Source organism: Cibotium barometz, chromosome 32 (assembly GCF_041138505.1).
Source record: "Cibotium barometz isolate CiBa-2024 chromosome 32, ASM4113850v1, whole genome shotgun sequence".
Classification (NCBI taxonomy): Eukaryota; Viridiplantae; Streptophyta; class Polypodiopsida; order Cyatheales; family Cibotiaceae; genus Cibotium; species Cibotium barometz.
Window position 1 is genome coordinate 22,991,595 of NC_141077.1, and position 123,413 is coordinate 23,115,007.

At 42.6% G+C, this 123,413-nt stretch overlaps 3 protein-coding genes across 10 annotated transcripts; all 3 read right to left on the minus strand.

Annotated features, from left to right (window-relative positions):
• Positions 1 to 23,757: 23,757 nt before the first annotated feature.
• LOC147619968 (pentatricopeptide repeat-containing protein At2g27610-like) lies at positions 23,758 to 94,632 on the minus strand. 7 transcript variants are annotated; one of them, XR_015261698.1, is made up of 4 exons: positions 94,373 to 94,632; positions 94,164 to 94,302; positions 50,090 to 53,822; positions 23,758 to 24,079 (listed from the first exon to the last, which is right to left on the minus strand). XR_015261698.1 is itself a non-coding variant. In XM_086772067.1 (3 exons), exons 2-3 carry the CDS (start codon positions 94,264 to 94,266, stop codon positions 51,217 to 51,219), a joined length of 2,709 nt encoding a protein of 902 aa, XP_086628193.1. In that variant the 5' UTR covers positions 94,267 to 94,302; positions 94,373 to 94,632; the 3' UTR covers positions 49,558 to 51,216. The 7 variants fall into 7 exon arrangements, 3 of the variants coding, with proteins under 3 accessions (XP_086628193.1, XP_086628195.1, XP_086628194.1); XR_015261699.1 differs by lacking the exon at positions 23,758 to 24,079 and adding an exon at positions 29,312 to 30,059; XR_015261697.1 differs by lacking the exon at positions 23,758 to 24,079 and adding an exon at positions 29,312 to 30,093.
• LOC147619969 (uncharacterized) lies at positions 30,100 to 32,580 on the minus strand. The gene has a single exon (XM_086772070.1). The coding sequence runs from the start codon at positions 31,756 to 31,758 to the stop codon at positions 30,715 to 30,717; it is 1,044 nt and encodes a 347-aa protein (XP_086628196.1). The 5' UTR covers positions 31,759 to 32,580; the 3' UTR covers positions 30,100 to 30,714.
• A 5,316-nt stretch (positions 94,633 to 99,948) lies between the features above and the next one.
• On the minus strand, positions 99,949 to 102,880 carry LOC147619970 (uncharacterized). Of its 2 annotated transcripts, none has more exons than XM_086772072.1 (2): positions 101,296 to 102,880; positions 99,949 to 101,193 (listed from the first exon to the last, which is right to left on the minus strand). In XM_086772072.1, exons 1-2 carry the CDS (start codon positions 102,440 to 102,442, stop codon positions 100,637 to 100,639), a joined length of 1,704 nt encoding a protein of 567 aa, XP_086628198.1. In that variant the 5' UTR covers positions 102,443 to 102,880; the 3' UTR covers positions 99,949 to 100,636. The 2 variants fall into 2 exon arrangements, with proteins under 2 accessions (XP_086628198.1, XP_086628197.1); XM_086772071.1 differs by having other exon boundaries at positions 99,949 to 101,202.
• Between the last annotated feature and the right edge of the window lie 20,533 nt (positions 102,881 to 123,413).

Consider the following 123,413-nt stretch of genomic DNA (forward strand, 5'->3'; position numbering starts at 1 on the left):
AGTGTCATTTTCATTCATACATAGAAAGATACATATTGATTAATTTTTATAAAAGAATGATTTTCAATAGAATTAAATTCTATGAAAGATACTTATTGATAATTTTTTAATTATGAAAGTGTTACTTTCTTCATTATGGATTTTTATGCATAAAATAATGCATAAAAGTATAATTTTTATTACAAAAAGAGTTACTTTTATCATATTGATTTTTATGCATAAGAGTATGCGTAAAAGAATATTTTTTTATTATAAAAGTGTTACTTTTATCATTATTGATTTCTATGCATAAAAGAATAATTTTTTTAATTATAAAAGTGTTACTTTTATCATAAATGATTTTTATGCATAAACATATGTATAAAAGATATAATTTTTATATTAAAAGTGTGATTTTCATCATAAATGATTTGTATGCATAAATATATGCATAAAAGAAATTCTTTTATATTAAAAGAATGATTTTCATCATAAATGATTTGTATGCATAAACATATGCATAAAAGATATTTTTTTATATTAAAAGTGTGATTTTCATCATAAATTATTTGTATGCATAAAAGAAATTCTTTTATATTAAATGAGTGATTTTCATCGTAAATGATTTGTATGCATAAACATATGCATAAAAGATATTTTTTAAATATTAAAAGTGTGATTTTCATCATAAATAATTTGTATGCATAAAAGATATATTTTTTATATTAAAAGTGTGATTTTCATCATAAATGATTTGTATGCATAAATATATGTATAAAAGAAATTCTTTTATATTAAAAGAGTGATTTTCATCATAAATGATTTGTATGCATAAACATATGCATAAAAGATATTTTTTTAATATTAAAAGTGTTATTTTCATTATAAATGATTTGTATGCACATAAACATATGCATAAAAGATATTTTTTATATATTAAAAGTGTGATTTTCATCATAAATGGATTTTATGCATAAATTAGATGCATAAGACAAATTCTTTTATTCTAAAAGTGTAATTCCTACTAAATTAGATTTATGCATGGAAAGATGCATAAAGAATTTATTTTAATCCAAAAGTGTTATTTTCGTCAATTTTGATTTTATGCATAAATAGATGCATAAAGAATTTTATTTTTAAATTAAAAGAGTTATTCTTATTAATATTGATTTCATGCATTGAAAGATGCATAAAAGATTTATTTTTATTTCGAAAGTATTATTTTCATTGAAATTAAATTTATGCATATTTAGATGCATAAAAGATTTATTTTTATTTTAAAAGTGTTATTCTCATTAAATTAGAATTTATGCATAGTAAAATGCATAAAAGGTTTATTTTTAATTCGAAAGTGTTATTTTCCTTAAAATTGAACTTATGCCTAAATAGATGCATAAAAGGATTTTTATAAAAGTGTTATTCCTACTAAAGTTGTCTTTATGCTTAATTAGATGCGTAAAGAATCTTTATATCAAAAAATTAGAATTCTCCTACTACATTCTATAAATAGATGTAACAAGATGTGATAAGAATTAGATAGATGTAGATATGGATGTATGGATGTGGATGTGGATGTATGGATGTGAATGTATGAATGAGGATGTGAAAATGGATGTAGATGTGGATGTGGATGTATGGATGTATGTATGTGGATGTGGATGTATGAATGAGGATGTGAAAATGGATGTATGAATGTGGATGTGAAAATGGATGTATGGATGTAGATGTGGATGTGGATGTATGGATGTAGATATAGATGTGGATGTATGAATGTGGATGTGAAAATGGATGTATAGATGTAGATATGTGGATGTATGAATGAGGATGTGAAAATGGATGTATGGATGTAGATGTGGATGTGGATGTATGTATGTGGATGTGGATGTGAAAATGGATGTATTAATGTAGATGTGGATGTGGATGTATGTATGTGGATGTGAAAATGGATGTATTAATGTAGATGTGGATGTGGATGTGTGTATGTGGATGTGAAAATGGATGTATGGATGTGGATGTGGATATGGATGTATCAATGTGGATATGGATGTATGGATGTGGATGTATGAATGAGAATATGAAAATGGATGTAGATGTGGATGTGGATGTATGGGTGTAGATGTGGATGTGGATGTATGTATGTGGATGTGGATGTGAAAATGGATGTATGGATGTGGATGTGGATGTATGAATGTGGATGTATGGATGTGTATGTATGAATGCAAATGTCTATGTGAAATGATGTGTCATATGTATACAATTTATTTTTGATGAAAATCACTCTTTTAATATAAAAGAATTTTTCAATGCATCTATTTATGTATAAAAATTATTTTTGATAAAAATCACACTTTTAATATTAAAAAAATATCTTTTATGCATATGTTTATGCATACAATTCATTTATGATGAAAATCACTCTTTTAATATAAAAGAATTTCTTTTATGCATCTATTTATGCATAAAAATCATTTTTGATGAAAATCACACTTTTAATATAAAAGAATATCCTTTATACATATGTTTATGCATACAAATCATTTATGATGAAAATCACTCTTTTAATATAAAAGAATTTCTTTTATGCATCTATTTATGCATAAAAATCATTTATGATGAAAATCACACTTTTAATATAAAAGAATTTCTTTTTTGCATATTTTTATGTATAGAAATCAATAATGATAAAAGTAACACTTTTATAATAAAAAAATTATTCTTTTATGCATAATTTTATGCATAGAAATCAATAATGATAAAAATAACACTTTTAAAATAAAAATAAATTTTTTTATGCAAATAATCAAAATGCATCTCTATGCATGAAAATGACACTTTTAGAATATAGAAACCATAAGGATCACTCTTTTAGAATAATAAAAGATAATACTTATTTCTAAATTTTTAAAAAATTTTGCCATAACCTCCTTTGTATGGCTGACCATTTTTTAATTTTTAACTCCCTAGAATTAATTAGAAATTCTCCAAGAGTATTTAAATCATTCTAAAGTAAACATTTTTTACTTATTTAAGAGAAACATTATGAAAAACTTGATTTTATCCATTAATCATTCATCTAGGATAAAGAATGGTTGGATTTACTAAAGAAGAGAGGGGAATGCCTTTTTTCAATGAGACATAACATCATTTCATTATAGAGAAGATAAAAATCATTTCATTATAGAGAAGATAAAAATCATAAAAAAAACCATAAAAGAATTAGAAAAGAGAAGAATCTCCAACTTACATAGATAATGTGAGAGCTTTCCTTTGGCTTGATGGTTTGAGGGTTCTACTCTTGTTTGAAACAAGAGTGGCCACCAATCTTTTGGAAGAGGGAAGGTCAAAAACTAATGAATTATGAGAAAAATTCACTATTTTTGGCACTTGGGAGAGGCAGGGTAACAGTGCAAAACACTATTGAGTTTCAACAAAGGGGAAGGCTTCTATTTATAGGAAAAAGTGAGCTTCTAACCAAGCAAACTGATTCTAGAATTTTTCGGATCAGTTTGGTCAATTTTTGACTATTTTTAGGTCAATTTTGCTCACTTTTTGGATCTAGTTGAAACAGGAGAGAGGAGAGATAAAAATATCTCATTATTTGGGAGTTTAAAACTCATTCAAGCATGTGAAATAGGCGCCTCCTTTATGAGGGGAATTCCCCCATACTGAGGTGTCAAAAATGCACCATTTCACCTAAATATCTCTCTTTTTTAACTATTAACCTTGTCCTTAGTCAACTCTTCATCTTATGTGAGTATTTACTCATTTTTGGAATATTTTTCTTTTATTCTTCTATTTATCTCCTCCCTACATTTGGATAAATCTTATTGTTCCATAGGAACCTTAATTTAAAATTTCAAAAAAATCTTCAGAAAAAATCTTCACCCCCAGGAGGATAATGCCTCTTGAACAGATTATACTTAATTTCTAATGCATCTTCTGGAAATCTTTTTGAACTTCTGTTTCAAGGGAACTTATTTTAGTAAGAAGAGATATTTTTCCATCCAAAAGTATTTAAAAACTAAATTACCACTCTCTAGAAGATTTTCTCTCTCTAGGCCAAAACTGATAGAAACAAGATCTTTTATATTTCTGAAGAGGGATTTGACTACAGGGGAAGATACTGGACATCCTGAGAGGCTGGGAAGGAATCTTACATTCTACCCCACTTAAAAAACGCGAGATGTCCTATCTCGCAGGTGGAGTATGATCTCTTTCATCTTCTTCTTCTTCTTCAATCACTTCCAGCATTACATCCTGAGAGGCTGGGAAGGAATCTTACATTCTACCCCACTTAAAAAATGCGAGATGTCCTCATCTCGCAGGTGGAGTATGATCTCTTTCATCTTCTTCTTCTTCTTCAATCACTTCCAGCATTACTGTCCTCATCTCGCAGGTGGAGTATGATCTCTTTCATCTTCTTCTTCTTCTTCAATCACTTCCAGCATTACTGCCTTGGAAGTGGACGGCCGATTTGGGAACAACTCTCTTTGACTTCCCCTATTTTGAGGTGGAAGTCTTGCATTACTTTGGATTGAAATTGCAGGTTGGATAGAGGGTCTACCTCTGGGATTTCCCTGGTTTTGGCGGATAGAACCCTGATTACTCTTGAAGGAAGGGGCTGGAGTCTGGAATCTTGATCCCTGATTTTCCTGCCCTGAAAACCTTGATCCAAAAGGAGTTGGGCAATCCATGCTGCGATGTCCAAATCCTTGACAGTTATAGCATTTCACTCTCTTGTTCAAGGGTGGAACTTCTGAAGTTGAAATCCAAGGAATTGAGTTTCGAGAAAAGGACATTTCTTCCATTCTGGAACTTCCCATATCTTGGGTTTGACCCTGATCTCTTAGGCAGAGGAAGGTTGGAATCACCTTCTGGGAATAAAAACCTTTTAAAAGGTGATGGTGCTGGCTTTGGCGGGACTTTGACATCAAAGGCTTTGGCGAAATCCTTCGCCATTCTTACTGCTTCGGCCATTCTTACTGCTTCGGCCATAGAGATATGTTTTGCATTCTTGACTAAAGTATCCAGTGGCTCGTTCATTCCCTGAATGAACCTGGCCATTAGCTGCTCTTCATCCAATTGAGGGGAATATTTAAGGAGAAGGACAAAAGCCTGATGGTACTCTTCAATTGTCCGGTTTTCCTGCTTTAATTCGAAGAACTCATTCATCTTAGTTTCAAGAAAGCCTGGGGGACAAAACCTCTTTCTGAGGTAAGCCTTGAGATCGGTCCAAGTTTGGGTATTTCGGTCAGGACGGTTTGTCTCGCAGTGGTTTCTCCATGCCACTCTAGCTGTCTCCACTATCTTCAGCCTTGCAAGAGCCATTTTGCTCTTCTCATTGTACCCGGTGACATCGAAGTATTCTTCCATTGATTCGATCCACTTCTCCACAACCTCGCCCAAGTTTTCCCCTTCACCCTTGAAAGGTCCAGGCTGCGAACTATGAAGAGTTTTACGAACATCCAAGTCGAGCTCTTCTTCATCGAGTTGGGGGTTAACATTTCTACCACGACGACCTCGATCCATGTTCCTATCAATACGAAAATTCTTGTTAAGTCTCTTTATTTATGATTCAATTCAATTTTTGATTCAACTGATTCTTCTGGGGTTCTCTAAATAGGTCGGCTCCCCACAGAATCAAGGGATAAAGATACTCATATAGAATGCATTATCAGTTAACAATTCGTTCAGAATATCTCATTCATATATTTGACACAATAATGGTCCATTGGACTGAATTTTTTTCCCATCTGAACAGTCCTCTCCATGGGGGTTTCAATTTTTTTGATTTTTAATTTATCAACCCTTAACTTGATCCACTGGACAAAAGTTAACAGGAGCAATCTGTCACCAGCACAATCCACTAATCTCATAGTGATTGGCTGAAGTCATTAACATCATTCCAGTTAAGAACATCATCACAGGGACTCGTCCCATTCATCCTCATTGCAGTTTCGCTCAGCTTATTACATTTCAACCAATTTTCAGGGATCATCATTTTTCAATCAGAATCCAAATCAACTCATCAGTTCTCGACCAGAATTTAAAAATCATATCAACCACATTCGAATTCATCATGTGGATAGCATTAATGCTTATAATTTCAAGTCTTAGATTTACTCGTATATATTGCCAGTAAAGAGCTGCAGTTATACCCTCGGTATATACATGTAGCCATGGTTCTTGGAACTATAAGGTAAATACCATCATGTCTAGGCCTCAAGCAAGTCAGGGATTCCATACAATTGCGGTACTTCCATCTGAAGACCCAATTACCAATTTATGAATTTCAGTTTGAATATTAAATTGTATGAATTTTATCACACAATTACAACCTTTTAGTGCTTCTTGATAAATTTTTGACATATTTGGCTTCTCGGTTGATCCTCATCAGCCAATTGGCTCTGATACCAACTGTAAGATCCCTAACCCCATTGCGCAACGAATTCTAGGGTGCTAGCAGCGGAAGTAGCACTTCTTGCATAGGGCAGGGTCCTACACTCGGGGCCTCGCCCATGGATATGCGGACAAAAGACTAATCCATCGGTTTTTCCAAAACCGAACCCATAAAAACTTCCTTTGCCCGGAAAGCACGGGCGATTCCACCAGGATAACTTTTCCCTGACGTAGTCAAAAGCCTTAACTAACTGAACTGATCTGACCGAACTCGGTATGTCTGTAATACCATGCATACATCCTTATGAGAAGGGTCACAATTGCATTGCACAATGAAAGCCTAATCATCATGTGCATAGTTTATAGGTTCTTTGTTTTCTATATTGGATTGATGCATCAACTACAACCATACGTGACTCTTTCTTTTTCTCCTTCTCTAGCCATTTTCTACAATCATTAATGTAGTGACCAAGTTTCCTGTAATAGTTGCATTTTTTCTTTTTCTTTGGCTTGTTGCCTTCCATAGGCTTGCTCGGTGACTCTGATTTTGGCTTGTAAGTTACCTTGAGGAAAGGATTTACCTTTGCCTCTTTGTTGCCTTCCGTAGGCTTGCTCGGTGACTCTGATTTTGGCTTGTAAGTTACCTTGAGGAAAGGATTTACCTTTGACTAGCAACAAAAGCCCGATCTCCTGTGTACGCATGACAGATCTGTTTTTCCTAGATTGCTCTTCTTACAAGGGCACAAAATTTGGATTTCCTTTCATCTCATGAGTATGAAGGTAGAAGCAAAACCTTGATATGAGTCTGGCAACACATTCAAGGCAGTAAGCACCAATGCATTGTCAGGATATATTTTATCAACACTAGTCAATTACTCCTTAAAATCCTTGATATTTATATAAGGAAACTATCCATGGAGTCTCCCTTATCCATACGCTCTGATTCTAATTTCTTGCGTATATAAGCAACACGTGCTTCATTACGTAGATGGTACAATGATGCAAGTGCATCCCAAGCATGTTTACCAGTCCTACATGATCGAATGTGAGGAATGATACTCCTCTTAACTGACAAAGCAAGCAATGCATGTGCTTGTGCTTGTGCATCTCTTCCATCCCACTTTGTTGTGGGTAATGCATCATGTGAAACTGAGTCCGTGTCTGCAGATGTGCCTTTTACATCATGTTCATCAGAAGGACCAGGATGTTTCTCAATATCGACCACAACATTTCACAGCCCTACAAAGTATTGCATGCTACATGGTTCTCTTTCTTCTCCTAAAAGGGCTCCTTGATCCAATTCAAGAAGACAAGTGACTTGAGGTGACGGGTAGGCAGCAGCACAGGGTTGAGGAGTGTATGCTCTGATACTAAATGTTGGAAATAGGGTTGCAAGAATGCACACACACACACACACACACACACACACACACACACACACAGTGGAGAATCTCAAGAGAGCACACAATGAGATGATAGATAGATTATGAATGTGTGTTGTACAAAGATAATAAGTATACCCCAAGATGGGTGTATACTAGCGCGGGAGAAAAAGCCTCCTAAAGAGGAAAAAAGTACCTCGGCTAGTCATAGTGTGTTCGCACACATCACTACAAAATATAGTTATAGTGGAGTGGGGCACTTCTCATGGCTATGGATAATGTGGGCCTTCTCTCTTCAACATGGAGTGGGGCGCTCCTGTAGCACGGGCTGGGCGTCACGCATGACAACTCCAAAGCCTATTTTTTGTGAGACCCCCGCCCCCCCTCCGAGAGCGCTGACGGGCAGAAGCAGCGTTGGCCTCCCGCGCAGGGCAGGGATCCACACTCAAGGCCTCGCCCACCCGCCCCGCCGGACGAGAGACTAGCCCAGCGGTTCCTCCGAAACCAAGCCCCGAAAAACTTCCCTCACCCAGAAGGCATGGACGATTCCTCCAGGGAAAATCTTCGAACGGGGGAATTAATCTAATGAGTCAAAGTCATCACTATTTAAATTGATCCGACCGAACCTGAAGTCACATGGTCAGATCAAAGAAGAGACTTGCACTTGGTCCATAGAATCACTGCTTTTTTCCTCCTTTAACGAGGCACAGCCCACTGATTCCCTCCCACAGAACAAGGGTCTTCTCAGGACTTAATCTAACTAATGTAACTAATCGTATCTTAATTGTTTCGCATGAATTCCCCGATCCAGCCTAACCGACCCATGGGTTAGCCAACCACCCGACCACTGTATTGGTGGGATTCCTTTATAAAGATTTGGTTATGTTTTGCCCGGGTACTGAGGAAAAGAGTTCCCAGGCCCCCTAGCCGGCTTTCAAGCAAAATTTAAAGCAGGCATACCAAGTACACACCTGATATATGAAATTGCCATTTATAAACAGATTCAGCTGTCTTTAAAACAATCCTTCAATGAAAATCATAATATTACTGATCATCATCCTCCAAAATTTTGAGTCCATTATATTACAAAATGTGTCCTCTGGACTCTCCGTTGAAGACCAGCTGGCCAACCAACGAGATCCAATATCAAAATTTGATTCACAAAAGTCATTCTTCTTAGTCCATCCGAATCTTCCTTGATGCACGCATGGGTGTCCTAGCAAATGCGAGCCCGTGCATCACCTGGTCAAAACCCTCTACGATCCTACTTAGGTGTCCTAGCACTTCACTTAGGGACCGCTTCGTCGGTCCTCACCCATCGTACCAGAAGCATACCATTTTAACCATACCGAGGCTGGCAAGACCTCGGCAGGCTTTGTCGCGAGTGATGTCCCTCAATGACTCCCTGCTAGCTATTGCAACGAACCTCCTCTTAGTAAAACACATGCCAAATGCTTTCTCAGCATTCTGGCATAAAACAGTCCTTTAAATGAAAACAAAGGTTCTATGCAAGTAAAATTTCCAGTTTGAGATTGATTCCACAAAACCCTTTTTCCTTAATCCCAATTTCATAATGAGAATCCTTGATCTCTCATCAGGGTAATCTACCCATCATTAATCTCCAATTTCATAATGAGAATCCTTGATCTCTCATCACGGTAATCTACCCATCATTTGTCTAACTGTCCAACTAGATTCTTGGTGATTTCGATCAAGGAAAAACTATGTTAATTCAACGGCAATCTATTCCTTGTATTAAGAACTGGAATTGGTCACACGAAGTTTTTGCTTGATTCAGATGCTTGATTCAGATCGAGAGATGGACAAGTAGGTTTAATGCCAGTCCCTCTCGTAGTCTAACCAAAATCATTCGGTTTAGTTCTAACAAGGATTTTCTTCAAATAAACATCTATTTTTGGGTAAATACCAATTTAGTGATTTAACCACATAAAATATCTAAAGATAATCTTTCTACCACTTAATTTCTCAACCTTAATTCCCTAGGTAGAATTATGGTGAAAACTCATCTTTTGACACCAAAAATTAATTCAAATCTTTCTTTACTGAAATATCATAAAAATTTTCTTTTAACTAAATACCAATATCTATTTTTGTTGAATAAGCATAAAATTCCTCTTTTTCTCATTTAATGAGTGCAATCCAAATGTCATCATGGGAATTCCTCTTTTATCATCATAAAATAAATCTATCTAAAATTTCTCTTTAAATTAAATAAAAATATTCAATATTCCAAATATATCAAGAATTCCACTTTTACCATTTAAATGATTGAATTCTAAATATGATGGGAATTCCTCTTTTATCATTTAATTTTTTCTTATGCATAAAAATAAATTTAACTAAAATTTCTCTTAAAATTGAATAAAAATATCCATTAATCTAATTATGACAAGAATTCCACTTTTACCATTTAAATGATTGAATTCCAAATATGATGGAAATTTCTCTTTTATCATTTAAATTTTTCTTATGCATAAAAATCAATTTAACTAAAATTTCTCTTTAATTTTAAATAAAAATATTCATTATTTTAATATACCTATTTTTCTCTTTCTCCATTGAAATACATGGATCTCCATTATCATGGGAATTCCTCTTTTTGCATAAGAAAGAATTTACTAAAAATTTCTCTTTTTCTCTAATTAATTATTTATGCATAAATATTAAAAATTAATTTTCCATGGATGTGATGAGAAATATTCTTTTAGCATAGGATGACTAATCCTAGAATATGGTAGGAAGTCCTCTTTTCACATTATGCATAAAAATGATTTATGTACTAATTTCTAAAATTTTTGCCATAGCTCCGCTACTATTACTGATAATTTTTAATTATTATAAAAAGAATAAGACTTAATAATAAGATTATGATAGAATAACTATCATTAGATCTAAATCCAATTCATGGATCTAAATCATAAATTCATCATATTTTATGTATCATAAAAAGGTTGAAGAGAGAGAGAGAAGCTCCAATCTCTCCAAAATGTAGAGGATTTTTAAAGGATAATAGAAAATATACTTATTTTAATATAATACTGGCATGGTCTAGTTCACAGATGAGAATACAAAAGAATGAGGGTCTATTTATAAGTGAGGGAGGCCACTAACTGAGTCCAACTAAGTTCTAGAATTTTTCAGCTTTAGTTTGGCTGAATTTGGACAAGATTTGGACCAGCTTAGCTCCCATTTTGATCTAGTTTGATTCATGAGAGAGGAGAGATAAAAATATCTTAATATTTTTGAATTAAAAATCATTCACATGTGTGAAATTGGCACCTCCTTAAAGTCTCCCCCTCTCCTTACCAAGGTGTCAAAAATGTATCATTATACCAAAATATCTCATTTTTTTAGTAATATCTCATAGTTTTTAACTAATAAACCTTGTACTCAGTCAACTCTTCATCTTATGTGACCATTTACTCATTTTTCAGTATTTTCTTTTATTAATTGGATTTATCTCATCCCAACACTTGGATTAATCTTATTGGCCCATAAGAACCTTAATTAGACCATAATCTAAAATTTTCAAAAAATCTTGATCCTTAAGCTAAGGTCTTTTAAATCATTTTTAATTGATTCCTAATGCATCTTGGAAAATTTATTTTGAATTTATGTTTTAAGAAAATATATTTTTGATATTAGGAGAATTTATTTATCTAAAAATATCTCAATATTGAATTACCACTCTCTAGAATTTTTCTTCTCTCTAGACAAAAAACAAGAAAAAATAATATTTTCTTGTATTCAAAAATAGGAAATGATTACAGGGGATTGAAGTAAAGCTTATTCATTATTCAGGCTGAGGAGGAATCTTACATTTTTGATGCATATTGCAATGGTAAGCATGTTGGTTAGTAATAGCCTACTTCAAATGCACTGCATTGGTAAGCTTGCTTTCTCGTGCCCACTGAGCATCATCAACATGCTCGATGTACTCCTTATATTCATGCTTCTATGAATTTTTTAGGTTGGTATATGCGAATGTAGGCTCATGAATAATGCAAGCTTTGTGCACCTTAGTAAAACTCAACATTCATTAATTAATAAATATAAAGAAAACATTTTGGGTGCTTATTATCCAAATTATCCAAACCCCTCTTGCAAACTAGAGAGAGGACAAGGCGCAGGCTTACTTAAATTTTTGGGTTGGTATATGCGAACCAAAGCTCGCGAGACGAATAATCCAAGCTTTGTGCACCTTAGTAAAACTCAACATTCATTAATTAATAAATATAAAGAAAGCATTCTGGGTGCTTATTATCCATTTTATCAAAACACCTCTTGCAACCAGAGAGGACAAAGCATAGACTTACTTGGTGAGAGAGGATATAACTCTACTTGTAAGTGTACAGAGAGCGCCTTTTCGCAACTAGCCTACACAAACACAAAGGAGGGAGTTAGAACAGCAAGAGAGAGAGAGAGAGAGAGAGAGAGAGAGAGAGAGAGAGAGAGAGAGAGAGAGAGAGAGAGAGAGAGAGAGAAGAAGAAGCTCTTTTAACATCATAGGAACAATCCCAAGAGACCAAATATGATCTATCCGACGGGAGTGAGATTCGAACACAAGACGTGTTGAATAACAACTCCATGAGCTAACCAATCTACCACACATTGGGTGATAGAAAGGTTAGCCCATTTTGTTTATTTACCCACACACCCGTTTGAAGAGAGAGAGAGAGAGAGAGAGAGAGAGAGAGAGAGAGAGAGAGAGAGAGAGAGAGAGAGAGAGAGAGAGAGAGAGAGAGAGAGAGAGGGAGGGAGGGAGGGAGTGCAGGGAGAACAACAACGAGCTTGCAGGACATGAGAGAGAGGGAGGGCTCAACCACCAGGAGCATGGTGCATGCAATTGCAGAAGGAGGGCGCTGGCGCGACTGCATGTAACTAGAGAAATTCAAATTCTCCCTACATTTAGGGAGGTTGGCTGCATGCAAGAAGGCAGCTCTACATGACTTCCAGTCTGCATGGACAAGGCGATGGTCATGAGTTCGTTAGAGCTGGCATTTTTAAGGTTGTTTAAACTTTCCACGGGACTAAAAAATGATCACCATGTGGCAGGAGGAAAAGTCAACCAATCGTTCTCCTTTTATATATAGTAAGATGCCTTCGCTTCACACTTGAAGGCCTAGGTTTTTTTTGAAGGGGGGTAGATATATTATATTGGAAATAAGAGAAAAAAAGTACGAAGAAAAAATGCTTTTTAAACGAAGAATCATAATTTCTGCATGATACAATCAAAACCACTATTCGAGATACTCTAATGTATTTGGCCAATTCAAATTCCCACCTCATAAGCTTGATTTCTTTACTGGTTATTACCAAGCTATGCTTTTTCAAGCAGTCTTGCTGAATAGATCTGATCTATTGCTTTAAACTCATCCTTTGTCCTCGACGTTTTAATCATTTCATCTGCATCATGCATTGAGGATTGTGCTTTGCACATCTTGAAGCTAGCTTTAATTGTCAATTTCATATGCACAAGCAAGCCTCTTCTTAGGCAGTGAACCATATTAGTTCTTTCTTTGTGAAAAATCAATCATTCATGTCCAACCACACAATCCATAGGTATTTAGCTCTAATGATATTCCACATGGTAGTGGAGTAGCCCATTGGAACCCCTAACAATAGCTCCTTCCAAGTGAGCTCCCTGTCTAGAATAAGGGTTAAGCACTCTTGCATGAGCTTCAACACCTCCAAGTCATTCGAGCATGCTATAAACATGTGCGCTATGGATTCCAATTCCTTATTCCATCTAGGGCACATGTCGTTTCCAATGCCTAGTTTTTGAGCTCTTGATTTGGTCCATCAACTTTTATGCGCATAATTAGGCATAGAAAACATGATTAGCCCCATCGACCTTTACGCATAATTTGCCATAGACCTTTATGCATTTAGTCATAAATTTTATAGAATTTATATCCCCATTGTTTGCGATCCCACAATAAATTCCATTTTTGGTAGGGATCCAAAATCTACTGACTCTTGCCAAACTTGTAGAAGGGGACCAATAAGGTGGGACTTGAAGGTTTGGAAGAATTCAAAGGGAAGACTATCGATCTATGGGCTTTTTCCTAGTTCTAGAGAATATATAATCCCATTGGTTCTTCTAAAGTAATTTCATGCTCTAAGGTTGTTGTGCTAGACCTATAACCATAATTCTTTTCCTACATTCTATAATAATTTTTCATGCTGCATCTCTCTCTTTGGAGTGAGATGAAAGGCCACAAAAATGCTTGAGAAATGATTATGACTATTTCTAGATTTTTTACTATGGATACTGCCTTCTTGCTCATGTTGTAGAGTAGGAAGGGAAAGTGGTATTTCTCTATCATCCCTCCTCTTCTCTCTCTCTCTCTCTCTCTCTCTCTCTCTCTCTCTCTCTCTCACACACACACACACACACACACGCGCGCGCGCGCGTGCACGCACGCACATCAAGTGCCTCTTTCACTCTCTCTCTCTCTCTCTCTCTCTCTCTCTCTCTCTCTCTCTCTTACACATATTGATGTTAAAAGAACTACTCTTTGATACACACATTGACAATATTACACGAATATTCATCTCCTCCATTGCGATACACTAAAATCAAGGGAGTAAGGTGTCTTGTTTATTTCAATTTCCATAGTACACTAGTACATCTAAACATGTTCCTCCAACTCTTCTTTTTTCTTTTCGTCTTTTTTTATAAGCTCTTGGCGAAGGATAATTTCTTCATATTGTCATCAGTGATGTAGCCATATGCACGACGCCAAGTCCCTAATGTTGTACTCTACTTTAAATTCCATTGATAAATGTCTCCTTCTTCGAACGGCCCATCTCCATTCATTTTCTCCCACAACGCCTTTGCTTCTAGAGTCAACTTCATTCAATTCAAGATTTTGTTGTCAGCTTCTTTGTTATCTTTCATTTGTGCCTTCATTTTTTCTAAGATTGTAGAGATGGCATGTGTGATTGTTATAACACTGCTGCTTGTTGCAACTAGACATGATGTTTAGGGGTTTGAGATTAGAGATAGAGTGAGAGTCATAGTGCAATGGGGGATAGTAAATGAATCAAGGAACACAAGTGCTAATGGAAGCGAGAGAGAGAGAGAGAGAGAGAGAGAGAGAGAGAGAGAGAGAGAGAGAGAGAGAGAGAGAGAATTCTCTTTATTCCAAAAAGGATATTTTGTTGTATAGACCATGCAATAAATAGTTGCAAGGGAGAGTTAGAAAACTCATTAGCTGTCTGTAGAGGCCTATTTTAAGAAGTAATATAAGACCTATTTATTCCATAGGTTGTATCAAGATTAGACTATTATTTCATTTATACGAACAAATTACATAATGCCCTTGTATTTTGTATCATCCTTGTTGTTGATATTCATATTGCCACTGTTTGCGTGCTAGGTTGGTTCACGAACAAGACATCCAAGGATTTCTTATCAACCCCTATAGCTAATACTCTACTAGGAGACATCCAAGGATTTCTCATCAAACTCCTATAAGTTAAATCCAAATACTTTTGCTTTAATGCATTGATCACTAAATGACTGTAACTTGCCTCTCTCTCTCTCTCTCTCTCTCTCTCTCTCTCTCTCTCACATTAAATTTTTTTTTTAAAAACCTCATCCCAAGTGGCGAACTCGCCACTTGGGATAGCGCTTGGTTTTTTTTAAAATAAAATCTCTCTCTCTCTCTCTCTCTCTCCTCTCTCTCTCTCTCTCTCTCTCTCTTCCTTCTATTCCACCATTAAAAACAATTTTGGAAAAAAAACTGAAAGCCCCATCCCAAGTGGTGAGCTTGCCACTTGGATGGGGCTTGGATTTGTGTTTTTAAATTCAGTCTCTCTCTCCCTAGAATTTTAAAAAAATGAAAAATAAAACTTGAAAGTCCCATCCCATGTGGTGGGACTTGGGTTTTTTTTTCACACTCTCTCTAAAACATTAAAAATTATAAAAACTAGGAAATAACTAACCAAATCCTCATTCCAAGTGGCACTTGCCACTTGGGATGGGGCTTAAATTTTCTTTTGTCACACTCTCTCTCTCTCTCTCTCTCTCTCTCTCTCTCTCTTATTTTAAAAATTATAAAAAATTAAAAAATGAAAGCCCCATCCAAGTGGTGCCACTTGGGATGACGCTTGATTTTTTTTCAAAGAAGAATTTTCACTCTCTCACTCTCTCTCTCTCTCTCTCTCTCTCTCTCTCTCTCTCTCATTTTAAAAATTATAAAAAATTAGGGGTAACAGAACTAAAAGCCCCATCCCAACTTGCCCCATTCTCTCTCTCTCTCTCTCTCTCTCTCTCTCTCTCTCTCTCTCACACACACACACACACACACACACATTTTAAAAAATTATAAAAAAATTGGGGTAACAGAACTAAAAGCCCCATCCCAACTTGCCACTTGGGATGGGGATTGGTTTTTTTTATTTAAAAAAACTTTGCACTCTCTCTCTCTCTCCCTCTCTCTCTCTCTCTCTCTCTCTCTCTCTCTCTCTCTCTCTCTCTCTCTGGTCCTTCTCTCTTTTCTCTTCATCATTGAAAAAAAAAATTGGAAACCCCATCCCAAGTGACTAGCTTGCCACTTGGGATGGGCCTTGGGTTTTTATTTAAAAAAAAAATAAATTTCTCTCTCTCTCTCTCTCTCTCTTCTCTCTCTCTCTCTCTCTCTCTCTCTCTCTCTCTCATTTTAAAATTTATTTAAAAATGAAAGAAAAAGGGAAAAATTAAAAGCCCCATCCCCAAAGTGGCAAGCTTACCACTTAAGTTGGGGCTTGTTTTCTTTAAATTAAACAAATCACATTCTCTTCCCCCTCCCCTCTCTCTCTCTCTCTCTCTAATTTTTAAAATTTAAATACTAGGAAAAAAATTAAAAGCCCCATCCCAAGTGGCTGAGCTCGCACTTGGGATGGGGCTTACTTTTTTTAACAATTCACATTCTTCTCTCTCTCTCTCTCTCTCTCTCTCTCTCTCTCTCTCCTCTCTCTCTCTCTCTCTCTCTCTCTTCTATTCCACCATTTAAAAAACATTACAAAAAAAAACCCAAGCCCCAGCCCAAATGGCGAGCTCGCCACTTAGGATGGGGCTTGGGTTTTAAATACATAAAACCAAATTCTCTCTCTCTCTCTCTCTCTCTCTCTCTCTCTCTCTCTCTCTCTCTCTCTCTCTCTCTCTCTCTCTCTCTCTGTGAATGCAAAAATAGGTCTCTCATAGAGATGGCACGTTGTATGGTCAAAATTCAGGAGTTACAGCATGGTTTTTGGCTAGAAGCAATCATGTGTGAAACATGTATTTTGAATAGGTGTCCTACAAAGGCTTTACATAAAATTATGCCTTTGAAGCTTGGAATAGCATAAAGCACTATGTCGCTCAGTTGCACATTTTTTGTTGTCTTGCTTATGCACTTTTGTCTAAGAAAATTTACAAAATCTTGACAATTAGGCTATTAAATGTATTTTTGTGGGATACAACTCAGAAAGTAAGGTCTTGTCTCTATCTATCATCCTACTACCAAGCTTTGATGAAGCAAAGAAATCTGAAAATTAGATGAGTGCTATGAAATCTGAGTATGATTCGATACTCAAAAATGATACATGGGATTTGGTAGACTTGCCTCATAGCAGCAAGGCCATTGGCACGAAATGGGTTTACAAGCTTAAACATAAAGCTGACAGTAGTGTCAGCTAGCGATACAAAGCAAGACTTGTTGTTGCAAAGGTTATGCACAGGAAAAAAGGCCTAGAGTATTTGCACCCACATGTTGTATCGCTATGTAGAGTACCATTGCATTAGCAGCACATAAAGGTTGGAATGTATGTCAGTTGGATATCAGAACTTCCTTCTTGATGGAGATTTTCATGATGAGGTCTATGTATCTTAGCCTGATGGCTTTGTTCAAAAAAGTCAAGAATCAAAAGTATGAAGATTAAAGAAAGCTTTATATGGTCTTAAGCAAGATCCCAGAGCATGATACAAAAAGATACATGCATACTTGGTTGCACAGGGTTTTTGTAATCGCACAACTGACAATACCCTCTATATTAAGAGGACTAAGGATGTTTTATTGGTCATCGTGCTATACATTGATGACATAATGCTCACATGCCCTAATGATGATCATATTTCAGCTTTTATGCTGATTTAGATAAGTCTTTTGAGATGTCAGATCTTGGACCATTACACTACTGTTTGGGCATTGCGTTTTTGGTAGCGTAATGATGGCATTGTTATGCTGCAGCAGAGGAAATACATAGAGGCATTGTTGAAGAGGTTCAATCTTGAAGACTGTAAACCTATGGGGGCTACACATATGGAGCCGAGTTTACGACGAATAAGTCTTGAAGTTGCAGGTGACCCTTTTGATGTTGGCTTGTATCAAGACGTTGTTGGGTGCCTTATCTTTTGGTGTAACACTAGGGTTGATATTCAGTATTATGTGGTCTCAATATTGAGTAGATTTATGCATAACCCAAGCACCAAAGCATTGGCAGTCTATCAAACGGGAGTTTTGTTACCTAAAGGGCACCAAAGCACCTTTGGGTTATTTTATCCCAAGGGGGGTAAATCACAGGTGCATGCATTTACAGACTTAGACTGGGCTGGATGTTACGACACACGAGTGTCCACAAGTGGTTTTTGCTTTCTCCTTGGTGATTCATGTATATCATGGCTCAGAAAAAAGCAACCCATTATGGCCACTTCTAGCTATGAAGCTGAGCACATGGAAGCATTTACACCTACAATTGAGTGTGTTTGGCTTAGACACCTTATTTGCTGATTTGTGTATTGGTGAGTCCTCAGCCACTACCATCTTTACTAACAGTCAAAGTTCTTTACAGTTGCAAGGAATCCAGTTTTTCATGCTCGCACAAAGCACATTGAGGTGCACTATCATTATGTGAGGGAGGAGAGATACTCTATAGGGGAAATCAGCTTGGCTTATGTGGCCAACACATGATAACTTGGAAAATTTGTTCATGAAGGCTCTCCCACGAGAGAAGTTTGAAGCTTTTTGCAAAGCTTTAAACTTACTTCCCACAAAAGCTTACCATTAATATGCATGTAGTATCGTTCCAAATCTACCACTTAGACTAGGCTGGATGTTACGAGACACACGAGTACCCCCACGAGTGTTTTTGCTGTCGCCTTAGTGATTCATGTATATCATGGCTCAGCAAAAAGCAACCCACTATGGCCACTTCTAGCTATGAAGCTGAGCACATGGAAGCATTTATAGCTACAATTGAGTGTGTTTGACTTTGGGTATTGGTGAGTCCTTAGCCACTACCATCTTCAGTGACAGTCAAAGTGCTATGACGGTTGCGAGGAATCCAGTTTCTCATGCTAGCACAAAGCACATTAATGTTCACTATCATTATGTCAGGGAGAGATACTCTGCAGGGGAAATCAGCCAACACATGATAACTTGGAAAATTTGTTCCATGAAGGCTCTCACACGAGAGAAGTTTGAAGCTTTTTTCAAAGCTTTAAACTTACTTTCCACAAAAGCTTACCATCAATATGCATGTATCATTCCAAATCTACCACTTAACCTCACATGCTAACTTCATGGTGTATCCAAGACCCATCTAATGTGGATGGATCCCAAATCTACTATTTAAACTCGCATGCCGATGGTGTATCCAAGACCATCCACACCTCTCCAACATGGCATCAGCTTCACCACCAACCTGGGTGTGACATGGGGAGGGTATGTTAACCACTTTGCATGTTAACATGGTTTCACCTGCCCATAAGGTATTTTGCCATCGTACCTGCTCTCAGACATGCACCTATCTTTTGTAAGACCGTACTGGAACATGTAAAGCGGCCTTACTATGAGCTTAGGAAAAGTCTAAGGACTTCATGTACATACTTGCTTAAGACTAATAATATTGGCCATACCATTTTTAAGTTTTGACTAACCTAGTGTGAACACTAGTCACTTGCATATAAGTTAATTTTGACAATAAGCAATATGCATTCAAACGACTAGTGTGAACACTAGTCACTTGAATAAGCAATACACAATTCAAGTGAGTGTGAACACTAGTCACTTGTATATGGGTGTTTATAACAATAAGCAATAAACATTCATTCCCTTGCAATAAAATACTTGCGAGATCTCCTTCTTCTCCCTAACCTCTTGCTTTTGTTCTATTCAAACTTGCTTGCTTGATGGATGCATGCTAAATAGGTTTGATTGTAGGTTTCTATCCTCCATTAGCTTTCCCCCATCCACCTTTTGTGAAAGAAGGCTATCTCCTTCTTGCCTCCATCTAGGAAAAGGAAGCTAGACGTTCACCCCCTTAGGAAAGGATCATTCTAGTGTGGTGACAATGAGGTGAGCACACGACGACGGACGCGCTAGCACACCCACATCGGGGAGTTGCATTGTGGCTCAAAGGCAGGATCTAGTGACACATTATTCGACAAGGCTAAGGTAAGCTCTTGACTTGAATAGGCATTAACTATGGTCATGCTTACTTTATTTAGTTGTAATTCTTTCATGCACATATGATACCTATGACTTTTGGACAACAAAAGACAAGATATTAAAAATTCCTTGGAGGCAAAGTTTTTTTTAAAGACCTTAGCAACTAAGGTTAAACCAAAGTCCCATTCATACAAACACTTGTTTGAGCAAGCGTTCCATAGCAAAGAAGGTTGTTAGACTTATTTGCACCTTTTTGGGTGCACATGGAGAAAACTTTTTGATGGGATGTTTACACATGATTTCAATGGTTTACATGCAATCTATGTGTCACATTCTCTGTGGAGAAATCATGATATATGGCATAGTCTACACAAGCAAAAGTGCAACGTTGCTTGTGAAGAAGTTGTACTTAATTAAACTACCTTTGTTTTATGTGAAGATGATAGTGATCATGTCAGTAAAGACAAAGATTATGCATTTTGAGTTTGTTGATTGTTGAGGATTGTTTTATGTATCCCTTGCTAGATTCCATATGTTACACTACACATTCATCATGAGGGATGAGTTACCTTACTTTAGTAGAAATTGTAACAAACTGACAACTTTATTTTGCAAGTGTTATAAAGTTTTCCTATCTAATTAAACATGATTAGAGATTAGTTTAAGACAAGATAGAATACAAGATAAGATGCTTAAGAGAAAATTGAGTGTTGTGGAATTGAAGATCAAGGCCTTCTTAAACAGTTTGGATTATTGAGTGTGACAGTCTACCATGTGTTGTGTGAAAATTGCATGTGATAATTATATATAAATATATATGTATATATAAACATTGCTTGCATGTCTTGTATATATTTATGTGTGTATAAGTATATATGTTGCATGTGTGTTATATGTTTATAAATGTATATATTGCAATAAATTGCAAGTGTGTTAGTGTGTGTGTGTGTGTGTGTGTGTGTGTGTATTATATATGTATATATGTGTATATGTATATATATGTATATGTGTATATATATATATATATATATATATATATATATATATATATATATTACGTGTTTCTTATGTGTATTTATATATTGCATGTGTGTTATGTGTGTACATGTAATTTTCTATGTGTTATGCATATATATGTAATTTTGCATGTGTCATGTACATATATTTATTTTTAGTTTTGTGTTTCGATTTTACAATTTTTATTATCTTTTTCTATTGTTTTCAAAATTTTTTCTCCCTTTGTATACTATTTGGATTGAGTGTGACAGGGATGTGTGATGCTGCATGAATATTGCATGTGGTATATTCATGTTTATGTTTATACATACAGACATACATATACACACACACACACACACACACACACACACACACACACACACATATATATGCATGTATGTATACATACATGTATATATATACATATAATATATATACATGTATATGTATATATATATATACATGCATACACACACACACACACATAGATGTATGTATGTATGTATGTATGTATGTATACATAAACATGAGTATACAATATATATATATATTGTATATTCATGTTTATGTATGTATGTATATATATATATTTAATTTATTATATATTTATACAAGATTTTTGCATATTTGATATGTATATATACATTGTATGTGTGTGTGTGTGTGTGTGTGTGTGTGTGTGTGTGTGTGTGTGTGTTATGTATATGTATATTTATATATATATTATGCGTTTTATGTATATATATATATATATATAATATTTTTGCATGTGATGTATATATATAATTTATTCCATTTCTAGTTGCAATTTTTATTATTTTTCTATTTTTTCTTTCATTTTTGTGTGATTGGGCAACACTTTTATGTCAATATGTAGTGCATGTGTTATGTATGTTTATTGCATGTGATATTATATATGTATATTTTCCCTACCTATAACTTGGGGAAGAATAATATAAGTATATATTGGTTTATATATTTGTTAGTTGGCCAAGGTTATTTTATATAATTGGCTTTTGATTCCTTCTTAACGGATGGGTTAGGGTGATGAACGGTGACCATTTCTCTTTGCTTCCCCCGCCTCCCCCCCACCCCCCAAGGGTTATGAGAGGCCACTTCTTTTCTTGGGGCTCGTCGTGTTGTGGTAACGGGGCAGCTGCCCCCGCTCCTACTGCTTCTCCTTTCAGGCGCTTGCCATGTTATCCTAATGTGGTAATGGAGCAACTGTGCGTGCTCTTGGTGCTTCTCCTTTTGGGTGCTTGCCATGCGGCTCATGGCTAGCACAGCAGCTTCGCCATGCTGGCATTCCTTGCCGACTATTGATTAAGGGCCATGTGATGAGTGCATTCTTTACAATGTTGATTATGGCCTACTGATTTATGATGTGAAGCGATTGTTTGTCACAACAAAGTAGGGGGGGAAGGGACATTCAATGGCTATGGGGGGGTTACCAAGGTAACATCTTTGTTATGTTGTACTATATCCTTTTGCATATCTTTTAGTGGTGAGGGGTGTGAGCTTTCTTTCTAAAGTGAAAATATGTTTTGCTTCACACTTTGCTTGTAGAAGAAAGTCTAGAGCTTAGTTTCTTCTTGTTGTTGCACCATGCACACACAAGTCGGATAGTTTGAACATGTTTCTTCCTCATATCATGCCATTAAGGCTTTAGTAATCCGTGATAGTTGGATATTTAGTCTATATCAAGATATTGTTGGCTTCTTAGCATCCTCTTCTTGGCACACTTACAGTACTACGAGCTACACACAACAATTAGGCAAATTGATGACAAGTTCATTGCCATCCTTAACAAGATTAGGCTCACCATCCACACAGACAATGATTTGCAATACATCAATTCAACATTCCAAAACAAGCCCTCATCTCTTCTTCACAAACAATCTAAAAAATAATCATAACCGTCTTGTTTTTTGTCTTCCACAAGATAGAAATCACAAGACATGTTCAAAAAACCTGGTCACCTCAGATGATCTACAAGCCAATGCAGGTCTTGCCTCAACCATTGAGCTCAAGAAAGGGGGGATAGTTGAGCTATGTGTCGACAACATGGACATTGATAATGGTTTAATTAATGAAGCAGATGGAATATTCCAAGAAGCCGTCACAAACAAAACGCCAAAGATAGCCTAGATTGAGTTCTTTGATGCAACAATAGGAGAAAAGCAACCAGCGCAAAATCAGCACCCCTACACACGGCATGTTGACTGAAAGTGGACATTGATATTCGAGATTAGAAAGGAATTCCAAGTTGGAAAGAACACGCTAAACACAAGAACACAATTCCCAATCCAACCAACGCACGCACGCACAATACACAGGTCACAAGGGTTGACAATGACAATGCTTGCATTCAACCCATCCAAGATAAAACCCCATGGCCTTGTGTACACTACTCTTTCTCAAATAAAGGACCCAAAGCACCTACACCTATTGAGTCCCATAAAGAACAACCACATTAGACTTGACAAAACACTGCTTGCTGAGATCAACACGCTTTCAACCAAGGCAAGATGGGAATGCATAAACAAATTGCTTTCAAATTACAAAACCAGTCACTGCATCATTCAATCTTTAAACATAGTCTCAATGCAAGCCCACGTCAATGACATAACCAATGACAACCACCTAATGGCATCTAACATTCTATGCTTGCAAGAAACAAGGCAAAGAGACGCAAGAAACTATCTTGGGCCATAGTTCAATCACCTATGATGCCGCAACCGCATGGCTTGTCCATCTACCATAACAAGACATTATCATTGGTATCATCCAAACAAGTGTTCGATACAGGTATTGAAATCCTCCAAGCTTCCTTCTCTACCTCACCACAATACCCTCTACACGTCATTTCCATATACAAATCACCTAAAGCAAGAGCACAAACACTCATTACACTCTTAGACAACATAACAGCCACAATAGATCTAAGCACCCACGCTATCATCTTCAATATACACATCAATAAACAAAATCCCCAATATACAAGCCTGTAAAGCGTTCCTCAAAGCAAGGGCTATGAGCTTGGGATTCCATCAACCCATAGCTCTCAAGGACATGTAGAACTTCACACATGTGCATTCAAATATAGGGCTCATGTGCTTCCCCTCAAATACACACCATCCATCACTATAATTTCCAACAGTCTGAGGACTCTACAAACTATGAGGAGAGAAAAACACCACTATCATCATTGCACATAGTTACTTAAACTCTCATCATCCACTTTAGAATGGTTTATAGGCACAAGATCCACATCTTTAGTTGGGGGAAGCAAGTGAGGCGTTTTTCACTTTTTGAGATTGCAAATCTCTATAAACTTCAAACAACCTCACCACAACAAAACATTAATGCATAAGCTGAATAAGTATATTGCTCTTTTTTTAAAGAAGAAAACAATAACAATTACTCAAAGAACCAACCACAATATACAACTCAGCCTTGGACCACATATGGGCAAACCACATATCCACAAACATGATACATGGAATAAACTTTTGCTATTGGTCAAATCACTCCTTAATTCACATTCTCATTCCGAAACCAACAACATAGCATTGCTACAACCTTTTCTTCCAATTCCACACCTCCCACCCCTATACTCTAACCCACCAACCAATAGGCAAGCCCCATGAATTTTTCACCTTGTTACAAAGGAGATAAATCAATGAAGGGAAAAAGGGGACAATCGGGTTCTCCATTATCTCTCTTACATATTAATTAGGATGTGGCTGAGTTATGGTTTCTTCCTCTCTCTAGGCGAATAATTTAGAGGTGGGCATCTCACAGAGGTAGAACTTCGTTTCCTCTAATACCATTATAAGGGTTTCTTACCTAATTAAACATGATTAGAGATTAATTTTGTTGCATTGATAGTCAAGCCCTTCTTAAATAGAGCCTCAAAAGGTATAAGCGAAGAGGCAAATCCCTAGTGTAGGGTTGTGACTCTTAGATGAATGGCAATCTTTCAAATGACCAGTTGTGTCTCTTGGATAAGACATGTCCTTTCATAGTAACCCTCACGATGGGGATTGTCCTTTCAAGGCACCCTTTCACTAATAATAAGTGATTAAATTGTAGTTTAGACAAATTAGTCACAAAATGTGACACGTGCACACTTAGTATGAGGGACGAGTTGTCTGACTCAATAATGGAAGTAACCATCATGATTGGTTCGGCTTCAGTGGAAGTAACCATCATCCCTCCTCACGGGTGCCCCATTATCCCCACTGGTGGTAGATGCGCGCGAGAGGGTCTGACAGCACATGAGAGAGGTGGTTCCCCCCGCTCTCTGGACCTTCTTATTGACTCCCTTCACAACAGAGGAGCTAATGGAGGCATTGACGGCTCTCCCTAGGGGCAAATGCCCGGGGGCGGATAGGCTTCCAATCTCCTTTCTTCGCCAATGGGATCTGATGGAAAGCGGCCTTCGAGCAGCCTTCAATGAGATTATGATTATAGGTGCCATGCCAAAGAGGCTTTCACAAGGTTTGATTCACTTGATTCCTAAGGAGGGTGGTGACGGATTGGAGATCCAACAATGGAGACCCATCACCCTCCTTGGGACCGCCTACAAGATTTTGAGTCGAGGACTTCAGCCTTTCCTCCCCCTGACTTGATCCATGACACTCATGCAGGCTTTGTTTAGGATCTGAGCATTCTAGACAACATCTTTACTTTTTGGGAGGCGACAGCTTCGGCCAGGATGCGGTAGTAGGACCTCATTGTGTCCTCCTTCTGACAGAGTTGACTAGAGCTTTTTGGAGGGCACGATGTACCAGATGGGGTTTCGGTGGGGTGGACCCATGGTGTTTCAAGACTTGACTCAGCCTCTTACCATCAGGTTCTCATTTAGAGAGCCCGAGGTGACAGATTCCCCCTTTCACGCTCGGTTCGGCAGGGCTGTCCACTAGCACCTTACCTCTTCCTATTTGTCATTGAGGCCATGAGCAGTTTTCTCTGAGCTCAGGAGACGGGGCTCTAGGGATTGCGTCTCCCCATCCACACTTAGGAGTTGCTGGACTCAGAGTTTGCAGATGACACAGCAGCATACCTATCTGGAGATGTGGGGAATCTCTAGAGATTCACAGAGGCGATTGAGATCTTTTGTCGCGCATCAGGAGCGCAGATCAATTGGCACAAGTCGTGTGGTTTTTGGGTTGGCTCTACACCCGCCCCGACTTGGAGCCCAGTTGAGGTTTCAGTGGATCCCAAGGAGCACTCCAATCCGGTATTTGGGATGCCAGATGGGCATCAATATCTCCCTGGAGCAGTAGCTCGCCCCTCTTCTTCTGAACATTTAGAAGAAGCTTTTGTACTAGAGTTCTGCGAGGCTCTCCTTAGTTGGCCGAGTGGTGGCGGCGAACCAAGTCCTTCTTGCCACCATGTGGTACATTACTTCTTGTTGGGCCTTCTCCCAAGCATGCATTGGTCAGGTACAGCGGTTGATCCGAAACTTCTTGTGGGCTGGTAGTGATGGGAGGCCTACGTGGCCAAGGTGGCCTGGAGAGTGCTCATTCAGCCGCGACCATAGTCATAGGGGATGTAGGGAACTCAAGGATGGGACGTGGGGACGCTGTGTTGGGACGTGGTAGGAACGGGAACGGTCGGACGTCCCCCCTAGAGGTGTCCCTCACAAGGGGCGAGGGGACGGGGACGGATCTGGGCAGGGAGGTGTGGGGGACGGATCCTGGGGGGGGTGGTCAAGTGACCGTTGGGCAGCCCAAAAGTGACAGTTGGGGAACGTCCTCTTGGGGGCCTTTTGGGCCATAGTTCAAGGCCTTTGGCCCATAGTCACAAGGGCCATAGTGGCCCTCTTGGCCCTCCTTTTGGGCATTTTGCCCCTCTTGCCACTCTAGTCTCTTGCCCCTTTTGCCCCTCTTGCCCCTCTTGTCACTTGGGCCTCAACCTATCCTCACCCCCCTCTTGAGTCTTGGGGGCCCTTATCCTAGGACCTATCCTCACCTCCCTCTTGCCTAAAACTCCAATGCCCATGCCACATGTGTCTCTAATGCCACCTCCCTCTTGCCTCTAGCCTCTCCCTCTTGCCTTGCCTCTTCAAGACTCTTGCCTTTCCCTCTTGCCTATCTATATAAGAACAAGCACACACACCTTCAAGCCTTCAAGCCTCTAGAGTCAAGGAAGTTCATGTCTCATTGCTCATTGCTCAAGGTTCACTCTTTGATCGGCATACTTTGTTAATATGACTCAAAAGCTTACCATTTTAGTGTAAATTTGTGCTCATTTTGATGTACTTCCAAAGTTGAATAAGTGTAGAGAAGAAAACTTTAAAAAAAAGTATTTTTTAAGTGTCGTTCCCTCCCATGTCCCCATTCCCTACTTATGGCCATCCCCCGTCCCGCTCCTATCCCCATCACCGTCCCCCGTCCCTTGTGACTATGGCCGCAACGCAGAGGGGACCTAGGCATCATTAACCCTGCCATTCAGAGCCGCGCCCTGTTGGACAAGTTGATTGTTAGAGGACTTCGTCCAGGTGGTGAGCCTTGGAAGGACTTCCTCTTGGCCCGGATTTCAGCCTGTACTCCGAGCCTAGGGGGGCCTTGGCCACAGAGCACCAGATGGATCTTCACAGAGATGCGGGCCCACGGATTTAGCCCAGCTTTTGAGGACAGATCTGCAACTAGCCTACTTCGAGCTTGGGATCACCTCACGCCGGCCCTTCAACAGTTGGCCCCGTGAGCATCGGAGGGGCGTCTTCGATAACCCTTGATCTAGAACCCCCCGATCTGTTTACCCAATGGCCATATGTTGGGGGACCGACCTCTTGTATCATGGGGAGCGCTGAGCATAGGACCTGCCAGGTCCCTTGGAGATTGGCTTGCATTCAAACAGCTTCCCTCCGAGGCTCAGGAGAGAGGCCTAGCTGGGATCCGAGTTAGCGACAAACTTAGCCTCGACATCGACTCTGCTATTCCCCAGGAGTGGCTAACCCCTATCCCAGACCCGATCCCCCCACAATGGCTAGGCGTGTTTACTAGGCATGATATTCCCTTGGCAGTCCATGGCGCGGATGAGAGTTGTGCTTTGGTAACTTTTTCTATTGGTCGTCATGGCAGATTAGAGAGATTAGAGCCCCCTATGGGTGATTTCAGTGGCTGCACCTTACAGAGGGTGAGGGTGATCGGATTTCAGGCACATGAGTGGCACATTGACCCCCCACCGGCCAAGGTGGCCAGGGAGAGACTCTGGCAGTTATGGATCTGGGAGAGTCGGCCCCTCACGCGCCTCCAGTGGGACCCAGGGAAGTGGACTTGGCATGATTCTGTTGATCGGGAGGAGACCTTGGATACCGTGTTCTTCACATACTCTGCGCGGCTAGGCCGCAGGATTCAAATGCCCGAGGTTGAGGGCACCCCAGCAATAGCAGTAGACTGGCAGTCCGTAGGGCCTCTCACAGCGGTTTCTCTCAGATTTTTGGAAGAGGCTCTGGGATAGTTTTCCGCGAAAGATCACCCTCTTTCTTTGGTTGTTGGCACACAGGAGCTTGATAGTTGGCACGTTGTTGGTCATCGGCAATCAACCACCAGCTTGTCCGAGGTTCAGCCACCTTCAGGCGTCTCAACGACATTGCCTTTGGCATTGCTTGAAGGCTTAGTAGGTTTGGCAGCAGATTCTCTGCATTCATACCCTCCGTGGTCAGTGGGGGAAGTTGGAGGTGACTCCGACCACATGCGGAAGCAACCGGAAGCTTTTTTGAGGCTCTGGTGGCCTGGCCCTTTTCTCACACATAGAGGTGGTGATCTCACTTGGCATTATAGACCACTTGTGTGGTTATTATACGCCGCCCCCCCCCCCCCCCCCCCCCCCCCCCCCCCCCCCCGCGCGCGTGTGAGATAGCCTTCTCCTCATAAAACGGCCAGCCGGAGGAGAAGTGCATCTTTCTCCACCTTTTGATTCTTTGATCCCCACCCCGTACATGGAGGCGAGTTTGTATCTAGCTCTTTTGCTCCCTACTCAGCTCATGGGAGGGATTGTTGGAGATCTTTGTCATGTAATGCATTCACAATGTGTGGACAAGTCTAGAAGTGCGTAGGTTATGTGGATAAGTGCTAGGATAAGCATAGAATCTACCAATCATGGAGGTTAAGCTATTTTGAGTCCAAAAATTTTTGTCTGATTTTGTACATTTGTCTTCTTGCAATAGAGAAATTGAGTCATGCTTTTACATCTCTTTCATGTTTTCTTGTTTCTCATGTGATGAGTATCAACTCCCAGCTTTTTTGGTTCTAACAATGTGACCACCAAATAGATTCATCAAGCGAACCATCTCCACGGTAATGGCCCGTTGACCAATCCATTTGCATTCCTTGAAGGCCTCTTTTCAGTAGAATACCATATCCTGCACAAAGCATACTTTGCATAATTTTACAGGGGGGCAGGGAGGATAGCCTATCCTTCCAGGTGAATAATACATTTGCAGACCAAGCTTTTTGCTTTAGACTTAAGGCAAGGAAGACCTACACCCCCCCTATGCTTGGGGCTGCTTAACTGACACAATGAAATTGAATGCCATCTGCTGAGTTCCATGCAAAGTCCCTGAACAATTTGTCCACTTCAGCCCACTGGCTCTTCCCAAAGACACAGATGGATGCAAAGCTGTAAGGATGTGTTTCATCACTGTGATTCTCCCAGCCAGAGTGAGCTGAACTGTATTCCAGTAAGTCCACTTCTTTTTTATCTTCTCATAAAACCAATTCAATCTCTGCTTACATGAGATGTCGACTCTGATCGGACATCCCAGGAGTCTAATAGTCTGTCTTGCAGCAATCCAAGAAAATCTGTACTTTTTGCTCCTCTGTATAGACTCATGAATTCAGCTTTGTGGGGGCTGTTAACAAGTCACAGAATCGCTACTGTTTCATCTGCAAAGAACCACGTGCATACATACCCTTCAAAAATCTTCAAGCCCTTCAGCACAGCTCTTTCATGAAAATATCTAATATTATCTAATAGAGGCTCAGTGACTGCAGAAAACAACAGTGGGGCAAGCGGACAGACTCACCTTACTGACCTATGCAGCTGAAAGCGGCCGACTTGATAACAATTCAACGAAACCAGTGCGCAGGCATTGACCATAAGAGTTTGGATCATATTACAGAAAGCAGCACCAAACCCCAATTTCATTAAGAGAACCAGTATGAAATCCCACCTTACACGATCATAGACCTTGTCAAGATCCAAATTAAGTAGACATGGATAATTTTGGGCAAGTGCATTGTCAATTCCACATAGGACATTAAGAATTGAACAATGGATGTTGCGGTACTAGAATGGCCCTATGGCCATTCTAGGGGAGAAATTTTGAATTTTGTAGCTTGGCCCTAGGGCCAATCTACCAACAAAGATGGTGTTGCTTTGTTAATGGTAGCTTGGCCCCATAGTTGTCACGGTACGAAAATACGATACCGTACGGGAATATTCGGTACGATATGAAATTTTGGGATACGGTACGATAATATAACTTATAACTTATAAGTTGTAACTTATACCTGTCTCGCCGATTCCATCTTTTGCATTGCGCGCAGCATGCGCAAGTTAGCGCGGCAATACACTAGCCGCTCTAACTGTTGCGTGCTCAAGCGATTACGTAACTTCGTGTGTACAAGTGAGTAGGAACTCCAGTTCCTCTCACATGCACCTGAAGAGCAATCCTGAGCTAGGATTCTCAAAGCCACCTTTTGGAGGCTTGAGAGCGCATACCCAAATGTCTCCCACCAAAAGAGGGGCTTCACAAGGGATTCCCTCTTCCAACAGGTAGTAGACGCAAACGCGGCTCCTCCCCTTTGGTCATTGTAGCTTATGAGCTCCTCAAGGAACTTCCCATGGCGATCCTCCGGCAATGCTTTGGGCAAGTAAGCATCTCGGGCTTCAAGTAGCTCCACGTTGGTGAAGAGGGCGGGTGATTTGTAAGCCGGATGCAATAAAGCGGCAAGACCATGGATAGGTCTTCGCATCCACTTCCATCTCTTCTCCACAATGGCCAACATACCATCGCGCTTCTCCTCGTCGATGGAAGGAGAAACGCGTAACTCTACTATGGCCTCTCTCATGAAGTGAACAAGAAGGCCCATGGTGGCTCCCTCCATGTCGGTCATCCGCAATACCCTATAGAAGGGCGTGACCGCAATGACAATAGTGCGGACCGACTGCTGCCAAAACTCCTCCTTTAGGCAAAGCCGTTGCATGGCTTTGGCCTCCGCCGATTCTCGCTCATCCCACTCATTCCACATTGTGGAGACCACTGTTTGGCGAAGGGAGGATTTCACATCGTGGAGGCGCTCCAAGAGGAGCCACATGTAGGCGAAGCGTGTAGATGAAGGCTTCTTCAATTCCAACTTGCTATGTTCGGGGAACATGGCAAGCACCTTCACCTTTGTGGTGAAGAAGGTAACAATAGAGATAGCTTCGGTCATTACTTCCTTCATCCACACTAACTTGCCCATATCCTCCATGAGCAAGTCAATGCAATGGGAGGCACAAGGCGTCCATACTATGGAGGGATAGTCCTTCTCGAGCAACTTCCCCATCCGACGGCAATTTGAAGCGTTGTCGGTGATGACTTGCACCACGTTCTTCGATCCAACCTACATGTCACAATGCACATGAATGGATGCAATGAGCGTATGCGGTATGAGACTTGAGTCATGACTCATGATATAGCCACATATGATCATATCACATATACTAAAGCCTAAACTTTAAAGACTTTAGTGCAATTTGAAAGTTGAAACTTACCTCCATGATGGCTTGCTTGATATGGCGATATATGAATGCACCCGATGTTTTCCTCCCCGCCTTTCCGGAATCCACGCCCCGCACAAAGTATGTGCCAAGAGGGCAAGAGACAAGTATATTGATGATGCCTCTCTTCTTCCGGTCACTCCATCCGTCGGAGAGGATGCTACACCCATACTTGGACCATGCCGCCCGCACCGGATTGAGAGATCTATCGATTCTTTCCCTCTCGTCCACAAGCCTCTTCGTGCGCATGTCATGATAGGAGACGCCGGTCCATCCTTCACATGGGCCCACATTTGCAATGGCTTTCACCATTGACTTCCATTGATCTACCTTGAGCACATGGAATGAGAGATTGCACTCAATAATGGTGCGTGCAATCTCTATATCCGCTAGCCGTTGCCGTTCTCGGAGATGTGATAGAGAAGAAGAGAACCCCCCGGTGGCTTGGGCTAGAGTGGCTTGCCTCATGGGAGACTCAAGCCTTTGTCTCTTTGAGGAGGCGGAGGCGGAGGCGGCACCGATGGAGGTGGCACCGATGGAGGTGGCGGGGGAGGATGTATCACAAGGCGGGGAAATGACCTCATCATCCGTCCTTGAGCTTCTACCACTATCATAGTGAGCACCCAATCCACCCTTGATCTTGTTGAAGATCTCATCGGATATAGCAAGGGGGACTTCCTTGCACATGGCGCAACTTGCCCCCCCACCTTTCCAACATGTTGGAGAAGCCTAGTAACTCCACTTGTGTATTGTTTGCCACAATACTTACAAGTCCACCTATATGACTTGGACTTTCCATCGGCTTTCTCTACATGGATAGCATGCACATTGAAGGCTTCATTCTTCTCCCTTGTCATTGTAATAGAGAGAGAGAAGTTAGAAGATTCAAGAGATGGATAGGCTTGAGAGAGAGAGAGAGAGAGAGAGAGAGAGAGAGAGGCTTGAGAAAATGAGAGAGTGAGGCTTGAGTCTTGACTCTTGAGAGAGAGAGAGAGCCTAAAGGCTTGAGAGAGAGAGAGGCTTGACAGAGAGAGAGAGGCTTGAGAGAGGGCCTATAGGGGAGAGAGTGGCTTGAAAGTTGAGAGTTGAGAGAGAGAGAGAGAGAGAGAGAGAGAGGGGGGCTTGATGGTCACTTGAGCAAGACTCAAGAGAGGGGGGGGCTTGATGGTCACAACTCACTAGAGTAATGAGAGGCTAGAGCTTTGAGAGAAGCTTAGGGGGTGGGCATTTTATAAGGGCATGTAGCATGTCCAATGGGCCAAGCAAACACATGGGCCACAAAGCATGCCCAAAACGGCCAGCAAACGGCTACAAAACGGCTACAACAACGGGCAGAAATGGCTACAAAATTGCGCAGTCGGCGGCGGCGCAACGGCTAAAAACGGGCAGAATCTGCATATCGTATCGTACGATATCGTACGGTATCGTACCGTATGAATCGTACGTACGAACTAGTTCGTACGCGTACGAGAAACAACCATGCTTGGCCCTATGACCAATCTACCAGCAAAGATGATGTAGATTTGTTCATGGTATCTTGGCCCTAGGACCAAGCTAGATTCTCTTCCAAGGGTAAATCTTGCCAAGCTACCATGAACAAATCTACATTATCTTTGCTAGTAGCTTGGCCCTATGGCCAAGACTTGGGTAGGTTTTTGCCGTGTGAGCCGTCCTTTGAACACTCCCCGCCACTAGCTGTTGCAACCGAACTTCCCTTAGAAAAACACATATACCAAATGCTCCCTCCAGCATTCTGGCGTAAGACAGTCCTTTAAGAAAAACAGGGTTTCTATGCAAGTTTTCAGTTTTGAGTTTCTTTTGAATACAATGAGTATATTTGAAATCCATATCCCAAGACTTTCTGATCGTCTCGTAGGTCTGAATTCCAAACAGAATTCCTTGAATTCTGTAACCTTGATCCTCAGATCCGAATCAAAGGGTCTTAACTTGATTTCAGATTCGGTGGGTGATTTGAGTGAATTTTCTTGAACTGGTCACATCGTCTTTTCTTGAAACTGACAAAGGAGTTATGTCTTGGTCATAGTCGGATTCAAGGTTTGAGTCTGGAAAGGTTCTCCTTGAACTATCTTTCTCAAAGGGTAATATTTCAATTACTACTTTATTGAATTTCATTCATTGAGTATTTGCACGTAAGTGAGCAAACCCAGCTAGTCTGAGTTTAGTCACTATCAAGATAGAGATCTAGTCAGCAGCATCCTCTCTAGCTCTCAACTGCTCTAGAAGAATGCTCTCATGGTCATCCACTCCAAGCCGAAAACGAGGGTGAGAACTGTGTTTTCGGCTCTCTACTCGATCAAGAGGGAGCCTGGTAACAACCACTAGAACTGAAATGCCTCTAACTCCCACTTCCACTATTGGAACTCAAGACTCCCTCAATGAAGTCGAATCTGCTGGTATAACCAGCCTACCATAATCATGCTATGGGCGTCAAAAGAAAACCCGTGATCATCCACTGTATCCTGGTCCAGGATGCACTTTGGCCTAGTGCAACTCATCAGATAGTAGTCTACTCCCCGCTATTGCCCTCACCGGCAATAACAACAATCCGTATTGATTTGCACTAACCACCTGAGGCAACACATACTTCTGCAGAAAGCCAATGTCTTGGCTATCACCTTGTAGGAAGTGTTCAGCATAGCCAATTGGTAGTCAGCAAAATAATCCTCATCTACCCACTTTGCATCAATTGGTAAATAATTTTTAAATTTCACAAGGTATCTCCTGGAAAGCTTCCCATGTGGTAACTTTCTCTCCTTGTGAAATACAATCTGCTCTGGCTGAAGGATCTCCTCAAGCTCATCAACTTCTAGCGGATCTTCTATGACAGGCTATTCTGGATCTGGCCCCACTTACTTCCGCAAAAGACTCACATGAAAAGCATTGTGAATCTTCCAGTGGCTGGGTAGATGAGGATTATTTTGCTGACTACCCTCAGCTTCTACAGGCATATCTTGAGGTTTTTCAGTTGAAGTCAACTATTTAGAAGCCCGGGGGGATGTCACCATTTGGTCCATCTCCATTTCTGGAGCCACTTCTATGGGACTGTCACTCCATAGAGCGGCTAGATTTGTGCCATGTTCACATGGGGCCAGGCCAGTGTCCCATGTGAAAGGGCCAGTTTTATGGTGTCACATGGACGAGAGCCAGATCAGTGCCACCCGTGTGCGACCAGTGCTGCGTCACATGGACGGGAACCAGTTTCGTGTCACCCGTGTGTGATTTGCTTCGTGCTGTATGGACGGGAGCCTGTTGTTGGTGCCACCCGTGTATGGCCAGGATGGTGTCTTACCTATGGGACTGTCACTCCATAGGAAGACCAGGATATATTTATTTATATTTGTCGTGCCAGTTTTGTGCCCGACAGGAACCTCATGTACAAGTTTCATGAAAGGGAGATTTCGTCCATTATTTGTGCACATGCATTTATGCCTACATGCATAAATTTGTTTTTGCATGACTTCTTTGCGTGTGTCTGCCTGTTATGTCGTGCCAGTACACTGGACGAGGACGCCCCCAATGTACCGTGGAATGTTGTTTGCTGACTTGGTGGTGTGGCGTGTGAACAGGTGGTAAGTATTTTCATTTTGCCTTTTTTAAAAGGTAAAATCCATAAACTAGAGTAAACCTTAATTTTTATAAGGCAATGTGTTCACACACATTTAAAAGAAGGGCTGGACATTTTCTAGTGAGGGTGCCCATAGTATTAAATGGGTATTAAGGTTTTATAACCTTTGATAAAGGCTTTTGCATGGAACATTTTTGGAAATTTTTCCCACGTGTGGTGTGTCATGTTTGTGCACAGTGTGTATCTACCGTGTGCTACACGCACGCAAGACTAGTTTCGAGGCTTGGGGAAGCTTGGAACTAGGTAGGCTGATTGACGAGCTGAGTTAGGGATAAACTAACGGGCGGGCACTCAAGTATGGACGGGCGGGCGCCCAAGTGTGGACGCCCGATGACCGGCCAAGAGCCTATAAAAGGGTGGCCAAGGTTAGTTATTGGGATATAGAGAGTCTCGCGAGTTTGTGAGAGCTCTATGGTCTTGGAGCCTGGATCTAGTGCAGACGTGCACCTGCTTTGCATAGTCGAGGCCGGCAGCAATCTCGAGACCCGCGAGGGCAGCTTCGTGGCGGTATGGGACGTCGCGAGGAGGAGATTGGTCAGTACGTCAACCTAGTTAGCTCAACTCGTGGCTCGGTGGGGACAGCCAAACTTAGCTTTTGGGGGCTTTTAGTTTTTGTAGAAACCTTTATAAACCCCCTTAAGTGGGCTTCTTGCCACACATCTCTCAAGTTTTCAAGTTTTCAAGCTCTCAAGCTCTCAAGTTCACTCGCACTTTTGTTGTGTAAAGATCGAATTTTCTCTCCACGTACCCTCTTCACGATGTCGACCCAAGAATCGGAGTTGGAGCCCCTTGGGGAACGTGAAGGCTTGCCGGCTACGGAAGGTACCGATGCCGATCTTTTTGACGATTTTGTGTCAAAATCAGATTTCCAAGAGTTCAAAGTAGCTCTCGAAGCTTCTTCGACGGAACGTCAGGCACAAATCGCAGCCCAGATGCAAGCTTTGCAGAACTCCATCGCTCTATTGACCACTACCCTCTCTACTTTCTCGGGTATGGATACCTTGGCTTCAGCTTTAGGCCCCAATAATACTCCGGAACCGTTCGGGGGTGAGCAAAAGCAGCGCACCAAGGAGATCCTGGACACGTGGCCACATAAGTGGCAAGTTCACTTTCAGTTTCATGCATATGATGATGGAAAGAAGATCCAGTTAGCAGCAGGTTTCCTCTCCGGCAAAGCTTTGCTTTGGTGGAAGGAACTCAACCCTAAGCCAACGACTTGGGCACAATTCGAAGACGTCTTCAAGAAAGAATTCCTCAGAAAAGAGGATGATTATGATGTTGTTGTCCGGTTTTCAGCTTTGACCATGACCTCACAGCACCTCACTTATGAGGTCTACCTCCAGAAGTTTCGTGACTTTCAGATGAAAGCTACAAAGATGGATCCCACTGGGTTTTTTGTAGCTGGTTTACCAGACTCATACCGATTACAGATTAAAAATAAACAAATGTAAAACTTCAGACGAGGCCATTCATTCAGCTCGTATCTATGATGATACAATGGTCTCTTCCAAGTCAAAACCCGTTACCTAGCAGGGAAACAAGCATAAAAGAAAGTTCTCCGCACCTATGGCTAACACGACAGAAGGAAAGTCTTCGGACCAACCTTCGAAGAATTCAAGTTCGACACCAGCGAAGAAGAAACGACTCCTTAGGGCTTTAAAGCTCAAGAAGGAAGGACGTTGTTTTATCTGCGAAGAAAAAGGACACATGCGTAACGAGTGCCCAAAGCAAAAGGGTACGAGGACAAACGGAGGACCCAAGCCAAAGGCAGCTAACCAGTTGTCTTTGACAGGTACGTCAATTACTGTACTTTCTCGCCCTAGTACTTGTTCTGATTGTCTGTTCAATTCTAAAGTATTTGGCTTGCATAATCTTCTCCGAGTTTACGGAGAAGTGAATGGCCATAAGATTCACATTCTTCTAGACCCTGGCAGCTCACACAACTTTGTTAACTACAAACTTGTGCAGAAATTGAGTCTTGATACGACACTCAGCGACCATACCTATGAGGTACGCCTACCTGCGGGAAGGCAAGTTTGGGATCGCAAGGTGGAGATGCTTCCAATCCAGATTCATGACTACAAAGATACTCTGGAATGCTATGTTATGCATCTGGAAAATGTAGACTTGTTATTAGGGATTGAGTGGTTTAAGACTCTTGACGTCCAGATAGATTGGTCTAGTCATATTTTTTCTTTTCAGCATAGGGACACCCAGTATAGTATTTTAGGTGATTGTATTCATCCCTCTCAGGGACCTCTTGTAAATACAATTGATTTTGGAAATATAATGGATTCTTCTTTGTATACCGCTTTCCATTGTGTATTGATTCCACTTTCTTCCTTTCTCATCCCTTCCATGGATGTAAATGAATTAAGTGTGTTTGAAAGCAAAGAATTACAGAAGATACTTGATTCGTTTCAAGACGTATTTCCTAAGGAACTGCCATCGGGTTTACCACCTGAACGGGCAGTAGATCATCGTATTGACTTGATCCCTGGTGCTCATCCTGTCAGTATTCCACCTTACAGGATGAGCCAAGCTGAGGAAGATGAGTTGGCTAAACAGCACCTGTGTTGCTTAGGAGAAAGAAGGACAATACCTGGAGAATGTGTATAGATTACAAGAGATTGAACAAGCTGACCATTAAGAACCGTTATCCTCTCCCTAGATCAGATGACCTGATTGACCGGTTAGCAGGAGCAAAATATTTCACGAAGATAGATTTACGTACTGGCTATCACCAGATACGTATTCATGAAAGGCATGTCGAAAGAACCGCCTTTCGGACTAGGTATGGCCATTAAGAGTTTCTCGTATTACCTTTTGGGTTAACCAATGCTCCAGCCACTTTCCAGCAAATGATGAACGATCTTTTTCGTGAACATTTGGAAAAATTTGTGGTGGTGTTCCTAGATGATATTTTGATATATAGTCGTACTCTTGAGGATCATGTCAGACACCTCACGATTGTCTTATCTATTTTAAGACAGAATCGACTATATGCTAAGTTAAGTAAATGTGAGTTCTTTATGACCGACATCATTTACTTGGGACACAAGATCACTCGCGATGGATTGAGCATTGACTATGACCGAGTTTAGAAGGTTCTGGACTGGCCTATACCGCGAACAGTGAAACAACTTCGTTCTTTTCTCGGTTTTGTTGTTTTTCTTCGGAAATCTGTGCGGGAGTACTCTCAGCTCACACTACCGATGACCGACTTATTAAAAGGTCATGGACGTAAGTCAAATCAACCTATCACTTGGAATAATGATTTGGATATGGCCTTCAGACTTTTGAAAGATAAAGTCAAGGAAGCACCTATCTTAGCATTACCTGATCCTAGTCGACCTTATGTTCTTGAAACTGATGCCAGTGACTATGCTATCGGGGCTGCTTTATTTCAAGATGGTAGACCGGTTGCTTTTGAAAGTAAAAAGCTAGACGACACTCAATCTCGTTGGCCAACCCTTAAGAAGCAGCTTTATGCTGTGATTCATGCTCTCAAGGTTTGGAGAGATTATTTATATGGCTCCAAGTTTGTGGTATTGATTGATCATCAGTCAATCAAGTATGTGTGTGATGCGGATGATTTGAGAGGCAGGAAAGCTCGTTGGGCGGAGTTAATGCAAGATTTTGATTTTGAGATCCGTTATCGGAAAGGGTCCATGAATAGTATTGCAGATGCGCTTAGTCGGATTAGAGAGGTGAATACTTTGTCGTTCACCGAGATTTCTACTCACTTATTTCAGTCATTGAGAGGGCTTTGCAAGACTGATAGTTATTTTGGTCCATTTTGGCAGAAGATCCAGGACGGGAGCTCATTGATTGACCAAGACTCAATGACTGAGCAGTCTACTATTCAGGATGCAGGAGGCCAGTGGATGATTCGGAATGGTTTACTATTCCGTAATGACAAAATTTGTGTACCACAGATCCCGGACATTAGGTCCAAGATTCTTAAGGAGTGTCACGACGCCCCTTCTGCTGGACACCCTGGGGTAAACAGGACACTATCGTTAGTGAAACACACTTTTTATTGGCCTAAGAAGAAAGGGTATGTAGAAGATTATGTTCTCAAGTGTCAAATTTGTCAGGCAAATAAAGCTGAACGCTTTAGCCAGGCTGGGTTGTTGTATCCTTTGCAAATCCCAGGTAATAAATGGGAAAGTATTTCCATGGATTTTATTACCGGATTGCCAAGAACACATCAAGGCCACGATTCTATTTGGGTTGTGGTAGATCGCTTGACAAAATGGCTAGATTTTTACCAACCCGGAAGACTATTATAGCTACGCAATTAGCACGGCAATTTATCGAGCAATTGTTTAGACTGTACGGGTTACCAACCACAGGACATAGTCAGTGATAGGGACTCTAAGTTTACGAGTGATTTTTGGAAACTTGTTTTTGAGAAGTTGGAAACAACTTTGAATTTGAGTTCCTCTGATCATCCTCAATCTGATGGCCAGACTGAAAGAGTGAATCAGATTTTGGAGGATATTCTTCGAGCATATGTATCCAAAAGACAGAGTTCATGGGAGGATTACCTTCCTATGTTAGAATTTGCATATAACAGTACTAAGCATACGAGTACAGGGTTTAGTCCTTTCATGCTTATGTATGGTTTTCAACCTAGATCACCTGTTATAGTAGGATTCTCAGGACTTCAGCATGATGCAACACGTAATTTTTTGCAAGATATGCAGGAAATGTTACAAGTTGCGAAGGAATCTATTAGAAGTGCTCAAGACCGAGACAGGTTTTATTCTAATAGACATCGTTCACCCAGAGAGTTCTCTGAAGGAAGGATGGTGTATTTGCGAGTTCCGAAAGATCCCGAGACTTTACGGACAGATCGATCTCTGAAATTATCCCCTAGATACTGTGGACCATTTCGTGTTACACGACGGATTGGTTCAGTTGCATATGAATTGGATTTGCCTTCTTATGTGTAAAAGTTCATCCTGTATTTCATGTCAGTAGACTTAAGGAAGTACTAGGTGGAGCAGATCAGTTAGTTACTCCTCAAGAAATTATAGATGTCGAGGACATGACATTTGTTCCGCACGAACCTGAAAGGATTCTTGGATTTCGTGAAAGAAGATTGCGTAATACGCTTATCACGGAATACAAGATCAAGTGGAAGGATCGTGTTGAGGAGGACGCTACATGGGAGACATTGACTACTCTTCAGAGAGATTACCCTGGCTTTTTAGTGAGCTCAGGAGTGAGCTCTTAGAGGAAGGGGAGTATGTCATGTGCACAGTGTGTATCTACCGTGTGCTACACGCACGCAAGACTAGTTTCGAGGCTTGGGGAAGCTTGGAACTAGGCAGGCTGATTGACGAGCTGAGTTAGGGATAAACTAACGGGCGAGCACTCAAGTATGGACGGGCGGGCGCCCAAGTGTGGACGCCCGATGACCGGCCAAGAGCCTATAAAAGGGTGGCCAAGGTTAGTTATTGGGATATAGAGAGTCTCGTGAGTTTGTGAGAGCTCTATGGTCTTGAAGCCTGGATCTAGTGCAGACGTGCACCTACTTTGCGCAGTCGAGGCCAGCAGCAATCTCGAGGCCCGCGAGGGCAGCTTCGTGGCGGTATGGGACGTCGCGAGGAGGAGATTGGTCGGTACGTCAACCTAGTTAGCTCAGCTCGTGGCTCGGTGGGGACAGCCAAGACTGTGGGCTCGCCCACGGCTGTCATGGTTGGGAGGTGAGTCAGGCCTGCACCCCCTTGCTTGTTTGTTTGTTTGTTTGCAGGTTTCGAGTCTCGAACCAAGAACGATCATGAGGAGATCCGTGGGGTTTTGACATGGTGGGTTGGTGGGTTTTTCTCTTTGCATCGCCTCTTTCTCCATTGCCTCCTTACGGCTGCTGTACCCGCCTGCTGCCCACACCTGAACCAGCTGTTATACCCGCCTGCTGCCCACGCCTCCTGTACCTGCTGTTGTACAGTACCCGCTTGTTGTACCAGGCCTGTACTTGCTACCCGCCTGCTGTACCAGGCCTGTACCTATTGTTGTACAGCACCCTCATGCTCATTTATTGCCTTGTGTACCTACGTGTACCTGACCAGTACCTGCAACTGTTGGGTGCCCACGTGTACTTGCTGGCTGCCCATATGTACCCGTTGTACCTGACTGTACCTGCCTGCTGAATTCATTGTACCAAATGTACAAACAGTACCTATTGTACCTGCACACATGTGAAGTTCTTGATGTGCTGGATTGTACCTGCTACAAATTGTACCGGTTGTATCTGGATTGTACTCACTGTACCAGGTGCTCTCATATTTTTCTCATTTGTGTAATTCTGAAATTTGTTAATTAAAATTTAGAGAATTCTTTAAGTTGTGTAGTGCAGGAGCAAAGCATGTATATGCTGACCATGCTCAGGAATGTTCTTCTTGGTGTGGTCAGTATATTTCCCTGTGTGGTGTTGTTAACCGCGCTCTCAGAGCTTCTAAGAGCCAGTGAAGGTTTGACTCACCAGGGAACTTGGAAGCAAAGCTCATCCGGGAGAACCAGGCCACATTCCCTCCGCGGTGTATCCCTTGGCCTGCGTTAGTATGAGCGTGCCTGTTGGTGCACGGTCCCGAAAAACCAGTGAAAGACAGGTATCCACCCAGTGAAGGTGGGAATGAGCCTATGATTTGAGGCTATTCCGACCAACACCTCTTCATCGACTTGAACCAGTTTTATTTGGTTGTTTTCACTCCCTTGTGGAGAAATATGGCTTGTCAGGCCCGTGACACGTGTACAAATATAAATACTCCAAGAAATACAAAAAGTAATTAGGGAGGAGGCGGCCCTTTCCGGCCCCAGTGCTGGTGTCATTTGTATTTTCAGTATTTCCAGTATTTGTGTTGCTAATGTTGTTTCCATTGTTTAATAATAGTTAAATTAAGTGTTCTAAATATGTGTATATTGTCTTCCGATCTGGAGGCCTCCTGAGCCTTCCACACAAGGGATCTCCCATCTTAAGTTCCTGCAAACACATGAAATCAAGCCTATATCTATTACATACTTTGCCCTCCATCTCTATCTGTTGCCACTTCTCCTTTTCGAAAGACTGTTCCCATGACAAAGTTTCCTGCTTTACTCGATCATGCATCTCTCTTTTGAGGGGCATAAAGTGAATGCAAGGGAGAGAGAGCTTGAGTTCCTTGCAAGCAAACATACACACACAAGAGAGAGCAGAGATGGATGGTAGAATTTTCTTCTATCTTCTTCTCTTCTCTACAACCATATAAGAGTACATACATAAAGGGAAAGTACTCTCCTACATAGTCACAGGGGACGGAAGGGACGGACTGTTGGAACGGAGGGACGCCGAGTCGGGACGGTTTAAGAACGGGGACGGCAGGGGACGGTCGGACGTCCCCCTGGAGGCGTCCCTCACAAGGGACGGTGAAGGGGACGGCAGTAGGAACGGGGACGGCTGTGGGGGACGGCACTGTGGGGGGACGGCAGGGAGCCATTCTGTGCAGTCAGATTGGTTTCCTTTGCCCGTTTCTAGCCGTTTGCGGGGCCGTTTCTAGCCGTTTGCCTTGGCTGTTTCTGGCCGTTTGGGGAGGCCTTGAGCCTTTGAGGCTTCGGCCTTGGGCCTTGGGCCTTGTCTCTCTCTTGCCTTGAGGTTTGGCCTTTAGGCTTGAGCCTTGGGGCCTTGGGCCTTGGCCCTTGAGGCTTGGCCCTTGCCTCTCTCTTGCCTATCTAATATCTATATAAGAACAAGGCTACAAGGCTACAAGCACACACACACCCCTTCAAGTTTTCAAAGTTCAAGCAACTCTCTCTCTCTAGTCTCTCTCCCTCAAGCTTCTTCTAACTTAGTAACTTCCAACTTCCAAGCCTCTCACACAAGGCCCTACTCTCTACTATCTAGACTCTCTCTCTCTCTATCTCACCTCTCCCTCAAGCCTCTTGAGTCTTCCAACTTCCAAGCCTCTAGGCCTCTAGGCTCTCTCTCTCTCTCTCTCTCTAGTAGACGTTAATACAGCTTTCTTTCTTTCTTTCTTTCTCTCTCTCATTTTGTATCTACTTAATTATTAATACAATCAACCGTCAACGCCTTCACTCTTTGATTGGCGTATTTTGTTAATATGACTCAAAAGCTTACCATTTTATGTAAATTTGTGCTCATTTTGATGTACTTCCCAAGTAGAATAAGTGTACAGTAGAAAAACTTTAAAAAAAAGTATTTTTTGAGTGCCGTTCCCTCCCCCGTCCCGTCCCCGTCCCCGTCCCCCGTTACCGTCCGCCGTTCCTTGTGACTATGCTCTCCTACAATGACATACAATGGTCGGTCCATAGTGTAAACCCGACTATATGAGTTGGTGCTATAACTATGCCATAACTCTAGTACTCCAAAGTGGCTATCACACAGCATATCATCCATTGGCGGCATATCAACCCTAATCTCACCAACTATGCCAGTGGTATAAGTACGGTAGCTATCACCCAGGTGGGTCATCAATGTCCGCCACAACACTAGTTGAGCTTGATATCTCAATACTCCCCCTCGAGCTCAACTCCACACACTGCACTCCAAGTAAGCTCCTAAACCTGTGGAAGTTCTCTGTGCCCAATGCCTTCGTGAAGATGTCAGCCACTTGATCCTCTATGCTGACATATACCAGATCCACATCAAAGTGATAGTGCACCTCAATGTACTTCGTTCTAGCATGGTATACTCTGTTATTGGCCAACTGTATGCTACTCATGTCACAATAAATGACAACTGCCCTATCCACGGGCTCATCCATATCACCAAGTAGCTTCTGAAACCAAGCTACCTCACACGCTACCATAGCAACACCCTTGTACTCTGCCTCTGTACTCAACAAGGCAACTGTTGACTGCTCTTACTGCTCCAACTCATGTTAGCACTCCCAAATGAGAACATAAAACCATTGGTAGATCTCCTGTCTGTGGACTTTATTGTAATATGCAGCGGAAGTCTTTGTATTGGAAGATCCTGTCACACAAATGATGAGAAAGACTGCGGTGGACTGTTCTAAGCTATGTAACTATGCAGTAAATGCTTATGAATGATATGTTACCTTCACCAGATGATTGTAGCTTGTATGGATGATGCACAGAAGGCGGAGGCACTGCTGTAGGGCTGAATACGCAAGGTAAACTGCTGTAGAACTGCAAACGCAGGACTGAACTGTCCAGATACTTGCTGGCTATGATCTATGCTCAAACACAGAGGGAACCTACTGTACTAGGGCCTGGCAGGGTGTTGTATGCAAGCGCCTATGGACTGAAGGTCTGAACTGCTGCGTTGAGGGTACAGGTGGCTGCACCTGAGGGCTGTAGGGACTGTGGTGCTGAGTTAAACTGTTGGGACTGCTAAATAAGACTGCTGATGTGCTGCGTTAAACTGCAGGGACTGCTGAGAGCAAAAACGCAAGCTTCAGGGGTGTTGAGAGGCTAACGTAGAAGGGCTGGATTAGTCTAGGCTGAAGACGGGGAATGCTCCTAGTGCTGAGGATGAAGGCGCCTAGCTCTCTGCAGACTGAATGGTAGAACTAAGCCCTATGCAAGCCTATTTATACTAACTAGGGACTGGTCAAGTTGGCTGGTCATTTATTTAATAAAGTTTATATTTATAAATGACATTAAATGCTAAATAAATGCCATAAAATATTGAAAAAATACCAGACAAATCCTAGTAAATTTCCTGAGGCTTCTGTGATGTTCTAAATGATGCACAAGCATATGAATGCATATTATGCAAGATGCAGAGTGCTTTCTGATGCAAACCCTAAGGCTTCTACTGACTCTACATGCATGAATGATTCTCTCCAAGTGGGTTAAGGGACTTGACTGACTGACTGACCCGCTAAGGCTGAGGAATGACCTATGTAGCTCGTGCCTGACTCATCCTGGATTGAGGATGTACAATGGGGTCACGGCGTACGACAAATATCATCCTACTGGGTTCTAATAATGTACAAATGTTACACTGCTGATGATGAGCCATCTTGTCACCATGCACTGAGTGCAGAGTGCATGTGACATTTATGTACCTGAGAATCCGTCTAGCCATATTCAAGTGTGGCTTCCTAGGAGCCTGCATAAACTGACTCACAAGTCCACAGCATAGCTCAAGTCTGGCCTAGTAATGGTCATATAGATCAAGCTACCCAGTATGCACCTGTACGAGGTGGGTCCTCCAAAAGCGTTGTGTTTTGCTCCTACGGCACTGAAATAGACTTATAGCCTGTATACCATACTTGGACAACATGTCAAAACCATACTACCTCTGCAATAACAAAATGCCATGAGGTGATCTCACCACCTCTATGCCCAAGAAATACTGTATCTCACCCAAATCCTTCATCTCAAACTTCTACTTCAAAAGCCTCCTGACATCATGTATGTCAGTATCACTATCATCAGTGATAATCAAATCATCCACATAGATGACTAATAGTATGATCCCTCTATCTGTCTTTTTCACATAAAGTGAAAAATCTGTATTAGATATCTAAAATCCAATGGTAACAAGATACTCCCCGATCTTGTTTGACCATGCTTTGGGTACCTACTTCAAGCCATACAAGGCTTTGCGTAACCTGCATACAAAATCTGGATGTGCATCACTCTCATAACCTAGTGGCTGCATCATGTATACTTCTTCTTGCAAATCACCATGCAAGAAGGCTTCTTTACATCCATCTGATGTAAAGACCAATCCTTTGCTGCTGCAGCCATAGCAATGACAACTCTCACAATTGCCATTCTTGCAACCAGAATGAATGTCTCCTCATAGTCAATGTCATAAGTCTCTGCATAGCCCCTGGCAACCATTCTTACCTTCTATCTGCTCACTAAACCATCGGTGTTATGCTTGACTTTATACTCCCACTTACATCCAATTGCCTTCTTTTCCTTAGGCAAAGGCAATAACTTCCATGTTGCAATGTTGCATTTGCATCTAATGCTGCCATCTCCTCGTTCATGGCATCTTCCCATTTCTTATTCCAAGTGTCTGTTCAAAACAAGTGGGCTCTAACTCCTGTATTGCTTTAACTATATAAGCATAACGATAAACTGTATATCCATCATATCTCAACCTGTCAACAGGGTACTTAATCCTCGTAGACTTGCAGACACCTGGATCACTGCGCCGAGTGTCCTCAAAACAGCCCTGGTTCTCCTTACACCAGGAGTAACCACAAACGGGATGCCAAGCTCATCATCAAGGCTCTGCTCAGAGCCACTAGAGTCACCATCCACATATGAGTGAAATGCTGACAGATCAGGCACAAAAGGTTGATCTACCTTTTCCTTCCCTTTGTGTGATACATGTGTACCCACATCTGTCCTCAACCTATCTGACCATGGACTAACATTGGATCCACTGCTAGAGGACTCTCCAGGTCCACTAAGCACCTGTGATTGCTGCTCTACATGTGGTGCAGCATTAACACTTCTTACATCTGCATCTTCTGTTGTCTTAATTGCTAGTGCATACTAGCCACTCATCTCGTTAAAGATAACATCTCTGCTTACTTGCATCTCACGAGTGATAGGGTTATAACATCTATAACCTTTTCTGCTCTATAGCATAACCAATAAAGATGCATTTCTCTGCCTTTGGATCCAACTTTATTCTTACTTCATCAAGAACATGCACATATACAATACACCCAAACACTTTCAAGCAAACACTTTCAAGTGAGACACATCCAGTCTTATGCCTATAAACTTCTGTTCAGACATCATACCATGAACAGCTACAATGGGTATCCCGTTCATAATATACACAACAGCTGTTACTGCTTCTGTCCAAAAATAATGTGATATATTCTTTTCAACCATCAAAGCAGGTACCACTTCTGCAATGTATCTATTTTTTCTTTCTGTAACACCATTCTGTTGCGGAGTATACCTGCATGTAAACTGTCTCTTGATTCCCTACTTTCTCAGGAAATCACAGAGCTTATTGGAGAAATATTCTCCTCCACTATCTGATCTCAGGCATTTTATTTGCATGTCTTTTTCCTTCTCGACCACGGCTTTAAATCTCTGAAAGTGAGCAAACACCTCACTTTTCTCCTTCATGAAGTAAACCCACACTTTCCTAGTGTGGTCATCAATGAATGTAATATAATACCTACAACTTGCAATTGTTACAGTCTTGGTCGGTCCCCATACATCTAAATGTATAACATCTAATGGCCTTGCACTGATATGCTTTTCATGTGGGAAAGCATGTTTGGCCTGCTTACCAAGCTGGCATGCTTCACATACTTTATGCATACTATCAACCTTAAACTTTAGCAAACCTGCAACAACAATATTTTGAACCTCTATAGACTTCACTCGTTGTATATTCACATGACCAATGCGCTTATGCCATATGTCAATATCTGCAATGACACATGTTTCATACGCAAACATGGTTGCCTTTACCTCAGGCATGTTCACATCCAAAGTAAACATCCTGCCATTTCTGTTACCCTTTGCAACCAAGCGACACTGATTTTTGAAGTCTTCCATAAAACATCCTTGAGGATTAAACCTCACTTGCAGACCCTGCTTAACCATCTGTCCAACAGAAACTAGGTTCTTTGTAATATTTGGAACATGAAGTACATTTGCCACGCACTTCATTTTGCCATCCTCCATAGACAATGGCACTTTACCAAAACGCGCAATGGGATGCGCAGTATCATCACCTGTTTCTACGTAACCTGGTTTTTCCATTTTCTGCATGTCTCTAAACCACTCACCATGACTGGTCATGTGGTTAGAGGCGCAAGAATCCACATACCATATATATTGAGATCCTGTTGTGGAACTGAGCATGTGTTGCATCACAAATAGCTGCTCACTTCTGTCATCACCACCCTGTTTACTAGATGATACATAGTTACCTTGCTACAAGTTTTCACTTTTAATGTCATTCTGCTTTTTATAGCAGTCTTTTGCCATGTGCCCTGGTTTGCCACAATAATAGTACTCTATGATATTTGCACTCATTTCTTTGCCAACCACCTCGGCCTCTTTGGCTTCCCCTGTCTCTAGACTGGACTCTTCCACCTGTGTATAATTGCTGCTGTTGCAAATCATTGGACTGTTATTGTCTAAAATTCTGATTTCCTTGTCGGCCACCATCTTCGCCTCGACCACGACTTCTATCTCTGCCTCTACATGAATTAGAGTAGAAGACTTGTTCTCATGTGTTCTTGCTTTATAAAGAAGAGTCCTCACCTATAGACTTTTTTTCTATGATCAGCATAGACACCAAACCCGAAAGTTAAGAATATTCTCTCTGACTACAATGGAGGTTTTGAATGGCTTGTACTCTTTGCTAAGCCCATTCAAACAGACACTCACCAAATCATCGTCTTTCACCGATACATTAATAGACCCAAGGGATTCAATAATGCCCTTGATCTTTAAAGCATACTCATTGATAGATATGCTTTTCTTTTCCACTGTATGCAACTTTTGTTTTAGCTACAGTTTCCTTGCCTTTGTATTAGTTTGGAGCATCTGCATCAGGTTCTGCCATGCAATTGCTAGAGTGTTGGCATCCTATATGTGTCCTATCATTGTGTTTGTGACACTCATCGAAAGCCAATACATGACTTTCCTTACACCCTGATTTCAATCCTTGAATTCCTTTATATCTGTTGAAGTGGCATTCTCTTCAGACAACTCTGGAGGCTCCTCGTGTCTCCTTCGACATAGTCCCAAAATCTTTTACCCATCAAGAAATTGACCATTCTAAACTTCCAGGCATGGAAGTTGTTCTTGTCCAGCGTCTCTCTGACAATCTGATTGAGTCCAACAGACATTCTTTCTTGCAACAATCAAAAACCTGCAAACAGACAATTTCTGTATGCAACCTGTAACACAGCAGTATCTTCTGACTGCTGCAGCAGTACTTTAGCACAACCTGTATGTCACCAGATCTGACCAAAGTACATGTACATACACCCAATATCAACAATACATGTGCAAACACTATCAGCACTCTCAAAATGCACTGCTGCACTGCAATAACCAGATTTCAACCAGAGACAGTTCTCTATCCGAACTTCCCAAAACTGCCGCAAATACCTTGCAGTGAAGAAACGGAGACCAAAACGCGTATGAAACATAATTTTGGCCGCAATATAGTAGTACAAAGTACTGCGCACCACACAAACACCTCCCAAGCCTACAAAACAATATCAGAGATGTGTAGCTCCCGGAGCTACCGAGGGGGTGTTGTACCTAAACAAGAAAGGGAAGAGATGATGATGCTTTACCCGTAAGGTGCTTCCTCGGTGGCATCACCTACGGACGGATTTAAAAAAGGGCCTATGGGCGGTGAAAAAGGATAAATACTTGAGGATCTTGGGCCTAAGGCCAGTTGGAAAAACAAAAGTGCCCAGATTTGCTACATTTATAGCGAGAATCTGGACAAGGACTAAATTTGATGGCAAGACAAAGTTCCATACCTTCCGCCGTCGTGGGTTCAAGCTCTTCCAGCATGTCATTTCACCGGTCCCATAAGATGCAGGCTCTTCAAGCCCCTCTTCCCTCATTTTTCTCTCCCGGTGGAGTGTAGAGGACCTTTGCCAAGACTCCTGCAACTGCTTCTGACCATAAAAAGTGGGGTAAATCTGGAACATATACCCAGATTAGACACTGATGCTGTAAGATCTCCTCTTGGACGAAGGAGGCTGACCATGGGATGGCATATACCAACCTCCCCCCTGTAGCTACTAGGGACAAAGTTGCATAGTTACTCTCTCTGCCAGAAATTAGACACCAAGACCTGATAAAATCCTTTCCCACGAAGTGAAACTTCTGAATCATGATTTTACCTTGCAATGCTGCTTCGAACCATTTTCTAAACTCCTCATCTGTGGGAATCCTTGAAATACAGGAAATCCCCAAAGTCACGTATTGTTTTAACTCAGCTCATACCTTGTCCATTGGAAGAGACAAATGGAGCGAAACACCTTCTTAGGCGCAGAAGACAGCTTCTGCATGCATTTTCTCCCTCTGCTCTGGAGCTCGTGGCCAATAGCTTGTTGCAACTGGTATATGGTCTTTTCATCAATGGTGGAGCCGAGAACCACCCAGCCCGTGTAGTAGCCTGTGCCAACGTCACTTAAAGAGACACCACTACCTGACTTCTGGAGGGACAGGGCCACAGGCCCAGTACCTTGCATTTCATACTCAATCAGGTCTTCACTTGAAGAGACACCACTACCTGACTTCTGTAGAGACAGGTACCAGTACTTTCCATATCATACTCAATCAAGTCTTCAGTTTGCATGCCCAAGGGAGTTTACCACAGCTCCCCATTCCCGGACTGTCAGTTGCATCCCTGTTCACATTCACACCCACATCAGTCGAGCTAGGTCTGTCATACAGCTTGGCTCTGAGCCCCGTGGACAGCATACAGAGAGGGGGCTGCCAGCACCACCCCTTGTCTCCTCCTACTTTCGTGAGATTGAGCTGTGTGTTGTCCCACTGGGTGAACCTCTTCGATTCCCCTATGGTGCTGCCAGATTTGCCTCTCAAGCCCAAGTTCATGGTCCCACTACTACTTTGAAAGGGATTTTTTTGTCCTCATTTAGTAGTAATCATCACAAGAACACCCGCCATCCTTAAAGTGGTGAATACGGTAAGTATCAGCTACAACAATCTCTCTTTTTTCAATTTTAGATATTATCTTAGTGGCGGTGTGGCAGTCAAAGCACATCCTCAAATTCTTCGCAACTCGAATGGTTGAGCCTTCAAGTGTACTGAGAAGCCCAAAAGCTATGGCTAATTTCTCACAATGTCCACACAAAGCACCTTCTTTGTCCTCATCGGAGGTTAAGTTCACAACCAAGTTTAAATGTGGAACATAACCTTCATCCTTCATTTGGACACTTAGTGTGTTTAGCTTTGAATAAATGTCATCACTTCTTGAATGGGTTTTGTCAGCCACATTAAAACCGTGGATTTGATTCTCGATCTCAATAAACGCCTTACCTGGTTTCTTCCAAGCATTTGCATATATGCGCGACTGTTCTACTCTATAAGCATCCTCTTGCATTCCTACATGAGTATATATGCTTGACATAAGCGCATAGCCAGCAGCATTTCGTCTCTCCATTCTTACTACCTGGTTGAAACATCGTCTTCCTAGATTGACATTCCTATGTGCTTTGCAAGAGCTTAGCAAAGAAGTCCATCCCGCTACATTGGCTCCAAAAGGAATACTTTCAAGCAAGTCTTCTGCCTCATTCGTATATCTACCATGACCAAGAAGGTCAACCATAGAGTTGAAGTTTGCAAGGGTTGGTAACAAGCCATAGACCTCCCTTATTGATTTGAAGTAGTGGCAACCTTCATCTATTGCACCCACATGACTGCACGCTGAAAGTAGACATAAAAACGTCACACAATCCGGCTGTAAGCCTGCTTGTTGCATGCCTTGAAATTGATGAAACACGTCTACAGATTCACAATTGTAAGCATATCCTGCGATCAATGTGCTCCATGTAACCACATCACGCGTCGGCAGCTTCTCAAACATCACATTTGCATCCTTGAGGCTTCCACATTTTGCGTACATGTCAATCACAGCACTACCAACAAATTCACAAGAATCAAGACCATTTTCTACAAGGTATGCATGCATCTGCTTGCCCTGCCCTAAGGCTCCCATGCTTGAACATGCTTCGAGGATGCAAGAAAACAAAACATGATCTGGATTTATGCCACCCTCTTGCATCTGTGCAAAAAGGCGGAGAGCCTCCGGTCCCAGCCCCTGCTCAACATAACCTGCGATTAGCGCACTCCATGTGATTACATCTCGCTGGGGTAGCCTATCAAACACCATACATGCATCCATAAGGCTTCCACACTTCACATACATATTGATCAGAGCATTGCCAATAAGCATATCCCAATTCAATCCACTTGCAATAATATGTGCATGAACAGACTGGCCCTGCTCTAGAGCTGATATGCTGGAACATGCTTTTACAACACAGACGAATGTAACCTGGTTTGGCTCTATACCCTCATTTTGCATCTCTAAGTAAAGCTGGAGAGCTTCCCAACCATGTCCATGCTGAGCATACCCCGCAATCAAAGCACTCCAAGTGATTACATTTCGATTTGGCATTCTGTAGAATAAAACATGTGCATCTTGAATGCTCCCACATTTCCCATACATGTCAACAGCATTATTGAGAATAAACAACTCAAACTCCAAGCCAATTCCAATAATGCTAGCATGTATATGCCTACCCTGCTCCAAGGCCTCTGTGTTACGGCATGCTTTCAAGATGCAGGAAAATGTTACCTGATTAGGCTGTAAACCAACACGTTGCATCTCTTTGAAGAGTAAGAAAGCCTTCTGACCATGCCCATATTGAGCATAACCTGCAATCAAGGCGCTCCACGTGACAACATTTTTCATTGGCAACCTTTCAAACAAGGATTGAGCTTCGTCCAGGCACCCATAATCCGCATACATGTGGACAAGCACACTGCCCACACAGAGATCCAGCTCAAACCCACACCCAATCATGTGGGTATGTATCTGCTTACCGTCTTCCAAAGCTCCTAAGCCTGCACATGCTTTCAAGGCACATACAAATGTGATCTTGTTTGGCTTTATACTTTCTTGCTGCAAGTGCTTAAATAGCTTTAGAGCCTCTTCACCATGTCCATGCTGAGCATAACCTGTAAGCAGTGTGTTCCATGTGACTAAAGATCTCTTTTGCAAGCGCATGAACACCATGTGTGCACCCTCAAGGTTCACACATTTTGCATACATGTCAATGAGGGCGCTGCCAACAAATACATTTGACTCAAAACCACAATCAATAATGCAGCCATGTATTTCATTTCCAAGTGTCCAGTCTCCTATGGCTGCACAGGCTTTCAAAACACAAATGCATAGTACCAGGTCTGGCTCAATGCCCTCGCTGCATATCTGCTGGAAAAGTTTGATGGCCTCCAAATAATGTCCACGTTGAGCATAGTTTTCAATTAAGGCATTATGTCTGGCCGTAGTTTTCTTGGATGTCATGTCAAAAATTGTCTGTGCATCTTGGAGACTCTCACATACCAAGTTAGAACCATTCAGGCAATCCCCGAGGTGGACATTGGTTTCATTCTCTTTTTTGAGATCATGCTCTTTTTGCTTCAGTATTACTGAGTTGGCTGGTACTTTAATGACTGCAACAAAACGAATAATTATTTAAAGCCTAGTCACAAGGCTATAGAATATTCATAATTACAGAGAGTTTAAACTTGTGAGCTGTAATGGCCACATAAATGCTCCCTATAGGAGATCAAACATCAATGACACATGACGTAACAGGGGCGTGTTACCAAGGGAATTAACAACATCATGCTAATGTCAAAAAAGCAAAATTGTTCCAGTGTGAATATTGTGGAACAAGTGCTCAAGGGGCCCAAGATGCACCCCCCCCCAACCCAACCCCAGCAGTAACATATTTTCAAGCTATGTGAGCCCTTGTCCAAGGACAATTGCCAATGTACCGCCAAGGGGTAGTCAGCGGCGAGCACGTCCTACACATGTCAGTGTAAACATGTCACGTCGGGTGCCTATCATCAAGTCTGGGTCAAATGTGTCACCCCAGTGTGTGAACCCTAGGAAAGGGTACTAGCAACACAAGGTTTTGGGGGGACATGGAGTAAATGGGTTAAGGACAGCCCATTAGCCACCCATACTTGGGGAAAGGTGCCCACAGCCAAGGACAAGGACCAATAAGGGAGGCACTTGGTGGAAAAGCATATTTTTTCCTTTCTCTTGCCTGCAGGACTGATCGACCTGTTTTGCTCCAATCGGCCAGCAGCCTAGAAAGATCACCCTCTTTCTTTGGCTGATGGCACACAAGAGCCTAGCGGTCGGCACTTGGCTGGCAGATGAAGGTCGGCCAGCAGCTTGCCCGCGGTGCGGCCACCCTTAGGTGTCTCAGCGACATTGTCTTTGGGATTGCCTGAAGGCTCAACAGATTTGGCAACGGATTCTCCGCATCTTCACTGTGGATAGGGCCTCGACCCAGATCATTACATGGGGCACTGTCACTTGGGCCACAGAGGCTAAGGTGGTCAGGGCTTGTGAGGAGGATGGGGGAGCGCTAGTCCTTCAGGTCTCTCACCATCGTATTTTGGCAGTACCAGTCATAGCCCCACCTACAAAGACCACTGGCGACCAGGCTCATGCCAGAGATGGGAGATTTGCAGTAGCATTGCAACCTGGCACATTTGGCGAGCTAGATGCAGCGAGGCCATAGAGGGTACCCACACTCTGCTTGCTAAGTCCATCAGGAGCATTTGGCTCGACATCATTCATACCCTCCGCAGTCAGTGGAGGAAGTTACAGGGAGGGGGCATGCGGAAGCGGCAGGAAGCTTTCTTGAGCCTCTAGAGGCTTGGCCCTTTCCTCACAGATAGAGGTGGTGACCTCACTTGGCATTACAGACAACCTGTGTGGTTGTCCCCCCGCCCTCGCCCCGTATGAGATAGCCTTCTCGCCCCGTATGAGATAGCCTTCTCCTCACAGAGTGGCCAGCCCGAGGAGAAGTGTCTCTTCCCCTTATGATCATTTGATTCCCGCCCCATACATGAGGCGAGTTTATATCTAGCTCTTCGTGATTGTATCTGGCCCTTTGTAGCTGTCTTTCATTATATTATATTGATAGAAGGATCTTTTTCCAGGGAAAAAAAAAGAGTTGTGGCCGAAAACTGTCCCAAAGCCTCTTCCAAAAATCTGAAAGGAAATGCTATGAGAGGCCCTGTGACTGCCAATGTGCTGCTGCTATCAGGGTGCCATCAATCTATGGCATCTGGATCTTGCGGCCTTGCCGCACTGTATATGCAAAGAAGGGGGCATCCAGAGTCTTCTCCCGATTAGCAGGGTCATGCCAAGTCCACTCTCCCAAGTCCCACTATAGGTGCGTGAGGGGTCGGCACTCCCATATCCATGGCCGCCAGAATCTCTCCCAAGCCACCTTGGCCGGCGGTAGGTCTATGTGCCACTCATGTGCCTGAAAACCAATCACCCTCACCCGCTGCAAGGTGCAACCACTGAAATCCTCTAGGGTCTTGGATAGGAGTCAGCCACTCTTGAGGGATAGCTGAGTCAATGTCGATGTTGAGCCTGTCTCTACCCTGGACCCCTGTCAGGCCTCTCTCCTCCACCTAAGGGGGTAACTGCATGTGTGCGATCCAATCGCCAAGGGACCTGGTTGGTCCTATGCTCAAGGCGCCCCATGATACATGAGGCTGGGCCCCCAACATGTGGCCACTGGGTAAACGGATCACGGGGTTCCAGACAAAAGGCTACCAAAGCTGCTCCTCTGAGGTTGCCAGAGCTATCTGCCTAAGGGTCGGCCTGAGGTGATCCCAAGCTCAAAGTAGAACTGGAGTGCCCCTCGAGATCCACTGGTAAGCCTCAACTGGGCCGCCAAGTCGGGGCGAGTGCAAAGCCTACCCAAAAACCACATGACTTGTGCCAGTTGATCTGTGCTCCTGATGCGTGGCAAAAAACCTCAATCGCTTCCGCGAATCTCTAGAGATTCCCCACATCTCCTAAAAGTATAGCTATTGTGTCATCTGCAAACTCTCAGTCAAGCAGCTCCTCTTGCGTGTGGAGAGGGAGACGCAATCCCTGAAGCCCGGTCTACAAGGCTTAGAGAAAACTACTCATGGCCTCGGTGACGAAAAGGAAGAGGTAAGGTGCCACAGGACAGCCCTGTCGTTCCAAGCGGGAAAGGGGGAATCTGTCTCACCACGGGCTCTCTGAATGAGAACCTGGCTGTGCGAGGCTGAGTAAAGTCTTGAGACCCTACGAATCCACTCCACGGGGAATCCCATCCGGCTCATCGTACCCTCCAGAAAGCTACAATCCACCCTATCATAAGCTTTCTCAAAGTCTAGGAGTAGCACTATGAGGTCCTGTTGCTGCATCCTGGCCGAAGCTATCACCTCCTAGAAGGTGAAGATGTTGTCCAGAATGCTCCAATCCTGAACAAAGCCGGTCTTGAGTGTCATGAATCAAGTCCGCGAGAAAGGGCTGAAGTCTCCTGTGCTGATGGCCTTGGCCAAGATCTTATAGGCGGTCCCTAGAACATTGATGGGCCTCCACTGCCGGATCTCCAATCTGTCGCCACTCTCCTTAGGAATCAAGTGTATCAAACCCTTTGAGAGCCTCTCTGACATGGCACCTGTGAGCATAATGATTAATCTCATCGAAGGCAGCTCGCGCCTTCCATGAGGTCCTTAGTGACGAAGAAATAAAGAGACTGGAAGCCCGTCTACCCCCAGGCATTTGCCCCTATGTAGTGCCGTCAACTCCTCCGCACTGAATGGAGTCAAAAAGGACCGAAGAGAGGGGGGAACCACCTCTCTCGTGTGCCACCAAACCCTCTTGTGTGCATCCATCACCTGTGGGCCAGTGAGAAGATATTGGAAGAAATCAGTGGCAATGGCTCTCACATGGGGGGGATCAGAAACAATAGCTCCATCTTGGCCACCCAACCTGGGAATACCATCTCTCCTCCTATGGGGGCAGGCTATCTCAACGAAATCCCGTGTGACTCTATCAGCGGCCTGAGTCCAAAATGAAGCTCTAGAACGGTACCTCTACTCCACCCTCCTCTCCTCAATGGATCTAATGTCTGTGCGGGTGGCACAACAAGCTGACTCTCAATCCATGGGCTATTTGGGGAACTCTCCTGAAGCCGTTGTAAAGAGCCCAGACCCCTCCTTAGACTCCTCTCCTGCTCCCGGAATCTCTCCAATCTGCTCTAGGCCACCTCCTCAAAGAAATCGTTGATCTCCCTAGGCCAACATCCAATGTGCACACAACAAAGCCTAAGGTAAAGTCCAATCCCGCCCATATCTTCTCTATCTTGCTATAGATCTCGCAGTCCTGAATGAGACTGTCCGGAATCCTAGAGCTCGCATGCCTGTCATGCCTCCAGGGGTCCTCTAGAGACAGAATAACTGGGGCATGATCTGAAAAAGTAGTGCTTGCCAAGATGCCAAGCATGCCCCCACGGCTGCAAGCCCACTCATCAACATAAAACCTGTCAAGTCTAGAGTGGTTGGGGCTGGTGCTCCTCCTATCCGATCGCGAGAAGCTGAGGTTCCTAGGGCTGCACCCAAACTCTAGAAGATGCCAAGGGTCATGTCCCCTAAGTACCAGTATCATCTCCTCCCAGGCAGAGTACTCTACTCCTGAGACTATGGTTGTGCCTCCTCCAAGTATGTCCTCTGCTGCCTCTATCATGTGGAAGTCACCACCCATCCACCAAAAGTCAGTCTAGGGAAGGGCCTACCAGATTGTGCTCCAAAAGAGGGCTCTACCTGCAACGGCGTTCAGGGCATAAACATTGAGGAAGGCAACGCTATCCTCTCCAATCAAAATGGTAACCCACTGTGCTCACCCCGGAACTATGACTCCTGAGCCTATCACTGTCCGCAAAAGCTGCTCATTGACAAAAATACAAACTCCTCCCTGCGTCCTGAAGGGCCAAGGGATGGAGACCAAAAAGTATGACTCCTGCCTGGTAAAATCTTCCCGCATCGGCGGATGCGCCCCTCAGAGAGGTGATGCTCCTAGAGGAAAAGAATGTCAATAGGTCCCCCCACTATGGTTCTTTGATGCTCTCCTCTTAAGGACACCTCGTCTCTGAAAGCACTGAGGCCCCCCTCAACCCTGTATGTTCCATGAGACTATCCGCATGTCAATCTCTGTGTGAGGTGAAACTAGCGGAATTGCTCTCCACTCGAAGAGTCTTGGGTGAGGGTTTAGACGGGGAATAATCACAATCCGTCCTAGTCCTCCATGTGACGCCACTCTGTCCGAGCGCGAGAGTATGCGTACTCCGGACTCCATCGATTACAATGGAGGTACCTATAAGAAGGGGGAAGAGGTACTGCGCGACAAAATGCATGAACACAAAAAGCAGCACCTCCAAGCTGGAGGCCACCATCTCCCCGTCTTGGGCTCTGTGGCCTGAGCCTCCAAACTCCATCCTAGACAATGGCCATAGATGGATGAGTACGCCCGTGATGCGAAGATCGTGAAGATGATGGGAGAGCTCAGATGCCTAACCCTGGATGGCGGCAGCCACCGACTCTAAGCCCCACTCCGTCCCCAAGGTTGCACTCAAAGGGAAAGAGAGGATCATCGCGCCATTCTTTGGCGTAGAGGGTCTGGGGTGGTGAAAAACCACACATATCCAAATAGCTGTTACTGTCTCCCTCAAACATATATGTCCCTCCGCCAGAGGATCCAGAGGCTACCCCAAGATCTTGGGGGGGCCACCTGGGGACTCTGGCGGGAGAGCCCTCACCGGGGAGGCGGCAATCGTCATCTCAACCAGCTTAAAGAAACGGTGAATCAAGCAACGAACAGAAGTCTCCAACTGCCTCCACTCCGGGTCGGGGGCTGATGGGGGCTGACGAGAGTGCTCTGGAGAGGTAGAGGGGGGGAGGGAGGGGGGGCAGGGAGCGGAGAGGCTGGAGAGGGTCGTTGTTGGGAGATATCCATTGGAGAGGAAGGCTGTTGGGAGAGGCTTGCCGGGGAATCAGTGGGCACTAAGAGCCGAGAGAGGAGTCTCGACGAGGAATCGGCCGCCAAACCCGGGGGACCGAAGGGGCCCGCTCCGTGACTGGAGGGGGGCCATCGCCAATGGGTAGGTGCTATGATAATGCTCAAAACAGTTCTCTAACAAAACCGAATCCTCTTGTACTCTGCCAGCTTGGCGCCCGTGGCGACGATGCTCAGCTCTGGTGATCGGCTGGCAGCCCAGGCGTGGGCCAACCGTCCGCCACTCTCCAGTTGTTGGATCGTCCCTGATGCTCCGCTACCTGGGAACCTGCCTCTCTCTTGGCCCCCTGGTGAGGCTCTGAACGGGGAACAGGGGGGGAGACCACTGGACGCAGACTCCTGAACTAACGTCGAGGGCAAGCTCTGGCTAGATGTCCCATCTGCCTGGAAATGAAGCATTGACTTGGAAGGCATCAATACTCCACGCGTTGCATGATGGGGTTGCCCCGGACACAAGGAATAGATATAACGTGAGGCACTGGATCCGGCAAGGCAACACAGATGCGGAGGGATGGAATCCTGACTGCCCATGCGAGGGCCAAGGCAGCAGTGGGGGGGGTTCCATCTCTCTCCCGATGGCACCACCAATCACCGGGAGAAGATGAAGGTATTCCTTCCTAAGGCCTGGGAAGCAAACTATCACTGGGGAGCCCGACACACTAGCCAGAGGGTCAGACGCAGGGTCAAAACCGTGCTGCCACCACGCAAAGGCATGCGCCGTACGCAATGCAAGGGGGCTCAACTGCATGACTCAATCTAACGCTGCTGGCGAGTTGAACTCCACCTGGTAGTAGCCGTGCCCTGAGGGTGAATATATATATATATATATATATATGATCTTTGCAGGCTCACCAATGAGGCTCGCTTGTAAGAGATCTTTGAGTTGTCCGTGCGCAAGGAATATTCCCTTGCATTCCCATGCCCCCCTGAAGATAACCCCCAGTCATAGATTGAAACACGGAACCACCGCCAAAATAGCCTGGTGAGAATATTCCCATGCCTCCCTGAGGGTAACCCCCAGTCATAGATTGGAACACAGAACCATCGCCAAAATAACCTAGATGCATAGACTGCTACGGAATAGGTGGCTGTCCGAAAAAGGAACTCTCTGGGTTTGCACCATAAGTGTTCTACATGTTAGGAAACGGTCCAAAATTAGGATCTTGTGGGAAAGCACCACTATTGCCCTGACGTGGGTTCCTAGAACGCACTTTCTTCTTCTTCTTCTTAGGCTCACAAGGGGCTCTCATAATTTCAGCAATTCTCACTTTGTGTGAGCTGCATAAATACATCCACTGCCCCTGCCAAACGAGCTTTAAACTGGGCATCATCTTCCTCTTGACTTGGCATATCTTCTGGCTGCGTTACATCCTCATAACATGCATCTTCTGCAGCCTGTTCTCTTGCAAGTACATCCTCAGATTCAGTCCTCTCAGGAGTGGTCTCTTGCTCTTCCTCATCATCATAAAAATAGTCATCTTCTGTGACTGATATCTTGCTGAAATTTTCAGCAATGGCTTTCCTCAAAAGAACCACGAGCTCACCCCCTTAAGAAAGTTGATGATGGTCCCGACAACGGAACCTTGAAACCGGCCTCTGGTAGAAACCAAAGTGCGGTAGACTAGCAGTCACCTAATCCAATCGTAGTCCAGACAATAAACAAATAAGCAGAAGCTAGAGTGCTCCAAAACAAGAAAAAAAACGACAACTGTTGGCCCCAAAGCTTGGCGCCCCTTCTGGTTTTTCTTTATTCAAATTCAATGGAAAAGCTTAACTGAGTACAACAAAGCCAGTCAAGGAAAAGAAACCTGCATGTCCAATCTGGCAACCCTCAAGACCTCTTAGCATAGAGGATACACACACAGATCTTTGTCCCACAAAAGCAACACACTGCTGTCTCCTCTAATCAACCAAGACAATGCAACAGGGAAGCCTTGAGCATGCATCTAGTTGTTCCATGATCGTAGCCTCAAACTCAGCCAAAGAACAAATCCACAATCTTACTCTGTTTCCACCCTTCAAACTATCAAACCCCTCCTCTCACAAAGGGACAGATGAAACAACTCTGAAACACTTGTGAGCCAGTGGAAAGAGAGAGAGAGAGATTCAGCCAGTACACTGCTGTCCCTCAATCCAGTCCTCGTCAGATACACCAGCCTCGAGAGAAAAGTGTCTGCTGTCCTGAATTACAGCCACCTGCCTTTACCCTCCAGAGCTCACACAAGGGGGGGAGAAATGAAATGAAATGAAAATGAAATGAAATGAAATGATATATTAACGTCTTCAAAAGGCCAAAATGACCTATGAGACCAAAAAGGTTACAACAATTGGTGGATCTGATACAATGTCTGTGTAAGGAAAGCTAAAAACAACTAAACAACTAACTGAAACTGAAACAACCCGCCAGCAGTCTTCCCTCGCCCAATTCCCTGTGTATCAACTGTCATGCAGCCACCTGCAAAAGCCCACACCCAACTCTGTATGGCTACTGTCCCACAGCCACCTGCTTGTAGACTTTGCAGCCTGACTGTATGCCTATGGAGAGAACCGGCCGAGCAGCCTGTGCATATCCCTTCAGGCGACGACTCCTCCAAAGAACAAGCGCCCTGTTTTCATAGAATCCTCACGCCTTCTTGTCCACGCTGCCCTTCAGCCGTCCCTTTTCCAAAAAGCAAGCAAGAGAGCTAGAGAGGGAGGCGTGTACTCTAAAAGTAGAGTAGCCCCCTCTCTCCATAAATATCCTAGGGCCCATTTAAGTTTATTTAAACTTTCCTAGGGGCACTTATGCCTAGGGGCCACCCAAGGTTATAAACCTTAAAATATTTATCCCTTGGTCCCCCTTCACACTTGGGGATGTCCACAAGTTAACTTTTTGTCCGGGCACCCAAGTATGAACAATTAAATTTTTATCTTGCTCACCGACCACCATGCTCACACTTACGCTGCACCCAATTTCACAGGGTCATGACATACCCCCCTCTTGAAAAATGGCAAGCGTCCTTGATTGCAATCTGGTGATACACAGCAAGACATCCAAAGTGAAATGTACAATATGGCAAGATCAGTGTCCCAATCTCTCTAAGCCATGCATATGTAACAACATTCACTGCAAACCAATGGTGTAGTAATAGTCCAAGTTGTATACCACTGTGAACCATACACAACCACAACATCCAATGTGACTAGTACACATATATCATAGAAGTCCCATAAGCAAATGTACTATCAGCTCTCAGTACCTTCGGGTGAGACAAAAACCGCACCAAGCGACCTCTAGATGTCATCTGAGCCTGTCTGTATCAAGGGAGCGGAGGTGCTACCCCCCTCTTGAGCATCAGGCAATGCTCCAGACCCATGCTCTGCTGAACCTGAATGAGCCGTAGCAAGAGTCGGCTCCAACTCAAAGGCATCGAGATAAAGCTGCAATACCTGAGGTGAATCTGCTAAGTCACCCTCCTCCATCCACTTCGCATCCATCGGTGAATAGTTCTTTAACTTCACAAGATAGCGACGGGAAACTTTACCTCGTACCTTTCTTTCCTTGTGTGCCAGTATTTGCTCTGGAATAAGAACCTCATCAAGTTCTTCAACTTCCGGCTGAGCCTCATCTGATACATCCTCAAGCACATCCCCACGGAAAGGTGTAAGTAGACTCGCATGAAATGCACTGTGAATCCTCCAGTGATCCGGTAGCTTCAAACGATAGGCCACCTCACCAATCTTTTCCAATACCTGAAAAGGTCCATAATAGCGCATGCTCAACTTAGGAAATAAGCGCTCTTTACCCTTCATCTTTTTGAGCCTAGCTTTCTCAAATCGCAAAAGAACCCAATCACCCAATGCAAACTCTAATCCACGTTTGTGACGGTCTGCTGCTTTCTTTTGCTTTTGCTAAGTTTTTTGGAGTGCCAACTTAACTCTCCTATAAGCTTCATCCATGTTCTCCACATACTGGTCAACCTCAAAGATCTTATCCTTTGTGTGCAAAATGGGTGGTACCTTCTTCCCTCCTTTCACAATCTCAAAAGGCACCTTGCCCGTCGAGGTATGGATGGTGTTGTTATAAGCGAACTCCACCAAAGGAAGATACTTTTCCCGTTGTTGCTTCTGCACTGACACATAACACTTGAGAAGATCTAACACTGTGGAATTAGCCTCTTCCGACTGCCCATCTGTCTGTGGATGAAATGATGATGAAAACTTCAGAGTTGTATCCATGTTATCAACAAACAACCCTCTCCAAAATAAACTCGTCATCCATGGATCATGGTCACTAATGATAGACGAAGGCATGCCATGATACTTGAAGATGTTCACCATGAACAACTTCATCATGTGATCAACTTTGATCTTCTTACGCACGGGAATGAAATGAGCCATAAAATCCATGGCAATGCTCTCCCATGGTCTATCTGGAATAGGTAAAGGCTGAAGTAACCCTAGTGTCTTCTGACAGTCATACTTCACCTTCTGACATACGATGCATTGCCTAACAAAAGCATCAACATCTCTTCTCAAGGTCGGCCAATAAAAGAAAGCTTCAACTACCTTTACCGTGGCGTCAATACCTATATGACGTGCATACGGCGGAGCATGACTTTCAATCATAACCTTGAGTCGTAACTGCCTGGTAACACACAGTCTACCATGCATCAACAAAAAGCCATCCTTGAGAGTATAATGATCATGCCGCCGACCCTCAAACATCTGATCATAGACCCTTCCAAAATCCTCATCCTGGGCATACTGCTCTTTCATCTCATCAAGCTCATAATGATAAGCAAGTGAAACTGCTGAGACCTGTGGCTTGCGTGACAAAGCATCTGCCACAACATTCTTTTTGCCTTCCACATGTATAATCTGAAAGTGGAACATAGACAAAAAGTTGGCCCATCTCATATGCTTCTCAGAAAGTTTAGTTTGCGTGAGAAAATAACGCAAGGTTTGATGATCTGTCTGCACAGTGAAATCAACCCTAAGCAAATAGTGTTTCCATGTAGAAAGAGCATGAATTACAGCCAACATCTCTTTCTCATAAACCTGTAAATGCTTCTCGGCATTCTTTAAGATACGACTCTCATAGGCTATCACATGCCCTTCCTACATGAGAACTGCCCCAATGATGTTTCCACATGCATCACACTGGACAACAAAAGCCTTTCGAAGATCCAGTAATACCAATACGGGATCCGAAGTAAGCTTTTCTTTAAGCTTTTTAAAGGCTGCAATTTCCCGATTAGCCCATCGAAACGGAGTTCCCTTCTTTGTTAAAGCATGAAGGGGCGAAGCAATCTCAGCAAAATACCGTATGTACCGCTTGTAATAGGAACACAATCCCAAAAAGTTGCGTACATCATGCACGGTCCTCAAATCTAGCCAATTGAGAATTGTTTCCACTTTCGAAGGATCCATACGAACTCCATCTTTAGACACAATATGCCCCAAGAAGTATATCTCCTCAAGAAGAACTCACTCTTCTTGCCATTAATGACCAATCTATGCTTCCGGAGTTCTTCAAACACAATGGCCAAATGCTTCCTATGCTCCTCCTCTGTGCGTAATTGCACAATCATATCATCAAAGAATGTGCCCACAAACGCTCTATGAGGCCGGAAATACTGTCCATCATCCTGTTAAATGTGGCAGGAGAATTTGTCAAACCAAAGGGCATGACCAAGAACTCATATAGCCCAAAAGTGGTCCGAAATGCTGTCTTATGCATATCCTCGGGTCTAATGCGTATCTGATGATACCCGCTTTTCAAGTCTATCTGACTAAAGACTGTGGAGCCCTGTAAGCAGTCCAATATGTCATCGATCCTCGGAATAGGGAATCGATTCTTGATGGTGTTCTTGTTTAGCGCCCTGTGATCCATACACATGCGCTAAGAACCATCTTTCTTTTGCAATAAGAGCACAGGTGAGCAAAAGGGTGATGAGCTAGGCTGAATCAATCCCTTTTTCAACAACTCCTGTACCTGGCTCATAATTTCCTCTTGTTGGGCTCTGCACTAACACGGTACGGCGGTCTATTTGGTGGGGTACTCCCCAGAATAAGATCAATAGCATGATCTTCTGGCCGTTCCGGAGGAAGTTCTCCTGGCAATGACTCGGAAAAACAATCCTGGTACTCACGTAGAAAATCAGTCCTGTCTTTATCTAACATAGACAAATTAGATTTAGACTCATCATCTTTGGCATCCTTTACAAAAACCAAGTACGCGGAAAGATGCTTTTTCATTACTGATGAAATGGGCAAAGCCGATACAATAGGAACAGATTCCCCTTTAAGCTTTACATCCAAAATATGCTCTTTCTCTCTATGAGTCAAAGTAATCTTCCTGTTGTACATATCCACCACCACATGTACTCTATGACACCATGGCATACCCAGCAAAACATCACACCCATCAAGAGGCATGATATAAAACTCTTCACTGTCCACATAGCCCTGCACATGAAGCCTCAACTTCCCAAAAATAGAGGTAACGGGTTCTGCATACCCAGGACAAGCCATATTAGCCTCATACAAAGGCCCCATCTCCTCTACGCGGATCCCAAATCTGACAGCTAAATCTGGTGTGAGATAAAGTTGGCTCTAGCACCTGTGTCAAAGAAAATCAAGGCATTCTGATCTCTCACTTTTCCCCATGCCCTGCACAACTCCCTAACAAGATCAGGAACTAACCCTGCAGAAGGCTTTGCTTTCTTAGACTTGGGCTCCCCTTTAGTGTCAGAGTCCTTTTGGGACTTTCGCTTGAAACAATTGAAAGACATATGTCCCTCCTCAGTACAGAAAAAGCACTTCTTAGCATCCATCAAAGCCTGTCTCTCCTCCAGAGTTCTCTTGGGCATTGGTAACTTCTTATACCGCTTCTCTGTTGGCCCTTTTGCATCACGTGAAGCATGCCCTGACTTTTCATTTTTCTTGCTTGTGCTTTTGTTGCCCTTAAATCCAGATGAGACTCCAGTGAGTAACGCATTTGCCGTCATGGCATTCTCTATCATCTGCGACATATTTGTTACTCGAGTCTTTATGCAATAGTCACGCACTTCCTTGGGCAACCCACAACAATACTTCTCAACCTGCTCAGACAATGGCACTGCACGATAAGAAGTAACTGGGAGTAAAGCTTCCCAAAACTTCTTATTATAATCCTCAAGATTTTCACATTTTGATGCATCCAACTTGTGCCATGCTGTCATTACATCCACCTCAAATGTAGATGAGAGCCACACGGAAGAGAACACCTGTTTAAACTGTACCCAAGTAGATGGTGCTATGCCCTGCAAAAGAAGAGTGAACCACCACTGCAATGCATTGCCCTTGAGAAAAGTCGCAGCTTTTCTCACCTTCGAGGATTCCGTGCAATTTCCACCAGAAAAAGCAGCATCAAACTGTTGTAAAAAGGTAAGTGCCTTGAGCTTGTCTTTGACCCCACTTGTAATATGCGGAAGCTTCGAAGAAGGATCGGTACTTCAAAACTCAGAAATCAGCACTCTTTTCACGACGGAATTAACGCACAAACTGAAAGGAGATGTGCAGAAAATAGAGAGAGAAGGGGGAGATGGAGAGGACACAGTATTGGGTCCCAATTACCCTCTGTAGGGCCCCCACCACGGATGGTGTATTTGCTTTATTAGAATGATGTAAATCTGAAAACAAATACAAAAAACTTGACCTTTTCTTGGCTGGAAAATCCTGCCCTTGACCTTCAGAAGTCCACCCCTTTTCTTGGCAATCTCCTTGGCTTGACTGGCCCTTGATTGGCTTGAGCACTTGGTGAAAACTGAGATGAATGATGGGATTATGGCCTCCACTATTTATACTCCTCCTCAGGAGCAGTCGGCCAGCTGAAAATCAGGCTATGTCCCACGACTGGTGGAAATTCAGCAATAAATGCTGAATTAAATCTCAAAAAATACTGCCATTTTTCCTAACATGCTGAAAGTGATGCGCCTGCTTCTGATTGGCTGCACACCACTTTTGTCCACAATCCCAAAGCTGGGCAGCCTGTATGGGCTGCCCCATACATGCCCTACAGCCATATAAAGGCTGTAATCTCCTGGAGATGGCCTTATATGTGCCCTAGGGCTGTCCTACAGCCCCTCCATGGCTGGTGGGTTAAGCCTGGGCCTTCCTGGCCCTCATGGGGGTGGTTCTACACCATTCCCATGCCCACACTCAGATCCGGGGTAGACCTATGGGCTGGCCCCTTGTCCTAAACATAATCTACTCAGTGATCTGGCATCCGGTACCATACCAGATACACAGCACCACTGACATCATTCTAGAGGGAGACTCACAGCGCGGACTGGCACTGTTTCATGTGCAGGACAGTGCACACCTGACCTTAGACTCCTGTGCAGGACAATGCACACCTGACCTCGGACATTTGAGATGGATCCCTGCCTGACTCGTCCCAGACTGGGCTCACATGGGACCAATTCACCATCCCAGGTCCTGCACTTTCTGTACAGAAATGTCTACGTGGCATCCAAGTGCGGGATGCACGTGACATCCCCTTCTGCTTAACTTGACGGAAGCTACATAGCCTCCAAATAATCCGTCAATAATGCCGGATAGTCTTTGAAAAATTCTTTGTCGAGCCATACCGCTTCATGAGTTCCTCGGTCCTGAAACTTCGTGAGGAACTTCAAGGATCTGTTCTGGAACCATTACTTCTGCTTCATCAACAATGTCTGGTTCCGCTTCGTCTTTGACCTCTGATAAAGGGGGTGGACCTGCATATGGCTTTAACCAACTGACATGAAATACATCGTGCATAGTCCAACTCGGGGGTAGCTTTAACTGCATAGACACCTCATTAATCTTTTTCCGGATGGGAAATGGTCCGAAGCTCCTGAGAGACAACTTTGGGCATCGCTTGCCCACCTGCTTCAATCTTTGCTTCATAATCCGAAGATACACCCAATCCCCTTCCGAAAACTTCATGTCCCTTTGGTCTTTATTGGCCTGTCAAGTGTAGGCCCCTTGCGCTTTAGCCAATCTGTCTTTAACGGACTCTAGGATCTCCTGGTAAGACTCCGTCACTCTGTTCGCCTCCAGTACTGAAGACGAAGTCCTGGTTAACAACGACTGGAAAGGCCTTCCAAACGCTGCCTCATATGGAGTCCTGCCAATAGCTGAAGAAAAAGAGTCATTCAAAACAGCTTGAACTAAAGGCAAATACGATTCCCACTTACCTTGCTGATCGTGGACATAACACTTCAGCACATCAAAGGCCAACTGGTTGTATATCTCTGTCTGGCCATCTGTCTGTGGGTGGAATGCACTAGAAAAATTCAACTTAGTACCAAAATTATCAAACAATGCCCTCCAAAAATGACTGGTAAACTTGGCATCTCTGGTTCTAGGAATCCCGCCAATCGGGTACCAATGCCGAATGAATAACTGGGCAACATCCTCGACGGTCACATTGGCCCTGCAAGGAATAAGCATAACAAATTTGCTAAACCTATCAACAATAGTTAAGCACTGCGTATTACGCTTACTCGGACTGGGAGGCAGATTTGTGACAAAGTCCATCGAAATGTCCTGGAAAGGACCCTCAGGAATTGGCAAAGGCTGTAACAACCCTATCTTCTTTCCACGAGGAGCTTTCACCTTTTGACAAATGTCACAGCGTTGTACATAAGTAAACACATCACGCCTCATCTTTGGCCAATAGTATTGCCGTTCTAATTTCTCCAGAGTCGAATTCATGCCCCTATGACCACCTGTAATGGCGTCATGGGCATCATGGAGAAGAGCTGCCCGGAATGATTTCATGACACATAGTCGGCCTTTGTAGAAAAGCCAACCATCGCGTATCAGAAAATGGCATGGTCCTTCGGCATCCAATGCCTGTTCCCACTGAGTACCGAATTCCTCGGAATCCGCGTACGTGTGCTTCATGTCTTCTAGTCCTGTACCAACAAGGTTAAGTCTAGTGGTCTGAATCGTAGATACTTGTCCCTTCCTGCTCAAAGCATCGGCCACTGGATTGGCCTTTCCTGGAAGGTACTCAATCATACCACCGAACTGCTGGAATATCTGACTCCAGCGATGTTGTCGATCAATCCACTGTGCACTTGGCATCGTCTGAATCCAGCGCAATGCCTGATGGTCAGTGCGAACCTCGAAGTCACGGCCATACAGGAAATGTTTCCAATGTTTCAAGACCTGTATAACTGCTAGGAGTTCACGATCATAGACTGAGTAGTTCTTTTCGGCGGGCAGTAACTTACGAGACATGTAAGCTACCGGATGACCATTCTGTTGTAATACACCTCCAATTGCGATGTTACTCGTATCGGTGATCACTTGAAATGGTTCGTCCCACGAGGCAAGGGCTAAACAAGGTGCTTCTGACAAAGCCACCTTGAGGTTCTGGAATGCCTCCAACGCTCGTGGAGTCATTCGAATCTTTTGCCTTCTTGTTTTCACTCCCTTTAGCAAATCGGTGAGGTCTGCCGAGAGGTCGAAAAACTTGTCAATGTGGGTGGAATATGCCTGGCATATACCCACAAATGATCTAATGTCATAAGCTGTCTGTGGTACTTCCCAGTTAACAATCTCGACCACTTTAGCCGGATCCAGTCGAATGCCTTCAGCACTAATTATATATCCCAAGTAACGTACCTGGAACAGATAAAATTCTGACTTCTTTTCATTGACGTAGAGCTCGTTGCTTTCCAGCACCTTAAGGACTTTCTCCACATCAATGTCATGCTGCTCAACTGTAGCTGAAAATATGAGTATGTCGTCCAAAAATATGAACACACTCTCTCCAATCAACTCCCGAAAAACACACATCATCATGCGGTTAAATGTAGCTGGGGCGTTCGTCAAACCAAATGGCATGACCACAAATTCATAGTGGGCCCGTTCTGTACGGAAGGCTGTTTTGGGGATGTCCCCCTCTACAATCCGTACGTGGTGGTACCCACTCTTTAAATCCAATTTAGAGAACACCTTAGCTCCATTCAGCCTCTCGAGAATATAGTCAATTCGGGGCATCGAGAATCTGCTCTTGATAGTCAGCTTGTTGAGTGCACGATAATCGACACACAACCGAGAAGACCCATCTTTCTTCTTGACAAACAAGATCGGTGCTGCAAATGGCAACACGCTGGGGCGGATGAAGCCAGCTTGCAACAATTCTTGGAGTTGGCGGTCCAACTCCGATTCCATTGCCTTAGAAAGGCGATACGGAAACTTGCTCGGGGGTTCCGAGCCTGGGAGGAGGTCAATCTTGTGATCCTCCGGTCTGGACGGGGGGAGCTGGGGAGGGAGACTGTCCCGAAGAAAAATCTTCTGGAACTTTTCATGGAGAACCGAGTACTTCTCGGAAGCACTGGCCACCGTCTGGGCTGTCTGGATGTAAATCATCGCACACTGTGCGCCTTTCCTGACTGCTCGCTTAGCCTGCAAGTGGCTTATGAGCGGAAAGTTTGGAATCCCTGGCTCACACTTAATGGTCACCGGGGTGTTTGACACATTCCGATCGATCTGGAACGTGTGCTTGTCCCACTTGACATCAGGAAGAAACTTGTGAAACCACTGGATACCCAAAATTATGTCTGCTCCTACAAGAGGGGCAACCATAAAGTCACGCACAAACTCTATGCCCTGAATCACTAACTTAGCACCTAGAGCTTCATACTTGACGCTCGTTGTCATACCTGTGCTAAAACCCTCAACCTGTTTGTCCACCGGAGTCAGCTCGAAACGGGCATGCCTAGCGGCCTGTTCCGTGACCACATCCTCCGTGCTGCCGCTGTCAAACAAGACGACGACTCTCTGGCCACCTATGTAGCCAAAGGACTTGAGCAATTCGTTGCGCTCATACTCCTGGTCATGGGCGCCCTTCTGCTTATCTTCGAGCTCCCGGCTAATAATTGCTCCAACAAAAGCACCGGGGGTTGAAGAACTAGGGTTAGCCGCTGGGGTCTGTGTGAGAGCTGTGCTCACCACGGAAGCTGTGGAGGCGACGGCGGCCTTTGGAGGCTTCTTCGGACAATCCTGAGAAGTATGTCCTTTTGTGTGACAAAAGAAACATCTACCCTCCTTCTTGTACTGAGAAAGCTCCTCAGCACTCAACTTGCCACCTATGTTGCCTGCCTCCGCTTTCTGGTCTGGAGTAAGCTTAGACGCATTGTTCGAGTTCTTGGAGCCAGAGGCTCCCGGGCTCTGTCCTGAGGAAGACCCCATCTGGTTCTGGCTTCTGCCCCCCGAGGCGTTAGCCTTGGGAGAAGCCGGCTGGGAAGTCTTGGGCTTGCCACCATTGTGTTTCATTTCTGCACTCTGCGCAAGCGAGAGTGCGTCCTCAAAGGTGGCTCGCCTAAACATACGCACCTCCCATTGGATTTGCGTGTCCAGGCCATACAAAAACTGCCCTTTCTTGTCCGAATCAGATAAGCCTAATTGTAGACACAAGGTCGAAATTTTATTGGCAAACTGAAGGACTGGTTGCGCATTTGTATATGGATAATCCAGCATCTCCCGTGGGGAGAGTAAGGCCCTCAAAGCTTGTACATGATATTATTCTCCTTGGGTAATAAAATACTCCAAGGGGGGGGGTCTGCCCATACCGGCCTCTATGCGGTGTCACACGTGCAAGCTCCATTTTCGGCATGTGGATATTTTGTCCAGCTTTCATGTTTTATGCAAAGTGATGATGGATATGTGTTAAGGCTGTGGCCATGATTAAATGTTTTAATATGCTTTGATGGTACCGACAAGTGTGTCAAAGGCCCTAGTTGTAATATGCGGAAGCTTCGGAGAAGAATCGGTAACTTCAATACTCAAAATTCAGCACTCTTTTCGCGACGGAAATTAACGCACAAACTGAAAAGGAGATGTGCAGAAAATAGAGAGAGAGAGGGAGAGATGGAGAGGACACAGTATTGGGTTCCAATTACCCTCTGTAGGGCCCCCACCACGGATGGTGTATTTGCTTTATTAGAATGATGAGAAAATCTAAAAGAAAATACAACAATCTTGGACCTTTTCTTGGCTGAGAAATCTCTGCCCTTGACCTACAGTCCTTCATCCCTTTGCGTTAGCAAGCCCTTGGCTGTCTTGGCCCCTTGGATTGCTTGAGCACTTGGTGAATGATGAGATAAATGAATGGGATTGTGGCCTCCACTATTTATACTACTTCCCAACAGCAGTCGGCCAGTAGATAAACAGGCGGCCAGCACAAATGTCCCACGACTTGTGAAAATTCAGCAATAAATGCTGGAAAAATCACCTAAAATGCTGCACATTACTCCCTAGATGGCTGGGCATCATGCGCCTGCTTCCAGAGTGCTGGGCACAGCCTTTGCCCACAATCCAAGGGCTGGGCAGCCTGTATGGGCTGCCCCATACTTGCCCTACAACCATGTAAAGGCTGTAATCTCTTGGAATTTGCCTTATTCTTGCCCTAGGGCTGTTCTATAGCCCCTCCATGGCTGGTGGTTTCAGCCTGGGCCTTCCTGGCCCTCATGGGGGTGGTTCCACACCATTCCCATGCCCACACTAAGAACCGGGGTAGCCCTATGGGCTGGCCCCTTGTCCTAAACATAATCTACTCAGTGATCTGGCATCCTTACCATACCAGATACACAGAACCACTGACATCATTCTAGAGGGAGACTCACAGCGCGGGATGGCACTGTTTCATGTGTAGGACAGTGCACACCTGACCTCGGACTCATGTGCAGGACAATGCACACCTGACCTCGGACGACTGAGATGGATCCCTGGCTGACTCATCCCAGACTGGGCTCACATGGGACCAGTTCACCATCCCAGGTCCTGCACCTTCTGTACAGAAATGTCTACGTGGCATCCAAGTGCGGGATGCACGTGACATCCCCTTCTGCTTAACTTGACGGAAGCTGCATAGCCTCCAAATAATCCGTCAATAACGCCGGATAGTCTTCGAAAAACTCTTTGTCGAGCCATACCGCTTCATGAGTTCCTCGGTCCTGAAACTTCGTGAGGAACTATCGTAGTCATCGGCCTGAGCCATGCTTGAAACGGTGCAGAAGGATCTCTTCTGGAACCAAAACTTCTGCTTCATCCGCAATGTCTGGTTCCGCTTCGTCTTTGACCTCTGAAGGGACCTGCATATGGCTTTAACCAAGTGACATGAAATACATCGTGCATAGTCCAACTCGGAGGTAGCTTTAACTCCATAGACACCTCATTAATCTTTTTCCGGATGGGAAAAGGTCCGAAGCTCCTGAAAGACAACTTTGGGCATAGCTTGCCCACCTGCTTCAATCTTTGCTTCATTATCCGAAGATAAACCCAATCCCCTTCCGAAAACTTCATATCCCTTCAGTCTTTATTGGCCTGTCGAGTGTAGGCCTCTTGCGCTTTAGCCAATCTGTCTTTTACTGACTCTAAGATCTCCTGGTAAGACTCCGTCACTCTGTTCGCCTCCCGTACTGAAGACGAAGACCTGGTTAACAACGACTGGAAAGGTCTTCCAAACGCTGCCTCATATGGAGTCCTGCCAATAGCTGAAGAAAAAGAGTCATTCAAAACAGCTTGAACTAAAGGCAAATACGATTCCCACTTACCTTGCTGATCGTGGACATAACACTTCAGCACATCAAAGGCCAACTGGTTGTATATCTCTGTCTGGCCATCTGTCTGTGGGTGGAATGCACTAGAAAAATTCAACTTAGTACCAAAATTATCAAACAATGCCCTCCAAAAAAAATGACTGGTAAACTTGGCATCTCGATCTGACACTATGGTTCTAGGAATCCCGCCAATCGGGTACGAATGCCGAATGAACAACTGGGCAACATCCTCGGCGGTCACATTGGCCCTACAAGGAATAAGCATAACAAATTTGCTAAACCTATCAACAATAGTTAAGCACTGCGTATTACGCTTACTCGGACTGGGAGGCAGATTCGTGACAAAGTCCATGGAAATGTCTTGGAAAGGACCCTCAGGAATTGGCAAGGGCTGTAACAACCCTATCTTCTTTCCACGAGGAGCTTTCACCTTTTGACAAATGTCATAGCGTTGTACATATGTAAACACATCACGCCTCATCTTTGGCCAATAGTATTGCCGTTCTAATTTCTCCAGAGTCGAATTTATGCCCCTATGACCACCTGTAATGGCGTCATGGGCATCATGGAGAAGAGCTGCCCTGAATGACTTCGTGACACATAGTCGGCCTTTGTAGAAAAGCCAACCATCGCATATCAGAAAATGGCATGGTCCTGTGGCATCCAATGCCTGTTCCCACTGTGTACCGAATTCCTCGGAATCTGCGTACGTGTGCTTCATGTCCTGTAGTTCTGTACCAACAAGATCAAGTCTAGTGGTCTGAATCGTAGACACTTGTCCCTTCCTACTCAAAGCATCGGCCACTGGATTGGCCTTTCCTGGAAGGTACTCAATCATACCACCGAACTACTGGAATATCCGACTCCAGCGGTGTTGTCGATCACTCCACTGTGCACTTGGCATCGTCTGAATCCAGCGTAATGCCTCATGGTCAGTGCGAACCTCGAAGTCACGGCCATACAAGAAATGTTTCCAATGTTTCAAGGCCTGTATCATTGCTAGGAGTTCACGATCATAGACTGAATAGTTCTTCTCGGCGGGCAGTAACTTACGAGACATGTAAGCTACTGGATGACCATTTTGTTGCAATACACCTCCAATAGCGATGTTACTCGCATCAGTGATCACCTGAAATGGGTCGTCCCACGAGGCAAGAGCTAAACACGGCGCTTCTGATAAAGCCACCTTGAGGTTCTGGAATGCCTCCAACGCTCGTGGAGTCATTCGAATCTTTTGCCTTCTTGACTTCACTCCCTTTAGCAGATCGGTGAGATCTGCCGAGAGGTCAGAAAACTTGTCGATGTGAGTGGAGTATGCCTGGCATATACCCACAAAAGATCTAATGTCATAGGCTGTCTAAGGTACTTCCCAGTTGACAATCTCGGCCACTTTAGCCGGATCAAGTCGAATGCCTTCAACACTAATTATATATCCCAAGTAATGCACTTGGAACAGATAAAATTCCGACTTCTTTTCATTGACGTAGAGCTTGTTGCTTTCCAGCAACGTAAGGAATTTCTCCACATCAACGTCATGCTGCTCAACCGTAGCTGAAAATATGAGTATGTCGTCCAGAAATATGAACACACACTTTCCAATCAGATCCCAAAAACACCCATCATCATGCGGTTAAATGTAGCTGGGGCGTTCGATAAGCCAAATGGCATGACCACAAATTCATAGTGGGCCCGTTCTGTACGGAAGGCTGTCTTGGGGATGTCCCCCTCCACAATCCGCACCTGGTGGTATCCACTCTTTAAATCAAGTTTCGAGAACACCTTTGCTTCATTCAGCCTCTCGAGAATATAGTCAATTCGAGGCATCGGGAATCTGCTCTTGATAGTTAGCTTGTTGAGTGCACGATAATCGACACACAAACGGGAAGACCCATCTTTCTTCTTGACAAATAAGATCGGTGCTGCAAATGGCGACACACTGGGGCAGATGAAGCCAGATTGAAACAATTCTTGGAGTTGGCGGTCCAATTCCGATTCCATTGCCTTGGAAAGGCGATACGAAAACTTGCTCGGGGGTTCCGGGCCTGGGAGGAGGTCAATCTTGTGGTCCTCCGATCTGGACGGGGGGAGTTGGAGAGGGAGGCTGTCCCGAATAAAAATCTTTTGGAACTTTTCATGGAGAACCGAGTACTTCTCGGAAGCATTGGCCACCGTCTGGGCTGTCTGGATGTAAATCATTGCACACTGCGCGCCTTTCCTGATGACTGCTCGCTTAGCTTGTAAGTGGCTTATGAGCGGAAAGTTCGGAATTCCTGGCTCACACTTAATGGTCACTGGGACGTTTGACACATTCCGATTGATCTGGAACGTGTGCTTGTCCCACTTGACATCAGGAAGAAACTTGTGAAACCACTGAATACCCAAAATTATGTCTTCTCCTACAAGAGGGGCAACCATAAAATTACGCACAAACTCTATGCCCTAAATCACTAACTTAGCACCTAGAGCTTCATACTTGACACTCATTGTCATGCTTGTGCTAAAACCCTCAACCTGTTTGTCCACCGAAGTCAAATCGAAACGGGCACACCTAGCGGCCTATTCCGTGACCACATCCTCCGTGCTGCCGCTGTCAAACAAGACGACGACTCTCTGGCCACCTATGTAGCCAAAGGACTTGAGCAATTCGTTGCGCTCATACTCCTGGTCATGGGCGCCCTTCTGCTTATCTTCGAGCTCCCGGCTAATAATTGCTCCAACTGAAGCACCAGGGTTTGAAGAACTAGGGATAGCCGCTGGGGTCTGTGTGGGAGCGGAGCTCACCACGGAAGCTGTGGAGGCGGCGGCGGCGGACTTTGGAGGCATCTTCGGACAATCCCGAAGTATGTCCTTTTGTATGACAAAAGAAACATCTACCCTCCTTCTTGTACTGAGAAAGCTCCTCAGCACTCAACTTGCTACCTGTCTTGCCTGCCTTCGCTTTCTGGTCAAGAGTAAGCTTAGACGCATTGTTCGAGTTCATGGAGCCAGAGGCTCCCGGGCTCTGTCCTGGGGAAGACCCAGTCTGGTTCTGGCTTTTGCCCCCCGAGGCGGTAGCCCTGGGAGAAGCCTGCTGGGAAGTCTTGGGCTTGCCACCATTATGTTTCATTTCTGCACTCTGCGCAAGCGAGAGTGCGTCCTCAAAGGTGGCTGACCTAAACATACGCACCTCCCATTGGATTTGCATGTCCAGGCCACACAAAAACTGCCCTTTCTTGTCCGTATCAGATAAGCCTAATTGCAAACACAAGGTCGAAATTCTATTGGCAAACTGAAGGACTAGTTGCGCGTCCTGACGCGCTCCCCTGAACTCGTCTTCGAGTCGCTCAAGGTAGTGGGGCGGTAGAAACCGCTGCTTAAGGTCGCGGACAAACTCGTCCCACACATAAGCTGCCATACCTGCTCTGGTGTGGGCATGAGCCCACTGAGTCCACCAAGGAATGGCCTCACCTTCCAAGTACCAACTGGCTAAGATCACTCTGTTAGTATCTGTTTTCCTAACTGCGGCAAAGTAAGCTTCAAATTGATGTAACCATGAATAGAGAGTTGTGGGATCGAGTTTACCATTATACTTATTGAAATTCATTTTCTCCGGAAAATGATTCGAGGGCGCCACCGGTGTCAATCTGGCGTCCAATGCTTTGAGGTAACGCTCGTGTTCCACGCGTCGCATGGCTTCGTCTTCTCGTTGTCGGATCTCCAATGCACGTATCTGCAACTCAAGCAAGGAGCTTGGCTGCGGCTGTGACCCCGCGAGAGGGTCCCTGTGTCGAGGATCTGGTATCTGGGATACGGAAGGAGAGGGTGGAAAACACGATGCTGGAGAGCGGGTACGCTCCTCCAGAGCCAAGATCTGCGCCTTCTGCTCATCCAACTTGGCTGTCTGTTCTGCGATTGCTCGCATCATCTGCTGGAACATGTCTGTGACACTCAAGCCTAGTGCCCTAGCTGGGCTGCCTGGTACACTCTGGTCCCATGGTTCTTGGTCTCTCTCGTCGTCGAAGCTCGCCATAGCAGGAAAATGCAATTCCTTTCCGGAACGCAATCTAACCATCCACCATCTGTGTGGGAGACTTCCGGAGGCTTCCGGAGGCTAAAAACCAACCGTCCTTCGAGGGACAGGAGTCACTCCGAAAGGGGTAGTCCACCGGCGTCTAAAAACCAACCACACGAGCGAGAAAAAATTCTGGTTTCTTTGCTGAATCTTTGTACTTGAAGTAGGCTCTGATACCACTGTAATATGCGGAAGCTTCAGAGAAGAATCGGTAACTTCAATACTCAAAATTCAGCACTCTTTTCGCGACGGAAATTAACGCACAAACTGAAAAGGAGATGTGCAGAAAATAGAGAGAGAGAGAGGGAGAGATGGAGAGGACACAGTATTGGGTTCCAATTACCCTCTGCAGGGCCCCCACCACGGATGGTGTATTTGCTTTATTAGAATGATGAGAAAATCTAAAAGAAAATACAGCAACCTTGGACCTTTTCTTGGCTGAGAAATCTCTGCCCTTGACCTGCAGTCCTTCACCCCTTTGCGTTAGCAAGCCCTTGGCTGTCTTGGCCCCTTGGATTGCTTGAGCACTTGGTGAATGATGAGATAAATGAATGGGATTGTGGCCTCCACTATTTATACTACTTCCCAACAGCAGTCGGCCAGTAGATAAACAGGCGGCCAGCACAAATGTCCCACGACTTGTGAAAATTCAGCAATAAATGCTCGAAAAATCACCTAAAATGCTGCACATTACTCCCTAGATGGCTGGGCATCATGCGCCTGCTTCCAGAGTGCTGGGCACAGCCTTTGCCCACAATCCAAGGGCTGGGCAGCCTGTATGGGCTGCCCCATACTTGCCCTACAGCCATGTAAAGGCTGTAATCTCCTGGAATCTGCCTTATTCTTGCCCTAGGGCTGTCCTACAGCCCCTCCATGGCTGGTGGTTTCAGCCTCGGCCTTCCTGGCCCTCATGGGGGTGGTTCCACACCATTCCCATGCCCACACTAAGATCCGGGGTAGCCCTATGGGCTGGCCCCTTGTCCTAACCACTATCTACTCAGTGATCTGGCATCTGTTACCATACCAGATACACAGAACCACTGACATCATTCTAGAGGGAGACTCACAGCGCGGACTGGCACTGTTTCATGTGCAGGACAGTGCACACCTGACCTTGGACTCATGTGCAGGACAATGCACACCTGACCTCGGACGACTGAGATGGATCCCTTGCTGACTCGTCCCGGACTGGGCTCACATGGGACCAGTTCACCATCCCAGGTCCTGCACCTTCTGTACAGAAATGTCTACGTGGCATCCAAGTGCGGGATGCACGTGACACTAGTCCCTCGGGCAACTGCAGCGAGTTACAACATGCTTGTTTCGCCCTCATTTGAGAGGCATGCTCACAATGGTTAGACACAATGAGGAGGCTCGTTTTATGTGGATGCGATTAGCCAGGCCTGGCTTGAGAGTGATGCATGTTGCAGTATGCTACTTCCCACCAAAGAAATCAGAATATGCATGCAGGTTGACAGAGAAAGGGGAGACTTATGCGCCATTATTTGCAGACATTGCAGAGTTCTGTTAGCAAGGAGAGGTCCTCCTATTAGGAAGCTTTAATGCACGGACAAAAGGGGAACAAGTGCAGACATATGACTTCCATGGAGATGCCATTATGTTGTCAGAAATTGACTGGGCTGAGATGGGCCTCCAAAGGGCCAACCAGGATATGGCGAATGCAACATCATATGGTAGACACTTCTTGGAGATGGGGGCAATGCATGAGCCGGTTACATTCACTCGCCGAAAGAAACGGGCATTTCTCGCTAGACGAGAACAAGAGTTATACCAACTCTTTTTGAGCGAGGACAACTCAGAAGCTTGGCGCATTCTAGAATAAAAAAGAGCACCTACACCTATCACAGATCCTAGCCTTTGGGAAGCCTATGCACAACAACTGTATGATGTGCCAAACCAGCCTATACCACAAATGTCACACATCCCTAGGCCTACATCATCTTATCTCTTTGATTCCCCCAATGTCACTAGGGCTCTTAAAAAGCTGCATAATGGGAGAGCAAAAGATCATGAGGATCTACGCGCGGAACATTTTGCATGTATTGGCTCCCATTCTTGCCAGTCTTTGTGAAGGCTTCCCACCCTCCTAGACTACCAACACCATTGTTCCCATCCACAAAGCAGGAGATCCCATGGACCCAGGTAACTACAGGACTATCATGATTGGTCACACAATGGCCAAAATATATGGGGCAGTACTAGAGGACATGATGAGCTCTATGGCAGAGAGGATGGGAAAGAGAGCATCAGGCCACCCAAGCTTCAGGAGAAACTTCTCCATGCTGGACCATATCTTTACTTTACGGGCTATCATAGAGGAGGCAAGGTCCTCAAAGAGACGTGTATTGCTGCTTTGTGGATTTCTGCAAAGCCTTTGACTCCGTCCCTCGATCTCGTCTAATAGGACGCTTGCAGAAGCTCCAGTTCTCACATGAGATGATATGGGGTGTGATGGCACTATATGAGGCAGTACTTGGCCGAGTATGTGCACCCGGTGGGACCTCGGGAGATATATGTAGTACTATTGGGCTTAAGCAAGGCTGCCCACTCTCACCTACACTCTTTGGCCTATACATTGATGAGATCACAGTATTTGTGGATAGTTTCGGAGGTAGAGGTTCACCATTGGCTCAGACAATAGTGCCCATATTGCTATATGCTGATGACATTGTCTTGATCTCAGATTCAGCCGAGGGTTTACAGAAACACTTAAATGCATCGGACAGATTTTGCAAGGAGAGAGACCTTACGATCAATTTGGGTAAAACCATGGTTATGGTCTTCAACACATCTTATGCAGTCACCTCACGATTTTCTTTCATATACAGAAATGCCCCAATGGAGATTGTACAGAAGTATGTGTATCTAGGAGTCACTCTTACAAGCCCTTTGTTTTGCATGACCACAGCTGCCACTGACCAACTTGCGAGGGGGCATGCCTCCCTAGCCCGTATGGAGAGACAATGTTTCCAAGCACATTTCCAAGAACCCTGCACTAAGTGCTGGCTCTTCGATACTCTAGTACGACCAACAGCTATGTATGGTGCAACCCTTTGGGGGCCAGGCCTAGGGAACAATCAATGGAGGAGCATAGAGAGGCTACAGGTGATGATGTTGTCACACATGATCAAGAGTAAGCCATCTATACCACATGACATTCTACATGTAGAGTTTGGGGTGGCCCCACTGGTTACAGATGCCCTTTTTCACGCTCTCACTTATATTCAGCATGTATACAGCTTGACAAAGATCGCCTCCCATGACTAGCACTAGAGTCCTCTATGCAATTATACGGTGAGAGGGAGAGGGAGCGATTGAGACGAGCTGCAACGTCCTCCTCCTCAGCGACACGGCCACCACCATTACCGACATATGCATGGTACTCTGAGGTAGTCGAGTGGTTTCATGTACATGGCATACAGATGGACCGTCTCCCCCCGTTTCAGTATAGCTTGGATTCCCCATACCTTGATCTCTCACGTCAAGAGATCAACCGGATCATCCGGTTAGATCTACTCGGGCTACACATACACCAGACATGGGTGTCTCCATCAGAGATTGGTAAGAAGTGTGAGTTCTACAGAGATCACTTCTTGAGACTCACCGAGGATGGATTCTTTGAGATCCCAGGATACATACAGATACACATGTCACATGCCATGCGTATCACGATCGGCCAGCTCAGGGTATCCTCCCCCGCCTTAGAGTAGAGACTGGTAGAGCTGAGGATATCCCACATGAGGAGAGGACTTGCACAGTATGCATCACAGGAGCAGTAGAAGATGAGGCCCATTATATGCTCAGTACTATGAGATACAGGGGAGACTCCACTGCCTCTTCCGAAAGGGATTCGGACCACTCACACGGGTGATACAGTTTGAGGATCAGAAGTGCTTGGGCATGTACTTGATGGAGCTCAGACAACACAGGGATGTAGTGTTGAGGCAGCATGCTGAGAGACAGCCCCAGTTCCGACAAGACACCTCACAGAGAGCCATCACAGATTTCTTTGTGGTACATACATCCACATCGGAATCCACTGCCCACAACAGTTCCTCTACTACGACATCAGAGCCCACCACCCGTACCCACGCTCCAGCTCCACGCCCCAGAAGAGTTCTTAGTGAGAGAGCTTGATCCATTCTGCGAGCCAAACGTCCCCGACCTAGAGCATCAGGACCCTCCACCACACAGAGACAGATTCGCGAGGTTCTCTGCCGATATGTCACGCTCCCATCACAGAGGCCTGACATTCACTCCACCATCAAATCGGTTTTGGCCGAGGCGGGTATCGTCTTTAGCTAATCACAGCACATCTCAATCTACACAGGATCATCTGTTGATCACATGTACTGTCAGATGTTTTCATTTTACTTTGTCTTTCAGTTTTCCATGGCCCAGTATATCCATGGTACCATTGTATTACTTTTGGTCTCATAGGCCCTTGGGGTCTTCCGTAGATGGTAATATAACTTTGTTTCTTTCTTTATTTCTCTTATCTGGCATGTACATGTGTTTGATCACTTTTCATGATTGATAAGATTCCCTGTTAGAGTTGCCCTTCTATTGCATTGGTATCAGAGCTTGGCTTTCTAGAAACCTTATGCCATATATGGTGCCAGATATGGCTGCAAGGAGTCATTATCCGTGAAAGAAGGTTGGGATTCTGAGGTAGCCCTCGTCTTATTGTCGCACTTCAAAAGAGACTACCTTTGGTTTAAGGAGCAGTGAGCGTGTGGAAAGACTTTGTGGCCCTCCTGTCTGTGTAGGGGCACTGTTGCACCCTCGCAGTTTATTCAATATCATCCTTGGAAAGCTGGTAGAGAGCGATTCCGGGGCACGGAAATTCTTTTCTTTTTGAAGACTTCATAAATTCGTCATGGCCAGCCATTCATATCATTTTGTGGAGGATTGTATCGCGCATATTCGCCGCATGCGGGAAGAGGATAGAGATAGGGACCAAGTTGGGGCTTTGGCAAGTAACGATCCACAATTATCTGCTAGAGCTGAAGATCAGCAGGATCTTGATGCTTTGATGAATGACCTTGAAGAGCTCTATGCGTTGCAAAGGGACCCGGATGTACAGAGGGTTATTGAATCCAAGTCTCAGGTTAAGGCAGATGTGGTCACTTTTGATGCAATTGTCAACAAATGGGGATTGAGAAACCTTGAGAGTTGGCTGTTGCTTACTTGAAAAGCCGTGGCGACATTGTTTCCGATGATGAGGGCAAGTGGGTCTTCACATGGCAACCTCGCAGGCAATCCCGTGAAGGGAATTCTGATGATGTTATGAGAGGGCATGCAGCCCGAACAAGTGATGTGAGAGGGCATGCAGCCTAAGCAAGTGATGTGAGTGGGCATGTAGCCCGAACAAATAGGGCATGCAGCCGAAGCAACTGATATGAGAGGGCATGCAGCCCAAGGGAATGATGTATATCGACATGCAACCTAAGTAGATGATGAAGGGTTTTCAGCCCATATGAGAGACGCGGATGATCTTAATGCATTGTTGGTGATATCTCCACCTTCTAGGTATATTCCTGCTCCCTGAGTTCCATCCTGAGTGGAGGGTTTTGCACAGGAAAACAGCCCTAGATCTAGGCATCGCTGCCATCGTAGACATGTTGAAGGGGATGATGTACAAGAGCGACGGGATGCTAGACACAGCAAGAAGGTCAAAGAGTTCAAGTCGGGGGACAAGGACATCAAATTCAAGAGCTATAATGGAAAGCTGGATACCACTAAGGCACTTGCATTCATAAGGCAATTCGAGATAGCCTTTTGCACTGAGGACTTCACAGAGAAGTCTATGCTCAAGCAAGTGGGAATGCATCTTAAAGAGACTGCGAGTGATTGGTGGATGGCAAAGCTCTTGGATAGAACAACTGCTCGTACATGGAGTACTTTCAAGGAGCAATTCTATGATCAGTTCCTTCCTCCCCACTTCGAAAAAGATGTACGGAAGGAATGGGATTGGCTGACACAGGATGCAGGCGAGTCCGTTTCTTCATATGTCTCAAAGTTTTGGCGGATTCTTCTCAAGGTCACACCTTTCATGACGATTAGTGAGGACCAGAAGAAAAAAAAAATTGAGTCAGGGTTGCAAAATGAATCATCTGGAAGAGCCTAGCAGTGTATCCTCACAGCACTTTACAAGAGTTGAGCCTGCATGGCAAGGGAGCATTAAAAAGGCAAGAATTCAGCTCATACAAGGGAAAATTCAGAGCTAGAAATGAGCAGAAAAAGAGTGGACAGCCACCTAAGTTTATGCCAGGAATAATGTGCATGATGCAAAACCAAGTGTGAATGTTATACCCGTTGTACAGGGTAATATTGCACATGAGCTAAAGAGCAGAATTTTATGCAAGGCTTGGGGCAAGTTGAAGGATCAAACAACTTTATTCTTTTTTGATAATGCCTCTACAGATAACTTCATATCCATTCAGATGACTACTGCTCTTGGGCTAAAGCCCGAGGAATGGGCATGGATTTTCATGCAGATGCCGCCTTTCAGGGCAAGAAAGTTAAAGTCACTCACATCATCGGGAAGCTTCGCATACAGATTCAGGGATATTTGGATCATGAAGACTTCCTGGTAGCACCGCTTACGGGATGTGATGTGATACTTGGGATGCCATAGCATTATCGTTTGGATCCCAAGATTTTACACAAGGAGAAGAAAGTAAACTTTACTCATAGGGGTAGGGAAGTTTAAAGAAATCAGCTTGTTCTTACTTGGTCTTTGTACCTGATAATGTCGAACATGGTTCTCTAACTCCCATAGATTAAGATAAGATTGATTTCTTAACTGATTATGCTGATTGTTTTGTTGACTCCCTTCCTGTGGACAGTTACCCCCAGAGAGGCCAGAGGATCATTGCATTGACATAATCACTAGTAGATTCCCTCCTAACCGACCTCCTTATAGAGTGAGTGCTGCCCAACAGGAGGAAATTATGACTCAAGTGAATGATCTTCTTGAGAAAGGGTTGATCAGACCAAGTTCTTCGCCTTATTGTTCTCCAGTTTTACTTGTGCAGAAAAAGGATGGGTCGTGCAGAATGTGTGTTGATTACAAGGCCCTTAACAAGATAACCATCAAGAACAGGTTTCCGATTCCTAGAATTGATGATATTCTTGACAAGCTTGAGAGAGCTGCATGTTTCAGTCACATTGATCTTAAGAGTGGCACTCAGCCTTGGAAGGATTTTTCTTGTCTCAGATTTCCGGACGTACACCCCGTGTTGGGAGAGATTGGCTACCTCAAGATGTACACAAAACGGCTTTCAGAACATCATTTGGGCTCTATGAGTATTTGGTGGTACCGTTTGGTCTTACAAATGCTCCCGCCACATTCTATAGAATGATGGACAGAATTTTTAGACCTCACCGCAAGTTCACAAGAACTTTCTTTCATGATATTATTATCTTTTCAAAGAGTGAGGTTGAGCATAAGGAACATCTCGCCATTGTTTTTGAAGAGATTAGGAAACACAAGCTTTTCATCAATGGAAAGAAAAGTGAATTCTTTTTGTCAAAGATCCATTATTTGGGGCATATTGTTTCAAGAGATGGTGTATGCATGGATCCTGCAAAGATTCAAGCTATTAAGGATTGGTCAGAACTTCAAAACATTCATAAAGTCAGGAGCTTCATTGGTCTATGTTCCTACTATCGTCGATTTATTTGACACTTTGCTTTCTTGGCTTCTCCGTTGCATGATTTAACGAAGAAGAAAGCTGCATTCCGTTGGTCTAATTCAAAAAGAACAGCTTTCCAAAAGTTGAAGGACGCCATCATCTCAGGGTCTGTTCTTATCATTCCATACTTGCATAGACCTTTTGTGGTCTAGTGTGATGCATGTGGAAATTGTTTGGGGGCTGTTTTGAATCAAGAGGGGCATGCAGTGGCTTTTGAAGACCACCGCCTACAATATGCAAAATTGTATTTGCAGGTTTATGAGAAAGAGTTATTGGCTGTTATTCATGCCCTACAAACATGGAAACATTATCTTTTAGGGGCTGAATTTATGGTTAAAATAGATCATCAGAGTTTACGGCACTTTCTCACACAGCCTAAACTCTCAAAAAAGCATCTAAGGTAGACAAATTTCTTGTCCATGTTTCATTTTTAGATTTTGCATACTCCGGGCAAGAAGAATTTGGTAGCACATGCTTTGTCACGCAAGCCTCAAGTGTACGCAATGACTACCACCTATCATCAAGACTTGTCAGGGATGCGAGATATGTACTCTTTGGACACAGATTTTCAGCTTATTTGCGCTAATTTGAATATGGTACTGCTGTCCCATCTTATTCGATACGAGATGGTTTTCTAATGATACAAAACCACATTTGTGTGGTCCAAGAATTGTGCCAAAAGGTTATGAAAGAGAGTGTCATGCTCCTCCGTATGCAGGTCATCGTGGCATTCTAGCAACTACATACGCTTTGGAAAGATCTTTCTTTTGGCCAACTTTACGCAAGGATATTGAAACTTATGTTCGTGAGTGCCTGGTGTGTCAGAAAGTCAAATTCGATAGGCACAAGACGCCTAGTTTGCTTCAGCCTTTACCCATTCCACACAAACCATGGGAAAGCATTGCCGTGGATTTCATTATGGATTTGCCAAGATCGGTACATGGTAATGATGCTATATGGACTATCGTTGATCGCTTTAGCAAACAGGAACATTTTATTCATGTGAGGAAAACAATCAAGCCAGAGCACATGGCAAAGTTGTGAGGAACACAATCAAGCCAAAGAACATGGCAAAGTTGTTCTTGGCTCAGATTTTCAAACATCATGACATGCCCAAATCTATTGTGGGGGATAGAGCTCCTCGGACCACTAGTTTATTTTGGCAAGCATTGTTTGATAATATGGACACAAAGTTGAATTTTTCATCAGATTATCATCCTCAAACGGATGGTCAGAGTGAAATTGCAAATTCAGCCATATTGGATTTGCTCAAGTGTTATGTATATGAGCAGAAAACAGATTGGGAAAAGTATTTACTCTTGGTTGAGTTTGCATACAATAATACTGTGCATTCTTCAGCTAACAAGGCTCCGTTTGAGATAGTTTATGGCAAGGTGGTGCTACCACCTATCTTACGAACAAAAGATGAAATCTTTGCAGTAGATGAGTATGTCCGAGATTTGGATACTGCGTTTGATAGGTTCGCACAGCCATAGAAAGATCTCAAGCTAAGCATAAAAAGGCAGCTGACAAGCACAGGCGAGAGGTTATTTTCAAGGAAGGTGATTGGGTGTTACTTAAGTTCGAGAAAGCATGTCTTCGGAAGCGGCCAGGTAAAGAAGGCCAGTATCCTAAGCTTTCGAACAGGTATAATGGGCCATTCTAGATCTTACAGAAGATAAATGAAGTGGCTTATCAATTGGTATTGCCCGATCACTGGAAAATACATAAAGCATTTCATGTCAGCTTGCTAAGGCCTTATGTGGGACCACCTCCTATGGAACCAATTTTGTAAGATCCACCAGAGGTGGATTAGCTTGAAGAGATATTGCAACCTGAGCAGATAGTTTTTCATAAGGAGCGTAAGCATGCGGAAGGCAAGCTAGTATGCAAGTATCTTGTGAAATTTAAAAACTATTCGGCTATGGGTGCAAAATGGATGGACGAGAAATATTTTCAGGATTATCTCGAACTTCTGACGGCCTGTCTGGAAGCTTTTCAGTTGCGGTCAACTACTTAGAAGCCACAAGGAATGTCACAAAATTCCTCATTGCTACTATTTTTCTACTGTTCATGTGTGGCATATGGAGCCTGACATGACACATCTATGGCTTGTGGAGCCTGACATGGTGTGTTTGAACTTTGTATGGCTTTGGAGCCTAACATGACATACATGTATGGCTTGTGGAGCCTAACATGGTGTGTTTGTATAGCATATGGAACCTAACATGACACTACATGTATGGCTTATGGAGCCCAACATGATGTGATTTCCCGAGACTAGCTATCCTAGTGATTATCTGTATTTATGTTTTGGGAAGATTCCGAAAGGATCATAAAGCCCTAAACACTTTACTTGATACAACTGAGCAAATGGGTGTTTCTTCCAGTCTAGCTGCACGCATGTGTATGCATGACTTTGATTTTATATTTGGATGACTTGTCTTGTTTGCCTAGACAATGCCTCAGATTACTGCCTGTGTTGTCCATGGGGCCGAGGACGCTTGGGCACCCTGTGGACATGTATGTGCACACCTGTTTGGGACTCACAGGTGGTCTACATATGTTTTACAGGTGTTCAATATCCCTAAAAACCCAATTTACAGCTTTATGATTTCACATACTAATATTTATTAGTGCATGTCCACACTCACCTTTTTTTTTTCCGAGAAAAGATCCTTTCATTAGTTATGTAAAAAACGCCCGTAGGGCTACAAAAGAGATCTCTCCTGCTCCTAACAGAGAGAAGAGCAGTGAATACATCATGGCAGCCCGGGAGACTCTCCCTAGGTGCTGCAAAATACAAGCATCAGTCTAAAGGACTGAGCGGCTAAATCATACAATGGGGGGGGGGAAAGAGCCAAACAGGTGGCCTGTAGTGCCAACGGGGGGATCCCGTGTGAAGGGTGTAGAACGGGCCGCAGCGCCAAGTGGTATGAAAGGCCTGGCGCCGTAAGATCGCCTCATCCGAGTCTCCCCGGATGCGGTCGTACTGTCCTCGCAGGGTGTGAATCAACTCCTGCCAAATCCCCCGAACAGTCTCTGCTGGTGGCTCCAATCTCCCCTCAAAGGCCGTGAAGCACCGGGCCCTCCAGGTGAACCAGATGGTGAGGCTGCTGAGGAGCTCCCATCGTAAATCCCTCTCCTGTGTCCAGCTGGCGGACGAGAAATCCGGTGCCGGAACCAGGCGAGGCTGGCCCCTAATAAATCTGATGGCCTGACTGCCCTGCTCCATCTCATAGCCCATAGCAGGCCCTGACGAAGTCGACCAAGCAGCGGCACCCCACGTAAACATACCCTCTGGAGAGAGGGGGGCCAGAATACGCAGCATCCGCAGCCAAATCTGCTGTGCCTGAGGGCAGTCCCAAAGGCAATGTCTCTGTGTCTCCATAGGGTGGCCGCATCGGACGCAGGCCGCCGGAAGACCGCTGTAAACAAGCCAAGTGCCAACTGCTGAGCCCCTGTGGGCGACCAGCCACTGAAAAGCCGAGATCCTGCGGGCCTGTCGACTAGCCCAGAGCCGAGCCCAGAAATCCTCCAGGAACTCCTGTGATAGTCCCTGCAATCGCCAATGCCCCGCTGCCGCTGGAGAAACCGTCCTCCTCGCCGTCAAGATATGCCGTCCCAGCCGAACAGTATACTGGAAAAATGTGATCTCTGTGGCCTCAAGGGATGCATAAGGATCATGCCACTCGTACTCTCCGGGGTCCCACTGCAGCCGGGCCAAGGGGCGCGCTGCATATGCCCATATGCGCCAATCCGGGAGCACATCAGCAGGGTCGGGGTCAATATGCCACTTCCGAGAAGCGGCAGCCACTACCCGAATCCTCTGAAAGGTGCACTCTGCAACCAAAGGCGACTCCACCTCCACTCTCTGGAGTCTGCCCTCATCCTGAATCTCATAATAGAGGCTTCTGCCATCCTCAGTGCTAGCTCTGACAGCAATCAGGATCTCCAACTGTGTAAAGGCTCCCATCCACCGTGGGGCCACTGGCTCGAGAGGTGTGAACCACTCCTCTGAAAGTGCCTCCTGAATATCATCCCTCATAATCAATCCCCCTCTGAAGTGACTCAGCCTCTCCACCTGGGTCTCCTCTGGTAGACTGCAGAAAGCCTGCCAGTCTCCAAAACTACGAGCTGGGCCTGCCGCTAAAGGTCCCCAGGCTAGACGAGGCCGAGAACCCAGCATATGACCCTGCTCTGTACGAACCGCTGGGCTCCAGATGAGCGGCTGCCTGGCCCGCTCCTCAACACAAGAAGGAGGCCGCTGAGAGAGCCCCGGTCTCAGCAGCTCCCATGTCCACACTCACTTATAAGTGACCAGATAACTTATAAGTTGTACACACTGGAAAAGACTATTTTAATACACGTGGCGGTCAAAAGACGAGCACTGGACATGATTTGGGCAATCTGCTTGTAGGCGCCCCATCCTGGACCTAAAAAGCACACGCCTGAGTTATTATTGGAGGACAAGCTCTATTATGGAGAAGAACTCGAGTTTGGGCTCATGCGCATGCTTTCTTGGTGCATGGAGAGCTGGTCAACCAAATCTGGAGCTTTCTACTGCCATCCACCACGTCGGATATCAACCAAGTGGAAGGAGGGAGCTGGTCGACTACTTCTCGAGGTGTTTCTGGTGTTGGCCGGCTGCTAACAGCCCTGAAAAAGCCGCTGGTCGAGGCATGTGGAGCACCATAAAGCTGGTTGATTTGTGTGGAGACTTCCTCTGCCGATCGGTTACCTTCTAGCATGTAAACCTCTACTGGTCGACTCTTCCTGGGGCTACTGAGAGCTGGTTGACTGCTGAAAACAGCCCTTCAAGGCTGGTCAATTTGCTCTGTGAGCCAAACAGGTGGAAGATGGAGTTACACGGCTGTCCCAGGCTGATGTGGAAATGTTGTGGGCTGTCCATGGTTGTCCTGCATGTGCTCTAAGCCGGGAAAGCTCTCTTGTTCTGACGACGAACATCAAATTCAGCATATGTTTTGCTTTTGTTTTCATCTTGTTCCAGGAGAATCAGGTGCTAGCCAATGGAGAATCCCTCGCACCTGTAAAGTTGTATCTAGAGCAAACTCCTTTTTGGTAATCTAACCATAAAGAGGGGGAGGGGGGGGGGGGGGTTCAGCCCATCTTCTAGCCCCTAGTGTGTTGTATTGTGCAGAGTTGTTTATTTCTCTTTCTTATTTGGCATGTACATGTGTTTGATCAGTTTTCATGATTGATAAAATTCCATGTTACAATTGCCCTTCCGTTACATGTGTTCCTTTCCTTGGACTGTGCACCTTCATCTGGGACACCTTTAGTGTTTAGCCTTGCTGAGACTGATGCTGAGCCAATGTTGCCTAGTTCCCACACCATCAAAAGATCAAGACACGGGCGATGGTTTCATGCATGCGTGATGCAGTAAGGGTGGGTGGGACATGGGTAGCAACAATATCTCATAACCAGCCTGAAGCTCTGATACCAATGTGACATGCGGAAGCTCTAGGAGTCTTCTTTCAGCCCTAAACACCATCTTGGAACAACCTGATGTAAAACGCATATAGAAGATAGAGGAGAGAGAGAGAGAGAGAGAGAGAGAGATAGTTGAGTATTTAGTATATTCTATAGTACAAAAAGGTACATCTTGGCTAGCCAAAAGGTGCTAAAACACCTAATCAAAACCCTTGTCTATGACCCTGCTCCCTAGAGGAGTGAGTGAATTCAACAACTATCTTGGCATAGCCTTTTATAGGCTTTTCTGGTACAAGAGACCTGGCAGACTTGCTGTCAGCCAGCAAAATATTCCACCTGACCTGAAAACAATGTCGGCCAGCTCTGTAGCTCCAGCCAACAAGCTCTTGTTCGACTCCGGGGTACTCCTACACACCAAAGCGCCTAGCTCATGCCCAAAACCTGTGTCTTTTCCTGCTGCCTATCAGAGATCAGCTCTTGGAATGAGCATGCACATATCTTGCACATGACATTTTTTTTTCTTGTGTTTATGGTTTATTTTTGCTCCACTCTAACTTGTAAGTAGCACAAACTGGATGGTTTACTTGACTTTGGGGAAAAATCCTAAATGCTCCTACTATGGACAAGTAAGATGAGACGAGAGATTGATTCTAGTGCATCCAAGGAAGATGTGCCCTCGACATCCACTAACATGATGACTTCTTCTGTGACGGTGGTTACCTCGACACCACCAGCTTTTGTGATGACACAAGAGGAGCACGATTGTCTCATAGTGGAGGCCGTGGCAAGCGCATTGACTGCCCAGGCAGCCACACCAGTCGTTGACAACCATCACCACCCCCACCTCCACCTTGTCCTACACCCTCACAAACACCAATATTCTTCACTTGGTGCACAAACCCAAACACCTACTGCACAAACCATTTCTTCAGCACTCACCCAACAAGCTCCTTCACTAGCCCAACCTCCCGTGCTTTCTCCTGAGCAATATATTGCTATGGAGGCAGCACAACTGTAGCTTGAGCATGAGTCCAAAATGAAGCAGCTTTAGTTACAATTGGACATGACCCTCAAGGCTAATCTTGAGTGAATCTTGAATCGTAGAAGGCTTTAGTTACAATTGGGCATGACCCTCAAGACTAATCTTGAGAGAATCTTGAATCATAGAAGAGAACCGACAAAGGGACGAACAACAAGCTGAAGAGACCCGATGAAGAGAAGACGAACAACGATGACAAGTACAGCATGAGGCCGGCCTTTTGGCTCTCGATCGAAGAACAACTCCTAGCTGGGTGAACCCTTTTCCAAAAAAGGTCACCTTCAATAAGTATGTTGGTAAACTCCACCCTTTTAAACTCCACCCTTTTGCTTTGCATCCTTGGATTAGCCAATTTGAAGCATACTTTTCAACAGTACATACGTCAAATAAGTTACATTGGCTAGCTGACACCTTATTGGCGATGCCATCGTGTGGTGGTGAGCCTAGTCCATATCCCATACCGAGGATAGTGTGACCACTTATAGGTGGGACTAGTTTGTAGCCAATTTGCTTGCTCCTTTTTACACTGCCAATAGTGAAGTGACTACTTTTTAATTCATTTTTATTGTAGGGTTGTTGAGAAACAAGATCCAACTGTCAGTGAGCAGTTCTTGCCAGCAATTAGTTGGCTCAAGCATCATAGTCATGGGGCAGGCTCACTAGGTTACCATTAGGATTGGCGAGGACTGGGTGGGCTTCCTAAACGTTTATGCTTCGAACATCGCTGCATGCAGAACCACCTCCTGGAGTACAGTTCGTCGGTCCCTCCCTCAAGCCGACAGGTGGGGACTTCAACATCATAGAGTCAGCAGAGGATAGACTCAGAGGACACATGGCTACAGTTTCTAGCTCAGAGTACTCTGCTTGGGAGGAGTTGACCCTGGCATTTATGGGACAGGACCCTTGGCATTTGCCAGAGTTTGGACGCAACCCCGAGAGTCTACTTCTCGCACTCTAATAGGAGGAGCATTGGCCCGATTCTATGTGGAATATGGATGGGTGGGCTTGCGGTTGCAAGGGCATGACTGGTATCTTGGCAGGCACCACCTTCTCCAATCATGCTCTCGTTATTTTGTCCTTGGAGGACCCCTGGAGGCAGGACAAATACTTAAGCACTAGGATTCCAGACAGCCTCATTCAGGACTCCAAGATTTGCAACAAGATAGAGCAGATATGGGAGGGCCTGGATTTTTTCTCAAGTTTTGCCGCAGGCACCTTGGATGCAAGATTAGCTATAGGAGGCAACACAGAGCAGATTGGTGGCATTCAGTGAGCAAGAGAGGAGCATTCGTCGGGATCTTGCTTCTCTCTAGTGACTTCAGGAGAGTTCCCAAGATAGCCTGTGGATTGAGAGTCAACTGGCTGCCGCCTGTACAGAGCTCAGATCCATAGAGGAGAGGAGGGTGGAGTACCAATACATGCCAAGTTCCTTCTCGACCCAAGCCGGAGACATAGTCACTGGGGATTTCTTTGAGATTGCCGGCCCCACAGGCGGAGAGAACGTATTCACAGGCTGTGAGGCCAAGATGGAGCTATTGTTTCTGACCCCCCCCCCCCATGTGAGTGCCATAGCCAACAGATTTTTTCAGATCCCTTCTCACGGGTGCCCCATTATCCTCACAGGTGGTGGATGTGCGAGAGGGTCTGGCCGCACACGAGAGAGGTGGTTCCCCCCACTCTTCGAACCTTCCTATTGACTCCCTTCACAGCAGAGGAGCTAGCGGAGGCCTTGACGGCTCTTCCTAGGGGAAAATGCCCAGGGGCAGATGGCTTCCAGTTACCTTTTTTCTTCCTCATTGGGATCTGATGGAGAAAGATGCCAAGGGTAATTGCAATGAGAAGACCGAAATTGATGAAGATGTACAAGCCATATCATAGTGTTTCATTGTTTTAGTTAGTTTTACACTAATTGTCCCAATTTAGTCCTGGAATGCATGTGCCAAGACAACTTAGAACATTCCATAAGGTTCTATAAGGATAAGGGTTAGGGTTACGGTTAGGATTAGGATTTTGTGGAGAATCAGTCCATGTTGTGAGCCCTACACGTGCCTTCAATTTAAACTAAAAGGGGAGAGGAGCACCTGGTCTGCAAGGAGGGCTGCGTATACTCGAGCTTGTTGCAATTTCATGCTTAAATTCCGAGATTAATGAGGAAGGCTGCGTAGGCACCCACGTCAAGGCCATTCTTCCTACATTAGATAATCCTTGTCTTCAGTGCACCTGTTCAGTTTTTCAGAATTTAGCAAAACTTTAAGTACACTTCTTAATTCAAGTCTACAGGTAATCTTACTCTAGTTTATCGCCCATTTAAGTGAAAGTAGAAAGGCCAGACAGAAAGACCATTTGATTGTATTTGTCGAGGCCTCATGATACGGGTACATGGTAGATGGTTTAATCCATTAATTTAATAAATAAGGGTAACCTCAACTTTATGTGTGAAAAGAAATTGATATACATAAACTTCACAAGTTATGCATGATCTAAATAGCATGAACCAACCCGACCCTGCTTTCCTGTTTTCATATGCGAAAAAAAGAAAAGAAATTGATATACATAAACTTTGCAAGTTATGCATGCTCTAACCTAACCCCGCTTTCCTATTTTCATATGCGAAAAAAAATTGATATACATAAACTTTACAAGTTATACATGATGTAAATGACATTTATCGAAACAAAAGATATGTGGCGTCCATGAATGTTTAAAATAAAGGTTGAAATTTTATCCATTAAACATTCAAATCCCCAAAGTTACTTAGTCTTATTGCACCCTCCCTAAGTCCAAAGAGGCTAGGTCTACCAAACATCCTGGAAATAGCACCAGGGCTGAAATTTGAAGGCTGCAACAAGCATCATTGCCCTCTAAGCCTTCATACTAAGGCCAAGCCAAATTATGGACTACAAATAAAAGTCCCTTCCAATTTTTGGCCTTCAGACTTTGAAGGCCTTAAGTGATTTTATTTTTTCTCATTAGAAGGCCGAGTTGGTGAGGAAGCCTTCAAATTTTTATTATTATTATTTTTTGAATCATTAATGATTGGGAAATTTGGATGATGACAATGGGACCATGGGTATTTGGCAATGTCAAATGGGCCTATGAAGTTGGGAGTTGGCCGATTGGTAAATGGTCACTCAAGTGTGGCAATGTGTGGTAATTAAAAATATCTTTAAGGAATATTTGTAGTTATTTGAGTTTAATGCACTAGCACTCTTAGTTGACAAATTACAAATTACATTAATCATTTAATGCCCAAATTCCAATCATCAATGGCCATTGCAATATGCTACCAAACTACAAAGTCGTCCAGAGTCCACACAACGTCCATGGTCCACACGGCACATCACTGTGAGCGCACACTCTAGACTCATCCAAATTGCCACCATAATCCCTGTAAGCTACTAGTAGGCTACATTTCTACAGTGCTCATTGTTGTCCTCTAGGGGCTAGCCCTTCAGGTCTCTCACCTTTGCATTTCGTCAGTACTAGTCCCAGGCCCATCTACCAATCATTGGACCCTTGGTTCATGCCAGAGATGGGAGATTTGTAGCACATTGCAACCTAGTACATTTGGAGAGCTTAATGCAGCGAAGTCATCAAAGGCATCCACACTCTGCCCATGGAGTCCATCAAGAGCATTTGGCTTGACATCATTCATACCCTCTGTGGCCAGTGGGGGAAGCTACATGGTGGTTCTGATCGTATGCGGAAGCTTCGGGAAGCATTCTTGAGGCTTTAGCGACCTGGCCCTTTTCTCACAAATAGAGGTGGTGAGCCCACTTGGCACTACAGACCACCTATCTGGTTATTTCCTCCCCCACCCCTTGTATGAGATAGCCTTCTCCTTATAGAGCGGCCACTCGGAGGAAAAGTGCATCTTTCTTCCCCTCTTGTTCTTTGGTCCTCACCCCGTTCATGGATTCGAGTTTGTATCTAGCCCTTCGAGGTTGTATTTAGCCCTTTGAGGCTATTTTTTGTTAACTAATAAATGGGTCTTGTTTTCGGGAAAAAAAAATACATAATCCAACCAAGAAATCCATGACAATAATAATCCATTCTTGATACACCCTAGAAAATATTTCTATATTGAGCTAAACTTCTAGCACCATATTCAAAGGCCTAGCAAATGGACACTTTATTTTTGGTCGCCACATCACATTTTTAAATTTAAGCTTCAATCTAAACCTTACCAATGTCATAACATCACAAACTTATATATTTATCATCGCCAAAAGCAATAGTACCCTATGTGCTCACAAAGTCATTCTTTCTCTAATAAAACCATTTTTATATTTCACTAATCAATCGGATTATGTTAACACCTTATGTTAAAACCATCATTCATGAACTTATCTAAAAATTCTACTACAAGGACTTGCAAAAGCAAAAGATTATGGAGAATCGTCACTCTTTTCTTGTACCTCGCCTACTCTATGACATGGGCACTCAGAAAGATCGTATTCTAGCTAGCATGGAAGTCTTCATTAGGCCTCAATGCCACTATGGTCCATTGGAGTAGTTACCCGATGTCACCCAAGACAACAAAGTACTCTACATATGCACAACCCCTTTTTAGAAAAAAAAAATAATAAGTCCACTTATTATTATTATTTTGGAAAATATTTATTTATATTACTATAGTTGCTTTTATAGATACGTCATACTATCACCTTACAGAATCACCTTGCTTTTACAACTTGCTATACCAGACAATAGCTACAAAACAATACCATGGTAACTAAAAACCAATGTTGTCATACACACCATTCTAGCCTTCATAGTTTAACAACATACAAACCAACTTCCACGTCTCGTCTTCTTCTCTGAAGGATGACTAGTCCCATCTCAACTAATACACCCAAGTTGCAATGCGAGAGTACAAGAGGGCAGAGATAGTAGCCCCTTTTGGAGACTCACCAAACAAGCTTATCTCCTTTAGCCCACACTTTGATATCATGTCTTCCTCTAGTGAGGAGCTCCACAATAGCAAAAAAAAGTGTGTTTTTCATGTTTGGTCTTCTTATACTACCTAAAAGTTTTAGGCCCCTTTTTTTGAAACTGGAAAATAGACTCACATGGGCAAGCTGGTTAGAAAGAGATCCAGAACTTAACCTCATAATAACCATGATTAGGTACTCCATCCTGTGGGAAATATGACTGTCTAGGAACAACTGAGCAAGGTCTGGACAGAGTGAGCATGTGCAAAGGGCGTGCAAAGCCAACTGTGTAGCTCTTATAACTGTGAATAAAATCAGAAATGACAAGGCTTCTGAATGGTTACAAAGGCTGTTGTAATTGGGTGTGAAGGATTGCTACTCTTAATAGTTTTTTGTCAAAGAATTGCTCTACGAGACTTAGGACCAGGAGGGCCTAGAGTTCAGCAGGATTAAGTCAAGAGCAAGTGTGCTAATAAAAGACCTCATAGGGGGAGGCCATACTTGATTCAACATAAATTACACTACATATAAGTATGTAAAGGATGTTCACACACCTATATGTAAAGGATGTTCACACTTACACCACTAGTGGCTTGAGTGTGTACCCAAACAAACCTATTGTGGGAGAGCCTATAAGATAATTAGTGGGGGACTTCTCTCATTCGTAATAATTTATGACATTCTATGGTTGTCCAGTTGATGGGACCGTATAACATATATTGGCATACTTGAAACTTTGTTTTATGGCGTCAAATCAAGGAATACTTCAACTTGATTTTTTACTCAAAGAAGTTAATGCCCACCCTTAGTAGGATAACAACCAACATTAAATGGTCCTTTTTGAATGGGAATTGTGAGTATAACCCATTACAAATTAACATGTTACACCAATTACACAGCAATTCCAAGTTGCCACCCATACCTCTCTACATATTTTATTTCTCGATGGATGATTACAAGCTTTTTGTAAAAGGATATTTATGATATATATAATTATTGTTCCCAAAAAGAAAGAATTCAACCCTAAGGACCCACTTCCTTACATACATTTGTACTCTTTGACATTGTCTTACTTGTTTACCTACTAATCTATTCAATTTCTTTTGTTATGGATGTAGGTATGATTAAACATTCATGAAGTTCTCTTAGTGGTTTTTTATCAAAGCATGTACGTAATTTGTAATCAATTTCTTTATTAAATTGATTAACAGTACATGTGATACCTTAGTGTTGTTACTCTTCCATATTTGTGACATATTTTGATTGGCTTCACACACATACACACACACACACACACACATTGAGAGAGAGAGAGAGAGAGAGAGAGAGAGAGAGAGAGAGAGAGTCGATACTATATTGGAGATTTTTAAAGTTCTCATTTACATGTTATTGGAGATGTGTATATCCTCTTACAAGGATACGCACTTGCATGTTCAATTTACAACACTTCTATTGCAAATCAAACATAATTGAGTCATATGAAAGTATACTAGTTTTTTATTTCTATTCCATTCATAAGGCCTTACAAAAAATCATTTCATATGTGTTCGCAAGTGATAACTCTTTGTTTAAGTGATGCTAGAGAGAGAGAGAGAGAGAGAGAGAGAGAGAGATTACGTAGATTTCACATCGTTCTTATCACTTTTTATAAGGGTAAAGAACTTAGATATAGATACCATGAAAATAACCATGAATCCAACCCTAAACACCCCCCACTCTTTTTTAATTGTTTTCATGAGATTTAAATTTTATTTACATTAGCGTTTCACTAGTTTAGGAAAACCTCTTGGTTTCAATTAGAGGTCTCAAGGCTTAAAATTATTAAATCACATTTACGAACAATGCAACCCTTGAATCGTGGAGATCTATAAACCAAGATAAGTGCACTCTCAAGCAATGGGAAGAATCTACCTCAAATTTTGTGCCCATTTACTCGATTTTTAGAGTAAAATGTTAAAACTTCTATATCTTAAAGTAAAGAGGAGCAACATTGGACCTAATTGTAACCATGTACCCTCGTTATATTAAAATACCTAAGGACAAACTTGTGCCTTGGATTACCCTACCAAGTTGTAGTTTGATGTTGATGTAGTTTATTTTCAATATATAAATATACATATTCCCCAAAGAAAACTCAAAATTGTTGGCTAATCTCAACTCAAAAATGTGTATGTTACAATATACACATTTTTGAGTTGAGATTAGCCACAACAACTTTAAGGTTTTTTTTGAGATCACCACAAGCTAGGGAGTTGATGTGCTAGCTTGTGGTGATCATTTTCCTTGTATTATGACAATTTTCATATGACCCTCTTGGTTGATTTGTTCTTGTCTTCATTGTGTTTAGTATACCATTTCAAGTTGAACATGGTTACACTCGTAATCAATCAAAAGAGTGATTATGTTTAGTTCATTTTGGTGGGAATCGTGTGCCACATTTACTTCCAAACAAATTAAGAGTTTGCCTTTTATTTGAGTTGAAAGGGTCAAGATCCAAGTGTTGATCCTCAACATCTTCTGCCATGCATTTAGGTTATGATATAAATGAAACCAAGGTATTAGTGGTTTTAAGAGGGAGTGAAGTGTTCATGCAAAGGGTATTGATGCACAAAGTGGTTACTGGTTGCGTGTAAGCCTTCTAGAGATAGATTGCCCACCCATCGATCATTTTTCAAACAACCAATGAGAGTGCATGCCCATGAGTACGATGAGAGTGCACGCCCATGAGTACGATGAGCCCTATGCCCTTCACATAGTCTTAGTATAGCCTAGGGTGGTTGCCACTCACTTTTTGAGTTGGATGCCACCTCATGCCCATAAATCAAAAAAGTATGGGCAACCATTTTAGGGAAACATAGATAGGAGGAGGGAGACCTCCAACCAATTGTGGGACCATGGGGTTATTGGCAACCGTCCTTTTGCGAGCTGTGTGTAAAGGGAGCAACCAAATTTGGGTGCCCAAGCGCATCATTTCGTATAGAGAGGGTAGTCCAAAGTTTATTACATGAAAATCTACTACAAACCTTGGAAACAAGGCCAAGCGTGTAGACAGTCTAATAAGCAAGATAATTGGTCCTGTGGCGACATGGCGCGCAGTCAGAGGAAACCAAGCCCGGCCATTGGTCCACGTAAGCACAAGGCTACGTGGCAGTGATGGCACTTCTCTATTCGTCAATGTCTTTTTGACAACTAGCTCTTAACCTTGATTAAGCTCTAACAAAAGATGCTTCCATATGCCCATCATTGCTCGCTCTTATTAATCATGATCAAGAGGTGTAGAATGAAGCTAAGGTGGGACAAATAGTGAGAAACACTGCCGAAGAGCCATATGAATCATGATGGGGCTTTACCCATACATGATTGATGGGTATGGATTCGAGTTAGCGGTGGCGCAGCTCCCCATGATGATGCCATTCTCCTGACCAAAATGACTAGGGTATGGTCCATGATCAATGGCTAACATGGAGCAAACGATAATGCCATTCTCATGTCAATGGGGCACATGATACTGGCATCTCTGACCAACAGACATAAGAGTTCAGGTCAAGCATAACTTAGATGGATCTGTGAATAAGTCAACATTGGATACAAATGTGACATGGGAATTAGTGCCTTTTCCTCTATGTAGTGCAGATGGGACACATGATGAGGCCATTCTCATTGCAATCAAGGCACCGAGACACTTCGCCATACTGGTTGAGCACCTTGCAACTGCCATTACAATTCAAGCATGGTACAAACCTCACATCCCCACATCCGTTGCAGGCATTGTGAAGCATACCCATAGTAGCTATACCATCCATCAAGCTTGGCAAGACCCCTTCCTCATGAAGCTGCTTCACCTCCTCTGCTCCCCCAATGTACCTACCCTTGATGAAAAGACGAGGCACATGTGGCATCCCCTTCACAACATCACCCAGCACATCAGTGAGCTCTTCTTTGAATTTTGAATGCATCCACACATCCCTCTCATCTACATGAACCCCCAAACCTCTTAGGATGAGCCTCAGATTGCAACAATCTTCATATGTTTTTCTGACACCCCTGAGACTGGTGAAATAAAGCACCACTTTGCCCTCCCCTCTTGGTGGGCACCTTAGCTCATAGCTTGCCAAGTGTGCCTTGCTATTCTCCTCCTCCTCACCCACTGGCATGATGGAGGCAGACAATTTCTTTTCTGCAAAACCTTCCAAAAACACCACCCTATGTTAGAGAAGGAAAACCTGGCATTACAATACAAATGATTTCTAGCTATGCAAAGTATTGAGAAACGAATTACCTCTTCTGCACCATTGGGGTATACTTTCTGCATCAGAGGCTGTCTCAGATGAAGCCCAAGTGTTGTCTGATGACGAGGAATTTGCGGTACTGTCATCAATGCTGAGTTGAAGCCAGTCATCATGACCACCAATAGTTGTTGCTGCCTTGAGAGCTTGCTCAAAAGTGGCCATGAGAGATGGGTCAAAGACGGCCCTATCTGATCCCTTCACAATATCCATACTGGGCTGCCTACTGGATCTCCTCTTCACATCGGGGCTGCTGTACGGGCTCTTACCGTCATAAAAGCCCTTATGTAATTGCTCTGTATTACCATCAAAACTTAGACTAGCTATGTGGAAAGCACCTTTCTTTGTTAAAGGAGAAGGGTAATAAGATGGGGAATTGGCTGGACTGAGAAGCATCTTCAACCCTGAGGTGCTCCCATCAAGGGGCTCAGTAGATGAAATGCTTCTAGAATCTTCTAAATTAATGAGGGAGCAGCAGGAAGGTGAATTTCTAGGAGACTCAATAAATGGAGAGCTAGGAGGAGGTACAGGTGAAATGCCACCAAACGATGGATTTTCTTTCATCATTTCATCTTGTATGTAGTATTTCTTCCACACAGGAGAGCCCATTTCACCAAAAGAGGCATCTGATGCTAGCAAGGTGTTGAAGGAGATAGGTTTATCAGGTATGCTGAGCTTGGCATCCCCATAGCCTCTCAAGGGAGTCGGTGTTCGACCCGCTTCTTCAAGGCCCTCCATAAGCTCCCATGTGTTGATGGTCTCCATGCCATGCCCTCTATCATCATTTATGAGTAAACGATAACTGTCATCCTCTTCTTTTACTGCCTTCTTGCCCGTGCATGCCACCATGTGCTTCACATCAAGCCCTGAAGAAAACACAAAATCATCCTTGGTGTCTGAGATTGCTTGATATAGCTTCGCTCTCTTGTAGATGTTAAGAAAGCTGGCTTGGTGTGGGGCCATCTCCATGTTAAGAGCCCCATAGGAGCTGGATGTCAAGGAGACAACATGGCGACTGTCTTCGTCTTCATCACTATCAGCAGGCAGATGCACAGAAGTAGAAGCATTGCGAGACAAACGGGAGTACCAGCTAGCTCTAGCTGGGGTTTTCCTAGAACTCTTGGATGGAACACAGCCCATGACACAAATCAATCCAAGAATGGAACCCAAAGCAAAGAAATGGAGTGTGGGTGATCAGCAACTGCAGGAAAAGCAAGCTCTCAAGGCAGCAACAACTATTCTTTGTTAAGCGAAGCGTTTAGTAAGAGACGATACTATAGAGAAATTCTTCACATGCGCAGGCTTGCCTGCCCGCCCCTCTCTCTCACTCTCACTCACTCACACACACACACACACACACACACCTCTACAACAAAGGGCGATGAAGCCAATGAAGAAGCACACTGTGAGAGAGAGACAGAGAGAGAGAGAGAGAGAGAGAGAGAGGAGGAGGAGGTGGAGGTGGAGGAGGGGAGAAATGGAGGGAAGTAAAATTGAACTAAGGCGGCATTGCAATGGAAACGACAAAGGAAATCAAGAGAAAAGAGAGCTTTGAGATCCCCCTCCCACAGTTGTTTGCTTTTATATATCTTGTTAGTAGCTGTTTGTCATGCTCTCTTTTGTGTATGTATGCACACTTTTTGCCGTCTGGAACCCCCCACACCAGCACCACCACTTTCAACATGTGCCGGCCAGCAAATCTTCAATCCGAGCTCGCCTTTACCGTCTATTTTCACGGTTCTTCTGGTATGTGTGCGTGCATGTGTGGCCACACAATGGTGGGTATGTCTATGCGTGCAGGTGTGGGTGTGGGTGTGTATGTTCGTTGACATGCGCGCGCATGTGCATGCCAACATATGCATGTGTCTACTTGTGCTCATCAAGCAGTAGTGAATGATTTTTCACCACTAAATGGTGCTACAAAATAATAAATATTCAAACCCTCTAGGGATGCCCTAGCATGCATATAAACCCCCTCTAAAGGAAATTCCCTTATATCGTGGTATGTGTTGCTCTCGGACTTCTCTTCGGGGCTTTCCTTCCTCCGAACATCTCATTGGTCTTAGTGGTGTTATATGCATATGGTTGGATCATTATAAGATAAGTTAAGAATAAGATAGTGTTCTTCTGCCCTCAATATATAAGCAATCTGCCCTATATAAACTTTAGGAGGGAGAAGCACCCTTCAGTCTGACCATGATGTGTTTGTAGTAGGTAGAAGGCATATTTGCATCTATCTAGTTGTTGAATAGAGCATAGTCACTCTAATAAGAATCCAATTCCTCAACTTTTTGGACCCTCATCTTTCACCTAACTACCAAGCTACGCAATGAACTTCATTTGTCCGAGATGCTTAGGGTGTATGTGTGAACCCCTGACAAGGAAAAATTCATAACACTGCAAGGATAAACCAAGTTCGGTCTATTGTAAGCACTACTGAGAGGCTAGGCAACTAAGGCAACTAGCATAAATATAAGAGGAGTTCAAGAGCACATTCCCAATTGGTTGTGGGTGATGTGCTCAAGGTAATAATCAGAGGTGAGTAGCCTCTAATTTAGAAAGTTTTCTACTCAATTTAGAAAGCTTCTCATTTTGAGCCTTGAATGGAGCTTTTTAGTTCATTTGAAATATCTTGGCATAATTAAGCCATAATTTTGGCCGCCTAAGTCTCCCATTATTCATGTTTTGGAATACTTTGCTAGTTTTCTTCTTTTTTTTCCAACTTTCTCATCAAATATTTACATATTTTGCAAAAACAAAAAAATCAATTTAAAAAACAACGTTTAATTCCGAGAGAGAGAGAGAGAGAGAGAGGTATTAACGTCAGTAGAATGCAACACGAGGGCATATAAGGCCAACGGTGGGACTTGAACTCGGGTGGATCATGGCCTTTATAAGGAGCCTTTCCGAGAGAGAGAGAGAGAGAGAGAGTACCCTTTAAAAAGTCTTCCTCGACTAAAGGAGCCTTTGGGCCTTACAACATAAGGTCCAAAAGGTAGTAGGATTCAAGTCCTTACGTGCATTCAGCATGATGTATATGAGAATCAATAATTTTTTGCCAAAGTGTCCTCCTTGAAAATCACCCCATTTGAAAGTACCTCCTTGCTTCTTTCAAAAAATCCTTCTTTACTAGTAAAATGTCACATACTACCCCTCTCTCAAATGTCACTTGTCCTCACTTCCCACAATCCCACCCGTGATTATGCTCTTCCTTATCCCACCCACCTTGAAAGACTCCTCGTTTCCATTTTTCAAGATCACCATGGATCCTCTCCCATTTTGCTTATGATGATGCGAGCATTCGAGAAAGTGGTGTCTAAGTTTATCATCCAATCGAGTGAATTTTAGAAAATTATATTATACTCGTAGTCAAAGAGATTTTATTTAGAAGAGATAAATGGTGAAGAACTAGAATTTTGGAAAAATATATTATACTCGCACGCAAAAGGATTTTATTGCAAAGAGATAAATGGTGAAACACTATAATTTTGGAAAAATATGCCTTTATTGCTTGATTTGTCAGTTTAATGAGGTGCCAAATGGGAAATGTGTACTTGATTTGTCAGTTTAATGAGGTGCCAATGGGAAATGTGTACATTTTCTCCATCCCCCCCCCCATCCCCCGAACATTGGATGATCCTCACCATCATGAGGCAATCTCATAGTTATTGTCTCGGTTCGGTGGGTAAAAATATTGCCCACACATCAATATTTCATGTTTCAATATCCTAGGTGGACACATCCACATTACCCCTGGTAGGCTTTCCCTATGTACCAAAACTTTTAGTTCATCCGTGCAATGGTTTTAAATTGTATTTGGGCCCATTGAAGGATACTTGTTTTATAACTAGCTAAAAGAAATGTGCATCACACCGACTCAAGCAGTAGTGGTTTAGTTGAGAGAAAATTGTAAGTATAAATTTTCCCCAAAATCCTCATTTCTAAGAAACCCCCACAACACCTACTTGTAAATATAAAATCCAGTTTCTAGATGTATACATTTAAAAAACGAACATTTAATGCCCCTACTAGTAGGTACATTGGTAGTTAATAAAAGAGACACCTCTTGTAAATGTAAAGATTGTAAGTATAACTAACTAAAAAATGATATCCTTATCCTTATATATGTGGTAGTGTGTGTGTGCATGTTTAGAAGTACACTTGTAGTTTAAATTTCCCCTTTAAAATTGCATTTGCATGAGCTAACACAATGAAATAGTGATAAATTTTGGTAGAAAGGCCCCTCAATGACCTACGCCTTCCATCACATCTTGGCCCCTTGATGACTATTACCACTTCTATCTCTTCCTCATCTCTCTCTCTCTCTCTCTCTCTCTCTCTCTCTCTCTCTAGAGAGAGTTAGAGAGAGAGAGAGAGAGATGGGTGCCTAATTAGTATTGGCACATTATAAGAGCTACACATATAAGTTTGGCCTCAAAATTGAAGCTTCAAAATATACACTAGCTTAAGGGATGGTGTGTATGCATGTCTTTCATTGTCTTAAAACATGGCATGTCTAGTTTGCCTTGTGATTTCTTGTACTAGTTCACATACCAAAACATGAATTAACAAGCGAACTCTAAATTTATTTAAAAAAACTAAGAATTAAAATGCAAGCTTTTTAAGTTTTGACCCTTAAAAGTCCAAGTTCCATAATATTTTTATAGTTTTTTTAAAGTGTAACTTCTTCCCACACAAAGAGAAAGAAGCTAAAGTAGCATTAATACATGCATGAAATAATAACTGGCAAGGTCCGTATGCACCTCCTACCTTACAAAAACTCTTGGATTAAGTACTCAAAGACTCTCTCCTATGAGAGATTGGTAGTGAATCCACCATTTTCATGCCAAAGAATGAACTTGTTAAAAGATTTTCATTTTTCTATTGCGAGAACCTATTTGTGTATGATAATTAATAAGGTTACACATTCCAAATAAAACTTAAGATGTAAGATTGAGGCAATTCAAAGTTGAAGCTATTTGTAAGTTAATCTTATCGGTGCGATAAAAATATAACTTTTTCTCCACTATGAACTTTTGAACTTATCAGTTTCGAAAAAATGGCTCCATATTTTTATGTTATTAAAGTCTTGGTCCATGCTTGCCTTCATAAATAATGGAGAGACACATTTTATCTTTTTTACCTTCATTCGTAGCATCAACAACTTGAGCCGGCCGAGTACTACTACATCACTCTTTGAAGAGGTGGAGCTTAATGGTGCCCATTTTCGTGTAGGTGATGATTGTGGGTTTCTTGCCAGTCATACTTTTTGTTGAAGATGATTATGATTAAATTGCCACCTTAGATTTGCTTCATGCATATACATATGTGCACATACACATGCGCGTGCACATATGCACATATATGCATATACATACGTGCACACACACACATATGCACATATATGCATATACATACGTGCACACACACACATGTGCATGTGTGTATGGGTGTGCACGCGCGTGTGTGCACACTCATGCACACACATGACCACACACACACCCACACACATACACACACACACACACACATGTAGACACGCGTGCACACTCGCACACATGAACACACACACACACACACACACACACACACATACTCTTTACCTTCGTGTGAGTAAGTGTGTGCATACATGCATTTTTACGTGTGTGCATGTGTAAGTGCATGTGTATGTTAAAGTTTTAATATCCCATTATAAAAGAACCATACAATCAAATCAGACTTAGAATTGGAAAAATAAAACACATATTATTAATATGAATTAATATGTTGTTTTACAATTAGAACATGATCACGTCTCTAGCCAGAGTAACGTCTTTAACCACCATTATCCGAGAGATAAGCAACCAAACCTGTCAGCCAACCAAACAACATACGAAGTTAGAATATTCAGTATATAGTATGGGTGACAGGTATCCAAACGTTTCTCATCCGTTTGTTATCACTGTCATGTATAATCATACGTAGCACGAACATTACCCTAAGGCTAGAAAAAATCCTAGAGTGAACATAATACAAAGTTATGAAGTATGTGAATTATAAAGATTAATAGAGTTACCTACAAATTAAAAAAGCATAAAAATCCAAGTTCAAAATTAAATATGTATATAAGTAGCAATCAATGGTTTATTTTATAAAAATTGACGTTATATTAGAGAGGATAAGAATTGACACCAATCCTAAAACAGTTGTGAGGGGTGATTAATTTAACCTAAACTACATACAAAGGAAAACTACATTAGTAATACAAAATAAATGGTTAGAGAGTAATTGAAAATACAACATATTATTTGGATTAACTGTATCCTCTTTAACTAATTTAAGGCACAGTATAGTAAATGTTACTTGGTATTGTTGAAAAAAGTTAGGCTGTTACTTGGTAATATTGAAAAAATTTGTGAGGGGTACTTACTCTAGTCTAATCTACTAAAAAAATGGAGGAAATCAAATTAGCAAAAATAACTGGTTAGAGAGTAATTGAAAATATATCATTTGGATTAACTATAGCATATTTAACTAATTTAAAGCAAAGTATAGACATAAGTAGTGTTAAAAAATGTTACTTGATATTTAATTTTTTAACCTAATGTTAGTGAGCATAACAAATTATTATGCCTATTAGTGAACAACCATGCTACATGTCATAGTCTTTAAATAAAACACAAAAGAATCTAAAACAATTAATGATAATATCACCAAGATTAAAAAATGTACTATATAACTATTAATAGTATATATTTTTAACTTAGCGGTAGAACAATTGACAAAGGGTTCATTGTAAACCCATATATTGGAATATACAAAGGATTATGAGAATATATCTATTTTAATAGTACAAATATATACTATTAAATTGTAGCTAACACTATAAACGATTGTATGTATGTAATAGACCAATGTTAGAAATAATAACCCACATTATTTCTAATTAAACTTGATACATACTAAGGAACAAGCGCATAATACTATTGAGATGGTGAGAGTATAAACCACCATATTGTACACATTAAGCTACTATGATTAGATAGCCGAATTTTGTTAGCAGCCTGGTCCTAAAAAATAAACAAAAAGATAAGCGCAGAACCAGTATGCGAATGGGCTAATATCTCACTGTGTCACTTCTTGCAGAGTTGCCATAGAGAAAATATGGCCGTAAATCATAGACAAGGGAGTAGTGGTTCATTATATACAATCAGGCGATTAGGGGATTGGGTGGTGATTAGATTATGAAATAATTAAAATTAATCTAATTAATCTATGTTTACGTTCCCAGATCAGGCCACCGTCATTTGCTAAGTATATATAATTTATTGAAAATATACAATGTAACGTGTAAGTCTATTAATTGCACCTGTATGAAGCAGCGTGAAGATTTAATGGCACTGAATAAGGAGCCATAATTTACCAAATAAGCATGCAGTTGTCAAAGCTGCTATCATGGAATGAAATATCAGTGGAATTTTATCCAATGAATAAATAGGGAGGTCTATTTAATTGTAGGGTTATTAATATAAAGGTGGGGTGTATCTATATATTATTAAATAGGGATGTTAATAGTCATAATACTAAAGGTACAAATAAAGTAGAAAGAAAAATTATGAATTAATAGAAACTTGAATCTCATAAGATGGAATTTTAAGTCATAACAAAAAAAAAACTAAAATTTATTAAATGTAAATTATTAAAAGTAAATTATTAAAACCAAGAATAGATAATAATGCAAATGTTCAACAACAATAAAGGAAATTAGGATTAAGTTTTTATTTAAAACTTATAACAGTACCCTCAGGGATCCATATTTGTTAATTATAAAGAGAAAAAAATTCCAAGGAATGATAACATCCAATACACCATGTCTAAAGAGATTATGTGAATGCAATGCTTAGAGAGACTTGTACGGGTTTAGGAAATTCTACTAACAACAATTACTATAGAATGTTCATCCCGATTGAGTATATATTACTGTTCACAATGCTAGTACAAAACAACATGTTGCGAGAGTCAAACATCGTTCAAGAAAAAGAAAACTATGTTGTAACATAGGTTATTTGCATAATAAAAGCAATGGTACGCTAAATTAGCCAAGATTCCACTTGTACAAACAAGCTGGTAAAGGTTAAACAGTGAACTATTCCAAAGGCCGCCTTAATCCTCATTCAATGAGATGATTCTCTGTAAAACAATCCCAATATTACCATACATAATTATTAATTAGAATATGGAGAGTTAGTAATGCAAGTTTAAGTGCATTTGTGTGTGTGCGTATGTGTCAGTGTGTATGTGTGTGTATGTGTGTGTCAGTGTGTGGGAGTGAGTGTGTGTGTATAATATACTTGCTAAGAATGGAAAATGTGTGTGTGTGTGTGTGTCTGTATGTTAGCAAGCAAATGTGAATGTGTGCAAAGGAGTGAGTGTATGTGTGAATATTAATAATTATAGAAACAAGTGACTTGTGTGTGTATGCTAGCAAGTGAATGTCAATGTGTGCAAGAGAGTGAGTGCGCGTGTGAATATTTAATTTATAGAAACAGGTAACCCTCTGTGTGTGTGTGTGCGCGCGCGCGCGTGTGCATGTGTGTGTGTGTGTGTGTGTGTGCGTGTGTTTGTGTGTGTGTGTGTGTGTGTGTGTGTGTGTGTGTGTATGAGAGAGAGAGAGAGAGAGAGAGAGAGAGAGATGAGATTCTAAACACTTGTTTGTTTTATACTTGTAATTTATGCAAGATATAGTAACTTTCTAGTTCTCAACCTTAAGTGCTTATATTGGTAATTTTAAAACATTTATTTTAGCCAAGCTTAATTTCTCATTCACTACATTATTGATAATTTTGGTATGGTCACTAACTTCAAGTATAGATGTGAAAACTCTGTGTGTGTGTGTGTGTGTGTGTGTGCACGTGCACATGTGTGTGCATTGTGTAGGCCCCTTTTGATATACAAATTTTACTTAAATAGTGGTAGTGAGATTTAATTTGAGCTATTAATGGATTATGTATTCTTCTTTTAAATGAATAATTATATAACTTTTAGCAAAACCAAATACATAGCTCCATGTTGTCTTTACATCAAGATATGAAATATGCATTGAACATTTCAAAATGATTCCACTTTAAAAAGTACCCATTTTAGAAATTACTTCGTACACAAGGCATATTCGAGACATATAAAAAGTGACCAACATGATACTACTTTAAAGTACTTGCATTATGCTTTTTGACCTCTAGTTGCTAGCTTTTTGGTTTATTGTAAAGTGCCTTATCCATAAAGCTTGTTTATCAAGTTCCAAATGAATTAGGGTTTCAAGGAATGGATGGTTTTGAAAGCCCAAGTATGAAAAAAAAAAAATCTTTGAAGGATTGTAAATATATTCACAAAAGCTTCCCATGTGATTTTGTACATAAAGTTCCTTTATTTTCTTGATTCACACACTATTAAGGAATCCATAAGCCATGATAAACCTGTTTTGGACCAAAAAAATCTTTGAGACAAGATGAGGATCTTGTAAAAGCACACTAAACATGTTTCTTTTCTATGAACTCAATTATGAGCAAAAAGGTCCTATCTCATTATCTCTAAAGGGTAGTAGGTCTCCCACTTAGGGAGCTGAATGCACACTTGCATTCGATTAGACAACACTCTTTGTGTGGGCTGAATGGTGTGGATAATACTTGGCAATGTTTTGTCTCTATGATCATTTAAGATTAAAGTCATTTTATGATGGTTAACCTATATGATCATTTAATATTCAAGTCATTGTATGATGATTTAAGATTCAAGTCATTTTATGATGGTTAACAAGAACCATGATCACTCTAGTTCTAAACACAATTTCATGTCAAAAACTTTGTTCTTCTATAACAATTTTGGAACGTGACTAGTATTCAAGTCTAACAACCATGAGTGTGGTGAACTCATGGAATCACCAACCAAACCATACAAACCTAGACCACTCTTGATCACTTAAAGAGTTTGACTATATTATACACTTAAGTGTAAGGTCTTTAATTCCATTGATTATCTTTCCTTCTAGCAATCAATATGCATATCCCATAGCTTATAGAATGGACATTGTCCAATTTAGAAATCTAGAACCTCATAGGATAATGAAAGGTCTAGATTCACATGCTAATACTTTTTAACTAGCTAGCGTGTGAATCTCTGCCTCTCATTATCATATGAGCTCAGAAATCTAGAACCTCATAGAATAATGAAAGGCCTAGATTCACACGCTAATACTTGTTAACTAGTTATGTGCAATCCATTTAACTCACAAATAGGTGATTTCTAAAACTAAATTGATCATAGAAAGGTTGTAGCATATATTCCCCCCATGAGGTGTTACCTTCTTGGATTAAAGCCTACAATTTTTAATGCTAGATAAATACTTCATGTTTATTCGAAACCTTGTTGATTTTTAAAAACTCATCCACTAATTTTTTTTTTCACTAACTCATCAACTAAAGCTCAAGCATAACCATATGCAAATTGGTCTTTCACTAGCTTAATGATACATAGTACTAACATTTATTAGTTAATTGTTTCATCAACCACATTAGGTAATTTGGAGGTTCGCACTAACTTTCTAGAAACTTATAATGTTTCTCAATACATAATAATGGCTTAGAGTATTTAAAAATTAAAACATAAGTCAAATATGAAACATTCCCAATTAGAACAAGAGGGGTTTCTAGACTTGAGCACTTTTATTATCATCTCTAGCAACCTTTAGCATCTCAGATTGACTACAAAAAAAGCCATCTATAGTGTAGTTTTCTATCCTTGGAACATGCAAGAGTTTAGGATTGGAGGGCATTAATAAGCATAAGCCTATTAGAGCCACCATTGGTTCTATATTGAATAATGGTTGCAATATAATTGTATCAATAGAAGTTTTTTTTCTTTGATTTTGCTTTTGCAAAATAAATGCATATAGTGTGTCATTTTCATGGTTTCAAATTTCCATTCTATTAGAGTGATTGTCTTACATATTTCTCATCATGGTTAGGAGTAACATGTCTGCTTTACATGAGGTTTTTTTTAAATATCATTTTTGTGTAAAATTAGGTTACATTCTTTTATGTCATGTGTATGGACATAACAAGGCTCACATGAGGTTGGACAATTTACTTAGTGTGTGAATGGGGTCATAGGCTATAAATTTGGGTTTTAACTTGTTATGTTGGCTTGCATGAGGCTGGACAATTTACTTAGTGTGAACGGGGTCACAGGCTATATAATTAGGTTTTAACTGGGGTGCATGGTATTGGACGTGGGTACAAACTAGGCCAGGTTGTGTGGATTGTATTGGGGGTTGAACGGTTTGTTGAGTTGACGGAGAAATAAATTTAATTATGGATCATTGAAAGGGTTTCATGTTGGAAACCATTTTGTTTGAACAACTAAATAGTAGAGGTATTCACATTGAGTGACATATTCACTCAAAGCGACATATCATTAATTAGTTCCCGCAAGCGGGCACTAATTAATGATATATACTAAGGTTTTGAACCTTAGCAACCATCTCGCTATTGTTCGCATTCTCTCTCTCTCTGGCTCCCGTCCTCAGAAACGGCGTCGACCTTAGAGATGACAGACAGGCTCATCCTCACAGATAGCGTTGAGCTTAGAGAGGGCAAACAGGCTCTGTCGAGTGTGCTACCATCCCCCCCCCTTTATTAAATCTTTCCAGTAAGGTCCCTCCAAACAAACTACAAACTATTTAATTTGGCACTCATATTAACACGAGAGTTTGGGTAAGGTTGTTTCTTTTAGAGTGAGAGAGAGAGCGCGAGGGGGGAGTCCTAAAGAAAAACTTGTTTCCTAGCTAGTGAGAAAAAAGACAAGTTCTAGTACAATCGGTTTCCCTATTCAAAAACTCATTATTAACTTGTTTTTATAACTAAAAGCCTATAAATTTTATCGGGTTTTGTAAAGACGAGAGCAAATTTAATTAGTTTTTTAAATTTTAACCAGTGTAAAAATAGTTTTTTTTGTATGAAATTAATCTATTGCCAAAAGAATAGGTAATTGTACATAAGTATAGAACCAAGTTCAAAACCCTGTTACAACCAAAAGCATAGCTAACTATACAGACCTATAGACCCAAGTTCAAAACCCAGTTACAACCATAGAGGTAAACCCAAAAAGACACACAACTAGTCACAATGCGACAGAGGTTTCTAGCACTAGCTTATTTAAAGCTCACGAAATTAGAGGTTTCTTGGAACCTAATGAGCTTAAGAAAGGTTTATATACCTTAAACTTTTGTATACCTAAGGTTGGTAAACTTTTGAATTTCTGAGTACAATAAATATATAAAAGGAAAATTTCAACATAAAAATTTCACGTTGTGCAAATATGTATACCATTGTTGGCAAAAATCTGCTATAGAGCATTTTTTACAAAATTGTTGTTGTGGTGCAATGTTCACAGAAAACCTGCAAACTTTTACAACACATCTGCAAAATTCACAATCTCACTTGTAAAAAATAATTTTGCAATTTTGGGAATCAATAAAAATTTAAGCATTTTAGGTATATTTTTGATGAAAAAACGTGTTGTGTAAATGTTGAAGAAAAACTTGTAAACGTTAATATTGCAAGGTTTTCGATTTGAGAAGAAAAATATTATACGTGATGTTTGTTTTTTCTTTTGCAGATACGTATATTCTTATGATCAAATCCATAGAAACTTGAAAGGCGGGAGGCACCGTCAACGTTGACTGTTATCGCCACGGATAAACATCAGAATTTATTTCCGATAAAACCGGCCATCTGAGGCTGAGCTACCATGTCTTTTCGACACGTGGCTTAACGGTACATGTTGGTGGCTTCTCCTTTCAACCTTCGCTGGACGTTGACGGCGGCCATTCTTTCTTTATATGAAGATCTGACATGTGGCTGCTTATCCATGGACCACGTCACCATGATATGCCAATTTGGCAACGATAACCACCAAACCGTCTTAATTTCAACTTTCTCTATGAAGAAGATCTGGCAAGTGGTTGTTTACTCCTAGAGTCTCCTGAGCTCCCATGCTTTGTCAAATCCATAACTTTGGTTTACCTTTTTGCAATGTTACACAAAGGGAGTCTATTTCAAATTCAAAAAATTCAAACTCACACTCTATTTCAAATTCAAACTCACACTCGGAGTCATCTTGATTTTCAACGAGTACCCTTGCCTTTCAAAATTGACGGGTTTGGTGAAATATAGCAAGTTTTTTTTGTGTTTTGGTGTAATTTTTTACGAGCATTTTAAGAATCTGCAAGTATTTTATGACCAAAATGCTAAAAAACAGACATGACGCCTATCAAAAGACAACTATGCTCAGAGTCATCTATTAATTTTCTCTCTCCAATCCCAGACTTTGTGCGTAAACGATCTGTGAATACCTTAGTTGTTTGATCATGCATACTACAATCCTTGTCATAGCTATTAAGTGAAAAAAGCTTTGCCGCATTAAAAAGAGGCAAGTCGGTAAACCTGGCAATCAATACCTTTGATAACCTCTCTAACAAATTCCCTTGCAAGAGCAATGCATCCACTTAGTGAATCACCTCTTACAGACTTACAGAGTTTGGCAGCATTGTGCTGTCTTCCTTACCAAAAGGGTTATCCATTCCATACTCATTACACAACTTGCATTTAATCGCAACTTACTATCTAGGTCATCAATAGCATAAGCCCATGTGTGATGAAGCTTCCATTGTGTCTTGAAAACCCTTTCGGTCTCCTTCTTTTTCTTCTCATCAGCCTCTAAAAAGTTTCATTCTTAATGTCAATGATATCATCTTTAGTGATATCATTCAAGTCAATGATATCATCTTTAGTGATCTCAGTCAAGTCTATGGCTCTTTGATTGGGCACATTACTAGCCATACCAAAAGCAACAAATAAAGTTTTTGTTTGGCAGCTTTTCGAGGCTCTCCATGCCTACATGCAATCTTGCTAGAATTGACTTCCTCCATAACAACTTGAAATTTAAATGTTTTTCAAAAGCTTTTTACAAGAAGAACAAGACAAATGCATAGGTCACAATTTTACAAATTTGCAAGCAAGATAGATTATATTGAAGACATAAGCAAGGCGTCCCAAAAAAACATTAAAAAAAAGATGTTGCAACTTATTTTTGTGTAAAATCATCTCAAAATGAAATGCTTGTAGGCTTGAGCTTGGAGAAGGACAACTCGCAACCTCCAGCCTCCACACGAAAGTAAAGGTGCACGTGACGCCGCACAACACAAGCCCTTGACTATCCTCGACACTATCTTTAATGCGAGCGATACATACAGTAAGGAAAAGCAAGGAGAGCAACATAACACAATAGTAGCAAGGCAAGCATAACATGGACAGAGCAGGGTGATTCTAGCCCCTCCAGTGGGATAGAAATGGAGCGCATACTACACAACACAATGTATTGAGCCTTGAGGTGACTGTAGCCACTTGTACCATAGACGAGCATGGTGTGTAGGTTGTAGCCACATGTGCACCACCTGCCTCCTCATAAACTGTGATAACCTCAGGCCTTAGGGGCCCAAGCGATGGTGCCACATGTAATAATACAGGTAGAGATCCTGTCTATCGTGAAAATGCAAAAAATCCACTACCAAACTTGTTGAGCCTTTAGGCAATCCCAAAGACAATGGTGCTGAGACTCCTTACCTCAAACAAGCTGTTGGTCTACCGCTTAATGGGGCCAACAACCACATGCCAACCGCCAAACTTCTGTGTGTCAACAACCACAAAAAGAGCATGAACTTTTGAGGTTAAAAACTGTCTCCCAGAGCCTCTGAGAGAGAACGCAGTGAGAGGTCTTGAGACTACCAGTGTCTTGCTTGCTATCGGGGTTCCCTTGACCTCGCGCATCTTGATCTTACAGCCTAGTCGTATGGTGTATGCGAAAAATGGGGTACCGATCCTCCCTGTTTGCATGCTCCCACCAAGTCCACTCCACCGAGTCCCATTGGAGGTGAGGGGTTGGCTCTCCCAGATCCATAAATGCCATAGTCTCTTCCTGACCACCTTGGTCTCAGAGGGGCTGAATGTGCCACTCGTATGTATGAAATCTGATCACCCTCACCCTTTGCAAGGTGAATCCACACTGAAGTCATCCAAGGGGGGCTTTGGTCTCTCTAATCTGCCATGGGGTCCAATTGAAAAAGTATGCAAAGCGTAGCTCTCATCCGTGCCATGGGGACTGCCAAGAGAATATCATGCACTCCCAGGCACCACTATGGGGGGGCCGGGTCAAGGATAGTGGTCAGCCACTCTTGAGGGATAGCAAAGTCGATGTCGAAGCTAAGTCTATCTCTGCCCTAGATCCTTCTGAGCCTCTCTCTTGAGCCTTTAGGGGGAGTTGTATGAATGCAAGCCAATCTCCAAGGGATCATTTTCACACATGAAAATAGGAAAGCAGGGTCGGGTTAGATGACAGCACCAAACAATGGTGGACATCTGTATTGCATTATGTTGGTGTTCTTTGGCCTAATTACAAAGGGCAAAGGACAAGGTAAAATATCTATTAGCCCATGCCTATATAGACCAAGGCCCCTAGCCTAGTGGCAAATTTGCGTACCCTCTACCTTATGGTGTGAGTCTGACCTCCCAACCAATGCTTGTCCACGCCAGCCACTTCATGCATTCGAGCTTAGCATGTTGGACATGTTTTTTTGCTAAACCTATCTGAGACATAGCACACATGAATGGAGAAGCTAATCTGAGCTCGCCACACTAGCAAGATAGACATGTCCAATGCCCTCATCTAAACTGGGTCTCATTTTCCTTTTATACTCCTAATGTATAAGATTTTCAACCTTATTTTTCACTCAATAGTATTTTCTCAATCTTTTTATACTCCTAATGTATGAGATTTTCAACCTTATAATTCACTCAATACAAAACTTTTTAAAGCTTTTTCTCTTCTCAAATAAATATCCAAACATTGTGGGTGAAATTAAATTTCCTTTTGCAACAAACCTTATACTTTATTCAAATTCCACACTATCTCTTGATTCTAAGTAAGCTTATAAACTTTTGATTTAATATTTTTAAAGTTTCTTGTTTTATTTTCTATTTCGGCATTTGTATTTCTTTAAATGCTAAAAAAAACTCTTCTTGCTCTTGTACAGGGATGAAGGATGCTTTTATTTGCATCATGTGTTTATTTATTCGCTTTTTCTTAAGTGATTAGTGATGTGGGATGTTTATTTATTCACTTTTTTAAAAGTGATTATTAGTGATGTGAGATATTTATTTATTCACTTTTAAAAACTGATTAGTGATGTGAGATGTATCCTTTAATTATTATTTAGTTCATGGATGTCGGTTGGTGCATTTATGTGACCAATTGTAATTGTGCTTATGGTTTTGTCCAATTAATTGGATGAATTATTAGGTAGAGTAAATTTGGTATAACTTTGAGGGGTTCATTTGTACCTCTTTTCCTCTAATTTTGGTGACCTATATACAAGAAAGCACCCACCCTCAAGGTGTTACTATCCTTGAGTCTCTCAAGTTCTAGTGGGTGTAGAAGGAATGCCTTTGTAGTGCTAAGAGTCCTTAGGGGTCCAATTAAGCTCAAAGTCCATGTGTGTTGGATTTCCAAGAAATGATGGACTTCCCTTTACATAGCTCAACCTACTCCACTCACTTTGAAATGGTATTCCAAGGAGAAGAAGGATAGGAACTACTAGTGTATTTGCGAGATTGTGAGCATATGGGAGACCCAGCACTCTAGGGGCCTAGAAAACCTGCAAGGATATTTACATGGAAGCTTTTATGAGGGAGCCAAATGGGACTATATAACTCTACAATTTATAAACTTTTTAGTTAAGGTAGGAAGGTATGTGATGCCTTTATATAGAACTTTATGAAGTATATTATTTGTTTGATATCAAGATCAATATGTCCACCTCTTTTCCTATGTGTCATTTCTTGGGGTGATTAAAATAAAAACGATGTAAAAAATGATCAGAACCTATGATGACACAACCCATTTTGCTAAGATTTATAATGATATTATGGTGCCTCTACACAATGTTGGTTCTTTTAAATAGCAATATGGATAGAATATTAATTGTAAAGATAAAAAGAATCACTAAGCAACTATAACCTAGAGGCCTAGTGGCACCTCTGGAAGGACAATGTTAATTATTTTGGACAACAATGTGGATCGAAAAATAAGAGTAAAGATAAAAAGAATCACTAAGCAACTATAACCTAGCGGCCTACTGGTCTCACCTATTAAAGAGGAGGTCTCTTGGTAAAAGAGAACTCCTCTTGGCAAGTCTCACCTATTGTTGAAAAGAAAGTCTCTTGGTAAAATACCTCAATCCAATTCCACAATAGAGCCATTGAGTCTAGTTGTGAGGACTCCAACTAATGAGTTCTACTCTATCCCAAGATCCCTTCCTTGCACTTATATGATCCACAAGAGTTGTAGCTTTTCATTCATCAATTTTTTCTAGAGGTGGTTGACCTCATTGGTCCCAATAATGTTAAGTTAGGATGTTGATTCTCACATTGTAATCCAAGATGGCTTGGCAAACTCAAATTTTTCACCATCAAATTTTTATAAAGGTGGTTGACTTTATTGGTCCTAAATAAACTAATTCCATTCACTAGTTTTTCACCCCATCAAAGTTCTCTCGAGGTGGTTGACCTCATTGTGGTCCTAATAATGTTTAGTCAGGATGTTAATCGTGACACTATAATCCAAGATGCCTTGGCAAACTCAACCTTTATAAACTACGGGCAATATTTTGTTTGTGTCATCACTTTCAAAGTAGTGCCCTAGTTTATTGATTGTGCCCAAACCTAGGATCCTTGTTTCCTCCTTCTCAAGTTAATGGTTGCGGTGCAGTATCTGTAACTCAACTCTACTGAGTCCAGGAGAAGGGAGAACAGAATGATAGGGATGAAGAAAAGGGACGGACTAGAAACAAGGAACGAAAGGAACAACAGAGAAATTGGTTGGAAAGACTGCTAGTAGGGGGAAATAAGTTCACTTTTTTATTTTAGGTTGCAAATCAATAAGATTTCTGTATCTATATTAGTCTGTTTCTTCAAACGTATCTAACATCTTCCAAACCGTGATATGGATTTGTGTTTAATACTTACCCAATGATAGTAAAAACTATGAGATGTAGGAACTAGTATCATAACACCTGACCTCGATCAATTCTTCTTCAAAGAATCGATCAAATAATTCATTTATTTAAAAGATGCATCATGAAAATATAATACCACTAAAGTCGAACGATACATTCGGGCAACGAATTGTCATAATTGGAGTGATATCTATCTATATATAGATAGGTATAGATCGATTGAACAAGAATTATTTTTTGAACCGCGAAGGAGTAACAAAAAAGTGGAATGTGAGATTCAACACTTTTTTTTGCTTGACCTGTAAGTGAAGTGAAAGAGAGTCTTCAAGGTTATTCATTATCAAAGAGATGATCCTAACCCCCCTCAATAGGCTCCGTAAAGGATATGCCCATCAAACCTATAATCAGTGTACCAAACAATACCTATTACCCACAGAGGAATCCTTCCAGTGGTATTGGTCATTTGTTCCACCTCCTCCCCTACTTTGGTTTCATCACTCGGTCATGACTCGAGACATAAACAATTACAAATAATTATGATCTTTATCTTTTCACTCAAGGTTGACAACTCTTTCCAATTTCTAATTGAAGAAATAATTAGAAAATGAAACGGCAAGTACAAAATCAGTAATAGTCCCCAGTAAAGGCTTGTATGATTCAACTCTACACTCCGTTTATTCGGATTTGGTTGTGTCATAGATTTAAAGCTCACGTAAAAACTAACTTTGAATGAATTGCATCATTGATATGGATTGCATCATTCAACTCTACACTCTGTTGATTCGGATTGCGTCATTGATATGGATTGCATCATACACTCTGTTTATTCGGATTTGGTTGTGTCATAGATTCAAAGCTCATGTAAAAACTATCTTTGAATGAATTGCATCATTGATATGGATCCTAAGAAGAAAACCGTAGGTATAGCTAATCCATGTGGATAGCCAACCATCTAGCAGATAAGTTTTATCAAGAGCCATTGGAACCTCCTGAAAGGATTTGGTAAATGCATCAACATGTTCCAGTAAATTTAAACAGCTAGTTATGAAAGGAACATCTTGTTAGCTCTCTGAAAAATATTCGTTTGGATGGGGGCTTCTGAAAACGTCATAAGCTAAACCTATACTGACAAAATAGCCAACCTGTAATAAACGGGGAGGGTATAGTCATGCTGTGAATGACCCAATATCAAATACTAGTAATAACGTTGGGGGCAAAAGGATGTTCTCCCATATTCCTAAGCATGTTTAGCTCCATATCTCTCTTGTAGTATTAAAGAATATTGTTTCTCGAAAACGAGAAGAGGTATCAACACTAGAGGTATCAACACTAGAAGATGCATAATCTACCAGCATACTCATCAAACCACAATTAACCCAATTTAGGTTGTCACTTATACCAAGGGTATATCCAAAATATATCGGATCAGTATAGCTAGCCTCCCTTTGATGCAATAAGGCTCGTAAGTAGAATCTGATAAATTGTCGATAATCATCTTTTCTTTTTTAGTAACCATCAATATGTGTAGGTTTCGGGTATAGGTACCCACTTCTCAAAGGTTGTTTGAGCTTTTCTTGGGAGTGTGGCGCGGGCTACTTTAGTGCCGTATAGCGTGCCTAATTTCAAAATAGTGCCCTAGTTTATTAATTATGTCCCAATTTCAAAATAGTGCCCTAGTTTATTAATTGTACCTAAAATAGTGCCCTAAGTTTCAAAATTGTGCCCTAAGTTTCAAAATTGTGCCCTAATTTATTCAGTTTCAAGATAGTGCCCTAGTTTATTGATTGTGGCGCCCCAATTTTAAAATAGTTCCCTAGTTTATTGATTGTGCTCCAACTTTAAAATAGTGCCCTATTTTATTGATTGTTCCCCAATTTTAAAATAGTTCCCAACTTATTGATTAGTATCTTACATACGTTTTTTTCTTAGTGCTAAAAGCATAACTATGGGTTTCTTCCTTATCTGACATAGGTTTTTTTGGTTCTTCAACATTTTTGTAGAGTAATCCTTTCATTAAGTCATATGTATTCTTCCATAGACTTAGGCTAGTAACACTATAAGATATTTTAATCTAATCCTTCTTAGGGAGAGATGCTAGGCTAGTAAGAAATACCCTATCATATTGTATTCTTCCATAGACTTAGGCTAGTAACTCTATAAGAGATTTTAATCTAATCCTTCTTAGGGAGAGATGCTAGGCTAGTAAGAAATACACTTCCATAGACTTAGGCTAGTAACACTATAAGAGATTTTAATCCAATCCTTCTTAGGGAGAGATGCTAGGCTAGTAAGAAATACCCTATCATATTGTATTTATGAGTCTATCAACTCCTCGTTATAGAATCCTCCTTAGAGTCCTTGTCTCACTAGCCTTAAGCAATTCTTAGGGAGAGATGCTAGGCTAGTAAGAAATACCCTATCATATTGTATTTATGAGTCTATCAACTCCTCGTTATAGAATCCTCCTTAGAGTCCTTGTCTCACTAGCCTTAAGCAATTCTTGATGTTCCACACTTGCTTCTTGCAAATGTTGATGTGTATTCTCATGTTACCATGGTAATAGATATCTTTTAGACAACTTCAGTATATTTTCTCTCAACCTCAATCCTCCTTTATGTTTTGCCCAAATTGTTTTCATACTTGCCTTAAACTACTCGATCGTTACCATTTTGATAATCAATCAATTAGGTCAAGACATTCTTACCCCCTTAATAAGGTGCATTGTTCTCAATGACGTCAAACTCAATAACTTTTCTCCCCTTTGTCCAAGATACTTCTTCTTTTGGTTTCCTCTACAATGTCATCTCACTACAACTTGTTCTTATTCCCTTTAAACAGTTTTCATAGATCTAAATCCTAGCTTAAGCCTTGATAGTTTATTTTTCTTTTAGCATCCCCATCCCATACTACATAATCTACACCGATCTTTGATGTGACTTTTTGTTTCAACTAATTAACTTAGATTTTCACCCAAATCAGCATGACTCACATGAGATTACTTGCATCTTTGCATGCTTTTCATAGTGCATAATAACCTTTCTCAAGTTAACTTTTCTTCTTGTAATCTAGATAATCTTTCACGTATCTTTGAAGCATATAATAACCTTTCCTGCTTTATAGAAGTGCATAATAACCTTTTTCTCAAGTGTTCTAATCCAAAACTTTTCCATTTAATATAAGTGCATAATAACCTTGCACATCAATAACCTTTTCCTCAAGTTTTCAAATTCAAAACTTTTCCACTTATGATCTAGGTGATCTTCTCCACACCATGTTACTTGTTTAAATAAGAAATGAAACTTCTATGCCACTTGAGATTAAAACTTTATATTTCACCTAGCAACACTTGTACTTCTCCTCCACTCCACTATGGGAAGGAAGTGTACTTTGACCATTTATTCCTAATTGGCACTCTTATCACACACATAAACACGTGTGCACCTAACCAAGGTAGCTTGTCAACTAATAATGTCCATCTTAAACATGTCTAAGTAAACCCTTCTACTAATAGAAATGAAGTGTGAGTTTGACACTTGTTAAAGAAACATTCTATTATAAGTATGCTTTCAGATACAACCATGTTATTGCTAGTCACAGCTTATGTTGAAATTCTTTTAGAAAACCCATTTCTCTAATAAAGAAATGAAAGAGGTGTATGAGCCTAGCAATACTTCCACTACCAAGTACAAGCTTATGGCCTCTCTAGGTCCTTCCTTCGAGTGGGTGTACCAAACCCACTCTTGGGTTTGGAACTTCTTAGTTTACATAGGTATTCTTGACCTTCTGAAAGTTATCTTAGGTTTTCTTGACCTACCAAGGTCTCTCAACTTACACATACATGTTTTTCAATGTAGCTTGAGCTTCCAAGTAGCTACATGTTTTCCAACTAACAGCTAGCATTTGATAAGGTGGACTTTCAGTTGGACTAAAGTGAGCTTTGTAAATGATGATCATGTAATGATTATGTTACAAAAAGATTAATCTAATCAATTAAATGATCAAATGGCA

Excerpts from the sequence above, each read along its gene's own strand:
- LOC147619969 (XM_086772070.1), bottom strand. The coding sequence starts at position 31,758 with ATGGGGAAGTTGCTCGAGAAGGACTATCCCTCCATAGTATGGACGCCT.
- LOC147619970 (XM_086772071.1), bottom strand. The coding sequence starts at position 102,442 with ATGGGCTGTGTTCCATCCAAGAGTTCTAGGAAAACCCCAGCTAGAGCT. Across the intron at positions 101,203-101,295 it reads ACCCCAATGGTGCAGAAGAG|GTTTTGCAGAAAAGAAATTG; the intron begins GTAATTCGTTTC and ends TGTTTTTGGAAG.
- LOC147619968 (XM_086772067.1), bottom strand. The coding sequence starts at position 94,266 with ATGGCCTTGACGTGGGTGCCTACGCAGCCTTCCTCATTAATCTCGGAA. Across the intron at positions 53,823-94,163 it reads CAGCCCTCCTTGCAGACCAG|TCATTAAAGTACCAGCCAAC; the intron begins GTGCTCCTCTCC and ends GTTTTGTTGCAG.